The 135,704-nt window shown below is 37.1% G+C and overlaps 1 protein-coding gene, 1 long non-coding RNA gene and 3 other non-coding genes across 7 annotated transcripts; all 5 read left to right on the forward strand.

Moving 5' to 3' along the window:
• The first annotated feature begins 45,642 nt into the window (after positions 1 to 45,642).
• On the forward strand, positions 45,643 to 49,531 carry LOC130951703 (uncharacterized). The gene is made up of 5 exons (XR_009074073.1): positions 45,643 to 45,902; positions 46,688 to 46,721; positions 47,010 to 47,093; positions 48,055 to 48,199; positions 48,725 to 49,531. It is a non-coding gene; the product is annotated as an uncharacterized LOC130951703 (long non-coding RNA).
• Positions 49,532 to 63,994: 14,463 nt separating this feature from the next.
• LOC130948810 (asparagine synthetase [glutamine-hydrolyzing] 2-like) lies at positions 63,995 to 70,987 on the forward strand. Of its 3 annotated transcripts, none has more exons than XM_057877680.1 (15): positions 63,995 to 64,289; positions 64,769 to 64,853; positions 65,105 to 65,243; positions 65,766 to 65,861; positions 65,988 to 66,129; positions 66,775 to 66,870; positions 66,970 to 67,064; positions 67,822 to 67,983; positions 68,097 to 68,177; positions 68,280 to 68,501; positions 68,671 to 68,805; positions 69,110 to 69,190; positions 69,280 to 69,366; positions 69,480 to 69,587; positions 69,954 to 70,987. In XM_057877680.1, the coding sequence occupies exons 2-15, from the start codon at positions 64,774 to 64,776 to the stop codon at positions 70,140 to 70,142; spliced, it is 1,713 nt and encodes a 570-aa protein (XP_057733663.1). In that variant the 5' UTR covers positions 63,995 to 64,289; positions 64,769 to 64,773; the 3' UTR covers positions 70,143 to 70,987. The 3 variants fall into 3 exon arrangements, with proteins under 3 accessions (XP_057733663.1, XP_057733664.1, XP_057733665.1); XM_057877681.1 differs by having other exon boundaries at positions 64,793 to 64,853; positions 69,954 to 70,986; XM_057877682.1 differs by having other exon boundaries at positions 64,154 to 64,289; positions 64,793 to 64,853; positions 64,983 to 65,243; positions 69,954 to 70,986.
• Positions 70,988 to 81,008: 10,021 nt separating this feature from the next.
• LOC130952724 (small nucleolar RNA R71) lies at positions 81,009 to 81,112 on the forward strand. Its single transcript, XR_009074900.1, has one exon. It is a non-coding gene; the product is annotated as a small nucleolar RNA R71 (small nucleolar RNA).
• Positions 81,113 to 92,829: 11,717 nt separating this feature from the next.
• On the forward strand, positions 92,830 to 92,937 carry LOC130953908 (small nucleolar RNA R71). The gene has a single exon (XR_009076068.1). It is a non-coding gene; the product is annotated as a small nucleolar RNA R71 (small nucleolar RNA).
• A 6,317-nt stretch (positions 92,938 to 99,254) lies between these two features.
• LOC130953361 (small nucleolar RNA R71) lies at positions 99,255 to 99,358 on the forward strand. Its single transcript, XR_009075532.1, has one exon. It is a non-coding gene; the product is annotated as a small nucleolar RNA R71 (small nucleolar RNA).
• Positions 99,359 to 135,704: the final 36,346 nt, after the last annotated feature.

A 135,704-nucleotide genomic window follows, 5' to 3' on the forward strand; every position in this document is an offset into this window, starting at 1 on the left:
GGATTGGGATTGGATCTGAAACAGAAGAGTAAATGAACATGAAAAGCAATAAACAGAATGTAAATTGGGAATTTAGATCTCAGGACCCAGAGACTAGAAAACCAAGTCTAGATCTCAATGCCTTCCTAGATCCAACAAGAACAATTGCAAGGGAATTGTAAATTGCAAAAAAAATAGATGAGACGCAAGTAACAGAAATGGAAATTCAATTGCAGTGAAAATAAACAAGATCCAAGGTGAGATTGAAACAGAATTCCTTCAATTCTCCAACCCAAGATCCAAGACAATTGTAATTGAAATTGAAAGCAATAAAACTAAGAGGAAGAGAATGGAATTCTCCTTCCCCCAAACTAAGAAATTAAAGATCACTCAATATCCAAAGCTCTCCGAAAACTATTATGAAAATTCCAAAGAAAGCTCCCCGAAGAACTTGAATTCTATCATATTTATACACTTTCTTCAAATGATCTTCAAGCCTTGAGTTGGGCCTTTGCTCTTGGTGGAATTGGGTTGAAAGAGGCCTTGGTTGATTGCTCTTGGAGTTTGGAGAGGAACCAAAGTGAACCAATTGAACTGGGTTGGAGTTTTGCAAAAGTTGGAGTAAAAGTTTGAGCAAAAGTTAGGGGTCTAACTTTTGCTCCAACTTTTCATATCAGCTAGCCTCTTTTGCTGATACCAACGTTGGTGCAAAAGTTAGGGGTCTAACTTTTGCTCCAACGTTGGCCCTTCCTAATGCACCTATGGCGCCAACGTTAGCCCAAAAGTTAGGGGTCTAACGTTGGCGCAAACTTTTGCTCCTCCCCTTGTATTTTCATGTGCCAACGTTAGCCCAAAAGTTAGGGGGCTAACGTTGGCGCAAACTTTTGGTGGCCAGGGAGGTTTTTCTCATGCCAACGTTAGCCCAAAAGTTAGGGGTCTAACGTTGGCGCAAACTTTAGGTGCCCAGGGATTGATTTTCAAGTTCTAACGTTAGCCCAAAAGTTAGGGGTCTAACTTTGAGGCTAACTTTTCACCCAAAAGTTTGTGCAAAAGTTTGAGGGCTAACTTTAGGTCCAACTTTTTGCTTCCTGGTTCAATTTCACTTATTCCACTGTCCTCTTTTTACTCCTAGCCATTCCCTCTTGCTTCAACCTTTCTCCAAGCTTTCTTCACCTATCATTAATCAACCAAACACATCAAAGCTATGCTTAAAATCATGAGATATTCATTCTTTCACAATATGTATCAAATATAGCATAAAACCTCATGAAATTGCATTAATTCATCTATGGTTAATTCAATCAAAGGAAGCATGAAAATCTACCCAAATTGGCTTGCTTAGACCTCAAGAAAGTGCATAATTCAAGTGAAAACAAAAGAAAAAGACTAGTGAAACTAGGCTAAGATGACTTGTCATCACAACACCAAACTTAAAGCTTGCTTGTCCCCAAGCAAGAAATGAATTATGCTCAGAGGTTCTTTCAATTAAGATGGATTGAAGAACACTTGTAAAGTACAGTGAGTGAAGTGATTAAGTAACAGTGGGGTGAACTCTAAATTATATGCTCATGCAAGGGCTTCAGTGCTCACTAGTCCTTACATATTGGGAGTCGTAGGTCTTAGGATTTTCATTCGAATGGTATCATAGAGATCTCTTTATATGTAATCACCTTGAAGCAGCTTATAGTTTTTGTGCTTTGGCCTCGACTCTAAGTGTCATGTCTCAATGCGGCTCTTTAAATAAGTTTTCAATCAATACTCCTAAACCAGTTGGTTTTAAGGTATTAGGTGTTAAAGCACCCCTAAGGATTTACTTGCTCAAGCCTCTTTCCTTGACACACTTCAACCACAAGCATTTACTAGGATTGCAGCTCTTTGAGTTTTTGTTTCTTTCTTTCTTTTTCTGCCTAGTAATTGATGCTCAGAGCCTTGGGCCATCTTTTTGTTTTTGTATTTTCTTTACTTTTCTCTCTCTCTCTCTCTTTTTTTTTTGCTGCTTCTCGGATCAATTAATTTTTGAGAATCTCCACAATACTTCTTTGAACTTCATATCCTGCCTATGAGCTCCCATGCAATTTTTCACAAGCATGCAACCTCAATACATAATCATACAATTAGAACCACCACTTCTCCTAATCTTTTGCTTACCTCAAAATTGTTTAATTCCTCAATCCTTCGTTTCAAAGAACTTTCATGTGATGCATTCTTGAAAATTGAGTGCAAACAAGTTTTGAAGTTAAGAATGTTGTGAATAATCAAGCATCTTGCTTATTGAATTATAAAAAAAAAACTATGCTATGCAGGCAGGCAGGGGTATATAAAGAAAACTATACTATGCAGACAGGCAGGACAAATAAGGATACAATCCAACTTTCAATTACAGCAATATTTGATGTAAATTAATCACTTAACAATACAACCTGTTGGAGTTCACTTGCTTTCCTTCTTCTCATCATCATCAATGCTGACTTTCATGTTCATCTTTCACCTCTTTGGTTGATGATGCTAAAAATCTCCAAAAGTTTGTATGATATTCTGCAGTGATATTGGAAGTTGCTTGTTCCCCAAGCACTTAGAAACAGTGGTTAGTCTGCATGATTTATTTGTGGGCTTTTTGAACTTACTTTGGTGTGGAAACACCAAACTTAGTACCTTGCCAAAGGTTTTCATTAACCATGTGTGAAATTCTTTTTTTTTTCTTTCTCAAAAGTAATAAGGCTGAAAACTAGAAAACAGCAAAATAGTTAACTAATTCATCCAGTATGCTTGAAGCCCATATTATGCATAAGGTGAGAATGTGTGTTATAATGGGATTTTGGTGGAACACCAAACTTAGAATTCTTCATTCTCCCTTAGATTGTTTTGGTGTACAACACCAAACTTAGCTTCTTGCAATCTAGATAAAGTTAGTTAACCTTTTTATTGAAATAGATATGAAAAGAGAACTACCTCAGGTTGGGTTGCCTCCCAACAAGCGCTCTTTTATTGTCACTAGCTTGACATGTTGTTCTTCACTTTCTTCCTCTTCTTCCAGTTGGTTAAGAGGAATGACCTTAAGGGGGGGAAGTTTCAGCTGTTGTCCCCTTTCTTAGTCTCTTCTCAGCAAGCCTCATTTCGTACACTGCTTGATTGAGCTTGCTTGCTAGTTCAGGGGAAGGATTGTTTGCAGTTGACCTTCTTTTGAATGTTGTCCTTTGTAGCTTGGTCACAATCCTCTTCTCAGTGCTTTTGTCAATTGCATTCACTTCTTGGATGTCAAGACATGGTTTCTGTGTGATTATTGGAGTGATTTCTTCATTAAGAGTCTCTTGTATTGGTGGTTCCATGAGCCCTTCCTTCATGTGATTTTCTGCTTCACTTGAGCGTGAATTCTCTGGAATGACTTCCTCACTTTCATGCTCCCCCACTCCTTTCTTTGCACCCAACATTTGCTTTAATAGCTCTATCATGGAGGAGGTTTGTTGATCTTCCCAACATTTCTTCATCTCCTCTTCATACCTTTCAATCATGGATTCAAGTGTTGAGGCGTTTTGGTCCAGGGAAGTTTGTGAGAGTTGTGAGTCTTCATGTTCTCTTGTCATCTCAAGTGCAGTTTCAGGTTCAACCACCTCTATCTCATTTTTTATTGAAATTTCTCTTGACACAGAGGCTTCCTCATCTTGCTTTTCCACTTCCTCACCCACAAATTTGTCTTCATCCGTACTGTTTGATGGTTCTAAGTTCCTCTTTGTTTGCTCTAAGGACCCATTTATCTGCTCGAGGATGGTTTCTTCCCAAGATGGGGATTTTGTGTAGAATTCCACTAGTTTTTTCTATATTTCAATGCCTTCAAGGTATTCCTCATCTGTTAATTCAAGAGATGAAGGTTGAGAGTAATTTTAGTGACGTGAATGTGTTGTGGTGAAGTTGTGTTGAGGGGTGTGGAATGAGTTGTGTGATTGATGGGATGACTGGTACGGATTTTGGAGGAAACTTTGTGTTGAGGCATAATCAAGTGATGAAGAACTTTTAATTGAGGAACTGGGACGTGAGGGTGGATGCTCTTTCAGTCTGTGGTAATCCTCCCATCTACCATGAGGATAATAATATGAATTATTTTGGAGTGGAGGTTTGTATCCCATATGCTTCTCCTGCTCATCTTGTGTCTCTGAAGCAAGTCTCCATGGATTGGAGTGCTCAGAATCTGTTAATTCTTGGTGATATCCCCAGCCACCATTAGAGGTTGGTGCTGGTGGGTGATATCCTGAAAAATTTTGTTTGACTGCAATATGAGTTGAACTCCATTTGTATTTTGGAAAGCACAACACCATTGAAAATTGAAATTACACATATCACAGATGAGAATTTCTTAGTGAGGCATAAACTCAAACACCTTGGTTTCAATCTAAAACAGGGAACAAAAATAAAGAAAATGCTTGATCTAGACCACCACCTCACTTAATCATTGTCAATCTAATCAATCCCCGGCAACGGCGCCAAAAACTTGACGTGCGGAAAACGATCCGACACAAAACTCACCGGCAAGTGCACCGGGTCGCATCAAGTAATAAAAACTCACGGGAGTGAGGTCGATCCCACAGGGATTGAAGGATTGAACAATTTTAGTTTAGTGGTTGATTTAGTCAAGCGAATCAAGATTTGGTTGAGTGATTTGTGATTTGCAGAATTTAAATTGCATGGAAAGTAAAGGAAATAGGTAAATTGCATGAAATTAAAGAGGAAAATTGAAATTTAAAGTGCTGAATCTTAAAGAGCAAGAAATTAAATGGCAGAAACTTAGAACACAAGAAATGTAAGTTGCAGAATCTTAAATTGCAAGAAATGTAAATGGCTTGAATTGTAAAGGGAAATGGGAATTGGATTTGCAGAAATTAAACAAGGCAAAGTAAATTTGCATTAAACAGAAGAGTAAAAGGGGATTGGGATTGGATCTGAAACAGAAGAGTAAATGAACATGAAAAGCAATAAACAGAATGTAAATTGGGAATTTAGATCTCAGGACCCAGAGACTAGAAAACCAAGTCTAGATCTCAATGCCTTCCTAGATCCAACAAGAACAATTGCAAGGGAATTGTAAATTGCAAAAAAAATAGATGAGACGCAAGTAACAGAAATGGAAATTCAATTGCAGTGAAAATAAACAAGATCCAAGGTGAGATTGAAACAGAATTCCTTCAATTCTCCAACCCAAGATCCAAGACAATTGTAATTGAAATTGAAAGCAATAAAACTAAGAGGAAGAGAATGGAATTCTCCTTCCCCCAAACTAAGAAATTAAAGATCACTCAATATCCAAAGCTCTCCGAAAACTATTATGAAAATTCCAAAGAAAGCTCCCCGAAGAACTTGAATTCTATCATATTTATACACTTTCTTCAAATGATCTTTAAGCCTTGAGTTGGGCCTTTGCTCTTGGTGGAATTGGGTTGAAAGAGGCCTTGGTTGATTGCTCTTGGAGTTTGGAGAGGAACCAAAGTGAACCAATTGAACTGGGTTGGAGTTTTGCAAAAGTTGGAGTAAAAGTTTGAGCAAAAGTTAGGGGTCTAACTTTTGCTCCAACTTTTCATATCAGCTAGCCTCTTTTGCTGATACCAACGTTGGTGCAAAAGTTAGGGGTCTAACTTTTGCTCCAACGTTGGCCCTTCCTAATGCACCTATGGCGCCAACGTTAGCCCAAAAGTTAGGGGTCTAACGTTGGCGCAAACTTTTGCTCCTCCCCTTGTATTTTCATGTGCCAACGTTAGCCCAAAAGTTAGGGGGCTAACGTTGGCGCAAACTTTTGGTGGCCAGGGAGGTTTTTCTCATGCCAACGTTAGCCCAAAAGTTAGGGGTCTAACGTTGGCGCAAACTTTAGGTGCCCAGGGATTGATTTTCAAGTTCTAACGTTAGCCCAAAAGTTAGGGGTCTAACTTTGAGGCTAACTTTTCACCCAAAAGTTTGTGCAAAAGTTTGAGGGCTAACTTTAGGTCCAACTTTTTGCTTCCTGGTTCAATTTCACTTATTCCACTGTCCTCTTTTTACTCCTAGCCATTCCCTCTTGCTTCAACCTTTCTCCAAGCTTTCTTCACCTATCATTAATCAACCAAACACATCAAAGCTATGCTTAAAATCATGAGATATTCATTCTTTCACAATATGTATCAAATATAGCATAAAACCTCATGAAATTGCATTAATTCATCTATGGTTAATTCAATCAAAGGAAGCATGAAAATCTACCCAAATTGGCTTGCTTAGACCTCAAGAAAGTGCATAATTCAAGTGAAAACAAAAGAAAAAGACTAGTGAAACTAGGCTAAGATGACTTGTCATCACTCTGTTCCATTGAGCGCCCTCTTCACAAATGTCTATGAAGACTTGGTCCAACCTTTGATCAAAGTTGACCCTTCTAGTGTAAGGGTGTTCATCTCCTTACATCATGGGCAAGTTGAATGCCAACCTTACATTTTCCGGACTAAAATCTAAGCATTTTTCCCGAACCATTGTAAGCCAATTCTTTGGGTCCGGGTTCACACTTTGATCATGGTTCTTAGTGATCCATGCATTGGCATAGAACTCTTGAACCATTAAGATTCCGACTTGTTGAATGGGGTTGGTAAGAACTTTCCAACCTCTTCTTTGGATCTCATGTCGGATCTCCGGATATTCACTCTTTTTGAGTTTGAAAGGGACCTCGGGGATCACCTTCTTCATGGCCACAACTTCATAGAAGTGGTCTTGATGTACCCTTGAGATGAATCTCTCCATCTCCCATGACTCGGAGGTGGAAGCTTTTGCCTTCCCTTTCTTTTTTCTAGAGGTTTCTCTGGCCTTAGGTGCCATAAATGGTTATGGAAAAATAAAAAGAAATGCTTTTACCACACCAAACTTAGAAGGTTTGCTCGTCCTCGAGCAAAAGAAGGAAGAAGAGAGTAGAAGAAGAAGAAATAGAGGAGATAGAGGTGGCTTTGTGGTTCGACCAAGGGGGAGAATTAGTGTTTAGGTTGTGTGAAAATGAAAGAGTGAAGATGGGTTTATATAAGAGTGGAGAGGGGTGTATTGTTCGGCCATGTATGGGTGGGTTTGGGAGGGAAAGCGGTTTGAATTTGAATGGTAAGGTAGGTGGGGTTTTATGAAGGGTGGATGTGAGTGGTGAAGAGAATAGTGGGATTTGATAGGTGAGGGATTTTTGGGGAAGAGGTGTTGAGGTGATTGGTGAATGGGTGAAGAAGAGAGAGAGTGGTGGGGTAGGTGGGGATCCTGTGGAGTCCACAGATCCTGAGGTGTCAAGGATAATTCATCCCTGCACTAAGTGGCGAGCAAAATTGCTCTTTCTGCCAATCCTGGCGTTAAACGCCGGGCTGGTGCCCATTTCTGGCGTTTAACGCCAGCTTGATGCCCATTCCTGGCGTTAAACGCCAGTCTGGTGCCCCTTTCTGGCGTTAAACGCCCAGAATGGTCCCAGACTGGGCGTTAAACGCCCAATTGCTGCCCTTACTGGCGTTTAAACACCAGCAAGGTTTTCCTCCAGGGTGTGCTGTTTTTCTTTTTGTTTTTCATTCTGTTTTTGCTTTTTCAATTGATTTTGTGACTTCCCATGATCATCAACCTATAAAAAAACATAAAATAACAAAGAAAAATAGATAAATATAACATTGGGTTGCCTCCCAACAAGCGCTCCTTTAATGTCAGTAGCTTGACAGTGGGCTCTCATGGAGCCTCACAGATGTTCAGAGCAATGTTGAAACCTCCCAACACTAAACTTAGAGTTTGAATGTGGGGGTTCAACACCAAACTTAGAAGTTGGTTGTGGCCTCCCAACACCAAACTTAGAGTTTGACTGTGGGGGCTCTGTTTGACTCTGTTTTGAGAGAAGCTCTTCATGCTTCCTCTCCATGGTTACAGAGGGATATCCTTGAGCCTTAAACACAAAGGATTCTTCATTCACTTGAATAATCAATTCTCCTCTGTCAACATCAATCACAGCCTTTGCTGTGGCTAGGAAGGGTCTACCAAGGATGATGGATTCATCCATGCACTTCCCAGTCTCTAGGACTATGAAATCAGCAGGGATGTAATGGTCTTCAACCTTCACCAAAACATCCTCTACAATTCCATAAGCTTGTTTTTTTGAATTGTCTGCCATCTCTAGTGTGATTCTTGCAGCTTGCACCTCAAAGATCCCTAGCTTCTCCATTACAGAGAGAGGCATGAGGTTTATGCTTGACCCTAGGTCACACAGGGCCTTCTCAAAGGTCATGGTGCCTATGGTACAAGGTATTGAGAACTTCCCAGGGTCCTATCTCTTTTGAGATAATTTCTGCCTAGACAAGTCATCCAGTTCTTTGGTGAGCAAAGGGGGTTCATCCTCCTAAGTCTCATTACCAAATAACTTGTCATTTAACTTCATGATTGCTCCAAGGTACTTGGCAACTTGCTCTTCAGTGACATCTTCATCCTCTTTAGAGGAAGAATACTCATCAGAGCTCATGAATGGCAGAAGTAAATCCAATGGAATCTCTATGGTCTCAGTGTGACCTTTGTAAAACCCAGTTAATTAATGGCTAATTAACCCATAAATGAGAATTTATTCTAGAAAGCCTAAAATGTGATTTTTATGGCTAAATGTGATAGAGGAGACTGAGACGAGAATTTTGGTACCAATTTTATAGAATTCGGACCAAGATTGGACCGAACGGGCCAAACCGGGCCAACCGGACCCAAAGTGGGCCCTTGGCCCAACATAACTTGACCAAAACCCTAGTTTTCAGCACTCTCTCTCCTCATTACACACACAAACACGCTGAACTTAGAGAGAAAGGGAGGAAGAACACTCTCTCAAGTTCTCTCCCTTGGTTGATCTTCAAATCACCATAACTTTTGATCTAGAGCTCCGATTGCCGCTCCGTTTGCGGCCACGCGTTCACCGCGAAGAGCTCTACAAAACCCATACAATTAATCTTGAGGTAAGCCACAATTTTCTGTTCGAAATTCCAGCCCTTATTTTCGAGTTTCATGGGTAAAATGTTGAGATTTTGGGTTCTTTGATGTTATAGGACCCAACTCTCTTGAAGGAGAAGGTTAATCTTGTCTCCTTGGACCTTGGGTGTGGTAAGACTCTCAACCCTAGTGTAATTTGCGATTTTATGATGCTTGGGTTTTGAGATGTTGTGTATGGGTATGATGGTTGTGGCTTAGGTTATGTATGTGTGGATATTGGAGCTTGATTGGTGATATTGAAAAGCTTGGAAAGGGTTTGGTGGTGAAAAATCTGTTCTTGGAGGTGTTGAGGCCTTGAGAGCTTGTGGATAAGTGGTTTGGAAGTGCTCCGGGGGAGCTTGGGAAATTCGGCTAAGGTATGGTTTCGGTTTCCCGTATCTAATATGTAATGTGGTAGGAAATACTTAGACTAGAGGCCCTAAGATAGGCATTGAATTGTGGATGTTGTTGAATGATTGAGATATATGATGTGGTCATATATGTGATGATGATTATTGATGCCTTGGTGGTATGATGTATGAGAAATATGCATGTTGTGATATATGCTTGATGATTGGTTATGGTTGAATTGAGGGTTGAACCATGTTGATGGTGAGTATGATATTGATTATGTACAATAATGATTTATTAGAATTGGTGTTGTTGAGAATTGGCATGAGGAATAGTATTTGATATGTCAATATGTTTGAGTTTGAGCCACTTGGGTGAAGTGGACTAAAATGATGAGATAGTGATTTTGTATATTGTGGTAATGTGTCAATGTGTGAGTTGAGGAGGCTTGATGTTGAATTTGATACATTTTGATTGATTTCAAAGAAAAGGGATGAAATTGGCATGTTTTGATTGATTTTGAAAAGAGTTGAAAATGGTTTGTTTTGAAAAGGGCATATTGTGGTTTTGTATGAAAATATGGTTTTTGGGCATACTTTGGCGGAACATAACTTGGACTACGGATCTCTGTTTTGTACCAAATTGGTTTAGAAATGAAATTGGATCCGGGATGTCCATGCCGTTCGAAGAACGGGTGAAAAACGATTTAAAATGAGGAAGTTATGTCCGTTGGAAGATTGGGGTAAAAATCTGTGAATTCTGCAGCTTTTAACTTAGAAAATTTTTAGCAGAATAACCCCTTGCGCGTGGGCGCACCTGGCGCGTACGCGCCGATCTTCCAGAAAGCGCCATCCACGCGTGCGCGTGATGTGCGCGGGCGCGCCGATTGTGCTGCACCCAATGCCCAGCCATTTTCCAGAGAGTTATGCCAGTACTGTGCCAGTGTTGTGCCTGGGGCACGAGAACACCCGCGCGTGCGCGTGGTTGGCGCGTGCGCGTCGATTGGCAAATTTTTAATCCACGCGTTAGCGTGCATGACGCTTACGCGTCGATGGGTTTTTGAGGCCATCCACGCGTGCGCGTGGAGTGCGCGTACGCGTGGCCTTGTTTTCATCCCAAAGTTGATTTTTGAGTTTTAAAAGCCAAATCTCATACTTCTAAGCCTCCGATCTCACCATTTATGTCTTAAATCATTATGACATGCCTAGCTATTAGAAAGGGGCTAGTGAATGAGGTAACTTGCGAGTGAAGCAAGGGAAAAAATGAATGATCAATGAGGATCAAGATGATTATGTGAGATGCGGAGGATGGTGGTGGAAGTGCTTGTTATGCCATGGGCCGAAAGGCTATAATTGTTAATGAAATGGCTGGTTATGGATTTAACCGTGAGCCGGAATAGCTGTGTATGCTATGAATATTGGCTGGTTATGGATTTAACCGTGAGCCGGAATAGCTGTGTATGCTATGAATATTGGCTGGTTCTGGACTGAACCGTGAGCCGGATGGCTGATATGGATGTTGATCCATGGATGAGAATTCATGCATGTTGATGCTGAATTATTGATAATTGTGAATTGCACTTCCACTATCAGAGATACGAGTTTCCCTGGGTAGTAGCAGTGGCTAACCACCACGTGCTCCAGGTTGAGACTTGATACTCTGGTGACCCTATGTCGTAAGTGTGGCCGGGCACTGTGAAAGACCCGGATGAGCTCGCCCCCGAAATATTCACCAGTGAGGGTGATGGATATGGATCATGTTTATGATCAAGTTTATAACGAGTATAACTCGAGTTGGGGATGCGCGACAGAGGGACAGTCCAATGGTTAACTGCCAGGACTTGTCGGGTTGGCTCTATAACCGACAGATGATATCATCGGCCACTAGGGACAGGCATTCATCATATGCATACTATGTGAATTGTTTGAGATTGCCTATTTGACTGCATATTACTTGCTAATTGTCTAAATGTCTTAACTGCTCCTATTTGTATATTCTTTGTCTGATATAACTGTGTTTGCTATAATATACTCCTGCTGGTGGTTGGGAGGTTTGAAGGAATTGGAAAGGGAAGTATTAGTTAGACTGAAGAATCTTTAGTCAGATGCCCTTATATGGTTTAGCTTGTTTATAAGCTTTGATATTATCTGGAGGAAGTTCTAGGATTGCCTTTGGCTTTCCTCTATTATTATGTATTATATATGTGGAAGTTGTTACCATGCTGGGGACCTCTGGTTCTCACCCATGCGGATTTTGTGGTTTTCAGATGCAGGACGTACGGTTTCCCGCTGAGGCATGCTGGAGACTTCTAGATTTGCGAAGATTCCTTGTTCTTGGGGACTATGTTTTTGGTTTATATGTTTTGATTAGATACTTTTATCTCCATTAAATAATACAAACTGTGATGACTCCTCTTATGGGAGATTTTGGAGAATAGGTTTTATGTATTTGTGTCCCTTTGGGTTTCCTTTGGGGTTTTCCTTATTTTATCATATGTATATATTGTTATGCTCGGACCGGTTATCTTCGCAGCCGGATCTTGAGTCTTGATATTCCTGTTTTGACACTCCTTTGTATATATATAATCTCGCGTCGGATTATCCTTGTTCGTTACGTTATCGATCGGAGTGTTGCACTTTTAAGTTGCGATGGTTTTTGTTTACCCCTTTTTCTACAAAGGCTCCTAGTTATAATCAATCATTCATACTACTATACGTACTAAATTTTTATTTTAGAGGTCGTAATACCTTGCCATCTCTGAATTATGACTTAAGCATAAGACTCTGTATGGTAGGGTGTTACATTATGGTATCAGAGCAGTTCGTTCCTGTAGAGCCTGAGGGATGGACTGATTATGCTTCTGTGCATTCTCTGTGTGTGTGTGTTATGTGCTATTAGTATATCTGCTTGATATAATTGGCATAAACGTTCATGAGCATGCATTTGGGACTTTGAAGCACTAGACTTCCGATATTGAGACTGATCAACTTAATATCGATTGTTGGGTGTGTATAGGAACCAGATGGCGCCTCATGGACGCGGTAGAGGTAGTGTGAGAGGTCGTACGAATGCTCGTGCGCCGGAGAATAACTCGAATAACCCGGTAGACCTTATGGCGGCATTGGGTAACATGGCTGCGGCTATGTGGGCCACTGCAGAGGCTCTTGGACAACAGATGAGCAACCATGGCAACGACGGAAATGGAGCTCAGGGACCAATGGAGATCAGAACTTCTGTTGGGTTGGTGAACAAGTGTAGGGTTGCTGAAGAGTATGTGAAGAAGGCAGCTGCTGAGAGAGGGAGTCACAAGGGATCATTCCCACGGAACCGAGGGAAGAGCTTTGCACCTAGAGGTCCGCCTTTCAAGCGGGGAGGCTCTTTTAGGAGGCCCAACAACAACAACTCCCAAGGAAAAAGGTTTGGGAAGCAGCCACAGAATGAGCAAGCTTGCGCTAGGTGTGGAAGTCACCATCCGGGAGTCACGCGCATGGCCGGATGGGGTTTGTGCTACTTCTGTGGTAAGGCGGGACATAAGGTCCCAAACTGCCCGGAGAAGAAAAAACAAGGTGCAGGAAAAGCACAGCAGACTGGTCGGGTGTTCACCACTTCAGCTATAGGTGCCAAGGGATCTGAGACACTTACTAGAGGTAACTGTGAATTAGCTGGTCAAACTTTAAATGCTTTATTTGATTCGGGAGCATCACATTCATTCATTGCATTTGAGAAAGCTCATGAGTTAGGTTTGAAGATTGTAGCCTTAGGTTATGATCTAAGAGTGTACAATGCTACCCATGAAGCCACGGTAACTAGGCTAGGATGCCCGAAAGTTTTGTTTAGGTTCAAGCAGCGTGATTTTGTCCATAATTTAATTTGCTTACCGATGATCGGTCTTGATCTTATCTTGGGATTGGATTGGTTATCTAAGAACCATGTCCTGCTTGATTGTTCTACAAAGTCGGTGTACTTTATGCCGGAAGATACAGAAGGGCCGGTCGTGGTGAATAATTATTACTTGAATTCGATGATGGTGAACTGTTCCAGAACCGAATGTCAGGGTATCATGTTGTTAACCGTGGGCGTTTCGGGAGATGATCAAAGGTTGGAACAGATTCCGGTTGTGTGTGAGTTTCTGGAAGTGTTTCCCGATGATATTGATGAGTTTCCACCTAACCGAGAGGTTGAGTTTGCTATTGAGTTGGTGCCCGGGGCGGGACCAATCTCAAGTGCTCCTTATAGGATGTCACCGTTAGAGATGAACGAGCTAAAGTCTCAGTTAGAGGATTTGTTGGGAAAGAATTTTATACGACCAAGTGTTTCCCCGTGGGGTGCTCCAGTGTTACTGGTGAAGAAGAAAGATGGGAGTATGCGGCTCTGTGTGGATTACAGGCAGCTGAACAAAGTTACAATAAAGAACAAGTACCCACTACCGAGAATTGATGATCTCATGGATCAGTTACAAGGAGCTGGAGTTTTCTCTAAGATTGATTTGCGATCCGGTTATCACCAGATAAGGGTGAGGGGTGAGGATATCCCTAAAACCGCTTTCAAAACTCGTTATGGTCATTACGAGTACACCGTGATGTCTTTTGGGTTGACGAACGCTCCTGCGGTATTCATGGATTACATGAATAGAGTCTTCCGTCCGTTTCTGGATAAATTCGTTGTTGTCTTCATTGATGACATACTAATTTATTCCAAGACTGAAGAAGAGCATGCGGAACACTTGAGGACCGTGTTGCAGATTCTAAAGGAGAAGAAACTCTATGCAAAACTGTCTAAGTGTGAGTTTTGGAAGAGTGAGGTAAAGTTTTTGGGTCACGTGGTGAGTAAGAAGGGAATAGCCGTAGACCCAACTAAGGTGGAGGCGGTGATGGATTAGAAACAACCAACCACCGTAACAGAGATAAGGAGTTTTCTGGGTTTAGCTGGCTATTACCGAAGGTTTATCAAGGGCTTTTCACAGATAGCTTTGCCAATGACAAAGTTAACCCGCAAAGACACTCCATTTGTTTGGACTCCTGAGTGCGAGGAGAGCTTTCAGACATTGAATAAAAAGTTGACTACTGCACCTGTGTTAGTGTTACCCGAGCCGAATGAGCCATTTGAGGTGTATTGTGATGCCTCATTGAAGGGTCTAGGGTGCGTGCTGATGCAGCACCATAATGTGGTGGCGTATGCCTCACGACAGTTGAGACCTCATGAAGTTAGTTACCCTACGCACGATTTGGAACTCGCTGCGGTTGTGTTTGCCTTGAAGGTGTGGAGGCATTATCTCTATGGGGTTAAGTTCCAAGTTTTCTCTGATCATAAGAGCTTGAAGTACCTCTTTGATCAGAAAGAGCTTAATATGAGACAGAGAATGTGGATGGAATTGTTGAAGGACTACGACTTTGAATTGCATTACCATCCGGGAAAGGCGAACGTAGTGGCGGATGCGTTAAGTCGGAAGTCGTTATATGCGGCTTGGATGATGCTCCAAGAGGAGAAGTTGCTCAAGGGATTCGAGAGTCTGAAAATCGGTGCTCAAGAAGTATCCGGAACCTTGTGTTTGAGCAGATTAGAAATCTCAAGTGACTTTAAGTCCGAACTCCTAAAGGCTCATCAAAATGATGAAGCGTTATGGAAGGTGTTACCGGCTATTGAGCAAGGAAAACAGTGGCGAGTGTCGAAAGAAAAAGATGGGTTATGGAGATTCAAGGGTAGGATCATTGTGCCGGATGTTGGCACTTTGAGGCAAGATATTTTGAAGGAGGCACACAAAAGTGGATTCTCCATTCACCCGGGAAGTACTAAGATGTACCATGATTTAAAGGCGATGTTTTGGTGGCCGGGTATGAAGAACGATGTGGCGGAATATGTTTCAAAGTGCTTAACTTGTCAAAAGGTAAAGATTGAACATCAAAAGCCTGCCGGTATGTTGCAACCTTTAGAGATTCCACAATGGAAGTGGGAAAGTATTGCAATGGACTTTGTGTCAGGATTGCCAAGGACTAGGGCTGGTTTTGATGCTATTTGGGTGATTGTGGACCGACTGACGAAGTCAGCTCACTTTTTACCCATTCGGATGACTTACACCCTTGAGGAGCTAGCACGGTTATACATAAAGGAGATTGTGAGACTTCATGGTGTACCTGCTACTATAATCTCTGATAGAGATCCTCGTTTCACTTCAAGGTTTTGGGGTGCATTTCAGAAGGCTTTTGGAACCCGATTAAGCTTGAGCACGGCTTACCATCCTCAAACAGACGGTCAATCTGAGAGAACGATCCAAACACTAGAGGATATGTTGAGAGCTTGTGTTTTGGACCAACCGGCGAGTTGGGATCGGTATATGCCATTAGTGGAGTTTGCATACAATAATAGTTATCATGCGAGCATTGGAATGGCTCCGTATGAGGCCTTGTATGGGAGGAAATGTCAATCTCCGCTATGTTGGTATGAAGCTGGAGAGAAAAACTTGTTGGGGCCAGAAATGATAGCTGAGACCACTGAGCAAGTCAAGAAAATCGGAGATAGGATGCTTACGGCGCAGAGTCGTCAAAAGAGTTACGCCGATTAGAGGCGAAAGCCCTTAGAATTTGAGGAAGGAGACCATGTTTTCCTTAAGGTTACTCCGACCACGGGAGTAGGTAGGGTGATTAAAGCAAAGAAGTTAAATCCTCGATACATTGGTCCATTTCAAATCCTGGAGAGGATTGGACCGGTGGCGTATCGGATGGCTCTACCACCTCATCTTTCGAACCTGCACGACGTGTTTCACGTGTCGCAGCTTCGGAAGTACACTCCTGATGCTAGCCATGTGTTAGAACCCGAATCGGTTCAGTTAAGGGAAGATTTGACGCTTCCAGTGGCTCCAGTCAGAATTGATGATACTAGTATTAAACGGTTGCGTGGAAAAGATGTTTCATTAGTCAAAGTGGCATGGAGTCGAGGTGGTGTTGAGGAACACACCTGGGAACTTGAGTCGGAGATGCGAACGGATTATCCGTATTTATTCTCAGGTAATTGCATTTGAATTTTGTGGGCAAAATTCCCAATTAGGTGGGTAGGATGTAAAACCCGGTTAATTAACGGCTAATTAACCCATAAATGAGAATTTATTCTAGAAAGCCTAAAATGTGATTTTTATGGCTAAATGTGATAGAGGAGACTGAGACGAGAATTTTGGTACCAATTTTATAGAATTCGGACCAAGATTGGACCGAACGGGCCAAACCGGGCCAACCGGACCCAAAGTGGGCCCTTGGCCCAACATAACTTGACCAAAACCCTAGTTTTCAGCACTCTCTCTCCTCATTACACACACAAACACGCTGAACTTAGAGAGAAAGGGAGGAAGAACACTCTCTCAAGTTCTCTCCCTTGGTTGATCTTCAAATCACCATAACTTTTGATCTAGAGCTCCGATTGCTGCTCCGTTTGCGGCCACGCGTTCACCGCGGAGAGCTCTACAAAACCCATACAATTAATCTTGAGGTAAGCCACAAGTTTCTGTTCGAAATTCCAGCCCTTATTTTCGAGTTTCATGGGTAAAATATTGAGATTTTGGGTTCTTTAATGTTATAGGACCCAACTCTCTTGAAGGAGAAGGTTAATCTTGTCTCCTTGGACCTTGGGTGTGGTAAGACTCTCAACCCTAGTGTAATTTGTGATTTTATGATGCTTGGGTTTTGAGATGTTGTGTATGGGTATGATGGTTGTGGCTTAGGTTGTGTATGTGTGGATATTGGAGCTTGATTGGTGATATTGAAAAGCTTGGAAAGGGTTTGGTGGTGAAAAATCTGTTCTTGGAGGTGTTGAGGCCTTGAGAGCTTGTGGATAAGTGGTTTGGAAGTGCTCCGAGGGAGCTTGGAAAATTCGGCTAAGGTATGGTTTCGGTTTCCCGTATCTAATACGTAATGTGGTAGGAAATACTTAGGCTAGAGGCCCTAAGATAGGCATTGAATTGTGGATGTTGTTGAATGATTGAGATATATGATGTGGTCATATATGTGATGATGATTATTGATGCCTTGGTGGTATGATGTATGAGAAATATGCATGTTGTGATATATGCTTGATGATTGGTTATGGTTGAATTGAGGGTTGAACCATGTTGATGGTGAGTATGATATTGATTATGTACAATAATGATTTATTAGAATTGGTGTTGTTGAGAATTGGCATGAGGAATAGTATTTGATATGTCAATATGTTTGAGTTTGAGCCACTTGGGTGAAGTGGGCTAAAATGATGAGATAGTGATTTTGTATATTGTGGTAATGTGTCAATGTGTGAGTTGAGGAGGCTTGATGTTGAATTTGATACATTTTGATTGATTTCAAAGAAAAGGGATGAAATTGGCATGTTTTGATTGATTTTGAAAAGAGTTGAAAATGGTTTGTTTTGAAAAGGGCATATTGTGGTTTTGAATGAAAATATGGTTTTTGGGCATACTTTGGCGGAACATAACTTGGACTACGGATCTCTGTTTTGTACCAAATTGGTTTAGAAATGAAATTGGATCCGGGATGTCCATGCCGTTCGAAGAACGGGTAAAAAACGATTTAAAATGAGGAAGTTATGTCCGTTGGAAGATTGGGGTAAAAATCTGTGAATTCTGCAGCTTTTAACTTAGAAAATTTTTAGCAGAATAACCCCTTGCGCGTGGGCGCACCTGGCGCGTACGCGCCGATCTTCCAGAAAGCGCCATCCACGCGTGCGCGTGATGTGCGCGGGCGCGCCGATTGTGCTGCACCCAATGCCCAGCCATTTTCCAAAGAGTTATGCCAGTACTGTGCCAGTGTTGTGCCTGGGGCACGAGAACACCCGCGCGTGCGCGTGGTTGGCGCGTGCGCGTCGATTGGCAAATTTTTAATCCACGCGTTAGCGTGCATGACGCTTACGCGTCGATGGGTTTTTGAGGCCATCCACGCGTGCGCGTGGAGTGCGCGTACGCGTGGCCCTGTTTTCATCCCAAAGTTGATTTTTGAGTTTTAAAAGCCAAATCTCATACTTCTAAGCCTCCGATCTCACCATTTATGTCTTAAATCATTATGACATGCCTAGCTATTAGAAAGGGGCTAGTGAATGAGGTAACTTGCGAGTGAAGCAAGGGAAAAAATGAATGATCAATGAAGATCAAGATGATTATGTGAGATGCGGAGGATGGTGGTGGAAGTGCTTGTTATGCCATGGGCCGAAAGGCTATAATTGTTAATGAAATGGCTGGTTATGGATTTAACCGTGAGCCGGAATAGCTGTGTATGCTATGAATATTGGCTGGTTATGGATTTAACCGTGAGCCGGAATAGCTGTGTATGCTATGAATATTGGCTGGTTCTGGACTGAACCGTGAGCCGGATGGCTGATATGGATGTTGATCCATGGATGAGAATTCATGCATGTTGATGCTGAATTATTGATAATTGTGAATTGCACTTCCACTATCAGAGATACGAGTTTCCCTGGGTAGTAGCAGTGGCTAGCCACCACGTGCTCCAGGTTGAGACTTGATACTCTGGTGACCCTATGTCGTAAGTGTGGCCGGGCACTGTGAAAGACCCGGATGAGCTCGCCCCCGAAATATTCACCAGTGAGGGTGATGGATATGGATCATGTTTATGATCAAGTTTATAACGAGTATAACTCGAGTTGGGGATGCGCGACAGAGGGACAGTCCAATGGTTAACTGCCAGGACTTGTCGGGTTGGCTCTATAACCGACAGATGATATCATCGGCCACTAGGGACAGGCATTCATCATATGCATACTATGTGAATTGTTTGAGATTGCCTATTTGACTGCATATTACTTGCTAATTGTCTAAATGTCTTAACTGCTCCTATTTGTATATTCTTTGTCTGATATAACTGTGTTTGCTATAATATACTCCTGCTGGTGGTTGGGAGGTTTGAAGGAATTGGAAAGGGAAGTATTAGTTAGACTGAAGAATCTTTAGTCAGATGCCCTTATATGGTTTAGCTTGTTTATAAGCTTTGATATTATCTGGAGGAAGTTCTAGGATTGCCTTTGGCTTTCCTCTATTATTATGTATTATATGTGGAAGCTGTTACCATGCTGGGGACCTCTGGTTCTCACCCATGCGGATTTTGTGGTTTTCAGATGCAGGACGTACGGTTTCCCGCTGAGGCATGCTGGAGACTTCTAGATTTGCGAAGATTCCTTGTTCTTGGGGACTATGTTTTTGGTTTATATGTTTTGATTAGATACTTTTATCTCCATTAAATAATACAAACTGTGATGACTCCTCTTATGGGAGATTTTGGAGAATAGGTTTTATGTATTTGTGTCCCTTTGGGTTTCCTTTGGGGTTTTCCTTATTTTATCATATGTATATATTGTTATGCTCGGACCGGTTATCTTCGCAGCCGGATCTTGAGTCTTGATATTCCTGTTTTGACACTCCTTTGTATATATATAATCTCGCGTCGGATTATCCTTGTTCGTTACGTTATCGATCGGAGCGTTGCGCTTTTAAGTTGCGATGGTTTTTGTTTACCCCTTTTTCTACAAAGGCTCCTAGTTATAATCAATCATTCATACTACTATACGTACTAAATTTTTATTTTAGAGGTCGTAATACCTTGCCATCTCTGAATTATGACTTAAGCATAAGAATCTCTGTATGGTAGGGTGTTACAACCCTCAGATTCCCATGGTTCCTCATTAGGGAACTCATTGGAGGCCAGTGGACGTCCATTGAGGTCTTCCTCAGTGGCGATCACTGCCTCTTCCTCCTCTCCAAGTTCGGCCATGTGGGTCATGTTAATGGCCTTGCATTCTCCTTTTGGATTCTCTTCTGTATTGCTTGGAAGAGTACTAGGAGGGAGTTCAGCAATTTTCTTGCTCAGCTGTCCCACTTGTGCCTCCAAATTCCTAATGGAGGACCTTGTTTCAGTCATGAAACTTTGAGTGGTTTTGATTAGATCAGAGACCATGGTTGCTAAGTCAGAGTGGCTCTGCTTAGAATTCTCTGTCTGTTGCTGAGAAGATGATGGAAAAGGTTTGCCATTGTTAAACCTATTTCTTCCACCATTATTGTTGTTGAAACCTTGTTGAGGTCTCTGTTGATCCTTCCATGAGAGATTTGGATGATTTCTCCATGAAGGATTATAGGTGTTTCCATAGGGTTCTCCCATGTAATTCACCTCTTCCATTGAAGGGTTCTCAGGATCATAAGCTTCTTCTTCATATGAAGCGTCCTTAGTACTGCCTGGTGCAGCTTGCATTCCAGACAGACTTTGAGAGATCATATTGACTTGCTGAGTCAATATTTTGTTCTGAGCCAGTATGGCATTCAGAAGTGTACATGAATTGGTTATTTGCAACTATTTTAATGAGCTCTTGAGCTTTTGCAGGCGTCTTCTTCAGATAAAGAGATCCTTCAGCAGAGTTGTCCAATGACATCTTGGACAGTTCAGACAGACCATCATAGAAGATACCTATGATGCTCCATTCAGAAAGCATGTCAGAGGGACACTTTCTGATCAATTGTTTGTATATTTCCCAAGCTTCATAGAGGGATTCACCTTCCTTCTGTCTGAAGGTTTGGACTTCCACTCTAAGCTTACTCAATTTTTAAGGTGGAAAGAACTTTGCCAAGAAGGCATTGACTAGCTTTTCCCAAGAGTTCAGGCTTTCTTTAGGTTGTGAGTCCAACCATATCCTAGCTCTGTCTCTTACAGCAAAAGGGAATAGCATACGTCTGTAGACCTCAGGGTCAACCCCATTAGTCTTGACAGTGTCACAGATTTGCAAGAACTCAGCTAAAAACTGATGAGGATCTTCCAATGGAAGTCCATGGAACTTGCAATTCTGTTGCATTAGAGAAACTAATTGAGGCTTAAGCTCAAAGTTGTTTGCTCCAATGGCAGGGATAGAGATGCTTCTCCCATAGAAGTCGGGAGTAGGTGCAGTAAAGTCACCCAGCACCTTCCTTGCATTGTTGGCATTGTTGTTGTTTTCGGCTGCCATGTCTTCTTCTTGTTTGAAGATTTCTGTTAGGTCCTCTACAGAGAGTAGTGCTTTAGCTTCTCTTAGCTTTCACTTCAAGGTCCTTTCAGGTTCAGGGTCAGCCTCAACAAGAATGCTTTTGTCTTTGCTCCTGCTCATATGAAAGAGAAGAGAACAAGAAAATATGGAATCCTCTATGTCACAGTATAGAGATTCCTTGAGGTGTCAGAGAAAAAGAAAAATAGAAGGAAGAGATAGCAGAATTCGAACTTATCAAGAAGGATAGAGTTCAAATTGTGCATTGAGGAGAAGTGTTAGTCCATAAATAGAAGGATGTGAGAAGAGGGGAAGAAATTTTCGAAAATAAATTAAAAAGATTTTAAAAACATTTTGAAAAATTAAAGAGTGATTTTCAAAAAATATGATTGGGAAAGAAATAAAGTGATTTTTGAAAAAGACTTTGAAATTAGAAATCAAAAAGATATGATTGAAAACTATTTTAAAAAATTGTGATAAAAAAATATGATTGAAAAGATATAGTTTTAAAAAGATATGATTGAGAAGATATGATTTGAAAAACAATTTAAAAAGATTTGATTTTGAAAACTAATGACTTGGCTAACAAGAAATTTAAAAGATATGATTCAGACATTAAACCTTTCTCAACAGAAAAGGCAACATACTTGAAATGTTGAATCAAATCATTAATTGTTAGCAAGTATTTTTGAAAATGGAAAGAAATTGATTTTGAAAATATATGATTGAAAAGATATGATTTGAAAAAGATTTGATTTTGAAAAATTTTAAAAACTTGAAAAAAAAATTTGAGGTAAAAACAAAATCTTCCCTCTTGTGCCATCCTGGCGTTAATTGCTATTAATTGTGTTTGAACTACATTATTTGTGATTGTGTTTGATTGGTTGGTTTGTGATTAATTGGTTGATGATTGAGTTGTTTAGCATATACTTAATGAACCTATGCTTGGAACGGGATGATCATTTATACCGCGTAGGTAACTGCTTCATGGTTGCGGTCTAGAAAAGTATGAAAAATCAAACTCTTACAGCATAGACTTAATTGAACCTATGTTTGGGATATGTTGGTCATTCATACTGTCTAGGAAAAACTTTTCAGATTTTACAAGAAAGGAAAAAGGTTTTGTTTTAAATTATTTGAGAAATTTACCAAGTATTCAAAAAGGGATTTTTTGGATTTCGAATGTGTACCTAAGGTTTCTGGAAAGACTCATGAGACGAGCAATGATCACTGTACTCTAATAATAATTTTTATTTTACATATCTTGTTATAGCAATTTCTATAATCCTATAGTGAGAACAAGCGAGGACGACGTTCTCACTCCCCTACAGGTTATTCCCTTTCAGGATATGGACGACGGAGCTTCAGAAGAGTTATATTTACTTTCTGTTTATTCTGTATTTTTGTATTATCTTAGCTATTATTTTCCTTCGCCCTTGTCTTTATTAAGTTTGTAAGAGGGATATGAAATTGTGATATGTATGTTTGTAAGCTAGTGTATATATATATATATATATATATATATATATATATATATATATATATATATCCTAAGGTATTGTGTCTGGTTTGTATGTTTATGTATGTTTATGTTTCGATGAAAAAGTGCTTTTGAAAGGTCACGCGGTTTTGAGTTTTAAACAGGCTCCTATTTTAGTATTAAATATTATTAGAGTTGTCGTAATGCCCAAGCTATCAGAGTGGTGCAGCCGGAAGCGTGACATTTGGATAGCGAGGATGTTACATTGGTGGTATCAGAGCGGTCTTTTCTGTAGAGCCTGAGGAATGGACCGACTATGCTTCAATTGCATACTCTGAGCGTTTGTCATGTACTAGGTCTTGTCGAATGACGAGAATTAGAGCTTTATGCACATGATGGTCTAATGGTTAATGCCATTAGTCTTGCGTTGCATAATTCCTGATATTAAGTTTGGCCGGCTTAAAATGAGTGGATTATGTATATGAATGTACTAATGGGTTATCATAGACGAGATACAAGTAATAGATAACGCGATTTGTGGGTTTTGGGATTGTTAGAAACTATTTCTCGAGGTTACTCAGTTATGTGCTTTGGATTCTGTTGGAGTCATGTGACTTATTGTTTCTTAACCTATCTTGATGTTCTTGTTGCCTTTTCTTCTGGAAAGCAGTTTGGTGTTTCCAATCCTACTTTTCTGTTCATATGCATTCTTATTTGATCCTAAATTGCATATGCCGGTTTGAATTTCTTGGTATATCTGTCTTTCTCTGTTTGAATTCTTTTCTTGATCCATGTGATTTTTCAACATGACTTTGAATTTGTCTTGATGCAGTGTGCCTTTTTATGTTCTTAGCCCAAGTCCTTTTTAAAATAAATGGTGATTCAGTTTTTCTTTTAATTGACTGTATTTATAACCAATTTTCAAATTTTTATAAAAATCGCTTTTGATTTGGTATACACCTATGTATATAAAACTTTGAAAATTTCTTATGCAATTCTGATACCTCGCATGTTCTTTTCTGGTTTACGGAACTACACTTACTTTAAGTACAATTTGACTCTTCAATAATTTTTCTACGGTTCCTATACGTAACTTTATTTGACTATATACTTAGGTAAAAATTTTATTCTTAAAGGAAAAGATTTTGCTTTTATTCCTGTTGGCTTTCGTTTGACAAATTGACTTTAATTTGGCATGATACATTATTTATGCATTCGTTGTTCTTTCGAAAATATTGGGTTCATACCTTTCCTGTCAAGTATGGGCTAATTCTTTAAACTTTTGTTTCTATGGTCGTGATACTTGATTTTTTTGAAATATTCTTTTCCTTTTATGAACATCACTATTAGTCTTAGTTTTCTCTTCTCTTGTAAATCTCATACTCATCTTAGTCAACTTGAATTTGCTCCCATCTAGTGCGTTGTTTGTCTTCTTACTTGTCCTTCTTTAGTCAAAGGTTCTTTCTTGAAAAATTACTATTGCTTGAGTTGTCCTTCCTGACGAGTTTTGCATTCTTTTGGACCAATGGAAAGCTTGTTTGGTATCTCATGCTTCGTGGATCTTGTTTGAACTCCCTTGACTTAAGATCCTTTCTTGTTTGGTCTGTTTTCTTTTTAAATACATCTCAATATTCTTGAATGTTCTTATGTGATGCCAATTTCAAGTGTATTATTCTTAGAGTTTTGACATGAACTTTTGAAACGAGTTTTGGGTTCTCTTAAGAAATTTAAATCAATTTTTCTCGCTTAAAATTGCATCCATAGCTATTCTTTAAATTGACAAAGTTATTTGGAAGTTGGCATGCACTGTTTTAAATAAAGTTTTGAAACCGACTGATAAGCAATTTTTACCATAGAGTTTCCTTTTCTAAATAGAGTTTAACTCATTCCATATTTGCTATAAAATTTCATACACGCTTGTTTGAATTTAAACTTTGAGAATTCTTGAACAAACTTTTGATTTTCTTACAACCTTGCCACAATTTCAGTGTATACCTTTATTTGATTGAGTACCTAAATGTCTTTCAGGATTTTCAAAATTGGTTGGCCTTAACTCAATTGATTTTTATTTTCCAAACCTCACCTATTCTGTCTTTTACTTGAAAACTATTTGGATAAAATGCAATTTAGTTGTCTTTCAACCATATTGCAGTCTTGATATATGTTTCTATCACCCTTTTGTGAAATGCGAGTTACATACCTTTCTTTTAGCAAAGGAGGTGATCTTCTTTCAGTTTTTCATTCTTTATATTCAAATATATTATGTGTACTTATCATAAATTTTAAACCTTGAGAGTGTCATCACTAGCTTTAGTTAACCTTCTTCTATGATTTTATACTTTTTTAACTCAGCTTGATTTAGTTTCGAACTACTGCCTTGCTTATCCTTTTTGTGTTCCTATCAGTTATCTCTGCTTCAGGAGTCATCCTTGAGGTTGTTAAACTGAACTTCCTTCCAATACTTCTCATCGATTGCACATCATTGTTTACTTGAGAATTCAGCAGTTCTTTCAAAACTCTTGCGGAGATTATCCTTATTGTTTGTCCTTCTTTTCAAAGCCTTTTATCCTTCTAAGTAAACTCGAGAATTGTTGTAATGTCGCGAGTGATCTTTAGGTATAGTAATACGATGTGTTAGTTCTTTAAGATCTGTTTGTGGATATGGAAGGTGAAGCGGTAAGTGTGCAACGTCATGAGAAGTGTGAGAGTTTCGTTTCTCGCAGACGAGTTTGTGGATGTTAGGCTTGCGAGCGGTTATGGAGTTGTGAAGTGATTGATGGAGTTGGGAAGTTGAAGTTTCGATTGGATAAGAGAGCAGTGAGGGAATGTTATATCCGTTATTTTAATACCAACTTGTCTTGTAGCCTTTTTGCCACATTAACTATAGCTCTGCTTTGTGAACGCGTATCTTGACTTGCACCCTATATTGTTTCTCCAAGCTTTTGTAAGGTTTTGAAACCATATAACCTGTTTGCATTGAGCCTATCTTTAACTTCTGCCTTGCACTATATTTCACCATTTTGTTTAAATCTTATGGATATCAGGTATTTGAACTTATATATATATATATATATATATATTGTGTGTGTGTGTGTTAAGATCTCTTACTTTTCTAAATGTATTATCTTATGTATTATTTTAATTTTCGAGGACGAAATTTTTTATAAGGTGGGTGGAATGTAAGACCCAAGACTTTTGAAAAGTCCTATTTTGAACTAATCTCAAACCATATATTTATTTACAGTTTTAATTTCATAAATTATCTTATTAAAGGTAATTAAAGGTAGTTTTGATTAATTGGATCTGAAATAAATTAAGGTTTTCATCCAAACTATATAATTATGGATTATTTTTCTATTTACAACTTAAAGTTCTAAAAAATTCAAAAATAATGAGTTTGGGCTATTTAAATTAAGATTTTATCTAATTTTACAATTATTGAGTTATTTTATATATTTAAATTGTAAAGTTGGTAGTTATGAAATAATAATAATTTTGTATGATTTGGATTAGATAATTAATATTTTTATATATTAATACTGCTATCTTGAAAAATAGAGAAATTAATTATATTATCTCTAATTTTTGGATTTGAATATTTTATCAAAAATAATTTGTTAAATTGATGAACAAATAGCATTTTCTATATATAACTAGTGTTGGATTTAATTTGGGTTTCAATTACTATATTACTCCCAATTTTATTTGAAATTACAAAATTACCCTTGTACCTAGTTTTTACCCTAACCCTAAAACTCAACACACACCATTCTAACCCTAATCTCCCTTCCCAGCAGCCACCCATTAGCAAATACCCCAACCCTCAAGTTTGAAACACGCACAGCCACCAACAACCCTTCCAATGCATTACCTGCTTCAGGAACAGAACAAAGAGAGAGTGAAGAATCAGGGGTGAGCCAAAGGAGGGAAATCGGAGAAGAGGGACGGTGTGGTGCCGGCGAAGAGCGTCGCCGCCATTGTTGTTACCAGGAAAGGGAGGAGCTGCTCCAGAGCTGCGCCACCACCGCCAGCCTTGGGGTCGCCGCTCATGCCTCGTCGCGTCACCATTAGTCATTGCTGTCGTCGCCAACCATGGAGGAGAGAGAAAAGGTGAGCGCAAGCCAAGATCTGCGACGGAGAGCTGTCGCTGCAGGGTTGCCGTTCTACCTCGCCGTCGTCGTTGGAGCCACGAGTTGTGCCCAGTCACCGTCGCATCGCGTCGAGGAGGAAGGCCGAGGCTGAGCGGCGCTGGGAGAGAAGAAGACGCGAGCTGAAGGAGCTGCGTCCAGTCGCCGCTATCGCGCTCAGCCGCCAATCCGCCATTGAGTCACCGCCAAAGAGAGTCCGCGATGGGTGAGAGATAGAGAGATATCTGAAACTGAGCTGGGGTTCAACCACTGTGCCCAGCCATGCTCGCGTCGCCAGCACCGCCTCCGTCGGAATAGCCGCCGTCAGAAAAGGGTTCAGGCCGCCACAGGTGTTGCTGCCGGAGAAGGGAGTTGCGTCTCTGTGATTCTGACCGCCGGGGGCGGTTCTGTGCCTTCTGGGACCACCGTCGAAGCTTCTGGACGAGCTTCTACCACTGGGATTGCCACTGCCGGTATGGGTTTAAGTTGGTCTTCGTTCTTTTTGAGTTTTTGAGAGCTTTATCATCACTGCCTATTTGTTACAGTTGTCGTCACCGGAGTTCTCGTCGCCGCTGCCGCTCATGGTGGTTGCCGGGGCTGCTGCTAAACCGGTTCAGCTGTCTCCGCTGTTTTGTTTTCTTAGTTCGGTAAGTATTTGGATTACGGAAACCACCCCTGCGTTTGCATTCTGTTATGTTTGGTTATAAACTCTGAGGTTTGGTAACGTAGGTTCGAGTTCTCTATGTTGAATGCCATTTTTAAGTTGCTGTGATTACTGTGAAAGTGATCAGAGGCTGAGTTGTGGTTGTCGTTGGTTCCGGGCTGAGAGGAAAGAGTTCGGTTGATGTGTTTGGGTAATGGTTGCGATAGGTCGAGGTAGGGACTTTTTATACAAACTAATTTATTTTAAATTGGAATTGTTATAAATAGATATGAGGTGCGAAATGCATTTTTGGTGATTATGTGAGTCTTATGAATTATCTTATTTGTATTGGATGAATATGATGGCTGGTTTGATTGAAATAATGTATGATTTTGTTCAAAATAGAGGTTTCTGGTTGTTTTGAATTGAAAGGATTTTAGTAATTAAAGTCTAAATTTCTCTTAGTGAAAATTGATTTGGTCTTAAATCCCTTGTAAAAAAAGTTGAGGATTGGTCTGGTTGGGACTCGAAAAGGGTGGCAAAGTCCAAGTTTTAGGGAAGATGCTGTCTAAATTTCTATAAAATCTGAGATTCTGATTGGAACGTTGTTTTAAAAATAATGAATTATGCTTTGAATTAAATGTTTGATAAATAAATTATGTTTGAACTTGCCTTATTAAGAAAATTTTTATATTTTGGGTGTAATTATTAAGAAAGGAATTTTGCCTTAAAAATCAATTTAAATATGAAAATTTTTATATTTTGGAACTTGATTTAAGTAAACAGATTTGGAGGAGTTTTAATTGATTTAAAAGAAACCTGGTTTTCAATTAATCTATTTCACTTTACGACATTTTAGAAAAAGTTTGAAGTATTAACTAGAACTTTGACTTAGTAAAACTGATACAATTCCCGAGCCTTTGGAAATAGATTTAAGAATGAAACTGAAATTGGTTTTCAGTCTAAACGACATGGTTTTGGTCTAAGTAAGTTGGTTTTGAAATTGGTTCGGAATATTTGGACACATGACTTGGTTTTGGTATAAATTCAACTTTATTTATTTAAATCAAGAAGCTAAGGTTTCAGAGGTTTTCAATGAATTTAAGAAATGAGTTAGGTTATTCTCCCCTGAAGTCTTGAGACTCTGCTGAAGAAATTTTATGATTAAGTCCTGATTTAGAGATGAATGATTTTGAATCTTTCGAAAGATGATTTTGAGATTGTTTGGAAGTGTTGGAAAGACATGGAAAGTGGCTCCATTTTGAAAAGTGATTCTTGGCAAGAGGTGAATTGAATACGGTTGTTATTTAAAAGTATATGGGTCAAGAATGATTTTGAAGTAAGATATTGATCCTGATTGATGTGTTGAAAATGTTTCTGAAAAACCACTAGACTACTGTTTTATATTGAGATTATGAGACGCTATGCGCCCGGCAGGGGCTGTGGTTGGATCCCGCCTGTCGAAGTAGCGGCGGCAGCGTAAGGGCGGTGGTTCGTCCCACTTGCGCTTAGATGTGAGGTCGGTGGCAATAGATCCCGCTCGCATCCCTTCAGATCATCAGAGCGTACATGCGCAAAATCCTGGATAGTGATCCGAGCACTATATCTCGGGGGTGGGGTTCCCACACCATGATTCCGAAGGGCAACATCTCCATGGAGATGTGTCGGGTTGGCAGTTGAACCGACAATGTGATATCACAGCCAGTAGGGCAAACATTCATCGTTTGCTTTTTTGTGATATTGTTTGCGTGTGCATATTGTAATTGGTTTGCCTATGTGAATACTTATGTTAATTGCTAACTGTTATATTTGTTGTAATTGCTACCGATTGCGTTTGAACTACATTATTTGTGATTGTGTTTAATTGGTTGGTTTGTGATGAATTGGTTGATGATTGAGTTGTTTAGGCCTGGGGCCGTGTTGTATTGGATGGGCTTGATGCCATGATTGGTATATTGAGTCTAGTTTTGTATAAAGTATCTGACCAGTTTAGCATAGACTTAATGAACCTATGCTTGGAACGGGATGATCATTTATACCGCGTAGGTAACTGCTTCATGGTTGCGGTCTAGAAAAGTATGAAAAATCAAACTCTTACAGCATAGACTTAATTGAACCTATGTTTGGGATATGTTGGTCATTCATACTGTCTAGGAAAAACTTTTTAGATTTTACAAGAAAGGAAAAAGATTTTATTTTAAATTATTTAAGAAATTTACCAAGTCTTCAAAAAGGGATTTTCTGGATTTCAAATGTGTACCCAAGGTTTCTGGAAAGACTCATTAGACGAGCAATGATCACTGTACTCTAATAATAATTTTTATTTTACGTATCTTGTTATAGCAATTTCTGTAATCCTATAGTGAGAACAAGCAAGGACGACGTTATCACTCCCCTACAGGTTATTCCCTTTCAAGATATGGACGACGGAGCTTCAGAAGAGTTATGTTTACTTTTTGTTTATTCAGTATTTTTGTATTATCTTAGCTATTATTTTTCCTCGCTTTTGTCTTTATTAAGTTTGTAAGAGGGATAGAAAATTGTGATATGTATGTTTGTAAGCTAGTGTTACGTGTATATATATATATATATATATATATATATATATATATATCCTAAGGTATTGTGTCTGGTTTGTATTTTTATGTATGTTTATGTTTCGACGAAAAAGTGCTTTTGTAAGGTCACGCAGTTTTGAGTTTTAAACAGGCTCCTATTTTAGTATTAAATATGATTAGAGTTGTCGTAATGCCCAAGCTATCAGAGTGGCGCAGTCGGAAGCGTGACATTCGGATAGCGAGGGTGTTACATATGTAAGTTAGCCTCATTGGTTTTTTTTGTCATACATTGAAAATCTGTTTCAAGTTTTTGTTTTTTATGCATTTTAAATTATTATTTTAAAATACAACTTTTTCATCTTTAGGTCAAATCCTTTTAAATCAAGTTGTCATAGGGTTCTGAACTTCTATTTTTCCAAGAACTACTTTAACTTGCTACAGTTGCAAAACAAAAATTCTTTATATACCTTGCATGCCTCTTCATTTTTCCATTCTCATAATTTTAATTTTTTTTTGAAAAAACTGCAACACCCTCTGTCATTAAGATGAGGGAAAAAACCGCTACCAAAAGAGGCACGTTCACTTATAAACTTCCCAGAATTCTTGAAAGTTCTCGAGCACCTTCCCACACTCATGTTCACATACATTCTCATACTACATCTCCATCTCCCTTGCCTCCTCACACTGAACCGATGGCTCGCACCAAGACACTGGCACATCGTCCCTCCTATTTTCAGGCAGTCAAACCATCAAATGCTCTTTCTCGTCCAACTGCTTCAAAGGGAAAACATCCAGTGATCGAAGATGAGCCTCGTGACCCTCCAAGATCCAAACCCAAGTCTGTTCCTCAATGTTCTTAGAGACGTAACCCTCGCATCCCCCTTTGTTCAGTCAAAGAACCCCCAAATATTGACCCTTTTGCTTTCAAATCTCACTTTACAAACATGCCTCACTCTCACATCGACCCTTTTCGCTTTTTTTCTTCTATGAATTTGAGTTTTATAAGGGAGTTATTGTTTATCATCCTCTGTGTCATACCTATTTTGCTGACTTGCCTGCTTTAGAAAAGAAAGGACTTGACTTTGTCAAAAATATAGTGTTTTTAGACTGGAATAATCTTTTTAAAATAAAAAATCCTGTCTACCCTTACCTTGTTCGTGAAATCTATACTAACATGACCTATCACAATGAAAATGTTCATTCTTATGTTAAAAGGCGTGAATTAAATCTGAACAGTGAAATTATCAGTGAAGTCCTAGGGTACTCTGATGTTGGTGTTAATGCATACACTTCAAAAAAATGGGATGGAGATTTAGGTCTCCCATACTAAGATGCCCTAGCTTCTGTCCGTGAAAATATTTCTCTCATTGATGGTCTTACTCCTACCCATAAGGCTCTAGGTCCTGTTCATGCACAACTCCATCACATAGTTAACCACATCGTCCTTCCTCAAAGTGATTTATATCAAAGGATTTCAATTTGTGACACACTGGTGTTGTATGCTATCATTATGAAAATTAAAATTTTCTTTGCTTATTTGATGATGGGACTTATGTATGATTGTATAAAGAGTGATAAAAATGTGTCACTTCCTTATATTTTTAACCTGTTTCTTTGAATTTTTTGGTGCTGACCTGTCTAATGAGACACTTGAAAATAGAAACTCTTATCCAAAAAGGGGTGGTGCAGAGAAACAACAAAAGAAAGGACCTACCAGATCTAAATGAGTGGTCCTTGATAACGAAGAATAAGAGCTTGATGACATTCCTCCTCAATTCACTATTGGAACATCAGCCTTCACTGGGCACAAATATCTTCTGTACGGAATTGTAAAGGATGTTCTACAGGAATTTGTGAATTTGTCCAATCATCTAATCTCCACAAGCCAACAAGAGAGAAAGCTTGCTGTTCCGAATGAAAATGCTTTGTGTAAGTCAAAGGATAGAGTTGCAGTTCTTATAAAGTATATGGACAACATTCATGAAGATGACACTGGCAACTGATCAAGAGGAGCCACTGGATACTGAGGATGAAGGCTCGAATGCCTAGAAATTCTCATGTTGAAGAATTTTAATTCTATTGCACTTAGTTTTACAAGATAATTTATTTTTAGCTACTGTTCTTTTATTTTCTAGATAAATGTATCCTTTAACTAAACACTTACTTTATTTCTGGATATGTTATCTTTGGATTCTAACCTAATTCTTGCAGGTCTGAACTAGAAAATACTTTCTCCCTTGCTGAGAAAAGGGAGAGTAGTGCAAATAGGATAGATTAAGACATTGAGACATATGAATAGGATAGATTGAGACATTGAGACATATGATATTTACTGATTAATATTATGCTTTGATGATTAAGTTGCTCTTGTTTAATAATAATCTCTTATATGTGCTGCTGAAATTCATGAATGCCAGTATGACATGTGTGCTCTTTGTGAAGAAGCTCACATTAATGGGGAGTATTTCTTATGAGAGAAAGGGGGAGCAAATCACATTTGAACTGGAATTATCAAAGAGAAGTCTCTAATCTAAATTTGTTATTCATTCCCGTTATTTCCATGTTAAATGATGTTTGTCATTAAGGGGGAGATTGTTGAGTTTAGTAAATAATAATAATATTTTTGGTGATGACAAACATAATTGTAAATGGGTTAAAAGCCCAAAAGTGTCTTGATGGTTTATTTGGTATTGTAGGCCCAAATGTTAGTGTGTAGTGCAAAAGCAATAGAACCAAGCACCTGAACCTTAGCTACTTAGATCAAACCTCTAGTCCAGTTCATTGCCATTCTTGAAAGAAAAGAACATCTTCCTACTGGTGGTGCTATGCTGCTTCAGGAAGGCATAAAGAAGAAAGAGAAGTTTACTTTTTTCACTAAGCACAAAAAGGGAAGGAAGGAAAAGTAAATCTTGAAAGCTATGTCAAGTCAAAGTCAACATAAATAAGTTAAGCTAAATCAGAGGATAAACGTATGAAGTTTTCATTAATATGCAAGTCAATTACTTGCTGATTTCTTCTTCCCTCTACACAACCATTTCGGGTAACATGAAAAAAGTGGTGGCTACTTTGTTCTGCTGTAAATCAATGGTTGAAAATAAAATTTAGGGCCACCTGATTAAGCTAGAATTTAAACCCATTTGGTAGATGAAGCTAGATTTTAATATTCTAAAGCCAAATCAAACTCTAAAATTAACAAATTAACTAAAAACTAAACAAATGCAACAAAAATAGAGAATCAAATTAAGAAAAACTATAAATAAAAGGATTTTTTTTCAAATGTGAATTCTAATAAGATTTTCAACCTCATAAGCTATTTCTACCATTCAAACATGCAATTAAAAATAAAAACCTACCAAATGAAGCTAACAACAAAGAAGAGTATGTACAAGAATAATAAAAAGAGGTGAATTTAGGAAGATTTTACCATGGTGGGGTGTCTCCTATCTAGCACTTTTATTTATCGTTCTTAAGTTAGACGGTTGATAAGGCTCTTGTCAAGGAGGCTTGTGCTTGAATTTATCCTTGAATCTCCACCAATGTTTGAACTTGATATGCTCTCTGAGATCCTAAGTCATGTGAACCAAATCATGAAGGGTTGTTAATCAAGCAATGAGCTCCCAAAATTGTTGAATAGTGAATTGTATTCTGGGGTCCCAAACCTTAATTGTCCACCCGCCTTGTTGTTGATCTTCAAGCTTCCATTTGAATTCTCCTTTAAACTCAAATTTCTCATTTAAAATCCCATGAATTGAGCCTTATACCACTTCTGGAACTCAAGACTTGAAATATCTTTCATCATGAGCCTTAGTTCTTATTGCCAATCAACATTTAACTCTTTTTTACTTTTCAATCTAGAAAAAGTTTAAAGTTGACCATCCATTTTTAACAAAGCATATTAATGGTCCAAAAAATTTTATAGTAGAAATAATTTTCCACTTAAAAAGTGTGTTGGATGGTGGCTTAGTAAGGGAGATTCCTAAAGGATTTACCAATGTGATTTCTACTCCATTTGACTCTTTTTGATAACCTTCACCTCTTAATTGTCAACTTCTTTCACATCATCGCTCAAGGTGTGTATTAGAGGTTGTGCACATTCCTCCTCAACATCGCTTTCACGCCCAACAGAAGAAAGTTCAACAAGCTTATCAACGTCACTAGTTGGTGCAGAATCATCCTCGATGATGGAGTTCATTCCTTGCTTGAATCCTAAAAATCCAACCACTCCATCTAATTCAATGCACGCATATTCCTCTTGTTTCAATTCACTCATCAACTCTGTAAAGTCTCACATCGGTTGGGGAAGGGAACGAAGCATGCCTTATAAGGGTGTGGATACCTCTCCCTAGCATGACGTATTTTTACGAGTGAGTGTGAGGGACTTCGGCTATCATCCCTATCGTCAAAGGCAAAACCGTAAGGCATTGTGTGCCAAAGCGGACAATATCGTGCTAGCGGGTGGTCTGGGCTGTTACAAACTCCTCTTCGGTTAATTGAGGTTCCAAGCTTTCTTTCACACCACTCTCTTCAGTTGATTCTATTTTCGATCATTTGTCCAATGGTCATACAAGAGAAGAGAGGAAGGTATGCTTGCGGCAATCCGGTCCATCAACTCCTTGATGTGATTTAGTTGCTCGTCTCGCCCTTGGAAGATAGATTAAAGCTCCTTTTATTCTTGGATCAACGGTTGAAAGGCTTCTTCTATCGAGGGTTATGGTAGAAAAGAGGGTTAGTTGTATTGAAAGATGTCATGGTGCATAGGATGTGATATTTCAAGAGGACTATAGGAGTAAGTACGTTGGAATAGTTGTGGTTCAAATGGTGATTGTTCATAAAGCTTAAAGGGTAGTGATAAGGTGGATATGGATTTGGATCCCATTGAGGTATTTGGTGGTAGTGGGATGGAGTTTGAGAGTATTGCGGTTGAGGACAATGTTGAGGATGAAAGTTATATGAATATGGTGGTTGGGGTTCATAATCATAGCAAGGACCACCATAGGCATTGGGTTGATACGCACTATAGGGATGATTTTTATCATAGTGGGGTGGAAGAGGTTGATGCCATGGTTCTTGAATATAAGTCTCCTCCATCATTTGATAATTAGTTCCTTAGTGCCAAAACATCGTTGAAATTGCGATTTTCTACAATATTTTCACAATCATACAATTCAAAATAATAAGGATAAGAATTCATAGCAAAAGAACGAATAGAAACAAAGAATATCAAGAAGAAAAAAGACAAATTCCTAAATACTAGCAAAGACAAGAAAATACATAAAAAATAAGGTATTCACACTATTAACATATTAACAATAGCCAATAACAAGTACACATTAAAATTCCCCCACAACGGCACCAAAAACTTGACAAGCGCTAAACACTGGTTTAGAATCGCAAGTTTAAAGCTCAAGATTCGTCGAATCTCTAAAATGAAATTCAATGCTCTTCAAAGTTTAGTAAAAAAGTGTCACAAATTCTAAAACAAATAACCGGGAGTTTAATCCAAGGTCGTTCTCCCTTAGAATCACAATCAAGTGCTCTATTATTGGCTATAGGGAAAAAGGAGATTTTGATTGTAATTTACAAAAATTTAAATGACAAAAAATTAAAGAAGCGTGCAAGAAATTAAATTAGGAGCAATTAAGGCAATTAACTAGAAAATATAAGTAAATTAATTACTAAAAGATCTTGGCAAAGGTTGAGGGTTAAGGATCACTATCCTTGCCACTAACCACAACGTGATAATTACAAATAACAAACCCCTAATTCGTCAAACTCTACAAATTGAGAAAAGTCAATTAGGTTTAATTAATCCTAATCTGTAAGTCCTAGCTAGCTTACTAATTAAATTAGTAAAAGATTAGCGTTAATAAAAATAAAATTAATTAACATGTCTAAATTATCCATCAACTTGGACATTAATGATTCAAGGTCACTCAATTTCTTAACCCAAGCCAAAAATGCAAAAATCTACTCTATAATTAGTTCAAATATTTTATCAAACACCTAGAGTGTATAAAAATAAAGCATGATAAATGGCAAGAATTAGCAAAATCTACAATTACCCAATTTAAGAAAATAATAATTAACATATCCAATAAGCAACAATAAAACATAAAACATCAAATTCATTAAAGCAAATTAAAATTCAACAAGAGTTCATAAACTAAAATGATAAAAACAAGAAACTAACAAAAAAATGTTAATGAACTAAGGTATTTGAACAACAAAATATAAATAAAACTAAACTAAAACAATATTAAAAATTAAAAGTAGAGAGAAAACTAAGTGAAACTCTAAGAATTCTAGAGAGAAGTTAGAGATTTTCTCTCTAGAATTCACTAAAACATCACAAAAACTCAAAACCTAAGACGATGTGGTGTTCTTCATTATATTCCTCTTTGAAATATTTCAAAAAGCTAATGCTTGGCAGCCTGGGGGCCCAAATCGTGAGCCCATGTGCTCATTAACCCAAGCACGTGACAGCATTGTCATCTAAGCAAAAAATCTCCCTTGGGCGAAATTTTACTTGTGAGACACTTCTTTGCTTGGGCAAGACTTCGCCTAGGTGACACTTATTCCCTTGGACGAGGTCAAAAGTGTTGAACTTCTTGTTTTGCGATTTTTTTCTCTTTTAGTCATGTTCCCTGCTTCTCCTTAAACCTAAGTTAACCTAAAATATTAACAAACATATCAAGGTACTAAGTGGATGATTATAGATTCAGATATATTCAATTTATGGTAAAAAAAATTATACGAATTTGTCATTAATCGTAATTAGAATCAAGAATCACAAATCTAGTCAATTAAACACAAAAGTAGAGAAAAATTGCATGAAATTCCTAAAAATATATACAATAATTCACATGAAGTTAGACTTCATCATGCATCCTATAGACGATTGATTGGGAGATTAGGTTTATCTCACCACTACGAGATCAGACACATCATTTGTTATTGAAAGTTGGTTAGGCTCTGCCTTACTCAACACGTGAAGGCATGACTAATTTAGAAAATACATTTCCTCATCTTGTATATAAATTTTCTCCCGTGCTAGAAGAAGTTAACAATTCTAGTTTTTCTCAAAATCAGTGCATGAATAATAACTCTCCCTCTTCTGTCTTAATTCTTTATCTCTTCAAATCCTAATTCACATTTTCTACACCATATTTAATTAGTTGAGAATAGTTTAAAAGTATGAACTAAGATAGAGTTCATACGATTTTTCTTTCTCTAGACTACGTGAGCAGTTAGAGAAATTCTAAGCTAAGTGTAATGTAGTCGTAAAAAGAGTGGTTCGATTTTTGTATTGATGTATGTAATCAAAGATTAATTATAATAAAAATTCTACCATAATTTATGGTAGAAACTAAATATAAATTATAGTAAATAAGAGAGCAAATAAAAATATATCATAATATCAATGTTTCTCTTTTTCTATCTTCTATATATTTGTGACAAAATAAAACGAAAAATAATAATATGTTTTCATATATTTTACATTAACAATAAAAATTGCTATTATACACATTTCTTTAATTCAATCCGCTTCTGAAGTCTCTAAAAACTCTTCAAGTCATACTAATCCCTCTATTTAATCTTCTCATCATATTTGAATGTCTAGTCAAACGTACTTATGTATAATTTCTTTATCTAGAAATGACCAAGTCTTCATCCAATCCTCCTTTGTCTAGTCAATTGTTTTAATTTATATATATCGTCTTCATCCAAGTGCACTTATCTCTATTTTAACTCTTTTAATTTTCATTTACTTATTTTATTGGCGTTTGTTAGTTTCAAGTCAATACATAACTAATCTTAACTATCCAGCCATAAAAGCAAAACCAATTAAAGAACTGACGAAGAAAATGACATGAAACAAGAACCCCACAGTGAATTCATCACAACATGATGATATAAATTCTTATAAAAAAATTTGAAAAATAATAAAAAAAATTAGTTTAAATTAAAATAATTTAAAATTATTTTATTTTATATTTTTTATTATTTTTTATCTTATTTTATATTTCTTAGTTATTAAATTAAGTAATTTTAAATATAATAAATATGTAATTATAGATATTGCATATATAAAATTATAAATATTAAATTAAATAAAATAACTTTGAATTATTATATTATCTCTAGAATTTGAGATTTATATTATTACAAGAAAATATCATTTCTAAAGAGCATATACACAATTCATTAAAAATGCAATTTTTAACAATAATTTAATTTTATAATTCTCAATAGAAATATCATTAGCAAAGAATATTATTTTCATATAAAATGACTATTATATTGAAAATATATATTTCTATGAACAGTCATTATCGTAATTATTACCATTAAAAAATGTTATTATATATGAAATAGTTGTTTTCATTATTTTATTTTAAACAACTCCATGCAGCAAGAAAAAATTTTATAATAATTATAACTCAAAAGATTGATATGTCGAACCAATTTTTTCTATGCCATATGTTTGGAAAAATTAAGAAGGAAAGGAAGATTGATGGCAGAGAAAAGGTATTGCTTTCTAATATATATATAATCACTTAGGCCATATAATTGTAAAGGTAGAAGAATTAGATGCAATTTCTTTCAAAAGTTAACTCATGACCTAACTATATATAGTTAGTTAATACTTAATTAATGAATTAATTAGACAAACAAACCAAAATGTGATTAGGAGAGGGTATGAAATTCAAAGCCTCCATGTGCTTGTAACTTGTAAGGTTCTCGATCGACTTGATCAGAAACTTTTGGTAATAATAATATAATCTAACTAATATTATATTATATAGAATCGGCGCTGTATAATAATGCATATAATAATGCTGACATGGCATGGCATTAAGATAATTAAAATATTAATTTTATCTCTTAAAACTTACTTGATATTGTGATTTTGATATGAATTATCAATTGATTCTAATAATTTTATATTAGAAAAGTCAGTTTTACAATTAAAATCATGTTATGATATTTTTTAGTTTACTTCTTTTATTCTTTATAAAATCTCAATTTTTACTTCTTGAACATAATAAATTAATAATACGTTAATTTCGGATCAAACAAAATCAATAATTATATTAACCAGAAAATACAAGTCAATTAATAACTTAAATTATCATATCGACATGCTTTAGAAATTCATATTGTTGATACAAACTAAAGTTTGACTATAATTAGTAGTTTCGACAACAAAATACTAAATTGGTACAATGTTATGTGTGTCGATACAAAGACATTTTAACTCATTAAATATTGACTAGGACAATTGAAATGAAAAAAATGAAAATATAAAAGTGAAATAAATAGTCGATTCGATAAAAAATGGAATGTAATTAACATGTATAGAAATAAATTTCATCTTAATAAATAAGGACTAATTTAAATGTAAAGACTATATTACTTGATTCTCAAGATGTGGTAAGAACGTGGATAATTAATACCGAAGAAAAAGTAAAGCAAGAATATGAATAAAGTTGATAACGAAAAAATTTAAATAAAATTAGATTTTCTTTTTTTTTAATAAATAAGAGAATCAATAGATTGAGAGGGACTTCAATTCAACACTATAAATCCCATGAAAGTTAAGCAAAATTTCGAATCACACTTAGACGCAGTAGATGATAATAAAGTGCAAATATATGTAAGTATTACGAGTCAATTTCTCTATTTATCTATTTATTTGTATTTTTTATTGAGTTTTTAACTTAAGTTTGACGCAACAGATGATAATCGAGTACAAGTATATGTTAGAGTTATGAGTCAATTTTTTTATTTATATCTATTTTTTATGTTTTTTTTATTGAATTTTAAGTTTAATTAATTTTTCACAATTTGATTGTTATTTTAAATTTTATTCTTAATTTTTTTTATTTCCAACATTTTAGCATTGTTCATTTTTTTTCTTTTAATTTCAAGTTTAAGTTAGTTTAATCTAAGTTTTTTTTTATTTATGTTAAACATCTGTTTGTATCAATCTATTTTTATTAATACAAGAACTTTAGTATTTTTTTCACTTTTTGCAAAATTATTTGGACATTGAAATAGATAAGTTTTGGGTTGAGTTAATTTTTTTTATGAAGATTTGTGACTATTTTTTGAATTGAGATCATTAATATTTGTGTCGAGGTCGAACAAAACTCAAGTGAAACACATATATAACTAAGATATAGTCTTAACAATAATGAATCTTTCCTAAACAAAAGTAGTGTAACGACAACTCACTATTTCCACACATGAAACAAAATATATATGAATTCAAGGAGGTCATGATGTATTTCTTTTGGTGTCTTAGGAGGCCATGATGTATGTTATTGTGGGAAACGCGTTTATATTATTCGTTTCATATGTATAATGTAAAGGCCACCAAATATATATATATATATATATATATATATATATATATATATATATATATATATATATATATAAAATCTAGAATAGTTGGTTTTAGATTATGATTGACAAAGAAATGTTTATATTTTTAAATCCGAGTCGTCTTTCCAACAACCAATTTGAAATTTGAAATAAACAAAAAGAAAGCACAGTTCATAGGAATGACCTAACTTGTTGGTTTCCCTTACTATATTCGTAATTTCATATTATATGATATATATTTTGTATTTTTGTCTTCTTCACAAGAGCCTAATTGTCATAGTAGTAGTCCAAGTCTAATAGATATATATATTAAAATATTCGTATGTGGAGGGATCCAAAAATTTCAAATCAAAGAACACGATTTTTCATTATTGTACTACTAGTATTCCAATAATAATCATGTTCTTCGCCAATAAAACACGTAACTTTCAATTACGATTTAATAGGGAAATGCCAATCATATACACCATTTTGTGCCATTGTATGCATCAATAAAAACCAAATTCTTATCTCAAATATATTGTAAATTCAAAACATGCACATAATGAAGTTCATTTAGAGAAGCTTCTGCGTGCTACTTCTCTTTGCGTGAAGTGTTGGTTTATTATTCTCCTTCATTGAAGTATGTTGTCTGCCACTAAATATATTATCAATCCTTAATTAGACTAAATTAAATTAGCATGTTCATATTGCCTTAATTAATTAACAAGTGACATGGAAAATATTGGTTCATTAGGAATGAAACGACGTGGATGCATGGCACTCTGTAATATGTATGACAAAAAAAAAGTTATATATCCTATAAATTTATTGTACCTCTATTATATATATTATACATACATATACTATAATATAATATTTTACATTATAATTTCTATAAATTTTAAAATAAATTTATTTTATTTATTTAAATTTTATTTGACCCAAACTTTATGAATCAAAACAAGACTTCATATTTATCTTTATTTTAAAGTTACTTTTCAATAAGATTATTTTCTCTACTAGTCCAAACTTTCAAGTTTCAATAAAGTATGTTTAGAAAACTTGGTACAATGAAAAGGATAACAAGTTGTTAGTATGACATAAAGAAAAGAACAATTAACTTAGATGAACCAAGGAGGCATAGACAAAAAATAAAGGTGCTGCCATATTTGGCTCTTTGCCCTTGAAATTAACATTATATAGATTTAACAAAAACTGGAAGCAAGCAACTGATTCAATCTAAATAAAAAATTATTTAGATACACTAATTTCAAGGATATAGCTAGACTCTGGTTAAGAATACAGAAATGGAAATACCTTTTTTTATTTTCTTTTTTGTCTTGACACACTCAGGAGTATTTAAATTAAAACTGATTCAATCTAAATAAAAAATTATTTAAAATTGTACTAATTTAAATTTGATTGGATTTTATTTTTTGTAAACAGCATAGATAAAATTGAATTTGAATTCTAATTCTCAAAAATCAAAATCAATTCAATCCAAACCGCACAATCTGTTATAATATTATTATATTATTATTATATTTATAATATTTTAATTTGTTATACATTTTTATATTATTCATATATTATTATTATTTAATAAATATTTTATGTTTAAAATAAAATTTATTTATTTATTTTAACTAATCTATAATTCTATTTTTATTGTTACATTATTGTTGATTTTTTAAGATATTGTTAAAAATTTGTTATATTATTATTGGTCATTTAAAATTTGATATTGAGACTTGTTATGTATATTTAATTTTAAAAAATTAGATCAGATTCTTAAAATTGGATTGAATTCTTAAAAAAAAAATCATCCAATCCAAATCTTATCACAAATAAAATTAATGTTCGAATAAATTTTCGTCTCAAAATCAATTTAAACCGCAGTGCCAACACCCCAAAACACACTCACACACACGCACTACATCATTGAGGCATATAAAGCCTCAAAGCCATGATTTGTATTTCAGTGACATTTTTTTTTGGTCCTAGTGACATTGTTTTTCTTTGTATTTCTGGTCATGTTTTTCAACACACCTTTGGGTCCATACTCAAATACTCAAGTTATAAAATATAAGCCCATGACTCGGTTTCGAGTTCTTTGTAAGGAAAAAAGCCACTGAACATATATACGTGTCCAAGAAAAAACCTGGAAAATATATAGAGGAATATTCGTTTAGACCAAAAAAGAATGAAAGAGGAATATTGGTTGCAATGCAAGCACGGCATTAGCTGCGTCAATGACTAATTTGTTACAGATCAAAACTTCATTTAAGAGGTTTTTATTGTTATAATTTAATGTTATAATTCTCAATAGAAATATCATTAGCAAAGAATATTATTTTCATATAAAATGACTATTATATTGAAAATAAATATTTTTGAACAGTTTATCATAATTATTGCCATTAAAAAAAATTATTATGTATGAAATAGTCGTTTTCATTATTTTATTTTAAACAACTACATGCAGCAAGAAAATTTTTTATAATTATAACTGAAAAGATTGATATGTCGAACCAAATTTTTCTATGCCACATGTTTGGAAAAATTTAGAAGGAAAGGAAGATTGATGGCAGATAAAAGGTATTCCTTTCTAATATATATATAATCACTTAGGCCATAATTGTAATGGTAGAAGAATTAGATGCAATTTCTTTCAAAAGTTAACTCATGACCTAATAACCATAGTTAGTTAATACTTAATTAATGAATTAATTAGACAAACAACCAAAATGCGATTAGGAGAGGGTATGAAATTCAAAGCCTCCATGTGCTTGTAACTCGTAAGGTTCTTGATCGACTTGATCAGAAACTTTTGGCAATAATATAATCTAACTCTAATATTTTATTGTATATATAGAATCGGCGCTGTATAATAATGCATATAATAATGCTGACATGGCATGGAATGTGCTTGAAGGGTGTATTGACATATGGCTGATGACAAATTATTCTTACTAAATTATGTATTAAGCAGGATCTGAACTCAATGAGATCAGCTTAATAAGAGAACTTTAGCATTTTTACGGAAAACTATATATAATTTATCCTATTATAATTATTAAGTCTTAAGAGTTTTAGATTGTTTTTTATAACATTTTAATAAAAATACAATGAGAGTCATTTAGATAAAAACATTTAAAATGTCTTATTTTTAAAATATGTTTTAGTAAATAAAATTTAATATATATAATCAATTAAATTATATTATTTTTATTAAAATTAGATCAGACAATTAATTTAACCTAAAAAATAGTGAATTAAATTTTTAATTAGTCTAAATTAATATTATTTTATATAAAAAATTATTATAATATTCTTATTATAAAAAATGACTAAAATACTTCTATTATATATATATATATATATATATATATATATATATATATATATGGGTATTTTAGTTATATTTTATAATAGGAATATTGTAGTTATTTGTTAGGTTTTTTTGGACTCCCTTCTTATGTGGAGAAAAAGTCCAAATGTTAATATCCAAACTCATAAATAGTTAAAATAGCTAAGGTGAGTTAGGGTTGAGTGAGAGAGATCTTATTTGTAAGAAGAACACCAAACACTAGAGAGAAGAGAAGAGAAAAAGTCATTTTCGCACATATACAAAGCTATCTTTGTAAATTGGTCGCTACAGATTCGTTAACCATTGGATCGAGCTCAAATTTGGACAGTATGTTCTACACACTTGGTTCTTTGTTTTCACCGTTCGAATCTTCGATTCGATGTCTGTAGCTGGAGATATTTGCCATGCACAGCAGTTCTGTTTTTGTGGTATTTTCATCTTCTTGTTCTTGTTTTGTAAATTTTGAAGTTTGGGTTGTTTGGCTTGTTATATGCACGTTTTGTGCAGTAATTTGTGACTCTTTTGTACACTATTTTTCATCATAGTGAAGCTATTTCTTGGTCTTGGTGACCCGTGGTTTTTACTTCTCTCATTGAAGAGATTTTCACATTAAAATCTTGGTGTGTTAGCTTGTCTCTAATTTATGGTTTATGTGATTTTTCCGCTGCTATTGGATATTATTGTGCTGATGTTAATACTTGTTGCGAGTGAATATTATTGCTCCTCTAATTCTTGTAAGTAGGAAATTGTGTGTTTTATTCCTATCATTATTTTTTATAAAAAAATATTAATTTAGACCAATTCAAAATTTATTTTATTAGTTTTTTTTTTGCTAAACTGATTTGTCCGATCTAATTTTAATAAAAATAATACAATTTAGTCGATTATATATATTAAATTTTCACTATTAAAAAATATCTTAAAAAAAATATTTTTCACATCTTTATCTGAGTGGTTTCAAAAAAAAAAATTCACTCTTCAGATATAGAATCAAGATAATTAAAATATTGATTTATCTCTTAAAATTCACTTGATACTTTTCTCACAATTATTTCATTTTATATTCTTTCAAATGAATTATCCAAAAGATCTCCAAGTACCTTCAACTTTAATGTAACAACATTTATTTATTATGGATACATTTTGATATATAATAATTAATAAAATTCATTTATAATTTTATGCTATATTTTTTGTATTCTCATTTTTAATCATTTTTTCTATTTTTTCTAATTATCTCCAAACGCAAACAACTAAAAAAATTTTAAAATTATATTATATAGTATCAATAAATAAATAGATAATTTGACCTTTAAATAATACAACATTTTTAAATTTTTATAATATAATTAGTTTAGCTTCCTAAGTATAGCACTTCTCTTAATCTAGTAAGATAATCGAGATAACACTACAAAAAAAAACGTGTTTTTCGACGCCAAAAATCGACGGCTATTTCTGCCGTCGATAATTTTCGACGACTTGCTGTCAATATTACTAAAAAAATAATTAAAAATAAAATATTAAAATTGATAGCCTAATCGTCGATATTTTTATAATATCGTCGTATTATCAACGTACTAGAAGTCGAAAATAAAATCGACGAATATGGCGTTTATTTTATTATTTAAAATATCGATAACTTTGTCGTCGATAAATTTAAACGGTCTTGATTGCTTTCTAAAATGGAATGAACAGAATAAATTTAATCTATAAAATAAACGCTATATGTGTTGTTTTTTTTTTAAATTAAAATCGACAAGTATGCCGTCGATTTTTATCACTAAAGTAAAAAGTAAAAACTCATCTTCTCGCATCCACTCTCCTAAATTGTTCAGAAATGCAAACTCCCCCAAATTGTTTAGAAACGCAAACCACCACTACCACCTTCTTCTCCCTCTGCCAAAGCTTCCTGGGCAGGTTGTGCCCTCGCCGGTGTAACTGCAGGTTCTGGTCCCTTTGGAACCCTTTCTTGCATATTTCGCATACGAAACGGTTCTTCGCCATCAGCGACTTTGGCGATAGAGCTATTACTTCTACCTCTGGATCTGCATGCTTTAATTCATCAAGCTAGGTATTCTTTAATTTCTTGCCTGGTCTTGTTGGTTGACTTCGCTTTCTCTTCACTGCTACTGGAATTGAATTAGGGTTTTGGTAACTGGAAGGAGCTGCTGTTGATGAAGACATCATCATGATTGATGAAATATGCTATTTATTGCTTGTTTTGAATAAGCTAAGCATGAGATGCATGATACTAGTTAATTATATGCATATTTTTATTAGCCCTATATTTTCCCCTTCATCATGAAACCGAAATTTATAAATTGTAAGATGTCATTGTGCTTGATTTACATGCCTTGAAATGATCCTAGGAAAGTTGATCAACAAAATTATGTGAAATAAGTGGCTTGTTCAAGGCTGGTTCATAAGAAATGGCTCTAATTATTAAACTCACATTGTGATTGTTAAACTGATTTTAACCTAATCTAATATATCATGGATATTTCTGAACTAAATGCACTTAAAATCAATAAGATTGGATTTTCCTGACTTTCTATGTGTGAGATTGGATATTTTCAATGTAATCATTTCTAGACTTGATTTGCTTATTGTTAACTCTTGTGTTTTGGCTTTAACCATTCTTCGGAAGATTGCAACAAAAAGTTTTCCCTTATCTTCTTAAGCTTTAGTAGGATTCAGGTAATTTAGAATTTAGATAGCAAGTCCTCTTGAATTAATTTTTTCTTCTCATATAAGGTGGCTATAGCATACATAGTAAGAATGCTTTATTTATTACAATTACAGATGTTAATATTATTTTTTATGCTCCTTTGCAAAAAACTCTGACCCCTCCATTAGGAAGACTGTAAAAGGATGCTCATTACTTCCTCAGGTATCAACTTCTCTGCACTCTCAGTACCTTTGTAACCATTCTACAGTTTTTTCTGAATTTTTAATAAAGTCACTCAAGGTAATTAAACTCATATATATAGCAGAGGAACATTTATCTTAATTAAAGTGTCAACATAATTATTATTTTGACATTAACATATGCTACACAGTCTCTTATGAACATCTAACACCAACTTTTTGTTTATTTGCCGGGCTTTATTACTTAACGAGTTTCTCTTTCTCTCTGTAATCTTCTTTCTTCCTGTTCCCTGGGTTTTTTTCTTCATAGGTCGTTAGTCTTGAAGACTAGAGGGGGGCTTCAGTGATTCCCAGATCTGGAAACTTATTCTCTTTTGAATTTTGGTCGCTTAGGGTAATATTTTCAATCTGATTCTACTTTCATCGACATATTTTCGTTAATTCCATCTTCAACTTTGTTTTTGTAATTCGTTTGCTACGTGATAATTGGATTGCTGGTTTTCTGTGCTGTTAAGGCTTTCTTATTGTTTCTCGTGTGAAGGTTTCTTCTTATTTGTTTTTCTGAGCTATTACCAACTGATTTCACATATCCTTTGCTAAGTTTTGTTTTTTTACAGAATATTTGAACTTGTCTTTGGTAGGTGATGTTACTTTGCAATTGGTTTGTTGGGTTTTAGTCATTCAGATTGTGGTTTTTGAGCTAGGAGACCATTTTTGATACAGTTGTTGTTTACTAATTAGTCTTATTCTCCATATTTTTATGTTCTTAGTTGGTGAATTTGCTAGACTTGGTTCTGGAAGTTTTAGTATTTTCTTTGTGTGTCTTGCTCATTAATCATTAAGTTTAATGATTGAATTTCTGGAATAAGTAATTAGTCCTTGATGTAATTGATTAACAATTTTCTCTCTTTATGTTGGTAATATGGAGGAAACTTGTTTATTCTTTTAATGATTTACGTTACTTCTTTTTGGTTCAGTTGTTTCTTTTCCCTATTTAATAGCTTAGTTCTAAGGTTCTAAGATTCCAAGCGATGTGTTGTTTTTGTGATTTTGTTATCTTGGATCTACTGCTTTGTTACATGGAAGCTACAAATTTTTCTTACCTGTTGCTGTATCTCTTGTTTTGATCTACTTCTAACATCTTCTTTATGAGCACTATTTATTACTACATACATACATGCTGGTTGTATAACTATCTTATATTACGATATCTTGAATAAGTAGCTGAAGCCATGTAGTAGTGTGTTCTGTGTTGGTTATACTAAGCTTGTTTTCATTCGCTGCAAGAGGACTACTCTCTTCTATTGATTTCCTAGCCTGTGGCTTGATATGACTCGTGCTCAAATTTCATGCAGGTGGTCTTTAGCATTCCTTTATATATTTCAAAAGCGAATTGAAAGCTTTGAAAGTAAAATCATATATTGGAAGGATTTTATTATTGCTTTGAAACACAATACAAACAACGCATGAATGAATCTTTCACCAATTAAATTGGCAAAGGTCAGAGAAATCTTCACGGTGTTTTCAGTTTCCTTATCTTTTTGTTTTGTTTTTGTTTGAAGCATTAGTTAATTTCAAGTTCCCTCTTTCTTTTTGGTCTGTTTCAAGGCAAAAATATATTTGACATTTGTCTTCTTGAAAGAATTAAGGTCCTATTTTAATGACATGAAAAAACTTTCTTTGTCTATAATCTGATCCCATCCTCTTGTTTTTAGTTCTTGTCATAATTCATTCTTGGTTTTTATACATCAAGATGCTTTTATTTCATACTTGCTTGTTACTATTGGTCGTTTCTGTTTTCACATTTTCTTAACATATCAATATAGTCAACTCATTGTATAAGAATGGACTTATGATTGATGTGAGGGGTAAAAATTTGACTTTTAGTTTTACTTTAGATCATATAAACAGACGCATAGTTAGGGTGGTGAAAGGGCTATCCAAGTCTCACTGGGTTATTAAAAGAATAATTATCTCCTCCTTAGCCATTAATTCTCAAAGACTTATGTCTTCCTTCTTTGTCAGGGTTGATGAAGCTTAATGATTTGTCCAGAAGGAGCACGTTAAGCTCCAAAGAACTCGTGACATCAGTAGTAGCCAATATTATTAAAGGTTTCTTTCCAAGAAATGTTATAAGATACTTTTGGCAGAATTAGCTTCATTGAAAGAATTTGTGAACTTTATCCTGTATATTGGAAAATGGATAGATCAGATACATTTGGGTTTATTAGTGGCGGAGGTTGTATGTTGATATATCTTTTCCCAGTGATAAACTTCTGAAGGTATGTCAATTTTCTAGTAGCTATGCGGTGACCTGCTTTGCTACCTCAACCTTCTATTAGCTGTATTACACGACATCTGGATAATGAATTTAAACAAGAAAGCTGCACAATCTCCTTATGATGCTGAATTTAGGAAAAATGATAACTTCGGTGATACTACATTATGCTTGAATGCATTGGATTTGGAGAAACCATGACTAATTATAGATGTACAAAGAGCAATCTTGGGCCCAATCCCAATGGCATATGATGATGACTACAGCAATTTGGGGTTTAATAAGAAGAAAAATTGTTGAGTGAACAAGTGTTTTTATATTCAAGTTTTTAGAAGACTTTATGTATTGTTTTTAGTGTTGATGTGCCTATATATATTTTTTGGCAGGGTTGACATAATCATAAGTATTATCAAAGTTCTAGTGGCATCCATTTACACTTATTAGACGATTATTTAGACGAGTATGAGTAGGTTATTTAATTACTTTACTTTGAATATTTTGTATTATTAGCAGATTGCAATTTAAATGAATATAAGTCTAAGTTTAGTTATTTATCTTGTCTTGAGTCTTTATGTTAGAGGGTTTTTTATTATTTTGATAAGTTTGTAAACTCATTATCTAATATTTAGTATAAATTTTATTTTTATATTTAAAATTTTATTTGTCTTGTTATCTAATATTTTGTATAAATTTTATTTTTATATTTAAAAATTTATTTGTATTAACGGTTTACTATTTTTCAAATAGAAAAAAAATAAAACATATAACTATTAAAATCGATGGCAAAGTTGTTGCTTTTAAAATTTAAAATAGACAAATCTAAACAATTAAATCGACGGCAACTGTGTCGATTTTATTCAATCACATATCGACGGTGTTGTCGTCGATTTTATTAAACATATTATAGATAAAAGTGTTGTTGATTTTATTGAGTTAAGTATCGACACAAAGGCTGTCGATTTTATTGAATCAATTATCGACAAAGAAGACGTCAATTTTAAATAATAATATCGACAACAATGTTGTCGATTTTATTAAGAATGTAAAATTCTCACACCCATATTACAGACAGAAAGAACGTCGATTTTATTAAATTATTATCGACGGCCATGAAAACCATCAATTTTATTAGCATTTTGAAAAATCGACAAGCTTTATAGCGACCAACTGCGCCGTCTATTTTGCCGTCAAATTTTAATATTATCAACGGCTAAGCCGTCGATTTGGCCGTCGATTTTAATGATGTTTCTTATAGTGTAAAAAAAAATCATAATCACCTTTTAAAAAAATACTTTTGATATATTTTTGTCATTTATAGAATTTAGATTCACCATAATTTATTATATGAACCAAATAACTATCTTTCTACCCCCAAAAAATAATAATAATAACTATCTATCTTGACTGATGTTGGTTAATACTGTAATTATTAACTATAGCAAAAACATAAAAAACTAATATTAAAATTTAAATCTATTAAACTACTACAATATCCGAACACTCATTTTATGTCTAGCTACTATTAAACTATTAATTAATTTTGCTTTTAGTTTTTATAAAAATATTTTTTAGTCCAATTTCCAATACAACAACAACAACAATAAAAAAGTCTTATCTTAGGTGAGATTGGCTACATGAATCAAACGATGCCATTGAGCTCTGTCATATATCATGTCTACAGAGAGACCATTTATATGTAGATCTCGTTTGACCACCTCATGAATTGTCTTCTTAGGTCTTCCTCTACCTTTCACCCCTTGTCCATCTTCCATCTCATCCACTCTCTTGACTGGGTGCTCTATCAGTCTTCTTCTCACATGTCCAAACCACCTGAGATACGATTCTACCGTCTTTTCCACAATGGGTACTACTCCAACTCTCTCCCTTATATCTTCGTTCCTTGTTTTATCCAATCGCATATGACCACTCATCCATCTCAATATCTTCATCTCTGCCATACTTAGCTTATGTTCGTACTCCCTTTTGACCGCCCAACACTCTGTACCATAAAGCATAGCCGATCTTATAGCAGTGCGATAGAATTTACCTTTAAGTTTTAAAGGCACTTTTTTGTCACATAAAAAATCAGATGCACTCCGCCATTTTGACCAACCTGCTTGGATCCTGTGATTTACATCCTGTTTAATCTCTCCAATATCTTGTATGATGCACCCAAGATACTTAAAACTTTTGACTTTTCGTAGGATATTTTCTCCAATCTTCTCCTCTATATTGGGGATTTTCCTTTGCAGACCGAACTTACATTCTATATATTTCGTCTTGCTATGGCTTATGCGCAAACCATACACTTCCAGAGCTTCTCTCCATAAGTCTAACTTCTTATTTAGGTCTTCCCTTGACTCTCTCATAAGGACGATATCATCGGCAAAAAGTATGCACCATGGCACAAGCCCTTGGATGTGTTCTGTGAGTACTTTCAAGACTAATTTGAAAAGGTATGGACTTAAGGAAGATCCCTGGTGTAATCCTATACCAATAGAAAATTCTTCTGTCACACCACCTTGAGTCTTCACACTTGTTGTGGCCCCATCATACATGTCTTTAATTGCACGAATATATGCGATTCTTACTCTCTTCTTTTCTAAAACCTTCCATAAGATCTCCCTTGGCACCCTATCGTATGATTTTTCCAAATCAATAAACACCATATGTAGATTCTTTTTATTACTATTATACCTCTCCATCATCCTTCTTAACAAGTATATTGCTTCGGTGGTGGATCTTCTTGGCATAAAACCAAATTGGTTCTCTGTTACTTGTGTCTCTTTTCTCAACCTCTATTCTATTACCCTTTCTCATAACTTCATGATATGGCTCATGAGCTTGATCTCTCTATAGTTTCTGCAACTTTGTATATCCCCCTTATTCTTGTAGATAGGTACCAATGCGCTCTTTCTTCACTCATCAGGCATCTTCTTTGACCTTGAAATCTCATTAAAAAGTTTGGTTAACCAATTGATACCTTTTTCTCCAAGGCCCTTCCAGACTTCAATCGGGATATTATCAGGTCCTACTACCCTGCCATTTTTCATCTACTTTAGAGCCTCTTTTACCTCAAAGTCTCAAATTCTTTGATAGTAGTCAAAGTTTTGATCTTCTTCCCTTGTGCATAATCGACCAAGGGTCAAAAGAGTCTTATGCCCTTCATTAAATAACTCGTAGAAGTAGCTCTTCCACCTTTCATTAATTTTCTCCTCTTGAGCCAACACCTCTCCGTCTTTATCCTTTATGCACTTAACCTGATCCAAATCTCCCGTTCTCCTCTCACGACTCTTTGCGATTCTATATATACATTTTTCTCGTTCTTTCGTACCTAAAGACTGGTAGAGACCCTCATATGCTCTTGTTCTTGCTTCACTAACAATCACTTTTGTCTCTTTTTTAGCAGCCTTATATTTTTTCCAATTATCTGTATTGCAGCAGAAAGACCACACTTTAAAGCACTTCCTTTTTACCTTTATCTTTTCTTGTACACTCGCATTCCACCACCAGGATTCCTTATCTCTTGGTCCTATCCCTTTAGATTCACTAAAACTTTCTTTTACTGTTCTTCTGATAACTTCTGCCATCTTCCTCTACATCTCCTCTGTGCTTCTATTCCCATCCCGATTTGCCTCTTCTCCTACCCGTCTTAGGAAGCTTTTTTGTTCCTCACCTTTCATCTGCCACCACCTCGTTGGGTTCTTCATATGATGTCTTTTCCTCAACTTTTGCTCAACGTAAAAATTGATAAACCACTATTTTATGGTATATTTTGGATTGAATTAAGTGAATTTTGTCAACTATTCTCACACATATTCATATAAATTGCATGGTTTTGTGAATCCTTCTTAATTTGTGCTTAAGAGTGAAAACATGCTTCCTAGGCCTTAAAATGCTAATTTTTTATTCTCTCTTTTTACCATTCAATGTCGTGATGTGTTTGTTAAGTGATTCCAAGGTTTATAGAACATGAATGACTTAGAGGATAGAAAAAGAGCATGCAAAAATGGAAGAAACACAAAGAATTAAAGAGTGGAAAAGATGGTCCCGACGCGTACACATGGCTGACCCATACGCGTGACCAGGTGCAGTAGATGAATGCCGCGTACGCATGGCCAGTGCATCGTCCAAGTGACACGTACGCGTGATTGGCGCGTACACGTGACGAGTGGCACCTGGCTCACTAAAGGAAAAACGCTGGAGGGCAATTTCTGAGCTGATTTTTGGCCCAGTTTTGAGCCCAAACTGAAGATAAGAAGCTGGGAGTTTAGGAGAATGGAGGACACACTTCACACTTCATACATCCAATTAGTTTTAGTTTAAGTTTGAATTCTAGAGAGAGAAACTCTCACTTCTCTCTAAGTTTTAGTGTTCTCAATTCAATTTCACTTGAATGCTTTGGTTAGATCTTTGTTAATTCCAATTTTAGATTGCTTTAATTTGTTGTTTCCATTCTCCAATTTCATCTAGTGTTCTTGTTATTCTAGTTATTTTGGATCTTGAATTTGGATCGTGTTGAGATTAATTTCTATTAATACATTGAGGAATTTCATGTTCATTGTTGTTATTTGCTTTGTTATTGTTACTTGTATGTAGTAGATAGCTTTAATTTGAATTGTTTCCTCAATTTTATAACGTCTTTTTGTTCTTGCTCACTAAGTGTTTGGAAAATGTCATTTATGGCTATGGAGTAGATTTTTACTCTTGTCTTGGGGGTTGAGCAATTGGAGACTCTGGAATTGTAAAAGTCTTTTGTTGATTGATAATTGGAAGTTGCTAGTTGACTTGAATGCCACCAAAGCTAGTCTTTCATTAGAATTTGACTAGGATATGTGGATAAGAGTCAGTTGCACCCACTTGACTTTCCTTCATAGTTAGAGGTTAACTAAGTGGGGTAATAGACAATTCTTGTCACAATTGATGATGATAATGAGGATAAGAATTCCAATTTTCACTCCTAGCCAAGGTTTTTACATTTATTGATTGTTATTCACCCTTATTAGCTTAATCTTTTAGCTTCTTTTTTTGATTGTTAGTTGTCATTGCCTTAATTTCTAGTTGTTTACTTTTCTTGCACTCAATGATGAGCGGATAATTTATACGCTTTTTGGCATTGTTTTTAGGTAGTTTTTAGTAGGATCTAACTACTTTTAGGGATATTTTTATTAGTTTTTATGCAAAATTCACATTTCTGGACTTTACTATGAGTTTGTGTATTTTTCTGTGATTTCAGGTATTTTCTGGCTGAAATTGAGGGACCTGAGCAAAAATCTAATAGGAGGCTGAAAAAGGACTACAGATGCTGTTGGATTCTGACCTCCCTACACTCGAAATGGACTTTCTGGAGCTACAGAACTCCAAATGGTGTGCTCTTAATTGTGTTGGAAAGTAGGCATTCAGGGCTTTTCAGCAATATATAATAGTTCATACTTTATTCGAGTTAGAATGATGCAAACTGGCGTTCAACGCCAATTCCATGCTGCATTCTGGAGTAAAACGCCAAAAACACGTCACAAACCAGAGTTAAACGCCAAAAACACGTTACAACTTGGCGTTTAACCCCAAGAGAAGCCTCTGCATGTGTAAAGCTCAAGCTCAACCCAAGCACACACCAAAATGGGCCCCGGAAGCAGATTTCTGCACTAAGACTTATTTCTGTAAACCCTAGTAACTAGTCTAGTATAAATAGGACTTTTTACTATTGTATTTTCATCTTTGGACGAGCTTTTGGAACATATTTGATTATTGTTATTCCTTAGACATTAAGGGCTGGCCTCACGGCCATGCCTGGACCTTTATCACTTATGTATTTTCAACGGTGGAGTTTCTACACACCATAGATTAAAGTGTGGAGCTCTGCTGTTCCTCGAGTATTAATGCAATTACTACTATTTTCTATTCAATTCATGCTTATTCTCATTCTAAGATATTCATTTGCACTTCAACCTGATGAATGTGATGATCTGTGACACTCATCACTATTCTCACTTATGAACGCGTGCCTGACAAACACTTCCGTTCTACCTGCGAAAGCTAGAGTGTGTATCTCTTGGATTCCTGACCCACGACGCATGGTTGCCTCACCTGACAACCGAGCCTCCCATTCCGTGAGATCAGAGTCTTCGTGGTATAAGCTAGAATCCATTGGCAACATTCTTGAGATCCGGAAAGTCTAAACCTTGTCTGTGGTATTTCGAGTAGGATCTGGGATGGGATGACTGTGACGAGCTTCAAACTCGCGAGTGTTGGGCGTAATGACAGACGCAAAAGGATCAATGGATCCTATTCCGACATGATCGAGAACCGACAGATGATTAGCTGTGCTGTGACAGCGCATTTGGACCATTTTCACTGAGAGGACGGGAAGTAGCCATTGACAATGGTGACACCCAACATATAGCTTGCCATAGAAAGGAGTAAGAATGATTGGATAAAAGCAGTAGGAAAGCAGAAATTCAGAAGGAACACAATATCTTCATGCGCTTATCTGGAATTCCCACCAATGAGTTACATAAGTATCTATATCTCTATTTTATGCTTTATTTATCTTTATATTCGAAAACCATTATAACCTTTAGAATCCGCCTGACTGAGATTTACAAGATGACCATAGCTTGCTTCAAGCCGACAATCTCTGTGGGATCGACCCTTACTCACGTAAGGTTAATTACTTGGATGACCCAGTGCACTTGCTGGTTAGTTGTGAGAAGTTGTGAAGAATAGTGATATTACAATTATGCGTACCAAGTTGTTGGCGCCATTGAGATCACAATTTCGTGCACCACTCAACTCCAAAAATCTCAAGGAAACTCCTAACCAATGATGCACATCTTATGGCAACTCCTAGGAAAAGACGACCCGAGATTCTACTCCCGATTATTGATTTTATTGTTGTGACACACTTTCTAACTTTGACTTGGGGATATTTCGTCAGTTGGGACTATACTTTGCGACGTTGAATTAGAAAATCTCTTTGTTAATTCCTAACCGACACTTATCCACGCATAAAAAATCCATGATAAGCATCCTATGTTGTGTTCTTAAACTCTCCCCCAGGATAAGTTTACAATTAATGCAAAATTTTCAGTCGACTCTCCTCAACAAGAAGAAGTCGATTTGAGAGCTTGTCATGCCACTCTTATAGGTTATAAGATGTTCGTCTCTCTTTTTAAAACATGTATTTGCAATGAGAAGATCAAAGGTTGAGGAAAAGTCCAAAATAGTTTTACCCTCAGTATTGATCACCTCAAAACCATGGCCTCCGTGAATACTTCCATACCCAGACACTTCTCTTCCATCATGGCCATTTAAATCTCCTCCTAAGAAAATCTTATCTCCCGAATGTATGTCTTAGACCAAACTCTCTAGATCCTCCTAAAACCTTATCTTGTGTTGTTCGTCCGAATCCACTTGCGGTGCATAGGCACTAATCACATGAAAAGTACCTCCCTCCACCACAAGTTTGTAGAGATGATCCGATCTCTCACCCTCTTGACATCCACTACATCCTTCTTCCTATTCTTGTGTCACTACAAGGTTTTGCTCATTTGTGGCGGTTTTTTTCTTGTTTGTGGAAGTTTCAAATCCCCACAAAAAAGATCGTGACAGTTTCAAAAACCTCCAAAATTTGAGGTGCCACGAGCTCCTTTATGGCAGTTTTTCACAACCCCCACAATTTTATTCAGTGACGGTTTTCTATACCCTTTTGTGGGGGTTCTGTGCTAGTGTTTTGTGACAATTCTTGGTTAATCATTGTGGTGATTTAGAACCCGCATAAAATAAATTTTTAATTTATAAAAAAGACACATTCATGTGGGGTTTCAACCTCCACAAACATGTCAATATTATTCTTAAATAATTAATCTAGATACTAAAATTATATTATTATACTAATCAATTATCATTTAAAAGAAATCTTTAAATAAGACACATTAAAAATTTAGAAGAAAATTAAAATATTACCTATTTGAACAAAATTTAACACAAGAATAATTTAAAATATAAAACAAGACACTTGCGTCTATTAAGTATTAACCAACACATACATGAATATTGTGCATCTGTGTGAAATCCTGTTTTATTCTTCCTAACACTAATTATAAATCCATATTATGCCATCTTCAATTAAATGATTGCTTACCTGATAAGAAGCAAATGGCAACATTGCCATTGGATCAAAGTTGGCATATATAGCTGCGAATACAATATAAAATAAAAGGCTTTGTAAATTTTGTAATTGTATACTTGTATCATTAAACAATAAAGATACCAATCAGCAAAATAAAATACTATCCAAGACTAAAAGCAATAACAACAACAATAAGACTCACCCCACTAAATAGAGTTGGCTATATGGATCAAATGATGCTAGTGTGATCTATTATGAATCATGTCTAAACTCAACCTATTAACACTAGAAGTAAAGGACAAAAAAATTTAAGTCTATGTAAAATTAATGAATTATCCTCATATGATTTATCCGAATATGAAAATCACACAATTCAAGCTTGTAAATACAAAAAGGTAAGGTGAAGAGTTTCCGCATACCGTATAAAATAGCTCCAACAAATGTGTCCCAGCATCAGTTGTATCAATAATCTTTGATTCTAGAATCTTTTTAACCGTCCCAATAGATAACCTTTCACACACGGATCATATTCCTTCTGCAGTAAATCTTGTTATCGACTAGAAGGATTAACCGGAAAAAAAAGATCAATACAAGTAGTATTTACCAAGATTTAAAATAACTAGTAATAGCTCAACTAAATCAATAACTACTTCTAAAAGGTGGCAAACTTTCCTAATACATCACATCTCAAATTTTAAATGGATAAAAAGTTTCTAGTTTCGCTCAGTTATACTGAGGCTATGATTGTAGGCATGGTGCTATCATCTTTCGACTTTGATAGTGACTCCAAGTTGCTATCGATATCAATTTCTTCTAATAGGGGACTCTCTACAAAAAGAACTTTTGCAACTTACTTTCTATAAAGAAATCAAATTCACAAAAAGATGGTTATTCAACCAGATACTATATTTTTTCTCCCTATTCTAGCATATGAATCCAATTTTCCAAGATTAAAACAAGAGACCTATTATCATCTCAAATATATTAGCATCATTATTAGCACTTCATTATTAGCATCTCAAATAAAGAAGACATGGTTACCTTTTCAAAGATTCCTGAAGAATCTTTTGTAAAGAACCATCGTTCTTTTTGAGTACCTGAAAGCCTATATATTTCACAAAGCCAATAGATTTTTGGAGTGACTAAAAGTGATAATATCAGATGGTTGCCAATTACCAACTTACATTTTCAAAATCAGAACGCGATTTAATAGGATCCACATATTTGCTACAAAAGAAAAATGAAGCACATTATCATCACAACACATGTAATACAAACTATACCAGATATCATAAAAGAACATAAAATTGGAGAAAAGAACTTACTACATATAGTTTTTCTAACAAGAACTTCTCTCAGCAATTTCTTTTTCGGTTTCAAGTTTTTCGTACGCTCTTCTCATCAATAACCTACAAGATTGCTAATTGTATTAAAGAAACAAATTTAAACACAAAGCCGCCACTGTTAGAGCCACAGGAATTAAGATTTAATAGTAATCCTTCTTCATCAACCCAACCAAATAGTTAATTACCAATTATACCTAAATATGATACCTCATTTTAATTAGTCAAATTTACAATTCATAGTTAAGAACTTGACATTTAACATATTTATAATTCACAATCAGAATACTCCAATCATGTACACCTAAACAAAACAGAGGATATTAGGCAATATTAGAAATCTTGGAATCATCATCATCAAGGAGCCACCAAATGAAATTGATTTGCTTTTACAGTGAGATTAGAACTAAACTATATAACTAGCAATTCTTTGTTATTTCCATGATTAAAGTTCAACTTCCCAAAGCTTAAAGGTTCCAAGAAAACATGGACCAAAATTGATAAAGCTACAGCCTGAATTCAGAATATATAAAGAAAAATAGTTATTAGTTCTACACTAATAGATATACCTTAGAAGCACAGCCATCTCCTTTAAACTTGTGTATTTGCTCTGCTTTTCATCTCTATTTGTGAGGGGTCATCAAGCATGTGCTTTTTAGAGTATACACAAATCATATTCCTATAAAAACAAAGATTATTAAGTCAACTACATTTATTAAAATAAACGTATGAACATATTTCAAATTTAATATAGACAAGTATAAAAAAAAACCTACCAATACTGAAGGGCTTGCACAAAGGATTAGTAACAACTCTATCTCCTGTTACATAGGTCTGTATAAGAATTGGCAGAATTTAATTACTTCAGCAATTACACATGACTTTTAAAACAATAAAACAGTAAAAATTATAAAATTATAAAAAATTTATCATGTTTTCAACAAGATGTGGGACTTTTTTTAATTAACAGTGCAATAACAACAGGATTTACTTCAGTTTGGTGATTTGACATAGACATGAAGATGATATTTTGTCCTAGCAGTAATATTTCAGTCTTAGAATTTCCTCCCACATCTATTAAAATGTTAACAAAGGAAAAATATATAGGAAGCAAATAATCAAATAGATAACTTTACGGCATAAAGTAAGGATATTAAAAATTGTAACATTCTTAAGTCTTTCTTCCATATTATATCCAATTTGGGATTAGATCGAACCCTAGGCCCTTCTAGTCAATTCCTATAATACAGAATGTGTCATATACAATTCACATAATTAAAACCACAAAATTTAAGTCTCGTACTAAACAAGAACAAATTAGGAATAAATTCTCACCATAATGACTTGGAACAACATGAGAATTAGTTTCACGAGATCTGATAGCTTCGAACGCAGCTTCAATCGAAACTTCTAGAGACTCCAGCTCGCTCACCTTTCAGATCTCCTCAGCAGTGCCACCGAGTTCACGAAGAAACCGCGCTCTTAGTGCTTCAAGCTGCCGGAGCAAAATCAGAACCAACAAAAGAACTCGCCGTGGAAGACGACGTAGAAACGGAATATCTAAGCATTACCTCAACGTCTGAATGGAATCGTTCCTGAAATACTATCCCGAGAGGCGAGAGCTCCACGAATTGAGAGCCTCCACGATCACCTTGTCCTCCATTTATAACTCTAGCAGGCGACGCATTGACGGAGGAGACTTGGCGGCAACGGCGGCAAGGAGATGAATGGCGGTGGCGATGGAATCGAGGTTTTAGGGTTTCAGACGCTCCCTCGTTCCCTCTCTCTCTCTCTCGAATAACTCTTTTATTTTTTTATTTTTGGTATGGGCTTGGAAAATATTTGTTTGGGTTGGGGTCCTTATAATTAATTGGGTTGAAAACAAACGGTGGGAGTTTTTGTTAATTCTTTAAAATTGTTACAAATAAAATATATTGTGGAGGTTCTAATAACTCTCAATAAAAAACTTCCACAAACAAATAAGAATTTTGTAGTGTGTTGTGGTCAATGGTCTAAGATAGGAAATCTTGACTCTTAATCCTTGTCATGAGTGAATTTTAGCATTTATAATTTCTTAGTTGTTAGTTTTATTTTCTTGTCCATCAACTTCAAAACCCCAAAAGAAACCCCATAACCAATAATATGCACACTTCCCTGCAATTCCTTTGAGAGACGACCCGAGGTTTCAATACTATCAGTTTTTATTGGTTTACTTAAGTGACAAGCAAATTAAACTTTGATTGAGGGTTATTTGTCAGTTTAGATCTATACTTCGACGAGATTATTTTTGTGAAAATTCTATACCGACGATAATCCTCATATCAAGTTTTTGGCGCTGTTACCGGGGAATTACAAATGTGCGCTTGTTATTAGTTATTGTATATATGATGATATTGTGAATAACTTGTTTTTATTTTCTCTTCTCACTATGAATTCTCATCACTTTGACTATGAGTTTAGTTCTAACTATGTTGTAGGAAATGATAATTTCAACGAGGATATGCATCAAAAATGGGACAATCAAAGGTGGGAGGAGTCTCAAGCATATGATCAACCTTTATGGCAACAACCTCCTCCAATGTACTACGAGCATGAACCATATCATGATGCATATCAATCCAATGGATATGGTGGACCTTGTTGTGGTTATCAACCAAAACCACCATATGCCTATGAACCATATCCTCAACATAGCCGTCAACCATCATACTCACAAGCCTCATACCACCAAACACCTTCCTATAACTCATATCCATCATACCACCAACCTCATTTACCTCACCCTTGTGACTATTATGAGCGAAAACCCTTAGAGCCACCGCAATTCTAACATCAATACTCCCAAGAACTACTATTTTCATATACACCACCTCAATACTCTCACCGGTATAAACCACCTTCCGATTATGAACTCTTTCTCCCAAACAATGAACCCTTCTATCCACCCCAAACTCCAATGAATGACACTCTCATTTCATTTCTTCAGGAGCGACATGAAGCTCAAAGGAAGTGATCATAGTAATTGGGCTTGAAACTTCTCTCTCACAATTCTTATGATTTTAGATCTAAAATTTGATAAGTGACATTGAATTAATCTTAATCTAGATATTAAGAATTGTGTGGTTTTGAATCAGAGATCATACTTCACCTCTTTTCATGAGTAATTGATCAAGGAATTGACAATTGATTAAGTCAAGAGAAATTGAATCACCAAAGAATCGAGGTTCAATTACTTACGATTTGCTTGAGATCTAGCTTGCATGATTGAGAAGAAAGTGAGAATCATTAATCATGAAGATTCAACATCTCCAATCCTTAATGTTTTGATTCAAATTACTCTCTCCGTCATTTCATTGCTTTCTAATTCAAGTCACTTAATAACTCTCTTTTAATTCCAACAATTTTCTACTTCTCTTTAATATTTGTCATTTAATTTTCCATTTTTAATTCTCCGTTTTCACTTGATAGCTTTCAGTTTAATTCTTATCATTTACAGCTTCCTCTAATTCTTGTCAATTAATTGTTTTCTTTTAATTTCTAGCATTCATTTAATTATTGTCAATTAATTACTCTTATTTTACTGTTTTAATTTACTACTTCATTTACTTATGCTCATTTATTTGCCTTCATTTAATTTTATCAGTGTTGCTTTCATTCTAAATTTTGAATCTCAATCCATGTTTTGAATCATTTAACTAGAATAGTCAATTAATCATGTTACTTGATCCGTAAATCCTCATGGGAACGATAACCCACTCATTGTAGTATTACTTGATATGATTCAATGCACTTATCGAATTGTGAGGTTGCTATAGCTCGCATTAGTGAGCTAGTCGGTTACCTGATCGAGTCGCTCCCAAATTTGAAACCAAGCCAATGCTCTGCCTTCTAAGCTGACAGCCACTAAATCTATCTTTTGTTCCTCTGGGATGTCATAGATCTGGAAGAACCTCTCCACCTGAAAAATCCAGTGAATAATATCTTCGGTGCTTAAAAAACGCAGAAAATTGACATTCATGTGTCACTGCAGAAAATCCTCAAGCCGCTGGGGCGAGTTGGACCTGTATTGCCGTGAGTTGCTCCTGGTAATTGTCGAATTTCTCGGCTAAACGGTTAATAGCTGCCTGCATTGATTGCATTCTCGTGTTCTCAGCCATTCTCTCAACAAGAGCACCAATTGATACATAGGTGTTACTGCTGGGGAATAAATCAAAATGAAAAATAATTATATATAGTAAAAGCAATAACGGGTTCTAAGGTTCAATGCGTAAGGATGGAAATATATCAAGTATAATAAGAAGAAAATGAAAAGACAAAAAAAAAAAAACATAGAAAATATATAGAGGGTACAAAAAATAAACAGAAAAAAAATAAAAGATAAAAAAAGAAGAAGACTTACATTCCATAATACTTTTTGTTTTGCCCCTTTCTTATATTTTTACTCTTTTTCCCATTAATCAGTGATTTTTTGGGATTATGTCTCTTTTCGGTCTTCACTATGACCCATTTTCTAATTGTTTTATCTTTTCTACCCGTATCATAACACTTAATAACAATAATTTAATTTTATTAATAAATATTTTAAATAAAACTAAAATTAATAAAAACATATGCTAAAAATTAGTCTAATTCTGTTTTTTAAATAAATTATTGAAATTCAAGATAAAAACTTAAAAATATGTACTAACAAATAATAATTTAATTTTACTAATAAATATTTTAAATAAAACTAAAATAAATAAAAAATAGTTGCAACTTCTAATATTTTATGTAAAATACCAAAATATCTAAAACTAATACTACTCATTAATAATAAAAAATATTTTATGTAAAATAACAAAATATCTAAAACTAAATACTACTCATTAATAATAAAAGTTGATTACGTGTGACACGTGGAAAACAAAATTACAGACCGCAATGTGTTTTTGTTTTTTTAACAAGTTGACGTTTTGCAACGTCAAAATTGTTGTATCTAAAATAAATATTAGATAATCATCAAAATTTATTATTTTTTATTATCAGTTAATGATTAATATTTAAAAATATAAAATAAAATATGTTATTAAATTATTAGATTAAGTATTTATTTAAGTATTATTAAATTAATAAATTTTTTTTTTATTTTTTAACATGTTTAATAAATTTTTAGTATTAAGAATAAAGACACTAAAAAAATAAAAAACATTTAAAAAGTTATAATTTATATCTTTTTAAAAAAATATTTTTATATAATAAATAAATAAAAAATATTTTTATATTATTATATTTAAACATAATTAATAAAAAATATTTTTACATAAAATATCTAAATTTAAAATAATTTTTATTTTTTTATAAGATTAAAAAAAATAACTTAAAAAAGAATTTTTTTTATAAGCTCACTTAAATAAATTCTAAAATATTTACATTAAAAAAATTAAATTAATAATTAAGCAACCACCAAAATCAAATAATTTATGATAGTCCCTAACATTTACAAAATAAAATTCATATATATATACATACAGTGTGCAGTGTCTTAGAGTTTTTCATTTGTCCTAGGTTTCACACAAACACTGAACCCAGTTTCCCAGCCTCACCCTGACCCTGAGCTCCCTGGGCTCCCTCCCTGCCTCTTCACTCTTCTCTCTCAAGCTCTCTCGCATTTTCAGAGCACCGGCGGCGGCAGCGGGATTCCCTCACACATTCGCGGCGGCGCTCGTCTCTCCTCTCTCACAGCTCTGCCTCTCTGCGGCGGCAAGTCTCCCCACATTCGCGGCGGCGCGCTCGTCTCTCCTCTCTCACGGATCGTCTCTGGTTCTCTCGGTGGCGGCAAGCTCCTCCTCTTGGTAACTGGTACGCTATTTGTTTATTTTGTTTATTTTTGTGTTTGTGGGAGGGATGTTTGATAATTGTGTTTGATTATGTATTTGATTACTGATTCTGTTTGATTACTGTTATTCATTTTGTTTGAACATTTTCTTACTGTTATGTTGTAATTGATTTAGCTATTGATGATGTAGTTGGTAGTTACCGTCGCCGAAGATTCAATAAATCAAATATCCACTTTTTCAATATTTGCTATTATTGTATTATTTTACATGAGTATCTTCCGACATCACATGTGAATCATCACATTATAAAAAGGAAGAGAATGATAATAGAATATTATAGAATAATTAAATAAGTAATAAAATTAGGAAAATAAATACGAACTTGTACTAAGATATCTAGTGAATTAGTGGTACATCATATTCACATTTTAATTTATTTTACCTTGTGTTTTCCTCCGGACACTCTTTTTCTGCTGCTGCTTCTTCTTCTTCCCTTCACAGCCACCATGTGTGGGATTCTTGCAGTGTTAGGTTGTGTTGACAACTCTCAGGCCAAACGTGCTCGCATCATCGAGTTATCTCGCAGGTTCGATTTTCCATCATGCACTCACATTTCTCGAAACTTGTTTCTTTTCATTTTAATTAGTAATAAACTTTAAATATTTTCATTTATTTAACAAAAACATTGAAAATTACAATTTTCTAATTGCGTTAGTGTGCGCGCTTTTGAAAGATTCCCTGATGCTTGGCATTTAGGCGACATAGGAGGTCAGTAATTTTTTAATTATTTTTGTGATTTGGTTCTGATTGATTATAAAATGGAATCGGAGAATGCAGATTAAAGCATAGAGGACCTGATTGGAGTGGATTGCATTGCCATGGAGATTGTTATCTTGCTCATCAAAGGCTTGCTATTGTTGACCCCACTTCAGGGGATCAACCACTTTATAACGAGGACAAGACTGTTGTTGTCACAGTATGCACCAGTCACCTATGATTACATTATTGTTATAATTATATATTTGTATCATTTGAATGTTCTTTAGAAGAATGCTTTATTTATTTCTTCTAATTCTGAAAGTCAGATGAATGTGGTAATATGGAGCTTTTAAGTCTACGTCGATGCCTATTGATAGTAATGTATATTTCTATTTATTTACTCCCAATAATTTTTGGATGAGGTGATATTGCACAAAACATAATACAAATATGCATTGTGTCATATAATCTAATTCTGAAAGATGTTAGTATATATGATTTACGAATAAAGAGGTGTTGTGTGTTATACTATTTACACAAGAGGCTCTAGTAACGTGTACTTTTTTGAGCATGTATAAGAGTTGACATTAAAAATCAGTTGTCCAAAAAATGGAGTTCAAATATACTCATGTGTGCAATCCTTTTTATTGAACTAATTTTGATGATATGTATGTTTAGTAAAGTTTCCAAATGTTTTAGCCTTATATATTTTCTTTTCTTGTTGAAACTGTGCCATTAGGTAAATGGGGAGATCTATAACCATAAGGAACTGAGACAGAAATTGAGTTCCCACCAGTTTCGAACTGGAAGCGACTGTGAAGTCATTGCTCATCTTGTAAGTGTTAAGAAATCTTTTATATTTACTGATTATTGATCAACTTCCCCCCATGAGTTATATGTATTATCTGTAAAATGTACTTTTGTTTTGTTTCATCTTTATCATAACATGGTTATCATGTAGTACGAAGAGTATGGAGAAGAATTTATTGATATGCTGGATGGGATGTTCTCCTTTGTGCTTCTTGACACAAGAGATAAAAGCTTCATTGCTGCTCGTGATGCTATAGGCATTACCCCTCTTTACTTGGGATGGGGGCTTGATGGTTTGTGGCTTCCTCTTGTTTTTGATATTTGAGACATTTTTGAATGTTTCACCTTGAGCTTAATGATGTCCCACATCTCAAAGGTTTGTGTTTGGTTACTATTCTGAGATAAAGGAAACAAATACACCGGGGATAGAAATAAATTTGTAGAAGGGAACAAAGACAAAAACTTGAAAATCGTCCCTATACCAGGATAAATCTTTAGATAGTGTCTCTACTTCTAAAATAGAGAGACACTAAAAACATGTCTTAGGAATATTTTTAAACTAATTTGTGTATCTTCTAAAAGAAGGGATGTTGGAGACGTATCTCTATCATCCTTCGTCTCTTGGTACGAACCAAATGCTGGTGAGCTATCTATCGTCCAATTTAAGTCAATTTGAAATATTTCCAGAATGGTTTTAGTGGCTCTAAAAAGTGAAATAAATCACGAGCTGGTTGCCATCTCAGTGTTTCCAGCAGTTGAAACATTTTGAGTGTCTAAACCAATACATACCCTTGTGTTTTAAGTATAATTAATACTACACAACATATTGGTTTTCAAACACAGTTTAATCCTCTCAGTATTTGGCTTGTTTGTTTATGCTTTTGTGTCACATTAATGAATCAAATGTTTTACCTATGGAAGGGATGATTTATTTGCAGGATCGACATGGTTTGCATCTGAAATGAAAGCTTTAAGTGATGATTGTGAGAGATTCATATCTTTTCCGCCAGGGCATATATATTCCAGCAAACAGGGTATAGACACATGCCTTGTATTCTTGTTCTTTAAATTATAAATTTTTCTTTATATATTATGTAATCCATGAACATTGTTGAAATATGTTGTGCTTGTAGGAGGATTAAGAAGATGGTACAATCCACCATGGTTCACAGAGCAAATTCCATCAACACCCTATGATCCTCAGATCCTACGTCAAGCCTTTGAAAAGGTATGATACTATTTGGTCGTCACAATGTAATTCATTTTCCACTTTGAAATGATTCTTCCTCATTTTAAAATTTCAATTATTCTGCATATATATGCTTAGAGAGTGGTTCAGATACTCTTCAAAACTTTAGATATCCTGGCATGCCGTATTTGTGACTATTGTACGCTTTGTTTAGGAATCTGAAACCATTAGTTTCGATCGGCAAACTACTTAGGTGGAAGAAGCGTGACAGTAAATTTTGGGGGAAAAACAAAGAAATTGAAAAGGGACTGTCAAATTTCTATGTGCTTTCTTAGGAAATGGATGTATCAGTTTGAATAAATTTCTATATGAACTCAACCGGATATTAATTATTTTTCTAATTATTATTATTATTTTATTTAGGCAGATAGAGTTAAATCAAGGTGGAATCGAGTTTCCTCTTTTTTATTTTTTCTTTCTCAGATATACACTTTAAAAGTTTATTCGAGTTCAGATGCACCTGATATAATTACCCTATGAAAAATATATTTGCATTTCATGAATATTACATCACTAATATGTTGAATCCAATGGCTTGGTACCCAAATTATGGGGTTACATATATAGTTTAAGAAGATTTCAAACATTAAATTATTTGATACACTACTAATGTGTGTGCTGCATGGACAATAATTTGAGGAGTCAGGATTGATTTTTCCAATGTGCTTATTTGTGAAGGGAAATAATTCTTTCTTGTTAATTTTACTTGTCGTTGGTATACTATGCTATCATTTAGGCTGTGCTTAAGAGGTTGATGACTGATGTACCTTTTGGCGTTCTTTTGTCGGGAGGACTTGACTCATCGCTTGTCGCTGCTGTGACCAATCGTTTTGTGGCTCAATCTGCAGCTGCACAACAGTGGGGATCGCAGTTGCATACTTTCTGTATTGGTTTAAAGGTTAGAATTCATTCTTCAATATAGGTGAAAATAAGCCTCATTATCCTCCTTTAAAAAAATAAATTGGTGTATTAGATTGTACATGCTTCATCTGAATTTTGTTCACCGTTCAGGGCTCTCCAGATTTGAAATTTGCAAAAGAGGTAGCAGATTATCTTGGTACTCGACATCATGAACTTTATTTCACAGTTCAGGTGGTTGTTTATCATCATTGCTCTATTTTTGAAAAACATTAATCTTGTCCTGGCATTTCAATTTTTTGTTCTTTTTGCTTTTGTACTTTTATTCCATAACAGGAAGGTATAGATGCACTTGAAGAAGTCATTTACCACATTGAAACATATGATGTAACGACTATCAGAGCAAGTACTCCAATGTTCCTTATGTCCAGAAAAATCAAATCCATGGGAGTGAAAATGGTTCTTTCGGGAGAAGGTTCAGATGAAATATTTGGAGGTTACCTATATTTCCATAAAGCACCTAATAAGGAAGAGTTTCATGAAGAAACATGTCGAAAAGTAATAGCAAATTGTTACATCATCATGTTTGATTCGATGCAATTTGAAAATTTAATGCACTTAACCTATTAAATTTTCTTCCTCTTTATTAACCTATTAAATTTTCTTCCTCTTCATTCCTAGTGTACTTTACCTTTTCATTCAAGATTTTGGTTTCCTGATCTCACAGATCAAAGCTCTTCACCTTTATGACTGCCTGAGAGCAAATAAATCAACTTCAGCATGGGGTATAGAGGCACGTGTACCATTCTTGGATAAAGAATTTATCAACACAGCCATGAGTATTGATCCAGAGTGGAAAATGGTATTTTATGTTCACTTTTTTCTGTGTTCCTCTTGGTTTGATCGCCTGCAATGTTGATTGAATTTCTCTTGCTTCAGTTTAACTGTTAAGGTCTTATTCTTTTGATCATTGTTCATCATCATAACTCTTCTGTTGCATCAACTTCTTATCTACTCTTTAAGGTGTTACGGTGTAGCTTACTGGATAAGGCATGTCTTGACACTACTAACAAGAAACCTTTGTGAATTTGATTCAATGGTCATGTGAAGTTAATCTTTTTAGCTAAGTTTTTTAATCACATATGAGATATATGACCATTTCACAGATACGACCTGATCTCGGAAGGATAGAGAAGTGGGTATTGCGCAATGCATTTGATGACGAAACAAATCCATATTTACCGAAGGTTTGTAAAAAATTTCCGGCTCACACTGATTATTATCATCTCACATGGTGAAGGCTATCTGAAACGTTGTATTGCTTTGCCATTTTTAGCACATTTTGTACAGGCAGAAGGAACAGTTCAGTGATGGTGTAGGGTACAGCTGGATTGATGGCTTGAAGGAGCATGCTAACCAACAAGTAAGCTCTTACTTGCAGCTTCTTGTGTTGCAAACTATCGGTAATTAACTTTTATAGAGTTCCATTGATGCCATCCCATGGTTTCTGCTCTTTTTCACTTTACAAACTGACAGGTCACAGATGGAATGCTGTTGCATGCTAACTATGTTTACCCTGAAAACACTCCCACAACAAAAGAAGCATACCTCTACAGGACAATTTTTGAGAAGCACTTTCCAAAGGTGGGTTTTCTAAGTTTCTTTTTAAAATAAACATCCCCCCATTTCTTTTTTTGTGCTCAAGAAATCTTGTTGAAAATAATGCATGTTAATGAATGCAGTTAACAGTGTGATAATTGATAAGTATTTAGAATAATAGGATGTGATAATATTGTGGAAAATAGTAAAGTTATGGCATTTTTATTATTGTTCTTTAAATTTCCGTCCGAAATAACATAAGTTATAAACACTTGAGTAGTTTTTGTTATCGAGCTAGCTTTTGATATAGAGTTAGATTCGCAGTTTTTGAAGACAAATCAAATTGACTTTGCTTACAAACTTATATCTTGCCGAAACCCATCTCTAATTATGTTGCAACCATTTTAACAGAATGCTGCAAGGTCAACCGTTCCAGGAGGTCCTAGTGTTGCGTGCAGCACGGCAAAAGCTGTGGAATGGGATGCCGAATGGTCAAAGAATCCTGACCCTTCTGGCCGTGCTGCTCTTGGTGTTCATGCAGCGGCATATGAGGCTGCAGCGGATGCAAAAACAGCCGAGCCTAAAAACGGGACCCTCTAAGGCCTTTATTCTGGCTTCGAAGAACAAAAAAATGCAAAGCTTTGTCTAGTGAGGCTTATTTTCAGGTAGATGAAAAATTAAACTCGAGGAAAAGATTGTGGTTGCTCATTTGTATTTCGCACGGTTAGCACAACATTTTAAGCTGTTTTGACACTAGGGTAGCGTTTGTTTTGAGGTATTGAGACAGAGACTGGGATATGCTTGTTGGTTCAAAGACTGGTACTAAAATTTCTGTCTTTGTCATCAAAATTTCAGTATTTCAGTATCTCCAAAAAATGGGGACATAGGAGACTAAAACTATTAGAGATGGAAACTGAAACTTTAATAACATTTTATACCTAAAATACCTTTATTTCAATTAATTAATTCCAATTTTACCTTTTGTACAAATTAAATTAGAATTTTATTTTTGTTTCAATTTCTGTCTCCCATCTTGTACCAAATAGAATATTAAAATTTATTTTAATCTCTATCTCTTAGTCTTTGTCTCTTAGTCTAAGTTTTTTTGTCTCTGTCTCTCCACCCAACGCTACCTAGCAGAGTAAGATAACCTTTAATGTATACTGTTAGCAATCTTTCTTACATTGTGTTTGAGTAAGAGTCCTTTAACTGGAGTTGCAATGGCAACTCAAATTCATAAATAACAACAATGAAGAGTTCCTGTAAAGTGAACAAAAGATAAGAACTTTGCTCTTTGGTTTGCTATAGTACTTGAGGCTCTGTGGGTACCCTCAAGCTGCCAAGGGCACTTTGATGGCGTTCTTTGTCTCAACTCTCAATAGTCTTTCAATTTGGGACATCACGCAAAATAAATAAATAAACTTTCTCAGGACACCTTGCCTTTAAGAAGCACACTATTGATTCTTTTCTATTTTGGTTATTTTAACGTGTTCCTCTTCCAAAAATTAAAAAACAAGACTCAATTCTTTGGAATATCAAATTACTCCTATATACTATTCTCTTTTTGCAATACTATTTGTTAGATCAATAGATTTCTCAAAATTTTTTAATCTTAATTGATGTTGTATAGTGTAATTTCAATCCCACACCACACAAGATTTAAGTGGGGAAAAAAAAACATGCAAGAGAAAATTTTGTACGTGCGAAATCACCCTTGCACCCTTTACAAAATCAATTGAGAAAAAAAAAATGAAAAAAATTCATTTCTACCTGAAAATTGTTCAAAAACATAAATTTGCTCCAATTTGTAAAAACATAAAATTTTTTTGTTTTTAAACTAAAATAAGTCATTTGTAACGAATTCGAGTGGAGATTAATTTGATTTGTAGTGGTACATAAACAAATTATGTTGTGACAAATCGTATAATTTGAAAATACGATAAAAATAATTTAATAAATAATATATTTTTTATAAGTAATAAAAAAATTATATTTAATAAATAACATATATTTGATCTAAATTTTTATAGTAATATTAAAATAATTATTTAAAAAAAATATATAAAAATCAAAACAAAATTTAATCTTTAGAATATTTTACTTTAAAAAAAAATTAGTAATTTATAATATTTTTTAAAAAATTATTTGACATAAAATTATTAAATTTTAAAGATAAAAATTCTTCTTTCTTTAATAATATTTACAAAAAATTATATTAAAATTTAATTTTTATTTTTCTAAAAAAATATATATTCAATATCTAATTATTTTTATCACATTTTTAAATTTTTTTAAAATTTAGAGTAATACCCCAAATAGGTCTCCAAGAAATTCACGATTAGACAAATTTGTCCCCCACAAAAATTAACTAAAATTTTGACCTTGAGGTTTTTAGATATACACCAGATACGTCCCCAAGTCAGTTTGTCCCGGTCAGGACTAACGGTGACGTCCTACGTGGAGGTTAATGGGATGACATTTCAGGTTAACTGCGACATGTCACCTTCAGGACATTTTGGTCCCTATCTACCCTGGACAAAACGACGTCGTATTGGAACCAGGGGCGAAACGACGTCGTTTCGGAGAGGACAAATTCGTCCCCACTTGGGCATAGCAAAGAAACGGTGCCGTTTTAATGTGGGAGACCAATTCAATGCATAAGTTTTCTTATATTCAATGGTGTGGTGTAATTACTCCATACCCCATTAGCTATCTGCTAGGTTTTACGAAGAAACTCTTCCAATTCTTCAGCAACGTTGTTCATAGTCTTTGCTCTAGTTGATTGTGACAGTGGTTATGATGGAGCTCGTGAAGGCAGTTGGTTCCATACCCCATTGATCAAGATTAGTCGAAAGTGTTTTTGAATTTCTGATTTTGTGTACATGCATTGTTATGGATAGTTGTAGCGATTAGTGATAGTGGATAAAATAAGAAATTTATTGTAGCTCTTTATTTAGTTGGAATCTCTTTCTAAATTCCTTTTGTGAATAAACAAATAAGAGGTGGTACTGATGTTGATATATGGATTGTTTATTGACATTTAGATGTCCGAAGATGTGGTCCCTCTGTTTCATCATGATGGAAGTTTTGTTCGAGATAACAAGGGTGACTTGGTCAACATTAATAGAAATGTGAAAAGGTTCTCCCGATAGACGTCGACCTCATTTGCTTTTTTGAATTGCAGAAAATTTTTCTGGAGTTGGGATAACATGACTACAAAGCTATGTACTGGTATGATCTCACTCTGCAATCCTGGAATCTGGTCTACACCCTATTCATGTGGATAAAGAAATCAGAAGCCTGCAGAAAAATAAGATACAGAATGAAAATACGGATGAATTTTACATTTATTTTGACCGTCCGATATTGGAAGGGGTGGAGGAAATATTATCTGATAATGATGAGGCTGTTGAGAAGGTAATTGTTAAGGATGCTGGGTTGGACAATGATGCAGACAATGAGAGTAGTTCAAGTGATGATGATGGGTATGAATCTATTGAAGATGAGCCATATAAGCCCCCACCTTCAAGCTATAGTTTTTCTTATTCAAGTGAGAGTGAAAAGTGTGATAGAAAAAGAGTGGACGGAAAGGTGATAAACCATAATTTTATGGTTTATCTTGTATTGAATTTAGTGAATTTTATTAACTTTTCTCATATTTTTTATTGAAATACCATGGTTTTGTGAATTCTTCCTAATTGTGCTCAATGATTGAAAACATGCTTTTTAGACTTTTAATTATCTAAATTTAATCCACTTTGATTCCACTCGATGCCTTGATGTGTTTGTTAGTGATTTCAGGCTTAGGACGCAAGGATTGGATCAAAGAAATGAAGAAAAAGCATATATGATGCAGAATTCATGGAAAATAAAGATTTGGTGAACGCAAGGCCATGCGTACGTGTAAGGAAGAAATTTGCCAGGCCATGCGTACGCGTGACATGACGCGTACACTTGACAAGCAGCACGTGACCAACTTAAAGAAATATGCTAGTGGCAATTTCTGATCTCACCCAAGCCCAAATCCAACTCAATTATGAAATATTTGAGGCCAAATTCAAGAAGAAACAATGGAAGAGCAATTAGGATAGAATAGAAACATGCTTTAGGTCATATTCTAGAGAGAGAAGCTCTCTCTTCTCTCTAGAATTAGGGTAGATTAGGTTAGATTTCTCTTATATTTAGGTTTAATTCTTGCTTTGATTTAGTTCTCCTTGAAATTTATTATTCTTACATCTTTGTTCTTTTAGTTTTACTTATTAATTCTTTTATTTTGTTGCCTTTATGTTCATAACTCTTGTTGATTTGAATTTCCATTAATGCAATTTATGTTTTATGGTTCTTATTGTTTAATTGAGTTTTTATTGTTGTTTTCTTGCATTTTGTAGTTTTAGATTTTATATTTCTTGCTATTTTACCATATTTTTCTTTTATGCCTTCCAGCTATTTGATAAAATGCTTGGTTAAATTTTAGAGTAGATTTTCATACTCTTGGCTTGTGATTGAGGACTTAGGTCCCTTGAGATCATTGATGTCTAGTTTCATTGGTGATTTAGGGTTTTTAGTTGGTTCTCGGACCAATAATGTCCACTTAACTTAACCCTCAGATGTTAGAGAAAAACTAAGTGAAATTAATCCTTTTGTAATCACCATGTTGTGGTCAATGGTCCAAGATAGAAAACCTTGAATTTTAATCCTTGTCATGAGTGATTTTTAGCATTTATAATTTCTTAGTTGTTAGTTTTATTTTCTTGTCCATCAACCTCAAAACCCCAAAAGAAATCCCATATCCAATAATATGCACACTTCCCTGCAATTCCTTTAAGAGACGAGCCGAAGTTTAAATACTCTCAGTTTTTATTGGTTTTCTTAAGTGACAAAAAAATTAAACTTTGATTGAGGGTTATTTATCAGTTTAGATCTATAATTCGACGAGATTATTTTTGTGAAAATTCTATACCGACGATAATCCTCATATCAAATTTTTGGCGCCGTTGCCGGAGAATTGCAAATGTGCGCTTGTTATTGGTTATTGTATATATGTTGATATTGTGAATAGCTTGATTTTTGGTTTGTTTGCTAGTTTTTGATAGTTTTAGGATTTTGTTTTCATTAGTTCTTATTAGTTTTTGTTTCTATTTCCTTTTCTCACTATGAATTCTCATCACTTTGACTATGAGTTTGGTTCTATCTATGTTGTATAAAATGAGAATCTCAACGTGAATATGCATCAAGGATGGGACAATCAAAGGTGGGAGGAGCCTCAAGCATATGATCAACCTTTATGGCAACAACCTCCTCCAATGTACTATGAGCATGAACCATACCATGATGCATATCAATCCAATGGATATTGTGGACCTCGTTGTGGTTATCAACCACAACCACCATATGCCTATGAACCCTATCCTCAACATAGCCCTCAACCATCATACTCACAAGCCTCATACCACCAAACACCTTCCTATAACTCATATCCATCATACCACTGAAGAATCGGATTTCCTATCGGTAAAGAAATATAAAAATATGATTGCGTTGTAAGTATAGCTTCTAAACCAACAGTAAATCCTTTCTTATAAAAATTTATAAACCGAAGTATTCAAACCTCGGGTCGTCTTCTCAAGGAATTGCAGGGAAGTATGATTTATTATTGGTTATGAAAAATAGTATTTTGGGTTTTGAAAAGGTTTTGAATAAGAGAAAATAAATTGTAGGAATTAATAAATTAATAACTAAGAAAAACTCTTGGCAAGGTATGAAAATTGGAAGTCCTATCCTAGTTATCTTTATCAATGGTGATGAGAATTATATTTTTTCTCTCACTCAGTCAACCTCTAACTATGAAGGTAAGTGGTGGACGAAATTGTGATCATCAACAATGGCTCCAAAGACTTGGGGCTCTCAAACATAAATCACACTTTGTCACAACTCCGCACAACTAACCAGCAAGTGTACTGGGTTGTCCAAGTAATACCTTACGTGAGTAAGGGTCGATCCCACAGAGATTGTTAGTATGAAGCAAGCTATGGTCATCTTGTAAATCCCAGTCAGGCGGATTCAACTATATTAAGAGATTATTGGTTTTTTGAATAATAATAATAAATAAATAGAAAATAGTTACTCATATAATTCAATGGTGGGAATTTCAGATAGGTGCATGGAGATGCTGTGTTCCTTCTGAATCTCTGCTTTCCTACTGTTTTTATCCAATCTTTGTCATTCCTTTCTATGGCAAGCTGTATGTAGGGCATCACCGTTGTCAATAGCTACATCCCATCCTCTTAGTGAAAATGGTCCAAATGCTCTGTCACAGCACGGCTAATCATCTGTCGGTTCTCGATCATGTTGGAATAGAATCCCTTGATTCTTTTGCGTTTGTCATCACGCCCATCAATCGCGAGTTTGAAGCTCGTCACAGTCATTCAATTCTGGAATCCTACTCGGAATACCACAGACAAGGTTAGACTTTCCGGATTCCCATGAATGCCGCCATCAATTCTAGCTTATACCACGAAGATTCTGATTAAGGAATCCAAGAGATATGCGCCCGGTCTAAGGTAGAACGGAAGTGGTTGTCAGTCACGCGTTCATAGGTGAGAATGATGATGAGTGTCACGGATCATCATATTCATCATGTTGAAGTGCAACGAATATCTTAGAATAAGAATAAGTCGAATTGAATAGAAAATAGTAGTACTTGCATTGAAACTTGGGGTACAGCAGAGCTCTACACCCTTAATCTATGGTGTGTAGAAACTCCACCGTTGAACATACATAAGTGATGAAGGTCTAGGCATGGCCGAATAGCCAGCCCCCTTGAAAGACCAAAATTCAAAAGAACTAGATAGTCCAAGACTTCTAATAAACTAGTAAAAAGTTCTATTTATACTAAACTAGTTACTAGGGTTTACATAAGTAAGTAATTGATGCATAAATTCACTTCCAGGGCACACTTGGTGTGTGCTTGGATTGAGCTTGATCTATCCACGAGCTGAGGCTTCTCTTGGAGTTGAACACCAAGTTGTAACATGTTTTGGGCGTTCAACTCTGGTTCGTGACGTGTTTTTGGCGTTTGACTCCAGAATGCAGCATGGAACTGGCGTTGAGCGCCAGTTTACGTCATCTAATTACGAATAAAGTATGGACTATTATATGTTGCTGGAAAGCTCTGAATATCGACTTTCCAACGCCATTAAGAGCGCACCATTTGGAGTTTTGTAGCTCTAGAAAATCCATTTTGAGTGCAGGGAGGTCAGATTCCAACAGCATCAGAAGTCCTTTGTCAGCTTCCTATCAGAGTTTTGCTCAGGTCCCTCAATTTCAGCCAGAAAATATCTGAAATCACAAAAAAATACACAAACTCACAGTAAAGTCCAGAAATGTGAATTTATCATAAAAACTAATGAAAACATCCCTAAAAGTAACTAGATCATACTAAAAACTACCTAAAAATAATGCCAAAAAGCGTATAAATTATCCGCTCATCACAACACCAAACTTAAATTGTTGCTTGTCCCCAAGCAACTGAAGATCAATTAGGATAAAAAGAAGAGAATATAATATAAATCCCAAAATATCAATGAATATTAATTCTAATTAGATGAGCGGGACTTGTAGCTTTTTGCTTCTGAACAGTTTTGGCATCTCACTTTTTCCTTTGAAGTTTAGAATGATTGGCATCTCTAGGGACTTAGAATTTCAGATAGTGTTATTGATTCTCCTAGTTAAGTTTGTTGATTCTTGAACACATCTACTTTTATGAGTCTTGGCCGTGGCTCTAAGCATTTTGTTTTCCAGTATTACCACCGGATATATAAATGCCACAGACACATGACTGGGTGAAACTTTTCAGATTGTGACTCAGCTTTGCTAGAGTCCCCAGTTAGAGGTGTCCAGAACTCTTAAGAACACTCTTTTTGCTTTGGATCACGACTTTAACCACTCAGTCTCAAGCTTTTCACTTGGATCTGCATGCCACAAGCACATGGTTAGGGACAGCTTGATTTAGCTGCTTAGGCCTGGATTTTATTACCTTGGGCCCTCCTATCCATTGATGCTCAAAGCCTTGAATCCTTTTTACCCTTGCCTTTTGGTTTTAAGGGCTATTGGATTTTTCTGCTTGCCTTTTCTTTTTCTTTCTAAATTTTTTTCGCCATTTTTTTTCTTTTTTTTCGCAAGCTTTTGCTTTTTCACTGCTTTTTCTTGTTTCAAGAATCAATTTCATGATTTTTCAGATTATCAATAGCATTTCTCTTTGTTCATCATTCTTTCGAGAGCCAACAATTTTAACATTCATAAACAACAAGATAAAAAATATGCACTGTTTAAGCATTCATTCAGAAAACAAAAAGTATTGTCACCACATCAATATAATTAAACTAAATTCAAGGGCAATTTTTGAAATTTATGTACTTCTTGTTCTTTTGAATTAAAAACATTTTTCATTTAAGAGAGGTGAAGGATTTATGGAATTTATTCATAGCTTTAAGACATAGTTACTACATACTAATGGTCATGAAGTAGAGGCACAAAACATAAACACACATATAGCATAAAAACCGAAAAATAGAGATAAGAACAAGGAAGTTAAGGAATGAGTCCACCTTAGTGAGGGTGGCACCTTTTTGAAGGACTAATGGTGCTTTTTGAGCTCCTTTATGTCTCTTCCTTGCCTTTGTTGCTTGATCCCTAGTGATTTTGGTGCTCTTATCCTTAGTTGCTCCCAATAGTTGTGTGGAGGTAAATGTATCCCCTGAGGTATCTCAGGGATTTCTTGATGAGGGAATTCCTCATGCTCTTTTAATGTGCAGTCAAATGCTCTATTACTGAGCTATGGACCCTTGAGATGAATCTCTCCATCTCCCATGACTCAGAGGTGGAAGCAATTATCTTCCCTTTTTCTTCTTCTTTTTTTTGAGGTTTCTCTTGCCTTAGGTGCCATCAATGGTTATGGAAAAGCAAAAAGCTATGCTTTTACCACACCAAACTTAGAATGTTGCTCGCCCTCGAGCAAAAGAAGAAAGAATAGAAGGAGAAAAAGAAGATATGGAGGAGAGGGAGATAGGTGTGTATTCGGCTATATAGGGTGGGTTTGGGTGGGAAAGAGATGATGGATGTGAGTGGTGAAGAGGTAATGGGGAAGGGAGATTGAGGTGATTGGTGAAGGGTTTTGGGGAAGAGTGTTTATTGGAAAGAGAGGATGAATGGTGAGAAGAGGGGAGAATATGGTAGGTGGGGATCCTGTGGGGCCCACAGATTCTGAGATGATCCTGTGGGGTCCACAGATCCTGAGGTGTCAATGATTTACATCCCTGCACCAATTAGGCATGTAAAATGCCTTTCCATGCAATTCTGGCGTTTAAACGCTGAAGTGATGCATGTTCTGGGCGTTCAACGCCCATGTGCAGCGTGTTTCTGGCGTTGAACGCCAGTTCCATGCTTGTTTCTGGCGTTCAGTGCCAGCTCTCCTCAGGGTGCATTCTTGGCGTTTGAACGCTGGGATGTTGCTTGTTTCTGGCGTTCAGCGCCAAATCCATGCTCTGTTCTGGCGTTGAACGCCAGCCAGATGCTCCTTACTGGTGTTTAAATGCCAGTAAGTCCTTCCTCTAGGGTGTGATTTTTTTTCTGCTGTTTTTGATTCTGTTTTGAATTTTAATATTTTTTTTGTGACTCCACATGATCATGAACCTAATAAAACATAAAAGAACAATGAAAATAAAATAAAATTAGATAAATAAAAATTGGGTTGCCTCCCAATAAGCACTTCTTTAATGTCAATAGCTTGACAGTGGGCTCTCATGGAGCCACACAGGTGATCAGGTCAATGTTGTATAGTCCCAACACCAAACTGAGTTTGGTTGTGGCCTCCCAACACCAAACTTAGAGTTTGATTGTGGGGGCTCTGTTTGACTCTGTACTGAGAGAAGCTCTGCATGCTTACTCTCCCTTGTTACAGAAGGATAGCCGTGTGCCTTAAACACAAGGTAGTCCCCATTCAATTGAAGGACTAATTCTCCTCTGTTAACATCTATCATAGCTTCTGCTATGGCTAGGAAAGGTCTTCCAAGGATGATGCATTCATCCTCCTCCTTCCTAGTGTCTAAGATTATGAAATCAGCAGGCATGTAAAGGCCTTTAACCTTTACCAACACGTCCTCTACTAATCCAAAAGCTTGTCTTACTGACTTGTCTGCCAATTGTAATGAGAATAAGGCAGGCTGTAACTCAATAATCCCCAGCTTCTCCATTACAGAGAGTGGCATAAGATTTATGCCTGACCTTGGGTCACTCAGAGCTTTTTCAAAGGTCATGGTGCCTATGGTACAGGGTATTAAGAATTTGCCAGGATCTTGTTTCTTTTGAGGTAAAGTTTGCTGAACCCATGTATCTAGTTCACCAATGAGCAAGGGAGGTTCACCTTCCTAAGTCTCATTACCAAACAATTTGGCATTCAGCTTCATGATAGCTCCTAGATATTGAGCAACTTACTCTCCAGTTACATCTTCACCCTCTTCAAAGGAAGAATAGTCTTCAGAGCTCATAAATGGCAGAAGGAGATTTAATGGAATCTCTATGGTCTCTATATGAGCCTCAAATTCCTTTGGATCCTCAATAGGGAACTCGTTCCTGCTTGAGAGACGTCCCATGAGATCTTCCTCATTGGGATTCGCATCCTCTCCCTCCTCCTTGCATTCGGCCATATTGATTATATCAATGGCCTTGCACTCTCTTTTTGGATTCTCTTCTGTATTGCTTGGGAGAGTACTAGGAGGAGTTTCAGTGATTTTCTTACTCAGCTGGCCCACTTGTGCCTCCAGATTTCTGATGGAGGACCTTGTTTTATTCATGAAACTTAAAGTGGCCTTAGACAGATCAGAGACTAAGTTTAAGTTAGAGGTATTCTGTTCATAATTTTCTGTCTGTTGCTGAGAAGATGATGGATAAGGCTTGATATTGCTGAGCCTATTTCTTCCACCATTATTAAAGCCTTGTTGAGGCTTTTGTTGATCCTTCCATGAGAAATTCGGATGATTTCTCCATGATGAATTATAGGTGTTTCCATAAGGTTCACCCATGTAATTTACCTCTGCCATTGCAGGGTTTTCAGGATCATAAGCTTCTTCTTCAGAAGATGCCTCTTTAGTACTGTTGGATGCATTTTGCCATCCATTCAGACTTTGAGAAATCATGTTGACTTGCTGAGTCAACACTTTGTTCTGAGCCAATATAACATTCAGAGCATCAATTTCAAGAACTCCATTCCTCTGAGGCGTCCCATTATTCACGGAATTCCTCTCAGAAGTGTACATGAATTGGTTATTTGCAACCATGTCAATGAGTTCCTGAGCTTCTGCAGGCGTTTTCTTTAGGTGAATGGATACACCTATAGAGTGGTCCAATGACATCTTGGAAAACTCAGATAGACCATAATAGAATATATCTAATATGGTCTACTCTAAAAACATGTCAGAAGGGCACTTTTTGGTCATCTGCTTGTATCTTTCCCAAGCTTCATAGAGGGATTCACCATCTTTTTGCTTGAAGGTCTGAACATCCACTCTAAGCTTGCTCAGCTTTTGAGGAGGAAAGAATTTATCCAAGAAGGCCGTGACCAGCTTATCCCAGGAGTCCATGCTATCTTTAGGTTGTGAGTCTAACCATGTTCTAGCTCTGTCTCTTACAGCAAAAGGGAAAAGCATGAGCCTGTAGACTTCAGGATCTACTCCATTTGTCTTAACAGTCTCACAAATCTGCAAGAACTCAGTTAAAAACTGGTAAGGATCTTCAGATGGAAGTCCATAAAACTTGCAGTTCTGTTGCATTAGAGCAACTAATTGAGGTTTCAGCTCAAAATTGTTTGCTCCAATGGCAGGAATTGAGATGCTTCTTCCATCAAACTTGGACGTGGGTTTAGTAAAATCACCAAGCATCCTCCTTGCATTATTGTTGTTGGGTTTGGCTGCCATCTCCTTCTCTTGTTCGAAAATTTCAGAAAGGTTGCCTCCGGATTGTTGTAATTTAGCTTCTCTTAGTTTTCTCTTCAGAGTCCTTTAAGGTTCAGGATCAACTTCAATAAGAGTGCTTTTTTCTTGTTCCTGCTCATATGAAAGAGAAGAGAACAAGAAAAGAAGAAGAATCCTCTATGTCACAGTAAAGAGGATCCTTATTATTAGTAGAAGAAGAAAAGAATAAAGAAAGAAGAATCCAAACACAAGGGTAAGGATAGAGGCAGTGATTGGAGATGAAGAGAGGTGAAGAGAAGTGTTAGTAAATGAATAAATAAATAGAAGATGAGAGAGAGAGAATTCGAAAATTAATTTTGAAAAGCAGTTAATGATTTTTGAAAATCAAAGGTGAGATAGAATTAAAATTAAAATTTAAAACAATTAGTTAATTTAAAAAGAATTTTGAAAAAGGGATGAGATATTTTCGAAAATTAGAGAGGGAAAAGTAGTTAGGTGGTTTTGAAAAAGATAAGAAACAAAAAAAAGTTAATTAGTTAGTTGAAAAAGATATTAAAATTAAATTTGAAAGGATAAGAAGATAAGAAGTTAGATAAGATATTTTGAAATCAAATTTTTGAAAAAGATATGATATAAAAGATAAGATAAGAAAGATTTAATTTTTAAAATTAAAATTAATTCTTAACTAACAAGAAACTAAAAGATATGATTCTAGAATTTAAAGATTGAACCTTTCTTAACAAGAAAGTAACAAACTTCAAATTTTTGAATCAATCATATTAATTGTTAGCATAATTTTTGAAAATAAAGATAAAATTAAGAAAAAAATTTTTGAAAAATTTTTTTAAATTTTCGAAAATCATAAGATAAAAATGAGAAAGATTTGATTTTTGAAAAAGTTTTGAAAAGATAGGATTTTTAAAATTGAAAATTTGACTTGACTTGTAAGAAACAACTAATTTTAAAATTTTTTGACCAAGTCAACTCAAATTTTCGAAAATTATGAGAAAATTAGGAAAAGATATTTTTTTGAATTTTAAAATTTTAATTATGAGAGAAAAAAAACACAAATATGACCCAAAACATAAAAATTTTGGATCAAAACACAAGATGCATGCAAGAACACTATGAATGTCAAGATGAACACCAAGAACACTTTGAAGATCATGATGAGTATCAAGAACATATTTTTGAAAAATTTTTTATGCAAAGAAAACTTGCAAGACGCCAAACTTAGAATTCTTTAATGCTTGGACTCTAACAAACAAAAAATGCATATGAAAAACAACAAAAGATACAAAACAAGAAAACATCAAGATCAAACAAGAAGGCTTACCAAGAACAACTTGAAGATCATGAAGAACACCATGAATGCATGAATTTTCGAAAAATGCAAGAAAAAATTTTTAAAGCATGCAATTGACACCAAACTTAAGAATTGAGTCAAAACTCAAACAAGAATCACACAAAATATTTTTGATTTTTATGATTTTATGATTTTTTTTTGTATTTTTATTATTATTTTTTTTCTTGAAAATATTCTTTAGAAAAACGAAAATAAAGACAAATTTTTGAAAACTTTTTTTTTGAAAAGAAAATAAAAAGAAAATTACCTAATCTGAGCAATGAGATGAACCGTCAGTTGTTCATACTCGAACAATCCCCGGCAATGGCGCTAAAAACTTGGTGGACGAAATTGTGATCATCAATAATGGCTCTAAAGACTTGGTGCTCTCAAACATAAATCACACTTTGTCACAACTCCGTACAACTAACCAGCAAGTGTACTGGGTCGTCCAAGTAATACCTTACATGAGTAAGGGTCAATCCCACAGAGATTATTGGTATGAAGCAAGCTATGGTCATCTTATAAATCCCAGTCAGGTGGATTCAACTATATTAAGAGATTATTTGTTTTTTGAATAATAATAATAAATAAATAGAAAATAGTTACTCATATAATTCAATGGTAGGAATTTCAGATAGGTGCATGGAGATGCTGTGTTCCTTCTGAATCTCTGCTTTCCTACTGCTTTTATCCAATATTTGTCATTCCTTTCTATGGCAAGCTGTATGTAGGGCATCACCGTTGTCAATGGCTACATCCCATCCTCTCAGTGAAAATGGTCCAAATGCTCTGTCACAGCACGTCTAATCATCTGTCGGTTCTCGATCATGTTGGAATAGAATCCCTTGATTCTTTTGTGTTTGTCACCACGCCCAGCAATCACGAGTTTGAAGCTCGTCACAGTCATTCAATACCAGAATCTTACTCGGAATACCACAGAAAAGGTTAGACTTTCCGGATTCCCATGAATGCCGCCATCAATTCTAGCTTATACCACGAAGATTCTGATTAAGGAATCCAAGAGATATGCGCCCGGTCTAAGGTAGAATGGAAGTGGTTGTCAATCACATGTTCATAGGTGAGAATGATGATGAGTGTCACGGATCATCACATTCATCATGTTGAAGTGCAACGAATATCTTAGAATAAGAATAAGTCGAATTGAATAGAAAATAGTAGTACTTGCATTAAAACTTTTGGTAGAGCAGAGCTCCACACCCTTAATCTATGGTGTGTAGAAACTCCACCGTTGAACATACATAAGTGATGAAGGTCCAGGCATGGCCGAATGGCCAGCCCCCATGAAAGACCGAAATTCAAAAGAACTAGATAGTCCAAGACTTCTAATAAAATAGTAAGAAGTTCTATTTATACTAAACTATCTACTAGGGTTTACAGAAGTAAGTAATTGATGCATAAATTCACTTCCAGGGCACACTTGGTGTGTGCTTGGGCTGAGCTTGATCTATCCACGAGCTGAGGCTTCTCTTGGAGTTGAACGCCAAGTTGTAACATGTTTTGGGCGTTCAACTTTGGTTCGTGACGTGTTTCTGGCGTTTGACTCCAGAATGCAGCATAGAACTGGCAATGAGCACCAGTTTACATCATCTAATTACGAATAAAGTATGGACTATTATATATTGGTGGAAAGCTCTGGATGTCTACTTTCCAACGCTGTTGAGAGCGCGCGATTTGGAGTTCTGTAGCTCCAGAAAATCCTTTTTGAGTGCAGAGAGGTCAGATTCAACCAGCATCAACAGTCCTTTGTCAGCTTCCTATCAGAGTTTTGCTCAGGTCCCTCAATTTCAGCCAGAAAATACCTGAAATCATAGAAAAACACACAAACTCATAGTAAAGTCCAGAAATGTTAATTTAGCATAAAACTAATGAAAACATCCCTAAAAGTAACTAGATCATACTAAAAACTACCTAAAACAATGCCAAAAAGCGTATAAATTATCCGCTCATCACAACATCAAACTTAAATTGTTGCTTGTCCCCAAGCAACTGAAGATCAATTAGGATAAAAAGAAGAGAATATACTATAAATCCCAAAATATCAATGAATATTAATTCTAATTAGATGAGCGGGACTTGTAGCTTTTTGCTTCTGAACAGTTTTGGCATCTCACTTTTTCCTTTGAAGTTTAGAATGATTGGCGTCTCTAGGGACTTAGAATTTCAGATAGTGTTATTGATTCTCCTAGTTAAGTTTGTTGATTCTTGAACACAGCTACTTTTATGAGTCTTGGCCGTGGCCCTAAGCATTTTGTTTTCCAGTATTACCACCGGATACATAAATGCCACAGACATATGACTGGGTGAACCTTTTCAGATTGTGACTCAGCTTTGCTAGAGTCCCCAGTTAGAGGTGTCCAGAGCTCTTAAGTACCCTCTTTTTGCTTTGGATCACGACTTTAACCACTCAGTCTCAAGCTTTTCACTTGGACCTGCATGCGACAAGTACATGGTAAGGGACAACTTGATTTCGCCGCTTAGGCCTGGATTTTATTTCCTTGGGCCCTTCTATCCATTAATGCTCAAAGCTTTGGATCCTTTTTACCCTTGCCTTTTAGTTTTAAGGGCTATTGGCTTTTTCTGCTTGCTTTTTCTTTTTCTTTCTAAATTTTTTTTCGCCATTTTTTTCTTTTTTTTCGCAAGTTTTTGCTTTTTCACTGCTTTTTCTTGCTTCAAGAATCAATTTCATGATTTTTCAGATTATCAATAGCATTTCTCTTTGTTCATCATTCTTTCAAGAGCCAACAATTTTAACATTCATAAACAACAAGATAAAAAATATGCAATGTTTAAGCATTCATTCAGAAAACAAAAAGTATTGTCACCACATCAATATAATTAAACTAAATTCAAGGACAATTTTTTAAATTTATGTACTTCTTGTTCTTTTGAATTAAAAACATTTTTCATTTAAGAGAGGTGTAGGATTTATGGAATTTATTCATAGCTTTAAGACATAGTTACTACATACTAATGGTCATGAAGTAGAGGCACAAAACATAAACACACATATAGCATAAAAACCGAAAATAGAGATAAGAACAAGGAAGTTAAGGAATGAGTCCACCTTAGTGAGGGGGGCGCCTTTTTGAAGGACTAATGGTGCTTTTTGAGCTCCTTTATGTCTCTTCCTTACCTTTGTTGCTTGATCCCTAGTGATTTTGGTGCTCTTATCCTTAGTTGCTTGGTGCGCGAAATTGTGATCACTGCACAACTTTGCACAACTAACCAGCAAGTGCACTGGGTCGTCCAAGTAATAAACCTTACGCGAGTAAGGGTCGATCCCACGGAGATTGTTGGTGTTCCGAGGGTTACCTGAAACGTGCAGCTCGGTCGCCTGGCAAGGCCCGAGGTGGGGGTCTGTGACCCGAGCTTGGTGTGCTGAACGGCGGGGGTTGTACCTGCAATGACACTCCGATGCTTAAGTTAGCATGGGTCCAAGCAGATATCAAGTGGAATTAGAGTATGAGTTATACCTGGGTGCTCCAGTGTATTTATAGTAGTTTGGCCGTGATCATCCCTGGATAAGATATTCTTATCTTATCTTTATCCTTTTGGGAGTTTTATCTTTATCTTCTGCGGAACCGCCTTTCCTAGGCCTTTTCGGCCTTTAGGTTTTGGGCTTCGCTCCTTTTGATGGGCCTTTTCCTTTCGTTTGTCCGAGGTCCGACCTCAGGCGTGGGCCTTTGGGACGAGGTCGGACCTTCTGATGGTTAGCCGAGTTAGGAGAGCTCGGTCAGGGTATGAACAGTTGGTATGAAGCAAGCTATGGTCACCTTGTAGATCTTAGTCAGGCAGACTCAAATGGGTATAGATGATGAATAAAACATAAAGATAAAGATAGAGATACTTATGTATATCATTGGTGAGAGCTTCAGATAAGCGTATGAAGATGCTTTCCCTTCCGTCTCTCTGCTTTCCTACTGTCTTCATCCAATCCTTCTTACTCCTTTCCATGGCAAGCTTATGCAAGGGTTTCACCGTTGTCAGTGGCTACCTCCCATCCTCTCATTGGAAATGTTCAACGCACCCTGTCACGGCACGACTATCCATCTGTCGGTTCTCAATCAGGCCGGAATAGAATTCAGTGATTCTTTTGCGTCTGTCACTAACGCCCCGCCCTCAGGAGTTTGAAGCACATCACAGTCATTCAATCATTGAATCCTACTCAGAATACCACAGACAAGGTTAGACCTTCCGGATTCTCTTGAATGCCGCCATCAGTTCTTGCCTATACCACGAAGACTCTGATCTCACGGAATGGCTGGCTCGTTTGTCAGGCGAGCACTCGGTTGTCAGGCGATCAACCATGCATCATGTATCAGGAATCCAAGAGATATTCACCCAATCTAAGGTAGAACGGAGGTGGTTGTCAGTCACACGTTCATAGGTGAGAATGATGATGAGTGTCACGGATCATCACATTCATCAAGTTGAAGAACAAGTGATATCTTGGACAAAGAACAAGCGGAATTGAATAGAAGAACAATAGTAATTGCATTAATACTCGAGGTACAGCAGAGCTCCACACCTTAATCTATGGTGTGTAGAAACTCCACCGTTGAAAATACATAAGAACAAGGTCTAGGCATGGCCGTGAGGCCAGCCCCCAAAATGATCTAAGAACTAGATGTCCAAAGATGATCTAGAGATCTAAAGTGATCAAAAGATCTAAAGAACAAAGGATTCCAAAGATCCGAAGATTCAAATACAATAGTAAAAGGTCCTATATATAGAAAACTAGTAGCCTAGGGTGTACAAAGATGAGTAAATGACATAAAAATCCACTTCCGGGCCCACTTGGTATGTGCTTGGGCTGAGCAATGAAGCATTTTCGTGTAGAGACTCTTCTTGGAGTTAAACGCCAGCTTTTATGCCAGTTTGGGCGTTTAACTCCCATTTTGGTGCCAGTTCCGGCGTTTAACGCTGGAAATTCTGAAGGTGACTTTGAACGCCGGTTTGGGCCATCAAATCTTGGGCAAAGTATGAACTATCATATATTGCTGGAAAGCCCAGGATGTCTCCTTTTCAACGCCGTTGAGAGCGCGCCAATTGGGCTTCTGTAGCTCCAGAAAATCCACTTCGAGTGCAGGGAGGTCAGAATCCAACAGCATCTGCAGTCCTTTTCAGTCTCTAGATCAGATTTTTGCTCAGGTCCCTCAATTTCAGCCAGAAAATACCTGAAATCACAGAAAAACACACAAACTCATAGTAAAGTCCAGAAAAGTGAATTTTAACTAAAAACTAATAAAAATATACTAAAAACTCGACTCAAACTACTAAAAACATACTAAAAACAATGCCAAAAAGCGTACAAATTATCCGCTCATCACAACACCAAACTTAAATGGTTGCTTGTCCCCAAGCAACTGAAAGTCAAATAAGATAAAAAGAAGAGAATATGCAATGAACTCCAAAAACATCTATGAAGATCAGTATTAATTAGATGAGCGGGGCTTTTAGCTTTTTGCCTCTGAATAGTTTTGGCATCTCACTCTATCCTTTGAAATTCAGAATGATTGGCTTCTTTAGGAACTCAGAATCCAGATAGTGTCATTGATTCTCCTAGTTAAGTATGATGATTCTTGAACACAGCTACTTTATGAGTCTTGGCCGTGGCCCAAAGCACTCTGTCTTCCAGTATTACCACCGGATACATACATGCCACAGACACATAATTGGGTGAACCTTTTCAGATTGTGACTCAGCTTTGCTAGAGTCCCCAATTAGAGGTGTCCAGGATTCTTAAGCACACTCTTTTTGCCTTGGATCACAGTTTTATTTCTTTCTTTTTCTTTTCTTTTTTTTTCGTTTTCTTTTCTCCTCTTTTTTTTTTCGTTTTTCTCTTTTTTTTTTGTATTCACTGCTTTTTCTTGCTTCAAGAATCATTTTTATGATTTTTCAGATCCTCAGTAACATGTCTCCTTTTTCATCATTCTTTCAAGAGCCAACATTCATGAACCACAAATTCAAAAGACATATGCACTGTTTAAGCATACATTCAGAAAATAAACGTGTTGCCACCACATCAAAATAATTAATCTGCTATAAAATTCAAAATTCATGCAATTCTTCTCTTTTTCAATTAAGAACATTGTTTATTTAAGAAAGGTGATGGATTCATAGGACATTTATAACTTTAAGGCATAGACACTAAGACACTAATGATCATAAGACACAAACATGGACAAACATAAAGCATAAATTTTCGAAAAACAAGAAAATAAAGAACAAGGAGATTAAAGAACTGGTCCACCTTAGTGATGGCGGCTTGTTCTTCCTCTTGAAGGTCTTATGGAGTGCTTGAGCTCCTCAATGTCTCTTCCTTGTCTTTGTTGCTCCTCTCTCATGATTCTTTGATCTTCTCTAATTTCATGGAGGAGGATGGAATGTTCTTGGTGCTCCACCCTTAGTTGTCCCATGTTGGAACTCAATTCTCCTAGGGAGGTGTTAATTTGCTCCCAATAGTTTTGTGGAGGAAAGTGCATCCCTTGAGGCATCTCAGGGATCTCATGATGAGAGGGGTCTCTTATTTGCTCCATCCTTTTCTTAGTGATGGGCTTGTCCTCATCAATGGGGATGTCTCCCTCTATGTCAACTCCAACTGAATAACAGAGGTGACAAATGAGATGAGGAAAGGCTAACCTTGCCAAAGTAGAGGACTTGTCCGCCACCTTATAAAGTTCTTGGGCTATAACCTCATGAACTTCCACTTCTTCTCCATTCATGATGCTATAGATCATGATGGCCCGGTCTAGAGTAACTTCGGACCGGTTGCTAGTGGGAATGATTGAGCGTTGGATAAACTCCAACCATCCTCTAGCCACGGGCTTGAGGTCATGCCTTCTCAATTGAACCGGCTTCCCTCTTGAATCTCTCTTCCATTGGGCGCCCTCTTCACAAATGTCAGTGAGGTCTTGGTCCAACCTTTGATCAAAGTTGACCCTTCTAGTGTAAGGATGTTCATCTCCTTGCATCATGGGCAAGTTGAATGCCAACCTTACATTTTCCGGACTAAAATCCAAGTATTTTCCCCGAACCATAGTAAGCCAATTCTTTGGATCCGGGTTCACACTTTGATCATGGTTCTTGGTGATCCATGCATTGGCATAGAACTCTTGAACCATTAAGATTCCGACTTGTTGAATGGGGTTGGTGAGAACTTCCCAACCTCTTCTTCGGATCTCATGTCGGATCTCCGGATATTCACTCTTTTTGAGTGAAAAAGGGACCTCGGGGATCACCTTCTTCAAGGCCACAACTTCATAGAAGTGGTCTTGATGCACCCTTGAGATGAATCTCTCCATCTCCCATGACTCGGAGGTGGAAGCTTTTGCCTTCCCTTTCCTCTTTCTAGAGGTTTCTCCGGCCTTGGATGCCATAAATGGTTATGGAAAAACAAAAAGCAATGCTTTTACCACACCAAACTTAAAAGGTTTGCTCGTCCTCGAGCAAAAGAAGAAAGAAGAGAGTAGAAGAAGAAGAAATGAGGAAGAAGGGAATGGCTTTGTGTTCGGCCAAATGGGGAAGAAGTAGTGTTTAGGGTGTGTGAAAATGAAGGAGTGAAGATGGGTTTATATAGGGGTGGAAGGGAGGGGTAGGGTTCGGCTATTATGGGTGGGTTTGGGAGGGAAAGTGGTTTGAATTTGAATGGTGAGGTAGGTGGGGTTTTATGAAGGATGGATGTGAGTGGTGAAGAGAGAGATGGGATTTGATAGGTGAGGGGTTTTTGGGGAAGAGGTGTTGAGGTGATTGGTGAATGGGTGAAGAAGAAGAGAGAGAGTGGTGGGGTTGGTGGGGATCCTGTGGGGTCCACAGATCCTGAGGTGTCAAAGAAAAGTCATCCCTTTACCAAATGGTATGCAAAAACACATTTTGTGCCAAATCTGGCGTTAAACGCCGGGATGGTGCCCATTTCTGGTGTTTAACGCCAGGTTCTTGCCCTTTACTGGCGTTTAACGCCAGTCTAGTGCCCCTTTCTGGCGTTAAACGCCCAGAATGGTGCCAGACTGGGCGTTAAACGCCCAACTGCTAGCCTTACTGGCGTTTAAACGCCAGTAGGTTCTTCCTCCAGGGTGTGCTATTTTTCTTCCTATTTTTCATTCTGTTTTTGCTTTTTCAATTGATTTTATGACTTCTCATGATCATCAACCTACAAAAAAAAACATAAAATAACAAAAGAAAATAGATAAAATATAACATTGGGTTGCCTCCCAACAAGCACTTCTTTAATGTCAATAGCTTGACAGAGGGCTCTCATGGAGCCTCACAGATACTCAGAGCAATGTTGGAACCTCCCAACACCAAACTTAGAGTTTGCATGTGGGGGTTCAACACCAAACTTAGAGTTTGGTTGTGGCCTCCCAACACCAAACTTAGAGTTTGACTGTGGGGGCTCTGTTTGACTCTGATTTGAGAAAAGCTTTTCATGCTTCCTCTCCATGGTGACAGAGGGGTATCCTTGAGCCTTAAACACAAAGGATTCTTCATTCACTTGAATGATCAGTTCACCTCCATCAACATCAATCACAGCCTTTGCTGTGGCTAGGAAGGGTCTTCCAAGGATGATAGATTCATCCATGCATTTCCCAGTCTCTAGGACTATGAAATCAGTAGGGATGTAATGGTCTTCAATCTTCACCAAAACATCCTTTACAAGTCCATAAGCTTGTTTTCTTGAGTTGTCTGCCATCTCTAATGAGATTCTTGCAGCTTGTACCTCAAAGATCCCTAGCTTCTCCATTACAGAGAGAGGCATGAGGTTTACACTTGACCCTAAGTCACACAGAGCCTTCTTGAAGGTCATGGTGCCTATGGTGCAAGGTATGGAAAACTTCCCAGGATCTTGTCTCTTTTGAGGTAATTTCTGCCTAGACAAGTCATCCAGTTCTTTGGTGAGCAAAGGAGGTTCGTTCTCCCAAGTCTCATTTCCAAATAACTTGTCATTTAGCTTCATGATTGCTCCAAGGTATTTAGCAACTTTCTCTTCAGTGACATACTCATCCTCTTCAGAGGAAGAATACTCATCAGAGCTCATGAAAGGCAGAAGTAAGTCCAATGGAATCTCTATGGTCTCATTTTGAGCCTCAGATTCCCATGGTTCCTCATTGGGGAACTCAGTGGAGGCTAGTGCACGCCCATTGAGGTCTTCCTCAGTGGCGTTCACTTCCTCTCCTTCCTCTCCAAATTCGGCCATGTTGATGGCCTTGCACTCTCCTTTTGGATTTTCTTCTGTGTTGCTTGGGAGAGTACTTGGAGGGAGTTCAGTAACTTTCTTGCTCAGCTGTCCCACTTGTGCCTCCAAATTTCTAATGGAGGATCTTGTTTCAGTCATGAAACTTTGAGTGGTTTTGATTAGATCAGAGACCATGGTTGCTAAGTCAGAGGGGTTCTGCTTAGAATTCTCTGTTTGTTGCTGAGAAGATGATGGAAAAGGCTTGCTATTGCTAAACCTGTTTCTTCCACCATTATTGTTGTTGAAACCTTGTTGAGGTCTCTCTTGATTCTTCCATGAGAAATTTGGGTGATTTCTCCATGAAGAATTATTAGTGTTTCCATAGGGTTCTCCTAGGTAATTCACCTCTTCCATTGAAGGGTTCTCAGGATCATAAGCTTCTTCTTCAGATGAAGCATCCTTAGTACTGCTTGGTGCATTTTGCATTCCAGACAGACTTTGAGAAATCAAATTGACTTGTTGAGTCAATATCTTGTTCTGAGCCAGAATGGCATTCAGAGTATCAATCTCAAGAACTCCTTTCTTCTGACTTGTCCCATTGTTCACAGGATTCCTTTCAGAAGTGTACATGAATTGGTTATTTGCAACCATTTCAATTAGCTCTTGAGCTTCTGTAGGCGTCTTCTTCAGGTGAAGAGATCCTCTAGCAGAGCTATCCAAAGACATCTTGGATAGTTCAGAGAGACCATCATAGAAAATACCTATGATGCTCCATTCAGAAAGCATGTCAGAAGGACATTTTCTGATCAATTGTTTGTATCTTTCCCAAGCTTCATAGAGGGATTCTCCATCCTTCTGTCTGAAGGTTTGGACTTCCACTCTAAGCTTACTCAATTTTTGAGGTGGAAAGAACTTTGCCAAGAAGGTATTGACTAGCTTTTCCCATGAGTCCAGGCTTTCTTTAGGTTGTGAGTCCAACCATGTCCTAGCTCTATCTCTTACAGCAAAAGGGAATAGCATAAGTCTGTAGACCTCAGGGTCAACCCCATTAGTCTTGACAGTGTCACAGATTTGCAAGAATTCAGCTAAGAACTGATGAGGATCTTCCAATGGAAGTCCATGGAACTTGCAATTCTGTTGCATTAGAGAAACTAATTGAGGCTTAAGCTCAAAATTGTTTGCTCCAATGGCAGGGATAGAGATGCTTCTCCCATAGAAGTCGGGAGTAGGTGTAGTAAAGTCACCCAGCACCTTCCTTGCATTGTTGTTGTTGTTGTTGTTTTCGGCTGCCATGGTTTCTTCTTCTTTGAAGATTTCTGTCAGGTCCTCTACAGAGAGTTGTGCCTTAGCTTCTCTTAGCTTTCGCTTCAAGGTCCTTTCAGGTTCAGGGTCAGCTTCAACAAGAATGCCCTTGTCTTTGTTCCTGCTCATATGAAAGAGAAGAGAACAAGAAAATATGGAATCCTCTATGTCACAGTATAGAGATTCCTTGAGGTGTCAGAGGAACAGAAAAATGGAAAGAAGAGGTAGAAGAATTCGAACTTAATTAGATAGAGTTCGAATTGTGCATTGAGAAGGAGTGGTACTCCATAAATAGAAGGATGTGGGAAGAGAGGAAGAAATTTTCGAAAATCAAGTGAAATATTTTGAAAACATTTTTGAAAAACTTTAATTGATTTTCGAAAATCAAGAGTGGGAAAGAAATCAAGTAATTTTTGAAAAAGATTTTGAAATTAGAAATCAAAAAGATATGATTAAAATCTGTTTTGAAAAAGATGTGATTAAAAAGATATGATAAAAAATTATGCTTTTAAAAAAATATGATTGAAAAGATATGATTTGAAAACAATTTTAAAAAGATTTGATTTTAAAAATTAATGACTTTCCTAACAAGAAAAGATATGATTCAAACATTAAACCTTTCTCAACAGAAAAGGCAACATACTTAAAATGTTCAATCAAATCATTAATTGTTAGTAAGTATCTTTGAAAAAGGAAAGAAATTGATTTTGAAAACATTTGATTGAAAAGATATGATTTGAAAAAGATTTGATTTTGAAAAACTTTGAAAACTTGAAAGAATTGATTTTGAAAACAAAATCCTCCCCCTTGTGCCATCCTGGCGTTAAACGCCCAGAATGGTGCACATTCTGGCGTTTAACGCCCAATGCACTACCCTTTTGGGCGTTAAACGCCCAACCAGGCACCCTGGCTGGCGTTTAAACGCCAGTCTGTCCTTCTTCACTGGGCGTTTTTGAACGCCAGCCTTTTTCTGTGTAATTCCTCTGCTGCATGTTCTGAATCTTCAGTTCCCTGTACTATTGACTTGAAAATAGAACCAAGATCAATTAAACAATGCATGCAAGACACCAAACTTAAAATTAGACACTAGACTCAAACAAGAAACATAAAATATTTTTGGTTTTTTTATGATTTTGAAATTTTTTTTGGATTTTTCGAAAATTAAGTGGAAGAAGAAAATAAAGGTGTCCAAATTCTTAATGAGAATTCCAGGAATCATGCAATGTTAGTCTAAAGCTTCAGTCTAAAGGAATTAGACATGAATAGCCAAGCTTCAGCAGGACATTACATTCAAGAGCTAAATTGATGATAATCAATCAGCTATGGTGATGATAAGAACATCACCTTGAAACACTAGAATTCATTCTTAAGAACTCTGAAAAATACCTAATCTAAGCAACAAGATGAACCGTCAGTTGTCCATACACGAAACAATCCCCGGCAACGGCGCCAAAAACTTGGTGCGCGAAATTGTGATCACTGCACAACTTTGCACAACTAACCAGCAAGTGCACTGGGTCGTCCAAGTAATAAACCTTACGCGAGTAAGGGTCGATCCCACGGAGATTGTTGGTATGAAGCAAGCTATGGTCACCTTGTAGATCTTAGTCAGGCAGACTCAAATGGGTATAGATGATGAATAAAACATAAAGATAAAGATAGAGATACTTATGTATATCATTGGTGAGAGCTTCAGATAAGCGTATGAAGATGCTTTCCCTTCCGTCTCTCTGCTTTCCTACTGTCTTCATCCAATCCTTCTTACTCCTTTCCATGGCAAGCTTATGCAAGGGTTTCACCGTTGTCAGTGGCTACCTCCCATCCTCTCATTGGAAATGTTCAACGCACCCTGTCACGGCACGGCTATCCATCTGTCGGTTCTCAATCAGGCCGGAATCGAATCCAGTGATTCTTTTGCGTCTGTCACTAACGCCCCGCCCTCAGGAGTTTGAAGCACGTCACAGTCATTCAATCATTGAATCCTACTCAGAATACCACAGACAAGGTTAGACCTTCCGGATTCTCTTGAATGCCGCCATCAGTTCTTGCCTATACCACGAAGACTCTGATCTCACGGAATGGCTGGCTCGTTTGTCAGGCGAGCACTCGGTTGTCAGGCGATCAACCATGCATCGTGTATCAGGAATCCAAGAGATATTCACCCAATCTAAGGTAGAACGGAGGTGGCTGTCAGTCACACGTTCATAGGTGAGAATGATGATGAGTGTCACGGATCATCACATTCATCAAGTTGAAGAACAAGTGATATCTTGGACAAAGAACAAGCGGAATTGAATAGAAGAACAATAGTAATTGCATTAATACTTGAGGTACAGCTGAGCTCCACACCTTAATCTATGGTGTGTAGAAACTCCACCGTTGAAAATACATAAGAACAAGGTCTAGGCATGGCCGTGAGGCCAGCCCCCAAAATGATCTAAGAACTAGATGTCCAAAGAATATCTAGAGATCTAAAGTGATCAAAAGATCTAAAGAACAAAGGATTCCAAAGATCCGAAGATTCAAATACAATAGTAAAAGGTCCTATATATAGAAAACTAGTAGCCTAGGGTGTACAGAGATGAGTAAATGACATAAAAATCCACTTCCGGGCCCACTTGGTGTGTGCTTGGGCTGAGCAATGAAGCATTTTCGTGTAGAGACTCTTCTTGGAGTTAAACGCCAGCTTTTATGCCAGTTTGGGCGTTTAACTCCCATTTTGGTGCCAGTTCCGGCGTTTAACGCTGGGAATTCTGAAGGTGACTTTGAACGCCGGTTTGGGCCATCAAATCTTGGGCAAAGTATGGACTATCATATATTGCTGGAAAGCCCAGGATGTCTCCTTTTCAACCCCATTGAGAGCCCGCCAATTGGGCTTCTGTAGCTACAGAAAATCCACTTCGAGTGCAGGGAGGTCAGAATCCAACAGCATCTGCAGTCCTTTTCAGTCTCTGGATCAGATTTTTGCTCAGGTCCCTCAATTTTAGCTAGAAAATACCTGAAATCACAGAAAAACACACAAACTCATAGTAAAGTCTAGAAAAGTGAATTTTAACTAAAAACTAATAAAAATATACTAAAAACTCGACTCAAACTACTAAAAACATACTAAAAAAATGCCAAAAAGCGTACAAATTATCCGCTCATCATTGCTCCCAATAGTTGTCTGGAGGAAAATGTATCCCCTGAGGTATCTCAGGGATTTCTTGATGAGGGAATTCCTCATGCTCTTTTGATGTGTAGTAAAATGCTCTATTACTGAGCTATGGACCCTTGAGATGAATCTCTCCATCTTCCATGACTCAGAGGTGGAAGCAATTGTCTTCCCTTTTTCTTCTTCTTTTTTTTTTTGAGATTTCTCTGACCTTAGGGGCCATCAATGGTTATGGAAAAGCAAAAAGCTATGCTTTTACCACACCAAACTTAGAATGTTGCTCGCCCTCGAGCAAAAGAAGAAAGAATAGAAGAAGAAGAAGAAGATATGGAGGAGTGGGAGAGAGGTGTGTATTCGGCTATATAGGGTGGGTTTGGGTGGGAAAGAGATGATGGATGTGAGTGGTGAAGAGGTAATGGGAAAGAGAGATTGAGGTGATTGGTGAAGGGTTTTGGGGAAGAGTGTTTATTGGAAAAAGAGGATGAATGTTGAGAAGAGGGGAGAATATGGTAGGTGGGGATCCTGTGGGGTCCACAGATCCTGAGATGATCCTATGGGGTCCACTGATCCTGAGGTGTCAAGGATTTACATCCCTGCACCAATTAGGCATGTAAAATGCCTTTCCATGAAATTCTGGCGTTTAAACGCCGAAGTGATGCATGTTCTGGGCATTCAACGCCCATGTGCAGCATGTTTCTGGCATTGAACGCCAGTTCCATGCTTGTTTCTGGCGTTCAGCGCCAGCTCTCGTCAGGGTGCATTCCCGGCGTTTGAACGCCGGGATGTTGCTTGTTTCTGGCGTTCAGCGCCAAATCCATGCTCTGTTCTGGCGTTGAACGCCAGCCAGATGCTCCTTACTGGCGTTTAAACACCAGTAAGTCCTTCCTCTAAGGTGTGATTTTTCTTCTGCTGTTTTTGATTCTGTTTTGAATTTTAATATTTTTTCGTGACTCCACATGATCATGAACCTAATAAAACATAAAAGAACAATGAAAATAAAATAAAATTAGATAAATAAAAATTGGGTTGCCTCCCAATAAGCACTTCTTTAATGTCAATAGCTTGACAGTGGGCTCTCATGGAGCCACACAGGTGATCAGGTCAATATTGTATAGTCCCAACACCAAACTTAGAGTTTGGTTGTGGCCTCCCAACACCAAACTTAGAATTTGATTGTGGGGGCTCTGTTTGACTTTGTACTGAGAGAAGCTCTGCATGCTTACTCTCCCTTGTTACAGAAGGATAGCCGTGTGCCTTAAACACAAGGTAGTCCCCATTCAATTGAAGGACTAATTCTCCTCTGTTAACATCTATCATAGCTTCTGCTGTGGCTAGGAAAGGTCTTCCAAGGATGATGCATTCATCCTCCTCCTTCCTAGTGTCTAAGATTATGAAATCAGCAGGAATGTAAAGGCCTTTAACCTTTACCAACACGTCCTCTACTAATCCAAAAGCTTGTCTTACTGACTTGTCTGCCAATTGTAATGAGAATAAGGCAGGCTGTAACTCAATAATCCCCAGCTTCTCCATTACAGAGAGTGGCATAAGATTTATGCCTGACCTTGGGTCACACAGAGCTTTTTCAAAGGTCATGGTGCCTATGGTACAGGGTATTAAGAATTTGCCAGGATCTTGTTTCTTTTGAGGTAAAGTTTGCTGAACCCATGTATCTAGTTCACCAATGAGCAAGGAAGGTTCACCTTCCTAAGTCTCATTACCAAACAATTTGGCATTCAGCTTCATGATAGCTCCTAGATATTGAGCAACTTGCTCTCCAGTTACATCTTCACCCTCTTCAGAGGAAGAATAGTCTTCAGAGCTCATAAATGGCAGAAGGAGATTTAATGGAATCTCTATGGTCTCTATATGAGCCTCAAATTCCTTTGGATCCTCAATAGGGAACTCGTTCCTGCTTGAGAGACATCCCATGAGATCTTCCTCATTGGGATTCGCATCCTCTCCCTCCTCCTTGCATTCGGCCATATTGATTATATCAATGGCCTTGCACTCTCTTTTTGGATTCTCTTCTGTATTGCTTGGGAGAGTACTAGGAGGAGTTTCAGTGATTTTCTTACTCAGCTGGCCCACTTGTGCCTCCAGATTTCTGATGGAGGACCTTGTTTTATTCATGAAACTTAAAGTGGCCTTAGACAGATCAGAGACTAAGTTTGCTAAGTTAGAGGTATTCTGTTCATAATTTTCTGTCTGTTGCTGAGAAGATGATGGATAAGGCTTGATATTGCTGAGCCTATTTCTTCCACCATTATTAAAGCCTTGTTGAGGCTTTTGTTGATCCTTCCATGAGAAATTCGGATGATTTCTCCATGATGAATTATAGGTGTTTCCATAAGGTTCACCCATGTAATTTACCTCTGCCATTGCAGGGTTTTCAGGATCATAAGCTTCTTCTTCAGAAGATGCCTCTTTAGTACTGTTGGATGCATTTTGCCATCCATTCAGACTTTGAGAAATCATGTTGACTTGCTGAGTCAACACTTTGTTCTGAGCCAATATAACATTCAGAGCATCAATTTCAAGAACTCCCTTCCTCTGAGGCGTCCCATTATTCACGGAATTCCTCTCAGAAGTGTACATGAATTGGTTATTTGCAACCATGTCAATGAGTTCCTGAGCTTCTGCAGGCATTTTCTTTTGGTGAATGGATCCACCTACAGAGTGGTCCAATGACATGTTGGAAAACTCAGATAGACCATAATAGAATATATCTAATATGGCCCACTCTGAAAACATGTCAGAAGGACACTTTTTGGTCATCTGCTTGTATCTTTCCCAAGCTTCATAGAGGGATTCACCATCTTTTTGCTTGAAGGTCTGAACATCCACTCTAAGCTTGCTCAGCTTTTGAGGAGGAAAGAATTTATCCAAGAAGCGTGACCAGCTTATCCCAGGAGTCCAGGCTATCTTTAGGTTGTGAGTCTAACCATGTTCTAGCTCTGTCTCTTACAGCAAAAGGGAAAAGCATGAGCCTGTAGACTTCAGGATCTACTCCATTTGTCTTAACAGTCTCACAAATATGCAAGAACTCAGTTAAAAACTGGTAAGGATCTTCAGATGGAAGTCCATGAAACTTGCAGTTCTGTTGCATTAGAGCAACTAATTGAGGTTTCAGCTCAAAATTGTTTGCTCCAATGGCGGGAATTGAGATGCTTCTTCCATCAAACTTGGACGTGGGTTTAGTAAAATCACCAAGCATCCTCCTTGTATTATTGTTGTTGGGTTCGGCTGCCATCTCCTTCTCTTGTTCGAAAATTTCAGAAAGGTTACCTCTGGATTGTTGTAATTTAGCTTCTCTTAGTTTCCTCTTCAGAGTCCTTTCAGGTTCAGGATCAGCTTCAACAAGAGTGCTTTTTTCCTTGTTCCTGCTCATATGAAAGAGAAGAGAACAAGAAAAGAAGAGGAATCCTCTATGTCACAGTAAAGAGGATCCTTATTATTAGTAGAAGAAGGAAAGAATAAAGAAAGGAGAATCCAAACACAAGGGTAAGGATAGAGGCAGTTATTGGAGATGAAGAGAGGTGAAGAGAAGTGTTAGTAAATGAATAAATAAATAGAAGATGAGAGAGAGAGAGAGAATTCGAAAATTAATTTTGAAAAGCAGTTAATGATTTTCGAAAATCAAAGGTGAGATAGAATTAAAATTAAAATTTAAAATAATTAGTTAATTTAAAAAGAATTTTGAAAAAGGGATGAGATATTTTCGAAAATTAGAAAGGGAAAAGTAGTTAGGTGGTTTTGAAAAAGATAAGAAACAAACAAAAAGTTAATTAGTTAGTTGAAAAAGATATTAAAATCAAATTTGAAAGGATAAGAAGATAAGAAGTTAGATAAGATATTTTGAAATCAAATTTTTGAAAAAGATATGATATAAAAGATAAGATAAGAAAGATTTAATTTTTAAAATTAAAATTAATTACTTAACTAACAAGAAACTAAAAGAGATGATTCTAGAATTTAAAGATTGAACCTTTCTTTACAAGAAAGTAACAAACTTCAAATTTTTGAATCAATCATATTAATTGTTAGCATAATTTTCGAAAATAAAGATAAAATTAAGAAAAAGATTTTTGAAAAATATTTTTAAATTTTCGAAAATCATAAGATAAAAATGAGAAAGATTTGATTTTTGTAAAAGTTTTGAAAAGATAGGATTTTTAAAATTGAAAATTTGACTTGACTTGTAAGAAACAACTAATTTTAAAATTTTTTGACTAAGTCAACTCAAATTTTCGAAAATTATGAGAAAATTAGGAAAAGATATTTTTTTGATTTTTAAAATTTTAATTATGAGAGAAAAAAACACAAATATGACCCAAAACATAAAAATTTTGGATCAAAACACAAGATGCATGCAAGAACACTATGAATGTCAAGATGAACACCAAGAACATTTTGAAGATCATGATGAACATCAAGAACATATTTTTGAAAAATTTTTGATGCAAAGAAAACATGCAAGACACCAAACTTAGAATTCTTTAATGCTTGGACTCTAACAAACAAAAAATGCATATGAAAAACAACAAAAGATACAAAACAAGAAAACATCAAGATCAAACAAGAAGGCTTACCAAGAACAACTTGAAGATCATGAAGAACACCATGAATGCATGAATTTTCGAAAAATGCAAGAAAAAATTTTTAAAGCATGCAAAATATTTTTGATTTTTATGATTTTATGATTTTTTTTGTATTTTTATTATTATTATTTTTTTTCTTGAAAATATTCTTTAGAAAAACGAAAATAAAGACAAATTTTTGAAAACTTTTTTTTTTGAAAAGAAAATAAAAAGAAAATTACCTAATCTGAGCAACTAGATGAACCGTCAGTTGTTCATACTCGAACAATCTCCGGCAACGGCGCCAAAAACTTGGTGGACGAAATTGTGATCATCAACAATGGCTCCAAAGACTTGGTGCTCTCTGATAAACTACTATTTTATGGTTTATATTGTGTATAATTATGTGGTTTTATCATGATCCTTACCCACTTATTCATTAATTTAGCATGCATTTATATTTCCTTCCTGGATTTATTACATGATTGAAAACTGCTTCCTAAAGACTTTTTATTATGCATTTTAGATATCCTTTATCCCATTCGATGCCGTGATCAGTGTGTTAAGTGTTTCAGGCTTTATAGGGCATGGATGAATTGGAGATTGGAAGGGAAGCTAGCAAAAATGGAAGGAACACAAGAAATTAAGGAGACAACCAGCGAGAAGTGACGCGGCCGCAAGGCTCACGCATTCGCACGGAAGAGGAGAAATCACAGTGACGCAGTCGCATGGCTCACGCGACCGTGCGGAAAGGAAAAGCACAAGTGACGCGGAGGCATGGACGACGCGAACGCGTGGCACGGAAAAATGCGAATGACGCGTCCGCATGGACGACGCGACCGCATGACATGCGCGATCTGCATAATCTGCAGATTTCGCTGGGGGTGATTTTGGGCCCTGTTTTGACCCAGTTCTTGGCCCAGAATAGCAGACTAGAGCCAGAGAACATGCAGAAATGAAAGAGAACATTCATTCTACACAGTTTTAAGTTTTTTCAGATCTAGTTTTACTCCTCCTCTAGGTTTTCTCTCTACACAATTGATACTTTTAGGATATTTTTTCTACTACTTTGGCATTGGGATATTGAGAAGAGTTATTTCCTCATCAAGACTTCGTCATTCTAGTTCGTTCTCTTAACTTGGTTTATTTCTTCCATGTTCCTTGCCTTGTTCAATTTTGTCATTGGAATACTTTTATGATTATTTAATACAAGAATTATTTCTTTCATTTTAATCCATTTTTCTTTCCAATAATCATGTCTTCTTTTGATTCCCTTTCATATGTTATGGATTTATTATTTACAATGAGCGAGTAGTTCCCTAACTTGATGGGGAGTTGATTGAAAAGAACCAATTGAGTTGGAAGGCTTAAGAGAACGATTGTAATTGGGTTTACTGTTGGATTGCCTTCTAGTCACTAACATCAATCCCTTTTAATTAAGTGGGTTGCAACTTGGGAACAGACGTAGCATTCCAACTTGTTTGACTTTCCTTTGCCTAGTAAAGGATAACCAAACAGAATAACTTTTAATTATCAATTAATCTTGAGATCATTCCAACTATAATAGGGACTCCAACTAATCAACTCCCAGTCAAGGCTTTTATTTACATTGTTCAAATTCATCAATTTAATTTCCTGTCATTCAACTCAAACCTTTTTGAAAACATCTGATTAATAAAACAGCACACCTTTCTGCAACTCGTTGGGAGACGACCTGGGATTCATACTCCCAGTATTTGAAATTTAAATTTCTGTGACATATTTCTAAATTGATAAGTGGATTTCCGGTGAGTTAAGAACTATACTTGCAACGTACACATTTTCATAATTTTTAATTCACCAAATTCCGCATCATCAATTTTTGGTGCCGTTGGCGGGGAGTTGCAACAGCGTGTTAATTTATTGATTGGTATTTATTTCTATTGCATTTTTTTCTTTTCATTCTATCACTATGAACTGCACGTTTCTTTTGTTAAATGACGCGTTCACTTCCTGATCCAAGCTTGCCAGCATTTGATCCTGAAATTGAAAGAACTCTTTCGCATATAAGGCGAGCTAGGCGTAGGCGACTCCTCTTTGAGGACAAACCTGAACCGTCATTTAAGGAAGAAACAACCCCCCTTTCTACTGATCCAGTTCATTTACGTGCAGGTGACATGGCAACACCCAGAAGAGTCACCATCCAGGAGGAAGGAGCCCATGATTTTACGCTCCAACCATTCCAGGCGCACCACCCAGCAGTAGCTGTAGATTTTGAAATAAAATCCTCACTACTCAACTTGATGCCCGAATTTCATGGCTTACCTGCTCAAGAACCTATCAAGGATCTCAGGGATTTCCAGACCACTTGCTCTACTGTTAAGCGTGATGGAGATGATGAAATCTCTATTCTACTAAAAGCCTTCCCGTTTTCTCTGGAAGGAAAGGCAAGAGAGTGGTACTACACTCAGCCCAGAGAAACTATTTCCAACTGGGATACACTTAGGAGCGAATTTCTGGATAAATTTTTTCCAACTGAAATTGCTAATAAGCTAAGGAAAGACATGTCTATGATCATTCAGGACGAATCTGAGACCCTCTATGAATACTTAGAACACTTCAATACACTTCGAAATGCATGTCCCCATCATAGGATTGACAAGATAGTCTTACTCGGTTACTTTACACAGGGTTTGAGACCTCAAGATAGGACCACACTGGAAGGTGCTTGCAATGGTTCTATGAAAAAGCACAAGACTACGGACGAAGCATGGCAATTGATCAGAGACTTAACTGATTTTACTAGGAATCATAGGCAGAGACAAGGTCGGTCAAGAGCTGTTGCAGAGGTATCCACTAATACAGAGACTACCGCTATAGCCCAGAATCTATGTGAAATTACTAACTTGCTGAAGCAGATGCAACTGAATCAACAACAATCTCAGCAAGTTCAGCCTTCTCCATCACAGCACAGCCAGCAGTTAGTCCCACAAAGAGTGTGCGGTATCTGTGCAGATTATAGTCACTATACCGATGAGTGTCCGCAGCTCCAACCAGAAGACAATACTGTAGCAGCCACTCACAACTTTTATGGCCGCCCCAATCAAGGGTACAATCAAGGTGGCAATTATAACCAAGGATGGCAGGATAATTCCAACCAAGGCTGGAGAGACAATTCTAACCTGGGTTGGAGGGACAATTCTAACAGAGGAGGCAGAGATAATAATGGAAATCAGAGGTGGAATAACAACAACAACAGGCAGCAGAATCAACCTTACAGAGCACCTCATTTAAGACAACCTCAAGCCCCTCAGCAAACCTCTCAGACCACTAGCATCTCTTCACCCCCTAATGCTGACTTACTACAAGCCATTGATCAGAGATATCAGGCTATGGAAGAAAATATTAAAGCAACTTTGAATACTTTCGCTTCTACTTTACAAACTCTTGTCTCACAAATGGGTTCAACGCAAAATTCCAGTAACCAGTCCTCAAGCTCTGGTGGACTCCCCTCTCAACCATTCCCCAACCCAAAGGGTGGTATTAATGCCATCACCCTAAGGTCTGGAACCACACTGTAGGAGAGAAGTCAGGAGGAGCCAAGCCCACCAGAATACGCCTCAACTAAAGAGGTTGTGGAATTAGAAGATGTTGAAGAGGAAGAGGACATACAGGACATAGCTGAGAGAGAAGAAGCTCAATCACAGGAGAGAGCACCAAAAGGTGTAGACACTGCAGAAAACACCACTCCCATTCCATTTCCACAACTTGCAAGGAAGCCCAGGAAGCAGTTGGAACCTGACCCCAAGATGGTAGAAATCTTCAAAAAGGTTGAGGTAACTGTTCCCCTTTTTGATGTCATTCAACAGGTACCTAAATATGCAAAGTTTCTAAAAGATCTATGTATACATAAGGACAAAATTAATGAATTAGAAACTATTCCTTTAGGAAGTTCTATATCTGCTTTAATGGGAAGTTTACCTGAAAAATGCAGTGACCTAGGTCCTTGTATAGTTAGTTGCACTATTGGTGGTGTAGTAATTTATGATTGCATGTGTGATTTGGGAGCATGTGTTAGTATTATGCCTTTATCTGTATATGATGTTTTAAGGCTCCCTCCCTTAAAAAGGTCGGTAGCTCATTTTGTGTTGGCAGATAAAAGCATTATTACAGTAGCTGGAGTTGCTGAAGATATTTTAGTAAACATTAAAGGGCTCACATTTCCCACTGATTTTTATATCTTGGAGATGCCCAATAATGACTCGGATAAGCCATCATCAATCCTACTTGGCAGACCATTCCTTAAGACATCAAGATTCAAGTTAGATGCTTCTTCAGGAACATATTCTTTTGAAGTAGATGGCCGAATAGTAATCTTCAATTTGAATGGAGTCACAAACAACCCTCCAGAAGATCATTCCATCTTCCAGTGTGATGTCATAGATGAAGCTGTAGCTGAAATTCACCAGGAAGAGTTGGAAGAAAAGTATGCAGAACAAAGTCCAAGTGTGAGGGCTCTATTAACTAACAATAAGGACATTTCTGAACTTTCACAAGCTCCAGACAATCCAGAGCCTGCCCATGACCAGAAGATTGAGTTGAAACCTCTCCCTCCACATCTCAAATACGCTTATCTTGAAGAAGGGCAGAAGTTTCCAGTTATCATTGCACAGGATCTCACTCCTGAACAGGAAGAGCAGCTACTTAATGTGCTAAGGAAGCACAAGAAAGCAATTGGGTGGAGTTTGGCAGACATCGTAGGCATCAACCCTCAAGTATGTGAGCACAGAATATTTTTAGAGGAAGGAGCAAGACCTGTCCGCCAACCCCAAAGAAGACTGAATCCCACTATTTTGGAAGTTGTCAAAAAGGAAGTGACCAGACTATTGGAAGCAGGTATCATTTATCCCATTTCAGACAGTGAATGGGTTAGCCTAGTACAAGTGGTGCCCAAGAAGTCTGGAGTCACTACAGTGAAGAACGAGCATGGAGAGCTCATAGCGACCAGAGTACAGAACGCTTGGAGAGTCTGCATTGATTACAGGCGTCTCAACCAAGCTACTCGCAAGGATCACTACCCTCTTCCATTCATTGATCAAATGCTGGATCGCCTGTCAGGTAAATCACATTATTGCTTTTTAGATGGTTACACAGGTTATTTCCAGATTCATATAGCTCCTGAGGATCAGAAAAAGACTACTTTTACATGTCCTTTTGGGACTTATGCTTACAAGAGAATGCCCTTTGGCTTGTGCAATACACCAGCTACTTTTCAGAGGTGCATGATGAGTCTTTTTTCTGATCTCATTGAGGACTGTATGGAAGTTTTTATGGATGATTTTAGCGTTTATGGTGATTTTTTTAGCCTTTGCTTAGATGGATTATCTAGAGTATTAGATAGATGTGTCAATACAAACCTTGTATTAAATTTTGAAAAATGCCATTTTATGGTTAAACAAGGGATTGTATTAGGACATGTTGTATCTAATACTGGTATTTCTGTAGACCCAGCAAAGGTGAATGTTATTTCCAGTTTACCTTACCCCTCCTCTGTGAGGGAAGTCCGTTCGTTCCTTGGCCATGCAGGTTTTTACATGAGATTTATTAAGGACTTTAGTAAGGTAGCACTTCCCCTATCCAGATTGCTGCAGAAGGATATTGAGTTCAAGTTCAGTGAGAATTGTAAGCAAGCGTTCGATAAGCTGAAGACCAACCTGACTCAAGCTCCCATTGTGAGAGGACCAAACTGGAGCCAACCCTTTGAAATCATATGCGATGCTTCCAACCATGCAGTAGGAGCAGCGCTGGCTCAGCGTGAAGGTAAGGATCCTTTTGTTATTACTTATGCGTCTAAAACTTTAGACGCTGCCCAGTCCAATTATACTACTACTGAGAAAGAGCTTCTTGCTATTGTTTTTGCTCTGGATAAATTCCGAGCTTATCTACTTGGTACTAGAGTAGTAGTGTATTCGGACCATGCAGCTTTGAAGTATCTATTAGCGAAAAAGGAGTCCAAACCAAGGCTCATACGTTGGATATTGCTTTTACAAGAATTTGATTTAGAAATAAAGGATATGAGTGGTAATCAGAATCTAGTGGCAGACCACTTGAGTCGCCTTGAGCACATTAAGGATGATTCTACTCCTATAAATGATAATTTTCCATTTGATAACCTGCAAGCAGTATCTGAGGTGGTACCTTGGTATGCACCTGTAGCTAATTACCTAGTTAGCCGCACATTTCCCCCACATTTTTCTAAGCATCAAAGGGACAAGCTGAAAAGCGAGTTTAAATATTATATATGGGATGACCCATATTTGTGGAGATGTGGTGCTGATCAGGTAATTAGACGTTGTGTACCTCAATCAGAATTCCAGTCTATTTTGGAGGCCTGTCACTCATCTGAGAATGGAGAACATTTTGGCCCTCAAAGAACGGCTAGAAAGATCTTAGACTGTGGATTCTGGTGGCCTACTCTTTTTCGAGATGCCGCTGAGTTTTGTAGATCTTGTCTTCCATGCCAAAAATTTGGTAATATATCCAGGAGGGATGAGATGCCCCAACAATTTATGCTTTTTTGTGAAATTTTTGATGTTTGGGGCATTGACTTCATGGGTCCGTTCCCAAATTCTAATGGTCAATTTTATATATTATTAGCTGTGGATTATGTTTCCAAGTGGGTGGAAGCAATTTCCACCCACACTGATGATGCTAACACTGTTGTTTCCTTTGTGAGAAACCATATTATTTGCCGCTTTGGATCACCACGAGCAATCGTGAGCGATCAAGGCACCCATTTCTGTAACAGGAGACTAACAGGATTGATGAAGAAGCAGGGGATAATTCATAAGGTCACAACAGCATACCATCCTCAGACCAATGGGCAAGCCGAGGTGTCGAACAGAGAGATAAAGCGTATCTTGCAGAAGATAGTCAAACCTCACAGAAAAGACTGGAGCACCAAACTACAAGATGCACTATGGGCATACAGGACAGCATACAAAACACCCATTGGAATGAGCCCTTTCCGCTTAGTTTATGGAAAAGCTTGTCATCTACCAGTTGAAGTAGAGCACAGAGCCTTTTGGGCAGTCAAGGAGTGCAACATGGGAATTGAGCAAGCTGGAGCTGAAAGGAAGTTACAACTGCAAGAACTGGAGAGCCTTCGTCTAGAAGCTTATGAGAACTCAAGAATATACAAGGAAAAGATGAAGGCTGTACATGATCAACACATTAGGAGGAAAGAGTTCCAATCTAGGGATTTAGTCCTCCTTTACAAATCTCGACTAAGACTCTGGCCAGGCAAGTTGAGATCGAAATGGGAAGGTCCATACAGAGTAGAGAAGGCCGAGCCATACGGAGACCTAAGCCACCCTTCACGCTCTGAACTTATTAAAGTTAATGGACAACGTCTGAAGCTGTACCATGGAGAAAAGCTGCAGAAAAATAAGGAGCTTGAGATCTTCCTCTTGGAAGATCCCCACAGGCCAGAAGATTGAGCTACTGGAGCGTCCAACTTACGGACGTTAAAGCAAAGTGCTAGGTGGGAGACAACCCACCATGGTATGATTGTTCTTTTCTTTTTATCTTTAGTTTTTCCTAGTCAAAAACTCTTCCCTTTATTAGCACCTTCATGCATCTGCATTCGCACTTTTTATAAAAAAAAGAGAGAGCTGCGCGACGCGACCGCATCAGCGACGCGTCCGCGTCGCAGGAAGAGGTGAGAAAATAAAAAACGTACAGAGAGTCACGCCGGAGCGTGGCTGGAGGCGTGCCAATGGCACAAAACATCCCACGCAACCGCGTCACTGACGCGTCTGCGTCACATGGGATTCCTGGCCTTCCACGCGATCGCATGCCCCATGCGACCGCATGCCCTGAATTTCGACGTAAAAGGGTGCACAACCAATTATTGTGCTGGAGTGGTGCTGGAATGATGCTGAACGCACAATTCTACCCACGCGATCGCGTCACATTCCTCTAAAAAGCCCACTCACGCGATCGCATGCCCCACGCGATCGCGTCACCCCAATTTTGGCAAATTTATCAATTTGAACAGAGAGTTGCGCAGCCGCGAGGCTGTACTCGCGCCAGAAGCACAATATGAGTCACGCGACCGCGTGACTGACGCAACCGCGTCACCTACCTTACAGCGCAATCACACGAACGCGTGCTCCACGCGGCCGCGTCGCTTGTGCCGCACAGCTCCACCAAAACTGCCAAATTATCTTATCTTTCTCTCCTCCAAATCCTAATTTTTCTTTTCCCTCCTTATCTCCTCCTTCTCCCTTCTCCCTTCTACCCCACCCCTCACTCCATCTCTCTCTCACCTCCATTAACAAGGTTTTCTTTTCTTCCCTCCTTCTTCCATTTTTTTATCATTATTCTTATTTTAGATGTTATTTTCTTTTCTTTTCTTTTTCTTTTCTTTATCATTATTTTCTTTCTTTTTATTTCCTTTTTACATGGTGCTAGCATATTTATTTGAGCCATCATTCCTCATTATTTGCTTGTGGATTATTGTAATTTGTTTGGAACTTATATCTTATTCTCAAAAATGGGAATGCTCGCATGTTTACTTTAATACTTTCTATGCCTTATTTATCATGCATGCTATGTGTTTATGAAAAGGCCCATATGGCATCATGCACTTTTCTACATTATCATATTCTACTATTCCATGCATGTTTTTCACTAAATCCCTTTACTATTTTATTAATCCAATTTAATTGCCAATACAAATTTTTAATTTGTTACGAAGTGATGCTTGATCTATGCTACTCATGCCCTTGCCGGCATGCCAATAATCATCTTGCATCTACTTCCCTTTATGTGCACCTATCCTATTTCCTTTCTTGATCTTTTCACATGTTGTCTAGACCATGTGTTTATTTCATTCATCTTCACCGTGCACTGTTTATTACCCACTCCATCTCCTTCCTTGCTTTGTTTCTTTGGATCTGACTTACTTTCTCTTCCCTTTTTCAGAATGGCCACCAAGAAAGGCAAAGAGAAGGCTACCCCTAAACCCACAGCAAGGAAAGGAACGAAGAGAGCATTAGTGGCAGAATCTTCTTCAACTGCAGTCAAGCCCTCAACAAAGAGAATTAAAAGGATTATCAAAGTTGATGAAAAGGAATGAGCCTTCCCAGCCAAGGACACTGCACGATTCCCAAATCACTACTGTGAGCAGATGTTTCCTATTCTGGCAGCTCGAAATTACAACAACGAACACCTTCTTATCCTTCTGCCTCATATCGCTGAATTTGTTGAGCCACAAATTGCACATAGACATTGGGGATTTCTACTAAGACAGCCACGACAGGAATCTTTCTTGGGTTATTGAGTTCTACTCCAACTTCCACCTGTCGACTCTGCAGTCCATCTATTTACGCCAGAAGCAAGTCCCCATTACAGAAGAAGCCATACAGCAGGCCTTAGATCTCCCACCTGCTCCAGAAGGATTGGACGCTTTTCAGAAAGCTGCAACCAAGCGCCAGGCATACACTTTTGACTGGGACACTGTTCTCAGAGTTATTGCTCGCCCTGGCAGCAAATGGATCTTCAGATACCATCGTTCCCGTCCTAAGGGAATCTCGGCTTCCGCCCTTACCTTTGAGGCTCACATATGGACACAGATCATGTCCCATTACGTCTTCCCGAGTACTCATGAGTCCTCCTCCACCATCTACCAGTCAACTGCTACATCAGATACTGAAGCGGTTGGACCAACATGAAAAGAAAGCAAAGCTCCGTGAGCGTTGCAACCAACGTCGATTCAAACACCTCAGGGAGCTGCTTCGAGGAGATTGTAGAGACTCAGACACCCCAGACTCCACATCCTTCACCAGCACAAGGAGCCAGAACGACCCCGACTGTGGAGACACTGCCACCAGCCCACCATTGTTCCTGACAGATGGCACTGAGGACGGTATAAAGCCTTAAGTGTGGGGAGGTCGGTTAGTACCTAACTTCCGGAGGTAAATTCTCTTCCCTAGCACCAATAAATTAGGATATTTTAGTTAGATTTTCTTTTTCTTAGAATAGATTAGTTGCATGCATGTTCCACTTGATTGAAAAGATAATAAGTTTCTTCTAAAAAATATCTTTAGAATAAAATTTCACTAATTCTGATCCTAACTTTTAGGATAAATCTGCTTGAAGTTGTATTTGGAACATGATTTTTGAGCTAAAGAACACACAACCTGTGAAAAATTTGAGCCTTTATGCATGGTTACATTATTTAACCATAATTATTTTATTCTTGTGTGTTTACTTCTCTATGATTGTAATCTATATTTTGTCTCATCCTATATGTCCAATAGTTATTATGTTTATATGCTTGCATGTGATTGAGGCCATTATTTGTTTAAACTCACCTATCCAAATTAAGCGTACCCTTTTTAATTATCTTTGTCAACCACTTTGAGCCTTAAAATCCCATTTGTTCTGTATTCTACCACATTACTAGCCTTAAGCGGAAAAAACAATTGTATATCCTGATGACAAGTCATCATATACCCATTTTCTATGCTTTTTCATACAAGAAATTGATGATTTGTGCTTAAATATTGAATGCTTTTGTGCTTAAATGATATATTTTCTTGATCTTTTAATTTTATAAATCTTGTAGGAAAAAAAGAAGAAAAAGAAGCAAAGAAGCACAAAAAAGGAGAAAAAAGAGCTTTGGGACACACTTTGAAGTTGGAGCACACTTTGGAGCCTTAGGCCACGCTTTTAAAAGCGTGGCCCATGACCAAATTAAAGAGGAAAACAACCAGCACGCACACTGCCCTGCCCTTGCCAAGGGCAGGGCAGAATCATGATGAAACAAAGTGAGGTTGGAGCAAATTTTCGCTAAGTTAAAATCTGGCCGTTCATAGCATGACCATGCCTACTTCAAAGGGCTATAACTTGAGCTACAGATGTCCGATTGATGTGCTTCCAGTTGCGTTGGAAAGCTGACATTTAGAGCTTTCCAACGATATATAGCAATCCATATTTGGCTTACAATTGAGGCAGGAACGAAAGGCATCTTTAAGGGCCAAAAATAAGCGAAAATAAACCAAAGTGCTTCCACCAAGGCTCGAAGCTGGAACCTCACCCCAAAACAAAGTAGCGCTCAATTTTCTGCCCTGCCCTCTTGGAGAGCAGGGCAATGTCGTGCTCTTCATGGAAAATCAAAGAAAAAAATTGCTCCTTGATGAGCGGATAATTTGTACGCTTTTTGGCATTGTTTTTAGTATGTTTTTAGTAGTTTGAGTTGAGTTTTTAGTATATTTTTATTAGTTTTTAGTTAAAAATCACTTTTCTGGACTTTACTATGAGTTTGTGTGTTTTTCTGTGATTTCAGGTATTTTCTGGCTGAAATTGAGGGACCTGAGCAAAAATCTGATCCAGAGACTGAAAAAGACTGCTGATGCTGTTGGATTCTGACCTCCCTGCACTCGAAGTGGATTTTCTGGAGCTACAGAAGCCCAATTGGCGCGCTCTCAACGGTGTTGGAAAGTAGACATCCTGGGCTTTCCAGCAATATATGATAGTCCATACTTTGCCCAAGATTTGATGGCCCAAACCGGTGTTCAAAGTCACCTATAGAAATCCCAGCGTTAAACGCCGGAACTGGCACCTAAATGGGAGTTAAACGCCCAAACTGGCATAAAAGCTGGCGTTTAACTCCAAGAAGAGTCTCTACACGAAAAATGCTTCATTGCTCAGCCCAAGCACACACCAAGTGGGCCCGGAAGTGGATTTTTATGTCATTTACTCATCTTTGTAAGCTACTAGTTTTCTATAAGTAGGACCTTTTACTATTGTATTATGATATCATCTGATCTTTGGAACCTTTTTCTTTAGATCTTTTGATCACTTTGGGAGGCTGGCCATTCGGCCATGCCTAGACCTTGTTCTTATGTATTTTCAATGGTGGAGTTTCTACACACCATAGATTAAGGTGTGGAGCTCTGCTGTACCTCGAGTATTAATGCAATTACTATTGTTCTTCTATTCAATTCCGCTTGTTCTTTGTCCAAGATATCACTTGTTCTTCAACTTGATGAATGTGATGATCCGTGACACTCATCATCGTTCTCACCTATGAACAAGGTGACTGACAACCACTTCTGTTCTACAAGCATATGAGGCTCTAGTGTTTATCTCTTGGATTCCTGATACACGATGCATGGTTGATTGCCTGACAACCGAGTGCTCGCCTGACAAACGAGCCAGCCATTCCGTGAGATCAGAATCTTCGTGGTATAGGCAAGAACTGATGGCGGCATTCAAGAGAATCCGGAAGGTCTAACCTTGTCTGTGGTATTCTGAGTAGGATTCAATGATTGAATGACTGTGACGTGCTTCAAACTCCTAGCAGGCGGGGCGTTAGTGACAGACGCAAAAGAATCGCTGGATTCTATTCCGGCCTGACCGAGAATCGACAGCTGATTAGCCATATGCTGTGACAGAGCATAGGAACATTTTCACTGAGAGGATGGGAGGTAGCCACTGACAACGGTGAAACCCTTGCATAAGCTTGCCATGGAAAGGAGTAAGAAGGATTGGATGAAGACAGTAGGAAAGCAGAGAGACGGAAGGGAAAGCATCTTCATACGCTTATCTGAAGCTCTCACCAATGATATACATAAGTATCTCTATCTTTATCTTTATGTTTTATTCATATATCATCTATACCCATTTGAGTCTGCCTGACTAAGATTTACAAGGTGACCATAGCTTGCTTCATACCAACAATCTCCGTGGGATCAACCCTTACTCGCGTAAGGTTTATTACTTGGACGACCCAGTGCACTTGCTGGTTAGTTGTGCAAAGTTGTGTAGTGAATCACAACTTCGCGCACCACTCCTCAAGTGCCTTCACCAAGGTTCGAACACAAGACCTTCAAGGAAGTAAAGGCTTAGGCTTGGCGCACACAAGCGCATCATGGCACGGTCAAGGAACGTGGTGCGCGCACAAGACACACCAAGGCAACATTGCCCTGCCCTCCACAAGGGCAGGGCAGCATCCTCACACACCAAGCTCGCACGCAATGAGCCGCACGCACAATTTCCCTGCTCTGCCCTCCACAAGGGCAGGGCAGCCTCCTGGGAGCAAACACTCATGGGCCAAAATCCAACCAAAATTCCATTTAAATTCAATTCCTCTCCAAATTGAATCAAGGCCAACCAAACCCATTTCTCCTCAAATCCAAAGCAAGCAAAGCCCACATCATCACTCAAAGGCACATGAATCAATTAAATTAGGATTTTTATTTTTGTAATTGGTTTTAATTGCATTTTCATTTTTCATTTTGTAAAGCCTATATAAAGGAATCAATAGGAGCTCCATTAAGAAGGAAGGCTAGCTCAACTAGGGAGCATTAGGAATTGAGAGTACTCTCTCTTAGTTTTCATTTCTGTTTGAATTTTGGATCAAGAATTGAAGGAATTCTGTTTCACTTGATCTGAAATCTCTTGTTCTTCTTCTACATAACTTCAGAAAATTGAGAATTGAATATGAGTTTTCATTTACTGCTTCCAACTTCATTTCTTCTTCAATCTGTTTCTTGGTTGGATCAAGGAAGGGAGTGAGATCTAGACTTGTTTTCTGGTCTCATTGATTCCCTGAGATCTTGTCTCTTTAAATTTCAAAATCAAGCTGAGTTACATTCTGTGTTGCTTTTTCAAGCAATTTTCCATTTCTGTTTAAATCTGCTGCACTTATTTCATCTTTTACTTCTCTGCTTGATTGCTCTTTACATTTCCTTGTTGGATTTTAAATTCCCTGCACCCAACCCCCTTTACATTTTCTGCAATTTACATTTCTTGTCATTTAAGATTTTGCCAATTTACTTTTCTTGCAATTTAAGTTTCAACTATTTTACTTTCTTGTTATTTAAGTTTTATGCAATTTTACTTTCTGCAACTTTAAACTTCCTGTCATTTATAATTCCGTTGGCTACATTTCATCCAATATCCCTTCAATGTTAGCTTGACTAAACTAATCACCCACTAAAGTTGCTTGATCCATCAATCCCTGTGGGATCGACCTCACTCTAAGTGAGTTATTACTACTTGATGCGACCCGGTATACTTGCCGGTTGGATATGTGTTTGGAAAATTCGTTTTTCCGCAAAAACACCATCAAGTTTTTGGCGCCGTTGCCGGGGATTGATTAGATCAACAATGATTAAGTGGGTGAGAAGTCTAGATCAAGCATTTTTTTTTGTTTTTGTTCTCTGTTTTAAAGTGAAACCAAGGTGTTTGAGTTTTTGCCTCACTAAGAAATTCTCATCTCTGATATGAGTAATTTCAATTTTTCTTGGTGTTGTGTTTTCCAAAATTTAAATAGAGTTCAACTCATCTTATGATCAAACAAATTTTATGGGATATTACCCACCATCACCAATCTCTAATGGTGGTTGGGAATATTACCAAGAAATCACAGATTCTGAGCACTCCAATCCATGGAGATTTGCTTCACAGACACAAGATGAGCAAGAAAATCATATGGTATATTTTCTTCCACCACAAAATGATGCTAGTCATGATTCTAATGGTGGCTGGGAAGGAAATTCTAATGCTCCATATGATATTCATCCAAAGATATCATCACTTGACCATGCTTCAACAGAAAGCCTCTATCAAAATTCACCACCCACACAAACTTCCATGAACCAAAGCCTCTCAAAGCTTGAGACCATGTGTGAAAAATATGAGAAGGAGGCACAGATATCCTGGAACGAGCAAGAGAATTTATTCAAAAACATGAAAATAATGTTAGCTCAATTGGTGAGTGCAACAAGGAAAGAGGAAAAACAAGAGGAAGAGGCTACTAAGTCAAGTGAATCTTTAGTGAAGAAGGAAGAGGTGGTGGAAATATTTGAACCTGAAACTGCCCTTGAGATGACAAGAGCACATGACAACTCACAACTCTCACAAACTTCCCTGGACCAAAACGCCTCAACACTTGAATCCATGATTGAAAGGTATGAAGAGGAGATGAAGCAAGCTTGGGAAGATCAACAAACCTCCTCCATAAAAGAGCTATTAAAGCAAATGTTGAGTGTAAAAGAGGAAGTGGAAGAACAAGCTAGTGAGGAGGACAATCAAGAACGTCCAAACTCAAGGGAAACAGAGAGGCACATGAAGGACAAGCTCATTGAACCACCAATTCAAAAGGCTCTGGATGAAGATCAAACTCCAAAAATCACACAACAACCATGTCTTGACATCCAAGAAGTGAAGGCAACTAACAAAAACACCAATCCTGTCCCTAATCCAGCAAGCAAGATCAATCAAGCCATTTGCAAAAGAAAGCTTGCTGAGGAAAGGCCAAGACAAGGGACAGTAGCTGAATCTTCTCCCCCCTTAAGGTCATTCCTCTTAACCAATTGGAAGAAGAGGAAGAAAGTGAATAACAACATGTCAAGCTAATGACACTAAAAGAGCACTTGTTGGGAGGTAACCCAACCGTAGGTAACATTTCTTCTCTGCTTTGTCTTCGTTTTTTACTTTGTTTAAATTCAATAAATGGGCATATGGTTACATTCTAAGTTTGGTGTTGTCTTGCAACAACTTGTTTTTAATCTTTTTGGATGATTGCATCAAATCAAAAATGGAAGTGACACACTAAGATTCTAAGTTTGGTGTGCCACTTAATTCTCTATGCAATTCATTAAGCAACACTACTTGTCTGCATAATCATAAGGCCTTTGCAGTGTTGTTTTTCTTTTGGTTTGACACTTTATTATTCTGTTTACTTTAGTTATTTCTTTATTTTTAATACTTCCACTTATTTTGCTTCTTGACTGTTTTTGTTAATACATCACCAAGAGATCCTTATTCATGACATATTCTTGGCTTGGTGATTGTATTTAACATATAACAGTTTCTTTTGTTTAGTTCTAATTCAAATAAATTCACATATGGTCGTATTCTAAGTTTGGTGTTGCTATGCAACAAAATTTGGTTCCAATCCTTACAAGATACTTGCATCAATTCCAAGTGAAAGTGTCACACTAAGTCTGGTGTGCCACTTATATATTTTTTATGCAATGTATCATGCACACCATCTTACGTTTGCAATCATAGTGTTTTTATTTCTCCGTGCCTTGATTGTTATCCTCAATTTTGCTTGCTTGAAACACATGTACTACTAACATATCATTGTGTAAGACATTCATGATCCTTCTTAGCCCCATAGCCATTGTTCTAATTGTTGCTTGAGGATGAGCAAGCATTCTGAGTTGGTATGGGAAGGAGAAGAATGAGAGGAAAATGACAACAATAGAGAAGATGAATTGCAAGGTTGTAAAGTTCCTTTTCCTCTCATTTATTTCCAGCACTTTAAATTGCATGATTTTCTTATTATCTTCTCTGTTTACATGTGTGGTATGACTAAGCATAGCTTGAATTTGTTTTGAAATATGTTGTTGTGACATTATGACTACCAACTTGAGTTTTGTGAATTCAAAAGCAAAAAAGCATCATGATCATAAACAAACAAGGAATTAAAGAAGAATTTAGCATGTGCATACAAGTATTGGAAAGCTAGTATGATTGATTATTGCTCAATTGCATTGGATTTTATTTAATTGAAGTTTTTCATCTAGTACATTTTGTGAAATCTTTTGAAATCATGAAAACCTTGAAGAAGCAAATACAATTAAAGCAAGAAAAGAAAAAGGGAAAGAATGAGAAAGCTGAAGGCTCTGAGTACCAATGGCAATTTATTTGTTAAGTGCTTGTGGTGTTTATGTATCAAGCCAAATGCTTGAAAACAAAACACTTAGAAGTCAAGGCTAGGCTCAAGTGCAAAAGCACTCCCTCAAAGCTCAAGGCTCTGAGCATCAATGATTAGAGGGTCAAGAAAAGAAAAGAAAAATGAGCTTAATGAAGTCCTCTAATTAAATGCTTGTGGTGCTTATGTATCAAGTGGTAATACTTGAAAACAAAGCATTTAGAAGTCGTAGCTTTGTTATCAACTCATGGGGCAAAGCACCCAAAAGGAGAAGCAAAAAAAAAAAAAAAAAAATCAAAAGCTTGTTTCAAGGAAGAATTATAAGAAAAAGATTTCATAAAAGAAGCTAGATAGAAGCATCAATCATTTACATCTCTTTTGTAATTGTAGCATGCATAGAAAACTAGCTTGCCATGAACATTAACTTGCTACTCTTCTTACCTTGGATTGTCAATTTCTATTGCATGATTCTTTTCTTGCTTGGGGACAAGCAAGGTTTAAGTTTGGTGTTGTGATGACAAGTCATCATATACCCATTTTCTATGCTTTTTCATACAAGAAATTGATGATTTGTGCTTAAATATTGAATGCTTTTGTGCTTAAATGATATATTTTCTTGATCTTTTAATTTTATAAATCTTGTAGAAAAAAAAGAAGAAAAAGAAGCAAAGAAGCACAAAAAAGGAGAAAAAAAGAGCTTTGGGACACACTTTGAAGTTGGAGCACACTTTGGAGCCTTAGGCCACGCTTTTAAAAGCGTGGCCCATGACCAAATTAAAGAGGAAAACAACCAGCACGCACACTGCCCTGCCCTTGCCAAGGGCAGGGCAGAATCATGATGAAACAAAGTGAGGTTGGAGCAAATTTTCGCTAAGTTAAAATCTGGCCGCTCACAGCATGACCATGCCTACTTCAAAGGGCTATAACTTGAGCTACAGACGTCCGATTGATGTGCTTCCAGTTGCGTTGGAAAGCTGACATTTAGAGCTTTCCAACGATATATAGCAATCCATATTTGGCGTACAATTGAGGCAGGAATGAAAGGCATCTTTAAGGGCAAAAAATAAGCGAAAATAAACCAAAGTGCTTCCACCAAGGCTCGAAGCTGGAACCTCACCCCAAAACAAAGTAGCGCTCAATTTTCTGCCCTGCCCTCTTGGAGAGCAGGGCAATGTCGTGCTCTTCATGGAAAATCAAAGAAAAAAATTGCTCCTCAAGTGCCTTCACCAAGGTTCGAACACAAGACCTTCAAGGAAGTAAAGGCTTAGGCTTGGCGCACACAAGCGCATCATGGCACGGTCAAGGAACGTGGTGCGCGCACAAGACACACCAAGGCAACATTGCCCTGCCCTCCACAAGGGCAGGGCAGCATCCTCACACACCAAGCTCGCACGCAATGAGCCGCACGCACAATTTCCCTGCTCTGCCCTCCACAAGGGCAGGGCAGCCTCCTGGGAGCAAACACTCATGGGCCAAAATCCAACCAAAATTCCATTTAAATTCAATTCCTCTCCAAATTGAATCAAGGCCAACCAAACCCATTTCTCCTCAAATCCAAAGCAAGCAAAGCCCACATCATCACTCAAAGGCACATGAATCAATTAAATTAGGATTTTTATTTTTGTAATTGGTTTTAATTGCATTTTCATTTTTCATTTTGTAAAGCCTATATAAAGGAATCAATAGGAGCTCCATTAAAAAGGAAGGCTAGCTCAACTAGGGAGCATTAGGAATTGAGAGTACTCTCTCTTAGTTTTCATTTCTGTTTGAATTTTGGATCAAGAATTGAAGGAATTCTGTTTCACTTGATCTGAAATCTCTTGTTCTTCATCTACATAATTTCAGAAAATTGAGAATTGAATCTGAGTTTTCATTTACTGCTTCCAACTTCATTTCTTCTTCAATCTGTTTCTTGTTTGGATCAAGGAAGGGAGTGAGATCTAGACTTGTTTTCTGGTCTCATTGATTCCCTGAGATCTTGTCTCTTTAAATTTCAAAATCAAGCTGAGTTACATTCTGTGTTGCTTTTTCAAGCAATTTTCCATTTCTGTTTAAATCTGCTGCACTTATTTCATCTTTTACTTCTCTGCTTGATTGCTCTTTACATTTCCTTGTTGGATTTTAAATTCCCTGCACCCAACCCCCTTTACATTTTCTGCAATTTACATTTCTTGTCATTTAAGATTTTGCCAATTTACTTTTCTTGCAATTTAAGTTTCAACTATTTTACTTTCTTGTTATTTAAGTTTTATGCAATTTTACTTTCTGCAACTTTAAACTTCCTGTCATTTATAATTCCGTTGGCTACATTTCATCCAATATCCCTTCAATGTTAACTTGACTAAACTAATCACCCACTAAAGTTGCTTGATCCATCAATCCCTGTGGGATCGACCTCACTCTAAGTGAGTTATTACTACTTGATGCGACCCGGTATACTTGCCGGTTGGATATGTGTTTGGAAAATTCGTTTTTCCGCAAAAATACCATCATATCCCAAATTGAATCTTTGGTTAGCTTAAAATAGAATTGTGTATGCTAGTTAAGTATGGGAATTTGTGGGAACAAAAATTATTAAGGGAGTGTGTCATGATAAGATAATGGGAATTTGGGTACCTACTCATGTGAGGCTATAAGAATCACAACTCTATGTGCATCAATAAGCATGAATAAGGGAACAAAATTACCCCAATGTTAAATTAAAAATTCAAAAGATCAATGCACATATGCCAATATATATATGAGTATGGAAGGTAAAAGGGAATTCTGGGTAGCTAGGTATGAATTCTAAAGTTTTATAAAATATATAGGTTGGGTTAAAGTTGGGTTAATTAAAGATTCAATTTATAAGCTCACTTAACCATATATATATATATATATCCCTATCCTTACCTTGGCCCCATTACAACCTTAAAAAGACCTCATGATGTTTGCATTGGCATATTAACTATTGTTGATTGGTTAGGAGAAAAACAAAAGTTAGAGAGCATAATTAGAGAGGGATAGAGTGATCACCCTATACACTAGAGAGATTAGAGCGTACATACATCATCAGTGAGGGTTCAATGCTTCAATTTCCATGTTCCCTGCTTTCATGAGCTATCTTCTTGCACTTTTATCTGTCTTACTGTATAATGATAGAATTAGTGGAATTTGATTTGTAATTGTTTGAAGAGCTTATTTACTTTTGATCAAGTGAGCAAGAATCATATAGTCGCATTCATATATATAGGTTGCATTGCATTGCATGAGTTTCTACATGTTCATACTTATTTATCTTATCTCCTTCAATTAAGCATGAGGACATGCTAATATTTAAGTGTGGGGAGGTTGATAAACCACTATTTTATGGTTTATATTGTGTATAATTATGTGGTTTTATCATGATCCTTACCCACTTATTCATTAATTTAGCATGCATTTATATTTCCTTCCTAGATTTATTACATGATTGAAAACTGCTTCCTAAAGACTTTTTATTATGCATTTTAGTTCTCCTTTATCCCAATCGATGCCGTGATCTATGTGTTAAGTGTTTCAGGCTTTATAGGGCATGGATGAGTTGGAGATTGGAATGGAAGCTAGCAAAAATGGAAGGAACACAAGAAATTGAGGAGACAACCAGCGAGAAGTGACGCGGCCGCATGGCTCACGCGTTCGCGCGGAAGAGGAGAAATCACAGTGACGCAGCCGCATGGCTCACACGACCGCGCGGAAAGGAAAAGCACAAGTGACGCGGAGGCGTGGACGATGCGAACGCGTGGCACGGAAAAACGCGAATGACGCGTCCGCATGGACGACGCGACCGCGTGACATGCGCGATCTGCATAATCTGCAGATTTCGCTGGGGGCGATTTTGCGCCCTGTTTTGACCTAGTTCTCGGCCCAGAACAGCAGACTAGAGCCAGAGAACATGCAGAAACGAAAGAGAACATTCATTCTACACAGTTTTAAGTTTTTTCAGATCTAGTTTTACTCCTCCTCTAGGTTTTCTCTCTACACAATTGATACTTTTAGGATATTATTTTTCTACTACTTTGGCATTGGGATATTGAGAAGAGTTATTTCCTCATCAAGACTTCGTCATTCTAGTTCGTTCTCTTAACTTGGTTTATTTCTTCCATGTTCCTTGCCTTGTTCAATTTTGTCATTGGAATACTTTTATGATTATTTAATACAAGAATTATTTCTTTCATTTTAATCCATTTTTCTTTCCAATAATCATGTCTTCTTTTGATTCCCTTTCATATGTTATGGATTTATTATTTACAATGAGCGAGTAGTTCCCTAACTTGATGGGGAGTTGATTGAAAAGAACCAATTGAGTTGGAAGGCTTAAGAGAAAGATTGTAATTCGGTTTACTATTGGATTGCCTTCTAGTCACTAACATCAATCCCTTTTAATTAAGTGGGTTGCAACTTGTGAACAGACGTAGCATTCCAACTTGTTTGACTTTCCTTTGCCTAGTAAAGGATAACCAAACAGAATAACTTTTAATTATCAATTAATCTTGAGAGCATTCCAACTATAATAGGGACTCCAACTAATCAATTCCCAGTCAAGGCTTTTATTTACATTGTTCAAATTCATCAATTTAATTTCCTGTCATTCAACTCAAACCTTTTTGAAAACATCTGATTAATAAAACAACACACCTTTCTGCAACTCGTTGGGAGACGACCTGGGATTCATACTCCCAGTATTTAAAATTTAAATTTCTGTGACATATTTCTAAATTGATAAGTGGATTTCCGGTGAGTTAAGAACTATACTTGCAACGTACACATTTTCATAATTTTTAATTCACCAAATTCCGCATCATCACTCTCAAATATAAATCACACCTTGTCACAACTCCGCACAACTAACCAGCAAGTGTACTGGGTCGTCCAAGTAATACCTTACGTGAGTAAGGGTCGATCTAACAGAGATTGTTGGTATGAAGCAAGCTATGGTCATCTTGTAAATCCCAGTCAGGCGGATTCAACTATATTAAGAGATTATTGGTTTTTCGAATAATAATAATAAATAAATAGAAAATAGTTACTCATATAATTCAATGGTGGGAATTTTAGATAGGTGCATGGAGATGCTGTGTTCCTTCTGAATCTCTGCTTTCCTACTACTTTTATCCAATCTTTGTTATTCCTTTGTATGGCAAGCTGGTTCACGAAATTGCAATCGCACTTTTGCAATCCCACACAACTAACCAGCAAGTGCACTGGGTCGTCCAAGTAATACCTTACGTGAGTAAGGGTCGATCCCACGGAGATTGTCGGCTTGAAGCAAGCTATGGTTATCTTGTAACTCTTAGTCAGGATATCAATAGTTATCAGGGTTGATTGTAAAAAGCAAAAGAACATGAAATAAGTACTTGTTTTGCAGTGATGGGGAACAGGTTGAGGTTTTGGAGATGCTCTATCTTCTGAACTTCTGCTTTCCTACTGTCTTCTTCTTCAAGCACGCAAGGCTCCTTCCATGGCAAGCTGTATGTAGGGTTTCACCGTTGTCAATGGCTACCTCCCATCCTCTCAGTGAAAATGTTCAACGCACTCTGTCATAGCACGGCTAATCATCTGTCGGTTCTCAATCGGGTTGGAATAGAATCCAGTGATTCTTTTGCGTCTGTCACTAACGCCCAGCCCTCAGGAGTTTGAAGCTCGTCACAGTCATTCAATCCTTAAATCCTACTCAGAATACCACAGACAAGGTTTAGACCTTCTAGATTCTCTTGAATGCCGCCATCAATTCTAGCTTATACCACGAAGATTCTGATTAAGGAATCCAAGAGATATCTACTCAATCTAAGGTAGAACGGAGGTGGTTGTTAGGCACACGTTTATAGTTGAGAATGATGATGAGTGTCACGGATCATCACATTCATCAAGTTTAGGAACAAGTGATATCTTAGAATGGAAGCAAGCATGATTGAATGAAAAACAGTAGTAATTGCATTAATCCATCAAGACACAGCAGAGCTCCTCACCCCCAACCATGGGGTTTAGAGACTCATGCCGTAGAAGATACAATGAGAAACGTGTAAAGTGTCATGAGGTGGAGATACAATACCAAAAGGTCCTATTAATAGTGAACTAGTAACCTAGGGTATACAGAAATGAGTAAATGACGTAAAAAAATCCACTTTCGGGGTCCACTTGGTGTGTGCTTGGGCTGAGCATTGAAGCTTTCATGTGTAGAGACTTTTTCTGGAGTTAAACGCCTGCTTTTATGCCAGTTTGGGCGTTTAACTCCAATTTTTGTGCCAGTTATGGCGTTAAACGCTGGGAATTCTAAAGCTGATTTGCAACGCCGGTTTGGGCCATCAAATCTCGGGCAAAGTATAAACTATTATACATTGCTGGAAAGCCCAGGATGCCTACTTTCTAACGCCGTTGAGAGCGCGCCAATTGGGCTTTTGTAGCTCCAGAAAATCCATTTCGAGTGCAGGGAGGTCAGAATCCAACAGCATCTGCAGTCCTTTTCAGTCTCTGAATCAGATTTTTGCTCAGGACCCTCAATTTCAGCCAGAAAATACCTGAAATCACAGAAAAACACACAAACTCATAGTAAAGTCCAGAAAAGTAAATTTTAACTAAAAACTAATAAAACTATAATAAAAACTAACTAAAATATACTAAAAACATACTAAAAACAATGCCAAAAAGCGTATAAATTATCCGCTCATCACAACACCAAACTTAAATTGTTGCTTGTCCCCAAGCAACTGAAAATCAAAATAGAATAAAAAGAAGAGAATATACTATAGTCTCCAAAATATCAAAGAAACTTAGCTCCAATTAGATGAGCGGGACTAGTAGCTTTTTGCTTTTGAACAGTAATGTCATCTCACTTTATCCTCTGAAGTTTAGAATGATTGGCATCTATAGGAACTCAGAACTCAGATAGTGTTATTGATTCTCCTAGTTAAGTATGATGATTCTTGAACATAGCTACTTTATGAGTCTTGGCTGTGGCCCAAAGCACTTTGTCTTCCAGTATTACCACCGGATACATTCATGCCACAGACACATACTTGGGTGAACCTTTTCAAATTGTGACTTAGCTTTGCTAAAATCCCCAATTAGAGGTGTCCAGGGTTCTTAAGCACACTCTTTTTGCCTTGGATCACAACTTTATTATATATATATATATATATATATATATATATATATTTGAATTCACTGCTTTTTCTTGCTTCAAGAATCAATTTGATGATTTTTCAGATCCTCAATAACATTTCTCCTTTCCCATCATTCTTTCAAGAGCCAACAATTTTAACATTCTTAAAACAAGAAATTCAAAAGACATATGCACTGTTCAAGCATTCATTCAGAAAACAGAAAGTCTTGTCACCACATCAAACTAATTCAACTAGTTTCAAAGATGAATTCGAAATCCTGTACTTCTTGTTCTTTTGTGATTAGAGCATTTTTCATTTAAGAGAGGTGATGGACTAATAGGACATTCATAGCTTTAAGACATGAACCTTAAATTTTATTAATCATGAATTAAGAATAAGACTCAAAAATAGATATAAGATAAGACTAATAGTAATAGAAAACAAAAATTTAAATGGACTCCTAATGATATAGGTTATCACAGAGTTAGGACTCAACAACCTTGATTTTGAGAAGTGGATGCTCCCTCAACTTGTGGGGTATCTGACCCTTCAAGGGAGAGCTTTTAGCGCTTCAACTCCTGTAGCTCACGCCCCTGCTTCTCTTGTTCCTTCAGCAATTTGCAGAGCATGCAGTTTTGATTCTACTGTTCTTCCTTAATTTGTTCCATAGCTTCTTGCAGCTTGGTAACAGATGCTTCTAGACGAGTCCAGTAGTCAATTTCAGGAAGTTCAGGGAGGAACTCCTGCGCCCTCCTTTTGATAGAGTTATCTTGCATTTGTCCTTCCATTGACCTCTTGGTGATTGGGTGCTCAATTGGGATGAATTCATCTACTCCCATCCTCACCCCAGCATCTTTACATAGCAAAGAGATTAAGCTTGGGTAAGCCAGTTTGGCTTCAGTGGAATTCTTGTTTGCAATTGTGTAGATCTCACAAGCAATCAGATGATGAACCTCCACTTCTCTTCCCAGCATAATACAATGAATCATCACTGCTCTCTTGATAGTAACCTCTGAACGGTTGCTAGTGGGCAATATAGAATGCCCAATAAAGTCTAGCCAGCCTCTTGCAATTGGTTTGAGGTCTCCCCTCTTGAGTTGGTTTGGGATACCTTTTGAATTGGTTGTCCACTTAGTTCCAGAGAGGCATATGTCCTCTAGAACTTGATCCAACCCCTTATCTGCTCTCACCATTCTCCAATTAAAGGATTCAGGATCATCTTGCAGTTGAGGCAATTTGAAGAACTCTCTTATTTTGTCCAGATGGAAGTAGATAACTTTCCCTCTGACCATGGTTCTGTAAGTATGAAAAGTGGTTCCAGTCATTCTCTGCTTATCTGTCAACCACAGATTTGAGTAGAATTCCTGAACCATATTTCTTCCAACTTTTATCTCAGGATTGGTTAGAACTTCCCATCCTCTATTTTGAATTTGCTCTTGGATCCCCGGATATTCATCTTCTTTTAGATCGAATTTGACTTCCGGGATCACTGACCTCAGACGCATTATTTTGTGATAATGGTCTTCATGTTCTTTGGTTAAGAACTTCTCTTGATTCCAAAGACTCTTTGGATTATTCTCTTTCTTGCCTTTTGAATTGGTTTATTTTCCCTTAGGAGCCATGATCTTGATGATTCTTAGCTTAGTGATCACGAAAAAGCACACCAAACTTAGAGGTTTGCTTGCCCTCAAGCAAAAGAAAGGAAAGAGGGGAGAGAGGAGGAGAGCAAATTCGAATGGTGGGGAGAAAGGGATGGCCGAACATGTATTTAAAAGGGAGGGGGAGAGATTTCGAAAATTTTGAAGGATATTTGAGAAGATATGAAAAGAATTTGAGAAATATTTGAGTTTTTGAAGAAGATTTGGGAAGGATTTGAGAGAGATTTGAAGAATGATTTTAATTTTTGAAAATTTGAAGGTGAATGATGAAAGTTTGAAATGTGTTTATGTAGAAAATTATGGATCAAAACAGGAAAGTTTGAAAAAATTTTAATTAGAAAGCAAAATCTCTGTCCCCCACCTTTCTGGCGTTAAACGCCCAGAATGGTATCCATTTTGGCGTTTAACGCCCAAATGTTGGCCATTGTGGGCGTTTAACGCCCAGCCAGGTACCCTGGCTGGCGTTAAACGCCAGAATTCCCTTCATCACTGGGCGTTTTGCTAAACGCCCAGGATGCTGTACACCTGGCGTTAAACGCCCAGAATGGTGCCCATTCTGGCGTTTAACGCCCAAAGTACCCCTTACTGGCGTTTTTTCGCCAGCAAGCTCTTTTTCTCTGCTTTTTGCACTGAATCCTTCTGTAACTCTGTGAATTCCTTCAATTTTGATAATTGCCCTTTGAGAATATGTATCAAACCTTGATTAAACAAAACAGATAACCTGCTAATGACTGGGTTGCCTCCCAGCAAGCGCTTCTTATTGTCTTTAGCTGGACCTTCACTGAGAATCACTCAAGCCTCAGTTTTGAGCATTCCTGCTCAAAATTGCTTTCAAGATAATGCTTGATCCTCTGTCCATTAACAATAAACTTTTTGTCAGAATCAGTATCCTGAAGCTCAACATATCCATATGATGATACTCCTGTAATTACATACGGATCCCTCCAGTGGGATTTAAGTTTTCCTGGGAACAGTCTGAGCCTAGAGTTGAAGAGCAGAACTTTTTATCCTGGCTCAAAGACTCTGGATGACAACTTCTTGTCATGTCACCTCTTTGCCTTTTCCTTATAAATTTTTGCATTTTCAAAGGCACTGAGTCTAAATTCATCTAGCTCATTTAGCTGGAGCAATCTTTTTTCACCAGCTAACTTAGCATCCAGGTTTAGGAATCTGGTTGCCCAGTAGGCTTTATGTTCCAGTTCCACGGACAGATGACAGGCCTTGCCATACACAAGTTGGTATGGAGAGGTTCCTATTGGAGTCTTGAATGCTGTTCTGTATGCCCACAGAGCATCATCCAAGCTCTTTGCCCAATCCTTTCTACGGGCAATTACAGTCTGTTCTAGGATTCTTTTTAGCTCTCTGTTAGAGACTTCAGCTTGCCCATTTGTCTATGGATGATACGGGGTTGCCACTTTGTGGCTAATTCCATATCGGACCATAGCAGAGTACAGCTGTTTATTGCAGAAATGAGTGCCCCCATCACTGATTAGTACTCTGGGAACACCAAACCTGCTGAAGATGTGTTTCTAGAGGAATTTCAGCACGGTCTTAGTATCATTAGTGGGTGTAGCAATTGCTTCTACCCATTTAGATACATAGTCCACTGCCACCAGAATGTAAGTGTTTGAGTATGATGGTGGGAATTGACCCATAAAGTCAATGCCCCATACATCAAACAATTCTATCTCTAGGATCCCTTGTTGAGGCATGGCGTATCCATGAGACAAGTTACCAGCTCTCTATAGAGAGTAGGCCAGTAGAAGCCACATTGGAGGACCTTAGTGGCTGTTCGCTCACTTCCGAAATGTCCCCCATACTGTGATCCATGGCAATGCCACAGGATCCTTTGTGCTTCCTCTCTGGGTACACATCAGCGAATCATTCCATCTGCACATCTCTTAAAGAGATATGGCTCATCCCATAGGTAGTACTTGGCATCTGAAATTAATTTCTTTCTTTGCACCATGCTGTACTCCTGTGGTATGAACCTCACAGCTTTATAATTTGCAATATCTGCAAACCATGGAGCTTCCTGAATGGCAAAGAGTTGCTCATCTGGGAAAGTCTCAGAGATCTCAGTAGAAGAGAGGGATGCCCCAGCTACTGGTTCTATTCGGGACAGATGATCAGCTACTTGGTTCTCTGTCCCTTTTCTGTCTCTTATTTCTATATCAAACTCTTGCAGAAGCAACACCCATCTTATGAGCCTGGGTTTTGAATCCTGCTTTGTGAGTAAGTACTTAATAGCAGCATGGTCAGTGTACACAATCACCTTTGATCCCACTAGATAGGATCTAAACTTGTCAATGGCATAGACCACTGCAAGTAACTCTTTTTCTGTGGTTGTGTAATTCTTCTGTGCGTTATTTAGAACACGGCTGGCATAATAAATGACGTGCAGAAGCTTGTTATGCCTCTGTCCCAACACTGCACCAATGGCATGGTCACTGGCATCACACATTAGTTTGAATGGCAATGTCCAGTCTGGTGCAGAGATGACTGGTGCTGTGACCAGCTTGGCTTTCAGGGTCTCAAATGCCTGCAGACACTGTGTGTCAAACACAAATGGTGTGTCAGCAGCTAGCAGGTTGCTCAGAGGTTTTGCAATTTTCGAAAAATCCTTTATAAACCTTCTGTAGAATCCTGCATGCCTGGTGGACGAAATTGTGATCCATGTTCTAATTATTTTGAGATGAAGGCTTCTAAGGGGCACCAGTTGAATTCACAACTCCGTTCAACTAACCAGCAAGTGTACTGGGTCGTCCAAGTAATAAACCTTACGTGAGTAAGGGTCGAATCCACAGAGATTGTTGGTATGAAGCAAGCTATGGTCACCTTGTAAATCTCAGTTAGGCGGATTAAAATTGTTTATGGGTTTTCGAAAATAGAAATAATAAAATAGAAATAATAAAAGGGATAGAAGACTTATGCAGATTCATTGGTGGGAATTTCAGATAAGCGAATGGAGATGCTGCATGGCTCAAGGACGCCTGCTCTTCTACTGCTTCTACTCAATCCTTCTTACTCCTTTCCATGGCAAGCTGTGTATAGGGGTTCACCATCAGTGGTGGCTACTTTCAATCCTCTCGGGAAAATGGTCCTCTGCGGTTGTCAATCGCACGGCTAATCGTCTGGAGGCATCACCCATGGTTGATGGCTACATCCCATCCTCGCAGTGAAAACTAATGCTCACGCACTCTGTCACAGTACGGCTAATCACTGGTTGGTTCCCGCGCCTACTGGAATAGAATCCCTTGATTCTTTTGCGTCTGTCACTAACGCCCAGCACTTGCAAGTTTGAAGCACGTCACAGTCATTCATTACCGGAATCCTACTCGGAATACCACAGACAAGGTTAGACTTTCCGGATTCCCAGGATCCTACTCGGAATACCACAGACAAGGTGAGACTTTCCGGATCCTCATAAATGCCGCCATCTATCTAGCTTATACCACGAAGATTTTGTTGGGGAATCTAAGAGATACACATTCAAGCTCTGTTGCATGTAGAACGGAAGTGGTTGTCAATCACGCGCGTTCATGAGTGAGAATGATGATGAGGGTTATCTGACTCATCACATTCATCATGTTCTTGGGTACGAATGAATATCTTGGAATAAGAATAAGAGAGATTTGAATAAAAGAAAATAGAACTTCATTAATACTTGAGGTACAGCAGAGCTCCACACCCTTAATCTATGGTGTGCAGAAACTCAACCGTTGAAAAATACATAAGTGAAAGAGGTTCAGGCATGGCCGAATGGCCAGCCCTCTCCATGATCAAGTGACCGAATATTCAAAGAGATTAAACTGTCAAAAGATGTCTAATACAATAGATAAATGTCCTATATATACTAGACTAGCTACTAGGGTTTACATGAGTAAGTAATTGATGCATAAATCCACTTCCGGGGCCCACTTGGTGTATGTTTGGGCTGAGCTTGATCAATCCACGAGCTGAGGCTTCTCTTGGAGTTGAACTTCGAGTTATGACGTGTTTTGGGCGTTCAACTCCGGATCATGACGTTTTTCTGGCGTTTAACTCCAGACAGCAGCATGTACTTGGCGTTCAACGCCAAGTTACGTCGTCATTCTTCGAATAAAGTATGAACTATTATATATTGATGGAAAGCCCTGGATGTCTACTTTCCAACGCCGTTGAGAGCGCGCCATTTAGAGTTCTGTAGCTCCAGAAAATCCATTTCGAGTGCAGGGAGGTCAGATTCCAACAGCATCAGCAGTCCTTTTGTCAGCCTTTTTCAGAGTTTTGCTCAAATCCCTCAATTTCAGTCAGAATTTACCTGAAATCACAGAAAAACACACAAACTCATAGTAAAGTTCAGAAATGTAAATTTAACATAAAAACTAAGGAAAACATCCCTTAAAGTAGCTTGAACTTACTAAAAACTACCTAAAAACAATGCCAAAAAGCGTATAAATTATCCGCTCATCACAACACCAAACTTAAATTGTTGCTTGTCCCCAAGCAACTGAAAATCAAATAGGATAAAAAGAAGAGAATATACTATAAATTCAGAAATATCAATGAATATTAATTATAATTAAATGAGCGGGACTTGTAGCTTTTTGCTTTTGAACAGTTTTGGCATCTCACTTTTTCCTTTGTAGTTTAGAGGGATTGGCGTCTCTGGAGAACTTAGAATTTGGGATAGTGTTATTGACTTTCTTAGTTAAGCATGTTGATTCTTGAACACAGCTACTTATGAGTCTTGGCCGTGGCCCTAAGCACTTTGTTTTCCAGTATTACCACCGGATACATAAATGCCACAGACACATAATTGGGTGAACCTTTTCAGATTGTGACTTAGCTTTGCTAAAGTCCCCAGTTAGTGGTGTCCAGAGCTCTTAAGCACACTCTTTTGCCTTGGATCACGACTTTAACCACTTAGTCTCAAGCTTTTTGCTTGGACCTTCATGACACAAGCACATGGTTAGGGACAGCTTGATTTAGCCGCTTAGGCCGGATTATTTCCTTGGGTCCTCCTATCCATTGATGCTCAAAGCCTTGGATCCTTTTACCCTTGCCTTTTGGTTTTAAGGGCTATTGGCTTTTTCTATTGCTCCTTCTTTTCTATATACTCTTTTTAGCCAATTTTTTTTTTCACTGCTTTTTCTTGCTTCAAGAATCAATTTCATGAATTTTTCAGATCATCAATAACATTTCTCTTTGTTCATCATTCTTTCAAGAACCAACAATTTTAACACTCATAAACAACAATATCAAAAGACAAATGCACTGTTCAATCATTCATTCAGAAAACAAAAAGTATTGTCACCACATCAATATAATTAAATTAAATTCAATAATAATTTCGAAATTTATGTACTTCTTGTTCTTTTGAATTAAAACATTTTTCATTTAAGAGAGGTGAAGGACTAATGGATTTTATTTATAGCTTTAAGGCATGGTTACACACTAATGATCATGAAATAAGGACACAAAACATAGATAAACACAATATTAAAAACCGAAAAACAGAAAGAAATAAGAACAAGGAATGAATCCACCTGAGTGAAGGTGGCGCCTTCTTGAAGGTCCAATGGTGCTTTTTGAGCTCCTTTATGTCTCTTCCTTGCCTTTGTTGCTCCTCCCTCATTGCTCTTTGATCTTCTCTTATTTCTTGGAGAATGATGGAGTGCTCATGATGTTCCACCCTTAGTTGCTTCCAATATTTGTGTGGAGGACAACTTATCCCCTGAGGTATCTCAGGGATCTCTTGATTTGCAGCCACATGTTCTACCCAACTGAGCTATTCCAGTTTATATGAGTCTTTCCATCTCCCATGACTCAGAGGTGGAAGCTTTTGTCTTCCCTTTGAGGTTTCTCTGGCCTTAGGTGCCATTAATGGTAATGGAAAAGCAAAAAAGCTATGCTTTTACCACACCAAACTTAAAATATTGCTCGCCCTCGAACAAGAGAAGAAAGAAGAGAAGAAGAAGAAGAAGAAGAAAAATGGAGGTGAGTGAGGGGAGATGGATTCGGCTATATGGGTGGGATTGGGTGGGAAAGAGAAGTTGAATTGTAAAGGTAGGTGGGGTGTATGGGGAAGAGTGGATAGATGTAGGTGGTGAAGAATGTTGGGAATTTGTGACATGGGGAATAGTCATCACAAAAACTAGGATTAGGAGGTAAGGTGGGAATATGGTAGGTGGGGATCCTGTGGGGTCCACAGATCCTGAGGTGATTCTGTGGGGTCCACAGATCCTGAGGTGTCAAGGAATTCCATCCCTGCACCAAATAGGCATGTAAAATGCCTTCATGCATCATTCTGGCGTTCAAACGCCCATTGGTGCACGTCTTGGGCGTTCAACGCCCATGTAATGCATGTTTCTGGCGTTGAACGCCAGTTTCATGCTTGTTTCTGGCGTTCAGCGCCAGTTTGTCCTCTCTGTGCACCATCCTGGCGTTTAACGCCAGGTTGTTGCTTGTTTTGGGCGTTCAGCGCCAGAATGGTGCTCTGTTCTGGCGTTGAACGCCGGCCAGATCCTTACTGGCGTTGAACGCCAGTCTGCGCTGCCTCCAGGTTGAAAAATTTTTTTCTTCGGTTTTTTCTCCGTTTTTAATTTTTTTGATTTTTTTCGTTGACTCCTCATGATCATGTACCTAATAAAACACAAAAATAACAAGGAAACAAAATAAAATAAAATTAGATAAATAAAATTGGGTTACCTCCAACAAGCGCTTCTTTAATGTCATAGCTTGACAGTGGCTCTCATGGAGCCACATGGTGATCAGGTCAATTAAGTGTGTAGTCCCAACACCAAACTTAGAGTTTGGATATGGGGTTTGAACACCAAACTAGAGTTTGGTGGCCATAACACCAAACTTAGAGTTTGACTGTGTGGGCTCTTCTTGACTCTGAACTGAGAGAAGCTCTTCATGCTTACTCTCTTGTGTCACAGAGGGATGGCCATGTGCCTGAAACACAAGGTAGTCCCCATTCAATTGAAGGACTAACTCACCTCTGTTGACATCTATCACAGCTCCTGCTGTGGCTAGGAAAGGTCTTCCTAGGATGATGCATTCATCATCTTCCTTCCTAGTGTCTAGGATTATGAAATCAGTAGGGATGTAAAGGCCTTAACCCTTACTAGCACGTCCTCTACTATTCCATAAGCTTGTCTTATGGACTTATCTGCCAATTGTAATGAGAAACGGCAGGTTGTACCTCAATGATCCCCAGCTCCATACAGAGAGTGGCATAAGATTTATCCCTGACCCCAGGTCACATAGAGCTTTTTCAAAGCTCATGGTGCCAATGGTGCAAGGTACTAAGAACTTGCCAGGATCTTGTTTCTTTTGAGGTAGAGTTCTCTGGATCCAAATATCTAGTTCACTAATGAGCAAGGGGGGTTCACTTTCCCAAGTCTCATTACCAAACAGCTTGGCATTCAGTTTCATGATAGCTCCTAAGTATTGAGCAACTTGCTCTCCAGTCACATCTTCATTTTCTTCAGAGGATGAATATTCTTCAGAGCTCATGAATGGCAGAAGGAGATTTAAAGGAATCTCTATGGTCTCTAGATGAGCCTCAGATTCCTCAGGATCCTTAATAGGAAACTCATTCTTGCTTGAGGAACGTCCCAGGAGGTCTTCCTCACTAGGATTTTCGTCCTCCTCCTCCTTTGTGCATTCGGCCATATTGACTATGTCAATGGCCTTGCACTCTCCTTTTGGATTTTCTTCTGTATTGCTTGGGAGAATACTGGGAGGAGTTTCAATAACTTTCTTACTCAGCTGGCCCACTTGTGCCTCCAAATTTCTAATGGAAGATCTTGTTTCATTCATGAAACTGAAAGTGGCCTTTGACAGATCAGAGACTATATTGGCTAAATTAGAAGTGCTTTGTTCAGAATTCTCTGTCTGTTGCTGAGAAGATGATGGATATGGCTTGCTATTATTCAGCCTGTTACGTCCACCATTGTTAAAACCTTGTTGAGGTTTTTGTTGATCCTTCCATGGGAAATTTGGATGATTTCTCCATGATGAGTTATAGGTGTTTCCATAAGGTTCACCCATGTAATTAACCTCTGCCATGGCAGGGTTCTCAGGATCATAAGCTTCTTCAGAAGCTGCCTCTCTAGTACTGTTGGATGCCTGTTGCAATCCATTCAGATTTTGAGAGATCATGTTGACCTGTTGAGTCAACACTTTGTTCTGAGCCAATATGGCATTCAGAGCATCAATTTCAAGAACTCCTTTCTTCTGAGGTACCCCATTGTTCACGGAATTCCTCTCAGAGGTGTACATAAACTGGTTGTTTGCAACCATGTCAATGAGTTCTTGAGCCTCTTCAGGTGTTTTCTTCAGGTGAATAGATCCACCTGCAGAGTGGTCCAATGACATTTTCGAAAATTCAGAGAGACCATAATAGAATATATCTAATATGGTCCATTCTGAAAACATGTCAGATGGACATCTTTTGGTCAGCTGCTTGTATCTTTCCCAAGCTTCATAGAGGGATTCACCATCTTTTTGTTTGAAGGTTTGAACATCCACTCTCAGCTTGCTCAGCTTTTGAGGAGGAAAGAATTTATCCAAAAAGGCAGTGACAAGCTTGTCCCATGAGTCCAGGCTATCCTTAGGTTGTGAATCCAACCATATTCTAGCTCTGTCTCTTACAGCAAAAGGGAAAAGCATGAGTCTGTAGACTTCAGGATCAACTCCATTTGTCTTTACAGTCTCACAGATCTGCAAGAACTCAGTTAAAAACTGGTAAGGATCTTCAGATGGAAGTCCATAAAACTTGCAATTTTGTTGCATCAAGGCAACTAGCTGAGGTTTCAGCTCAAAGTTATTGGCTCCAATGGCAGGAATGGAGATGCTTCTTCCATCAAACTTGGACGTTGGCTTTGTGAAGTCACCAAGCATTCTCCTTGCATTATTATTATTTTCGGCCATCTCCTTCTCTTGCTCTAATGTTTCTGAAAGGTTACCTTTAGAATAATTTAATTTAGCTTCTCTTAATTTTCTCTTTAGAGTCCTTTCAGGTTCTGGATCAATTTCAACAAGAGCGCCTTTATCCTTGTTCCTGCTCATATGAAAGAGAAGAAAACAAGAAAAGAAAAAGGAATCCTCTATGTCACAGTATAGAGATTCCTT

This window comes from Arachis stenosperma, chromosome 9, assembly GCF_014773155.1.
Source record: "Arachis stenosperma cultivar V10309 chromosome 9, arast.V10309.gnm1.PFL2, whole genome shotgun sequence".
In the NCBI taxonomy this organism is placed as follows: domain Eukaryota; kingdom Viridiplantae; phylum Streptophyta; class Magnoliopsida; order Fabales; family Fabaceae; genus Arachis; species Arachis stenosperma.

Coding starts and splice junctions, on each gene's coding strand:
- LOC130948810 (XM_057877680.1), top strand. CDS start 64,774: ATGTGTGGGATTCTTGCAGTGTTAGGTTGTGTTGACAACTCTCAGGCC. Junction 65,862..65,987: donor GTGAAGTCATTGCTCATCTT/GTAAGTGTTAAG, acceptor GTTATCATGTAG/TACGAAGAGTATGGAGAAGA. Junction 67,065..67,821: donor TACGTCAAGCCTTTGAAAAG/GTATGATACTAT, acceptor GCTATCATTTAG/GCTGTGCTTAAGAGGTTGAT.